The following is a 144,179-nucleotide window of genomic DNA, read 5'->3' on the forward strand; positions in this document are numbered from 1 at the left end:
GAAGACTCACCTGTTCTCAGCTGCTTTTGAATAAAGCACCAAATCCACACTTGTAAGCTTAAATTTCAAAACTTACATTTTAACTACTGATTTTATCTACTGTCCTGATTTTATCTACTGTTTTGATTTTTTGATTTTATATACTGTTTTGTTTGTTTGTTTGTTTGTTTGTTTGTTTGTTTGTTTGTTTGTTTGTTTGTTTGCTTGTTTGCTTGTCTTAATCAATTTCAAATCATGCTTTTTATTTGTTTTTGTTTTTAATGTCTCTGTAAAGCACTTTGAATCACCTTGTTGTTGAATTGTGCTATATAAATAAACTTGCCTTGCCTTGCCTTGCCTTACTATCAATACGACATTTAAAATATAACAATATATATAATTGGAGTAGTCATACCCTTTCCCATTTACACTGCCTTTTGAAACAGTATTTTACCCTCTTCCTGAATTCTTAGTTTCTAACACTTTTCACATTTCCATGTTTCTGATCATCAAAAAGATTTTAATACTAGACAAAGAAAACTGAGGTAAATACCAAATGCAGTTTTTAAATTATGAATTCATTTATTAAGAGAAACAAGCTATAGAATCCTAGTTTAAGGAGCCTGGAAATTTAAAAAGCTACTTCAGTTCTAAAACCAAAAGGTGGAGAGTCCCATTTATTTAAATATTAGTGGGAGTTCTCCCTTAAGTGTGTAATTAACCATAATTGATTATGTTCCATCTTGCCTCACCCTATCATGTGACCCATTAAAAGAACCTGATGCAAGATATGAGTCGGGGTTGATATGATGTTGTAAACCTCTAAAGCCTCACCTGTCGCTGGCGTCATACAGGTGTTTGCAAAGTTTTTTTAACATTGGTAACTCCTGCAACTTCTGAACCATTTGCTCAGTTGAAAGAATTCCAATGGTTCCTGAAAGCAGCAACTCATTTAAGTGATATTATGTAATTACGGTATCCAGGCATGGCGTCATTAGAGAGGGTAATACACACACATGCTTCCTCCTCCGCACACACTCACTCCTCTTCAGCCACACTCGCCCCAAAAATTCACTCACGCCGCCACAGACAGGAAGGTCGAGGAGGAGGTTATCTACACACAGAATACAATTGTTAGTAACACAGACGAATATACAGAGGGCGCTCTCTGATAAAGCTGAGAGCACAAACTCAGGAGATTCAGCGTTCCAGTGGTGAACTGCTCTGTGCCACTGCCTTAAATTGCAGCTGGGAGAATCAGCCAGTTCAGCAGCAGGTGTTGACAATCACACAGGTGCGTGGGCCAAGAGCGAGCACCTGTAACTAGCTCTGCCCAGGCAGAGAGGAGCGAGGGAGAGGCAGAGAGGAAGAGAAAAACAAAAACAAAACCTGTAGCCAGCATGAGCCAGCCAGAGAGACACGGTGACCATGACAGACAGCCTGTGCTGCCACATCAGATTAATCTCTCTGGGCTCCTTTGATCGCCCCCATCACCTAATGTGGTTAAGGGCTCATGTTTTGTCCTGTTGGCCATATTGTTAGTGTTGTGGGTCGCATGGGATTGGGGTGTCTGGAGGCATTCAAGAATATAAAAATCTTATCGACTTTTTTTTGTGTAAAATTTGTGTACTTCTATCTTTGTTTCCTTGTTCCAGACGTCAGTTGCTGAAAGATATGTGGACAGCATGTACTTTTGTCTTTATTACCATAAAGAAACAAAGTTTAAAAAGGGTAAATATTAAAAGACCTTAAACCAGATTAACATTGTTTTTTGCTTCCTATCTTTTCTTCATTCAAAATATTTCACCCGTTTTTCCTTTTCAATTGTGTAACAAATTTTAATCCAGCATACCTGCAGAAATGTTATCTATATTTTTTAAGTTCACTGATATGTTCTTTGACTTTAATGTAATACAGAAAACATTATAAACATCAACATCAATAGGTTATCCTGACCTCTGATTTGAGGATGTGTGGGAACTTGTATCATATTTTTTTGTACTTTAATTTCCTGTACTATCAGTGCTGTACTATTACATATCATGAAATTACATCATTTGCAAGTAAATGTGTGTGAATCTAAAGCAGAATAGTTCTATGAGCAACATCATAAGAGCTGTATTTATGTATTTTGTCTTTATGGTTGCTCTTTAAGCTCTCTCCATTGTAGTTAATAATATATGATTTAGTTGTCGCTACTGTCATGTTTTGGGTAAATGAGTCCATATAGCTTTTAGAAAAGCTGTAGATTCTGGGTCTTACACCAGTTGTTGTGGAGATTGCAGGTATGTTGGAAGATGTAGGAATCTTTTTAGTGTGTCGCCAGAATAAGAGCTCATGAATACATCTGAGAACATCTAAAATCATCCATTTTCACCAACAAGTTTCACCTGTTATGGTAGGAAAAGCACAGGACTGCAGTTTATAATAAATTAATATTGATCATAATTACTCACTGTGTTGTTGTCAATTACTTAGACATGGTTAGAACTCCTATCAAAACCAAATTATTATTATTACAATTATTTTGTCTATAAATTTTGTGTTTAGGGTTACTTCCTTGTGAACATGGTACGCGATACTAAAAGAATAATAAATGACAGTGTGAAATTTTATACTCAAGATGTGAAAGATTTCTGTGAAAAAAGTAGCTGAATGCTATGAAGCCTTTAACATGTGAGACAAAGCATTGCTAATTACAGATCTGTGACAAGCTGGAAGTGACATCAGGCTTTCTGTAAATTACATTTTCACAGTCGAGACAGGAAGAGGAAGTAACATAACATAAACTGGTTTAAAGTATTCTCAGTTATCCCCAACATAACACAACTATGTCTTTGTATTTAAAAATACCAGCACACTCCCCCCCCCCCCCCCCCCCCCCCCCCCCCAAAGTGCAGAATAATAAAACTATTTAAAATGCCTCAAAGTGTAAAGGATTCAATTTCTATTCTGACATAAATAATTTATTCAGAAATAAATTATAATTTAGTCAGTGATGTGGACAGCATGTGCAGTTATGTTTTAATCATAAAAGATATGAAATGGGCAAATAGTAAAAGAACTAAAAACAAATCAAACTGTTTCTTCCTTCCTTCATTTGCTTGTTGTCCTAGTATGTCATGTTTCCATTGTGATTTAATCACCTTTTTGTTGCTTTTCCTTCCCAGTTGTCATATTTTTTCTGTTCTAGAACAGGGTGAAAGAAAGGTCACAGAAACACACTTTAGCTAATCACCACACAAATCTTTCAATACTAAACCTATATTTGCCTTTTTATCCCTATTATGTTATTGGACTGTCACTCACTGCTGCAGCATATTGTGTGCTCAAATCACCTTGTAGCCTATTTTAATCTCCTGTATAACAACAACTTTATAAAACCCTTATGCTTTATTCTTAAAAGCATACAGCTTTATTGCACAGTTCTTTGTTACATTTGGCTGTCTTTAAGATCATTGACACGATGCCTGGTTTAAATTAAATAAAGAAGCATCAAAAGCATCAACATCAATGGATAATCCTGACCTCTAGTTTCAGGATTTATGAGAACTCACAGCACATATTAAATATTTTCATTTTTATGCTTTCACTTTATGTACTGTCAGTGTTATTCAATATTATGGGAGTGCACATTAATGTTTAATTGTAGCAATAAGTAAATGAGTTCATAAAGTTGTCAAGCAGTGGTCGGGTGACCGCGGAAATGGGCTTTAACCTCTTAAGCCCCAAGCCTACCTGATCTCCTGCCTTTTGTCCCCGTATCAGGGGGCGTTGGGGCTTAAGAGGTTAAAAGTAAGATCCACCCACCTGTTCTTCGCTCAGACGTCGTTACTTTCGTGTCAGGAGCTCCGATACCTTCTGATCGTCAGCCTTCCTTCACCGTAGGTTCCGTAAGTACTGTGTCTCTTTGCACTCTGCCATCCCGGTCGTGTTCCCGCTCCGTTCATAACATCGATTTCTGTCCGAATCCGCGGTTTGCGCTCTTGGTGTTACTAAATTAAACTGCGTGCATCTTCCAACCCATCGCCAGGTCTTTGCCGCGTTTGGGTGTAGTCAGCACGGAACACGGGCGGATCTATTTAGCAATCCGTGCGTCCCCGCACTGACAAAAGCTTTTAAATGTTGTCGATGGTAATTTCTATACCTACTCTACAGCAAAAGATAAAACAAAAGTAGAAAATAACACCTGATAGTAGAGGAATTGGGAGGAAGGAAAGATTGTTGTATTTGCATGTTGCATAAATTCAAAAATAGAACCAGACTTGACCGTGTCTAATTCCACTGACTCACAGCCATGGCTGCCCATCTCATCGTTCTTTTCCTCTTCAGTGTGCTAAAAGGTTGGTGACATGAATCATTTAAATACCTCATGTTTCAAAGGTTAATGTCAGCAGATGAAAAAGTAAATGACTGTTAATTTTTTCTGATTAATTTAATTTTATGCTTGACATTACTATAATTTATCAACATGTGCAAGATAAGTGAACGAAGAATGTATTAAGTAAGCATAACTATCAAAACACTTTGTTCCTGTTGCAGGAGTTCACAGCACAGCTACAGTCAGTAAAGTTTCAGTAAAAGCTGGAAAATCTATCTCCATCCCATGTTTCTATCACTACCAATACAGAGACCATGTGAAGTACTTGTGTGAAGGATATTATTGGAAAGTCTGCAGCTATGCAGTAAAAACAAACAAACCAGACCCTTCAGGAAAATATTTAATCTCTGATGACAAAAAACAGCAAATTTTCACTGTGACTATAAACCATCTGACAAATCAAAACACTGATTACTGGTGTGGACTGGAGAATAAACCACTAGATAATGGAGTGTATTTTCAGCTGTTAGTTACAAATGGTAAGTGCCTATTTTTATACTCCAAATTTCTTTTCTAAAAAAAGAGGGTTTTCCTTGGAATATTTATTAACAGCAACTGAATGTGCTTTTATTTGTCATTTAAACCTAATGAGAATTGATATGAAGTCAGAATTACCAATTATTTTCCCCCAATAATCTATTTCCATTTTTGTATTCATTTTACCTGAAGGTACTCCCAGTCTCTATGTGGATCATCAGAGGATTACAGGATATATTGGAGAAAACATAACCATCAGATGTCACCACAGTAACTCTGGAGAAATGAAGTGGTGCAGGCTGGACAGGAACTATGTGACAGGATCATCTGGAGCTATAGATGGAACAACAGTCACCACTCATATGAGAGACCCAAATGTTTTCACAGTGACCATGAGTGGAGTAAGGACGAAGGACAGCGGCTGGTATTGGTGTGCTGAAGGTGACATTCAGATACCAGTATATTTAACTGTTACTGAGAAATTTGACACTAGTAAGTATTGCAAGTGATTATAAATTCTACATGTATGTGAATCCCATCCATTGTAAATGTTAGTACTGTAAGAGATATTAAGATAGTCATTGTTACAGTACTCTACTGATGATGTTCTTTTTTTAATTATAGCCACCACCCCTACTACTATCAGTATTACTTCTCACGCTGTTGCTGGAAATGGAAAATTTACTACAATGAAGCAATGGAATAATTTTACAATAGTGGAAAATAAACAACACAGGTCAGATTATTGTTATTTTTTATATGCAGCATTTAGTAATACTGTACTTCTTAAGGGAGTCTGTATAATGATTTTGTTTTTGTTTTTTACTGACTAAATAAAGCTAATTATCTGTTTTCAAACTGCATGTTGCAGAGCTTCATTTCCCCCAAAGATCCTCATCATCCCTCTGAGCGTTTTGTTCGTGATCGTAATTGTGGTGCTGTTCATCTGGTTTATACTCAGACACAGTAAGTCTCACTGAACTTTGATTTAAATCTGTGGAAAATTTATTAGGAAATCTTTAAAATGAAATTAATATTTAGGTTATTCTGCATCGTACACAGAGTTAATAACAGCAGCTTTATTTTACTAGAACAGAGCAAAGCAGAATCATCAGCCACAGCAATGGTAAGTTATACTGACTGTTTGTCCCCCCTGTGGGTATTGGTACATGATACTAAAAAAATAGGAAAAGTACATCACAGGGCAAACTTTCATAATGACAGTTTACAGATGTTTTACTTGTGTTATGTTCTTCAATCCAGGTTGGAGAAGAAGTAACATACTCTGAAGTTAGAATCAAGAAAAAATGTTCACCCAAGGTAACCAACTGCAGTACTATGAAGACATTAAGTGTACAGTTTTCAGTGAACATACTGGTTAATTTTTAATATGTTTGATAAAATGAAACCTCATACGGTAAACTATTTTTGTGTTTTTTATGACTTGAACTATGTTTTGTACTTCAATGCAGGCTGGAGACAAAGTAACATACTCTGAAGTCAAACCCAAGAAAAAACGTTTACCCAAGGTAACCACCTACAGCAGTATCAAGCAATTAAATTTAAGAATTTTCAGTAAACATATCGGTCATCTGACAGTACATTAGATGTGTAATCTATTACAGATTCATTTCTAATATGTCTGAGAAAAATCAATCTTCATAGGTTAAACTGTTCTTGTGTGTTTTTATAACTTGAAAAATACAACGGCAGCTATCAGAAGTAATTAGATCATGAGTCACAAAGCTGTATTTTGCTTCTGATAAGTTAAACCTTTATCCCTTTAAATTTTTTTAAATACTGATATTTTGTCAACAACACTGACACCCTGCACTTACAAAAGTGAGAGTGCTACAGTAGCAGAAAAGTCTGCTCCAGTCATGGAAATGTGGGGAAAAATCACCTGAGGTAACCCTAACATAGTACAAATACACGTTTATATTTAGGAATACAAGTAGGCTTATTTTTTTTTCTTAAAGCACAGCAGAAGTGTAAAGTGCTCAGTTTCTACTTTTCATTTTTCAGAGTCCATTTGCTGAAAGTGACATGGAACTCGTGCACAGTTCTGATGTTGAGAAACAGCGTAATAAAAGGGTAAATATTAAAAGACCTGAAACCAACCACACACCGTTTCTCACTTCCTTTGTTTCCTTTTAATTTGGTCACATTTTTCTTTGCTTTTTCTTCCTAATTGTCACATTTGTTTCTGTTCCCCAACAGGCTGAAGGAAAAGAAACAGAAGTTACATACAGCACATTAGCTAATCTCTACTGAAATCTGTACTGAAACTTTTTTGCAATCTTAACTTTCTCTGCACCTATGTTACTGGAGTCCTTGTGAGATAAATGATGTAATGTGTTATCTGATGTCATCAACATGTTATGTAGTAAATATTTTCTTCGTCTTTTCAAATATTTTGTAAAAAAAAACTATTCCTGCAAAGTTGTTGTCACGGGCTGGGTCTGTGACCAACATTCCTTTATGTTAAGTTCATCTAGTTATCTTAAAGCTCCTCAGTTGCTCAGTGTTTAGTCCTTAGTTTATCAGGTCCTTTCGTGTCATCGCCCCTTGTGTTTTAGTCTCCCTTGTTGGTTCATGCTGTCAAGTGTGCTCAGTTTACACTTCCCCTATGGTGTTATTATGGTCTGTTGTGTCTGCTGTTTCCTCATGTGTTTCCACTTTCCCTAAACTCCCCTATGTGTATTTTAGTCAGTGTGTGTTCTTTCAGTCTTCATCAGATCGTCTGTGTTACCACCCATCTCATCTTGTTAAGGTTTTTTCATGATTTTTTGTTCTGGGCATGTTCACGTTTCTAGTTCATGTTTTTTGATGTCATAGTTCCTCTCATGCTCCAGTGCAAAATTATGTTCATAGTTGTTCATAGTCTGTCCTAGTGTTCCCAGTTTAGGATTTAGTTTAGTTTTCGCTACAGCCCATGTTGCCTTGTTTTGTTTCTTGTAATCAGCCGTAATAAAGGCTCGTTTTCTCTTTAATACTCAAGTCAAGTTCTACGTCCCTTTGTGTCTGCTCTTGGGTCCGTTAAACTAACACAAAAAGCTTCTAAATGATGTAGATGCTTGGTTCTAACCTACAACAAATTATAAAATTGAAGTAACTAAAAATAAGACCACAAGTAGTGTTTGAGGAACTAGTAGCAAGGCACGTTTGAAGTGTTGGATATTGCATGCATTTAAAAATAGAGCCAGACTTGACAGTGGTTCATGTGGTTGGAGTCCACTCACAGGCATGGCTACTTATTGTTTTTCTTTTTCTCTTCAATGTACTTGAAGGTCTGTCACATGAGTTGTTTAAATACCTCCTGTTTCAAAGGCTAACATCAGCAGATTATAATAAAGCTGTCAATAAAATCCAGTAATGGAGAATTTTTGAATTAAACATATTAAAATAGATCACAAACATTATAAAATTATTTGTTCTTGTTGCAGGGGGTTACAGCATAACTACAGTCAGCAAAGTTTCAGTAACAGCATAAAAATCTATGTCTATGTCTCCATGAGTCCCATCATATAAACTTGTACTTGTGCGACAGATGTCACTGGTACATGTGCTATAATGCTGTAAAACAAACAAGCCATAAATTTCAGGAAAGTATTTGATTTTTAATTTAAAAAAAATTACAGCACATTATACTATGCAGTTGAGATTTATGAAGGAGTTATGTTTAAAATAAACAAATGACCGTTTTTGAAGTGTCTTTATGACTCTGCCTATTTGTACCCACATTGTCACCAATCCAGTCCATTTTAGTCACTTCAAGTAAGTTTACAGAACTGTGATGTTAAATTTCTTACAATTTCTGCTGTCCTCTTGGCTAGATCTCTCTTGAAAAACACATTTTAAATGTCAATGACACTTTTTACCCAGATACAAAAGCCGCTTTGACAAAAACTGATTGCAGCAGCTGATAGGAGCTTCTAAGCTGCCTGTGAAAGCAGCACCGTGCAGAGAAAAAGGAGGGGCGGTGTTTGTGGTGAAAGACTCCTGGGCGTGGGAGGAAGATCATGAAGGATTGGCTAAAAGCTCACGGGCCAGGGGAGGTGTCCACTTCCCAGAAGTCCTTACTTTATTTAATTTATTATACTAAATGTTTTCACTAGACTTGCTGTATCAGCTCCCTGGTATCTCTGTAGTTTAAACAGCAGCAAATTATATGATAAAATTAATGCAATTTAAGCAATTTGTGATCATTAAAATAACAAGAAGGCTAATTTATAGATAGAAGTACACAGCTAAAGCCAGACTCTCATTTTTGTGTGGTGTGACAGTATATTTTTCAGTGATTTTATGCACAGCTGAAGGGTCTACAATGTACACCATCCTCATAATTCTCCGAAAGGTGGCAGCATTTCTACCCCCTGAAAGCTGAGAACTCAGGTTATCAGGTTTCAAGGGGAGTCAAAGTTGGTCATTTTTAACAAGTTTTCTTACCTTTTCATTAGTCTGTTTATCCACTGGTTTTTGGTTTATAGGGAAACAGGTTGTATAATTGTGCTTTCTCATAAAAACAAATGCTTATTTAGTTCTGGTTATGTTCAACTTTATTTATTTTTTATTATGATACAGAGGAAACAGATCTTCACGTAGAAAAACCTGTCGATGGAGATGGAAAATGGAGGCTGCAGGGGTAGGAGGAGAAGGAGGGAAGAAGGGGCTAGACCAGGGGTGGGCAATCTCAGTCCACCAGGGCCGGTGTCCCTGCAGGTTTTAGATCTCACCTTGGGTCAACACACCTGAATCACATGATTAGTTCATTACCAGGCCTCTGGAGAACTTCAGGACATGTTGAGGAGCTAATTTAGCCATTTAAATCAGCTGTGTTGGTTCGAGGACACATCTAAAACCTGCAGGGACACCGGCCCTCGTGGACTGAGATTGCCCACCCCTGGGCTAGACGAAGGGTAGAGGGAGGTGCAGGGAGGATACAGGTGGAGATGTGAATAGTAATGAAATTGAGAACCTCCTACAGTTGTCCAGACTCAGCATCCTCTTCCACTCTCATCTCACCAGAACGTTCCCTATTCCTGGAAAACCAGCTCCAGCAGCCTATTTTCTCCTTCTTCTTTCCTTTCACTTTCTCTTTTTTTTCCACTGTGTCATTTATCTTTTCTACTTTTTCTTCTTTCTCCACACTTTCCTGGTCTTGTTTTGGTTTTGACATAATAAGACTGACATAATAAGAGAAGGACTAATGGTGGACTGTGGGGCTACTTCGCACATCATTACATAGAAGAACAAATTCATAAAGTTTGATGAGACTTTTGATCCCGAGAAACACTACATGTTTCTACACGCTGATGGATCCAGGACAAACAACGTCGCACTGAAGAGGGGAGATGCCAGCGTCTCTCTACAGGACATACAAGGACACTGTACCACCATCACACTGAGAGATGCTCTGTTCATCCCATTCCTACCATCAGAGCATATTCTCAGTGAAGGCAGCTACAACCTATGGAGCACAGGTGGTCTTCAAGAAGGGACAGAATGTACTAGTGAACAAAGATGGGACAGTCTTCTCCATCGAAGAATACAACAGACTCTACTATTTGAAAACACTAAACAATGAAACATCATTCAGTGACATGATGTCCTGTGACACTGTTAATCTGACTTGTGATGTGAAAACATGGCACGAAATTTCAGGACATTGTAATGTTAGTGGTGTGTTAAAGCTACCTGATGTTGTAGATGGCATGAAAATCACAGGCAGTGGTATGTTAGATTGTAATGTGTGCACAGAAGGGAAATTCACTAACAGCACATTAAATGCTGGCATTCAGTTAAAACACGGACATGAATGAAAAAGATGCACAAAGATTAAATGCAGGAAATAATATATTTATGACGAATATACAATATAATTGGACTTGGAGATCAGAAACAGCTTGCAGCTCTGATTTCAAAGTTTTAAAATGATTTTTACATTTTTCAGTTTTTGAAGCAGAATATCATAAACAGCATCCACAGAAACGTATTTTTGATTTTGATATGAAACCTGGGAACATATCAAACGTTACTAAGTCTTCTGTATCATTTCTGGCATTTCCAATGAACCAAACTGTATCCAAATAGATTGGAAAGTCAACAACTTATGATGACATTTAATTGAATATAGATATCGCCCTCCATATGGTGCCTCGCTGACGAGTTGTTACAGCATATCTGTGTTGTGTAGACATAATAATGTCAGATTAATAATGAAAAACAAGAAATAAAATATCACTGCAAACCCTTCAAATGAAGTTTGTGTGCTTTATTCATTCAGTATTTCGCTGTATTTATTTATATTTTAGAGCATTTGTCTCTTTTTATATACAGCCTGTTGTGTTTGGTTTGACTGTATTTATAATATATTTAAACCGACTTTGTTAAAAGTGTGGAAAATTCTTGAGAAATGGCATGATGTAAAACATAAATGACAACTCTGTTTTCTGGAAGCCATGTTAACCACACTTAAAACAGTCTCCTACAAAGCTGCTTTTCACGATCACTGCTCCTGGCATTGATCTGGAGACCCACATGGACGTGACTAAACTAGCCACCTGGTGGGGTTGTTTACCCATCTCAACGGTGTGCCAGGAAGATCAGCTGCTCCGTTTTCCCCCGCCTTCATCTCTCTCCAGCTTTACCAAAAACTACTAAGTCCAGTAGCACAGTAATAACAAAGTTTACTCGAGGACACGCTGGAGCAGTCTTGAGTGAGTGTTACTTTACTGTTTGAGTAATCAGTGTACTTTCTCATCTCCAGCCCCAGCGCTTGTGGCTGCACAGCTGCGGGTGGGGGCTAATGTAAAAGGCTTACAACTCTTGATTGTCAAATGAGGTGGCATTAACGCTCCGGAGGTGTCCGTTAATGCGTCAGTGAGGCGGACCAGCTCAGCGCGAGCGCATCCAGCGCAACATGGACACGGCAACAGGCTGCAGTTTCAATATCAATAATGAAATAAAATTTAAATACACATATTTATTTATTCATTTATTTATTTATGTATTTATTTAAGCAATAATGGTTTTCCACCTGGACCAATAATGCCTTTTTTTTTTTCCTCCGAGTCCAACCCTCGAAACAACCATACCTCACTTGCGGTAGAAATTCATAGATTTTTTATTTTGAGCTTGAACTAAACTATGAAGGCATTAAATCGGTGCTTTGCAGTGGACACAGTTTTTATATAAGTGAGAGACATCTGAAGAGAGTTCTTGGTGTAAGTGGATCGCAAGCCATACTTTATGTGATTGACTACCAGCCACAGTACTCTGGACAGCTTCACGGGTACCAATGGAGGTACGATAAATGCAGGGGGAAAAGACTTTCTCAGGATCTCATAAAACCTTTTGCGAGATTTCGCAAAAGTACCTTTTTTCCCCAATGTCCACTGAGAGACTCCGTAGGAAACCAAAGAAAAGATGTCAGTAGAAGAAGAAATATGCTCTCACTTTTTGTCAGTAGCATTCCTGATCAACTGAAGGCGTTTCAAGCAGTTGTGTCGTCCGGAGATCAAGTAAATTAAAGTCCATATGTTGTCATATATATATATATATATATCTATATCTATATCTATATATATATATATATATATATATAAATAAATGTTATATATTTAAAGAAAACTGATTTGGAAAAATGTTCTTAGATTTATTATTTTGTTATCATGTTATTAATATGTAGTGGGGTTTTTTTATATTTCAGTCTTTCAGTACCAAAATTTGCACTAAACTACATTTTTGTCAGTCTGATTATCTCATTTTTAAACGTTAAATCTGACGTTATGATCAGTACTCAAGTAGCCTTTTTTACTAAATACTTTTTCACTCTTAAGTAGATTCTTGGATGGCTACTTTTTACTTGAGTAAAACTATGCTGAGGTAGTGCTACTATTACTTGAGTACAGTTTTTGGCTATTCTAGCCACCTCTGGCTAAATATTAAAAGACCTGAAATGGACCACATTTCTTTTCACTTTCTGTTATTTCTTTTTATTTCAAATCATTTTCTCCTTATTCTAGTATGTCATGTTTCCCTTTTAATTTGATTACCTTTTTCCTTGCCTTTCTACCTAAGTACTTTTCATCTTTTTATCTGTACCTCTTTTTCATTTAATGTTTCAATGTGTTGTCTGCTGTCCTTGTTGTCTAGTACCTCCTTTCTTCTCTTTTCTTCTTATTTTTTCTCTTTTAAAGCTGTTGTGCAAAAATATTATTACTGTGAAGTGTAAGGTTTGTTGCAATATTAGCTCATTACACAGTTTGGTGTAATAAAAATAGTTGACATGGACAAAAGTACTGGGCCAACAACACATTACACCTACAGGAGCAGCACAGCCATGGAAAACCATGTCATGAAGCTCCAGAAGGCACAGTTTTTATGCTCAGGTTAATACCAGCGGTTCAGAGCTCTGCAGTGACTGGGTCAGAAGAGCAATGACAACATTTATGCAGTATATGCTTCAGAACTCAGTGAACCTCTTCTATAGATTTACATGGTTTACTACTTCATGGCTGAGATGCTTTAGTTCCTAAAATGCTTCCACATTACAATAATACTACTTACTGATTACTTACTTACGTACTGAGCTGATGGTGGAATATCTATGACTATCTAACAGTACACAGTCTAACAGTCTGCAAAGCTTCTTTATTACAAGAGCGAAAAAATATGTCATTGATCTTGAAAAAGAAGAAACTAAAACAGCTCAATGCTTCTCTGAATAAATTTGCAGCTATGCAGGAATTATCTTGTTTACAAAACAGTTAAAAGGGTTAAAGTTAAAAGTTACTACATAACAAGTAAATGAAGGAAGATAACAGAGCAGCAAATACAAATACTCCAGTAATAAAATGTACAGAAAAAAGAGATACAACTCCAAGAAAAGTTTTAACATTAAAAAATTTCAGCTAATGTGCTGTATGTAACTTCCGTGGTTTTTTCTGTCACCCTGTTGGAGAACAGAAGCAAATGATAATTAGAAAGAAAAAGCAAAATATGACCAAATTCAAAGTGAAACATGTCATATCAGGACAACAAGTAAAATGATTTGAAATAAAGGAAACGCAGGGAGTGAGATACAGTGTGTGTTTGGTTTCAGGTCATTTAATTATTTACCCTTTCCATACACTGTTTCTTAACAACTGAACTGTAAATGATTTCCACATCACTTTCAGCAAATGAACTCTGGAAGAGAAGAAATATAGAAATTGGACTATTTACAGTTCTGCTGTGCTTTAAGAAAAATAGATTAAACTCTACTTATATTCTCAAGTGTAAATGTGTAGTTGTAGTATGTTAGGGTTACCTCAGGTGATATTTCTCCTACATTTACAAATCTGGTGTGCAGTGATGGGAATAACGGTGTTACAAGTAACAGCGCTACTAACGGCATTACTTTTTTCAGTAACGAGTAATCTAACTAATTAGGCCTACTATTCCTATCGTTACAACGCTGTTACTGTTACAAGAAAATGTGGCGGGTCGTGTTACTATTTTTCAACAAACAGACGGTTAAAGCTGTGTTCAGCTTACCGCATCTTATATCAGTTGCACGGAAGTAGCTGACTACGTAAGTAATCTGGGCGCTACAGCTTTAAGCAGCTGCGCGCGCTCCCGCGGACGGTAATCACTTTCTGCCCGACAATCACTTTTTTGCACAACACCTGGAGCTAAGGGGGCAAAACAATCGCATGAGTGCTGCTGTTTGACTGAGGAAGAATAAAGTAGTCGTGGTAAGCCAATCACATGACCACTTAAAGACAAAGCAACAAGGTGATACATACCAGTTTTTAAATTGTGTTGATAGGCCACGTAAAACCAGAGTCATGATAAACAATATATACACGGCGTTTTTTCCTCAATAGTTTCATCACATTTAATGTCTAAGGACAGCACTAGCAAGCACTCTCTGCTTATGAGCAAAAAATAAAAACACAAAACAAAAAACAGCCTGTTCGTGTTGGTGGAAAAATGTACCATGTCAACCAATCAAAAATGATATGGCAACATGACATTTGGTTGTTTAGGAAGAGGCGGAAGTTTTATGAGTGACGGCAAGAGAGAGAGAGAGAGAGAAAGAAAGACAGCAGAAAAAGAGAGAGAGTGAGTTTATAGATGTGAGACATTTGTGACGTTTAGCGTGTTTGGAGTGTGTAATGTGTTGTCTTGTGTAGTTAGTGTGTAGTGTTGTAGATAGTTTGGTGTTGTGTGTCAGAACAATGAGGCGACTGCTGTCTCCAGGTAAAAAACAGGAGGAGTGATACACCTGCTGCTGTCAGACCTGCAGGTATCAGGCTGTGATGTTCTCCTTTATAGTGGACAGAAATTATTTCTTTGAAATCTTATTTAATCCAGAACAGCTGATTGTTATGTAAATTGTTTGAAATGGTTATAAAAAATGTAAAAGGTAAATAGCTGCATATAACTTTGTTGTTTGCAAAACTTGTGCATATGATTTTAAAATTGACAATTTATATTTGCATTTAAAGTTATGAAATATGATTCAATGAACATGTTTGTGGTTGTTACAGTAAAAAATATAACTTTTCCTACTCAGATATTATGTTTTTTGTCTGATTTTAGATCAATTGTGTTAATACAGTATGTCAAAATGAAAACATAACTGTAAATTCAGACTCGGAGGTTGTGCTGAAAAGAATGACACCAAACAAGGCAAAGTAAATAGTTTTTAAAGGTGAAATGTAGAGGTAAAATCAAAAGTAGTCAAAAATGGCCAATTATACCCTGGACCCCAGAGGGTTAAACATTTTTTTTAAAGTAACGCAATAGTTACTTTTCAAGTAATTAATTACTTTTAGAATCTTGTAACTCAGTTACTAACTCAGTTACTTTTTTGAGGAAGTAACTAGTAACTATAACTAATTACTTTTTCAAAGTAACTTGCCCAACATTGCTGGTGTGTACTTCTCACTATTCCAGTACTCTCACTAGTCCAAGTGCCAGGTATCAGTGTTATTGATAAAATACCAGAATTTAAATGAAAGAGAAGGTGTAGAGGTTTGAATTTTCAGAAGCAAAATACAGCTTTGTGACGCATGATCTAATTTCTTCTGATAGCTGTTGTTGTATTTTGCAAGTTATAAAAAAGAAATACAAGAACAGTTTACCATATGAGGATTCATTTTTCTCAGACATATTAGAAATGAATCTGTAATAGATTAAACATCCAATGTACTCTCAGATGACCAGTATGTTCATTGAAAATTCTTAGATTTGAATTGCTTGATACTGCTGTGGTTGGTTACCTTGGGTGAACGTTTTTTCTTGGGTCTGACTTCAGAGTATGTTACTTCGTCTCCAGCCTACATTGAAGAACAAAACACAGTTCAAACATCTACCAAACTGTAATTATGAAATTGTTTTACTTTCTCTATTCTTTTAGTATCATGTACAATGCCCACATAGAAATAAATCAGTACAGCTTACCATTGCTGTGACTGATGATTCTGCTTTGTTCTGCTCTAATAAAACAAAATGACTGTTACTGACTTGTTGTAACAATGCACAATAACTTAAATATTGAATTATTTTTAAAGATTTGCAAATAAATTTGAAATGGATTTTAATCAAATTTCTAATAGACTTACTGTGTCTCATTATAAGCCAGATGAACAACATCACAATTACAATCAAGGTCAACACATTCAGAGGGATGATGAGGATCTTTGGGTCAAATGAAGCTCTGCAACATGCAGTTTATAAACATAATTTAGTTTAATAAGTAATAATAGCATCTGTAAAAAATGTTTATAGAATCTTTCTTACATTAAACATTTTACCACTAAATACTGCATAAAGAAATTAAGAAAAAATTATCTGACCTGTTTTCTTTATTTTCTTCTACTGTAGTAATTGTTCCACTTGCAGCAACAGTAGCAGTAGTACTACTGCCCGTAGCAGTAGTAGGGGTTGTGGCTATATTTCAACAAAGAACACTGAGTATTGTAACGATTATTACCCTAATACCTCTTAGAGTCCTAACATTTACAATATGTGCAATTCATGTAAAAATTTTTAATTTATTATTACCTGCAGTAGTAGTACTATTAATTGGCTTCTCTGTAAAATTTAAATATACTGGTATCTGAATGTCCCCTTCAGCACACAAATACCAGCCACTGTCCTCTGACCTTAGTCCACTCATGGTCGCTGTGAAAACATTTTGGTCTCTCATATGAGTGGTCACTGTTGTTCCATCTATGGATCCAGATGATCCTGTCACACAGTTTCTGCCCAGCCTGCACCACTTCATTGCTCCAGAGTTACTGTGGTGACATCTGATGGTTATGTTTTCTCCAATATATCCTGTAATCCTTGGATGATCCACACAGAGACTGGGGGTACCTTCAAGGAAAATAAATAAATAATTACAAAATTCCCTAATCTGTTTTGTTGTTTTTTGGCACAAAAAAAATATTATTTAATAATAATTTAATAATTATTATTATTTAATAATTTAATAATAATAATAATTATAAATAATTATTATTTGAAATTTCAAGCCTTTGAGTCACTTTCAAAAATGAGCACTCACCGGTGGCAACTGACAGTTGAAAATACTGTTTATTATCCACCTCTCCATTAATCTCCACAGCACACCAGTAATCATTGTTTTCATATGCCAGATTGTTTATAGTCACAGTAAAGAAATTTTGTTTTTTGTCATCATAGATTGAATATTTTCCTGAAGGGTCTGGTTTGTTTGTTTTTACTGCATATCTGCAGGAGCTCCATATATGTCCTTCACACAAGTACTTCACATAGTTTATATATTGTGACTCACAGAGACATGGAATGGAGATAGATTTTCCAGCTTGCACTGATACTTTATGGACTGTAGTTATGCTTTGAACTCCTGCAACAAGAACAAAGTATTTTAATTTTTACGTTTAATTAAAACATTCTTTCACTTGTCTCTTGTACATGTAGACATATTAGAGTACTGTCAAGTACAAAAGTGAACAATACAAAAAGGTATTAACAGCCATTAATTTGATCATTAGCTGACATTAGCCTTTGAAACATGAGGTATTTAAATGATTGCTGTGACCAACCTTTGAGCACACTGAAGAGGAGAAGAACAATGAGATGAGCAGCCATGCCTGTGAGTGAGTAGAATTAAAACACATGAACCACAGTCAAGTCTGGTTCTATTTTTGAATTCATGCAACGTGCAAATCCAACACTTCAAACCTGCCTTCCTCCTAGTTCCTCTACTATAAGCTGTATTTTATTTTATTTATGTTTTTGTTTTGTTTTTTTGCTGTAGATGAGATATAAAAAATTATCATCTACAACATTCAAATGCTTTTTGGAACTCATTCACTTACAATAATAAGCATTCTCATAACACTGAATAACACTGACAGTACAGGAAGTGGGAGCATAAAAACAAAAATGTTTACTATGTGGTATAATTCATGCAAGTTATGATAATCCATTGATGCTTACAATATGCTGGACATAACTGAGATTATTTTAAACCCATTGGAGTTATGTTATCACCTCTTCTTGACTGAGAAAATATAATTTACAGAAAGATTAAACAGTGTCAACCTGATCTCACTTGCAACTTGTCACAGACCTTTAATCAGCAATGCTTTGTCTCGCATGTTAACTCTCTGAATGCCCTTAAGTGTCAGTTTCAGAGGACTTCACAGCACTCAGCAGTTTACAGAGACATAATTACTTATTAACCCTAGAACACTATCGCTATAAATAGTAACACAATCACTAATGCCGGGTGATTTTTACCCGATATAATATGACCAACTAAAAGTACTTGTCATCAAAATATATCAAACACATGACAAATCAGAGTGGTCAGCTTTTACTTTCAACTGTGCCATGTCTAAGAAAATGAAAAAAATTGTCATGGGGGGATGCTAAAATAATGCTCCAAAATTACAGAAAAATCTGGAATTCAAGAACAAAAAATTGCTAAAAAAAAAAAAAAAATGACACTGGAAAGCTGGTCTTTGATACACCCATTCCTGGGACATTTGAGACTTCCCTGGTGAAGGCACAATCTCCTCGACACACCAACAGCTGCAGGAGAGAGAAATCATGTAAATGTATTTGCTCGGGTGAAAATCACCCAGCGATAGTGTTCTAGGGTTAAGTATAATATTTCACACTGTAATTTATTAATCTTTTAGTACCATGCTCACAATGAAATCATTCAGTGCAATAAACAGAGTGCACTGGGAGAAAGCATGCCCCTTCAGTCCATGTATTTGTATTAACATTTCAATTAAAAGCTACTTATTTTGATGAACTGGTATTAATTATATTTTTGTAGACACTGAAGATCGCATTGAATGAGTGGCCCAAAAAAATGTCAACACCGACTTGTCTAATGAGAACTTTTATGTTTAATTTGAAGATATGCTAATATTTACAGATTTACAGACCCAGAATTCAGTAGCTTCATTTATGCAGAGTGGGCATTCTTTTTAGAGATAAATGATTCTCCACAAATCCTACCATCAGTTATTTAAAGAAGACACATTTTTAATCAGAGGAAAAATTATAACTTGTAAAAAAGACAAGAAAACCCCATAAAGAACTACATAAAAGTGAAAGCAAAAATCTGAAAGTTAGCAGACTTTCATTGCAAAAACTCCAATGAACAAACAAAACTGACCTAGACTGGAAGCATCAGTTTAAAAAATAAAAAATCTTTTAAAAATCCTATTTCTAATCCACCAGCTAAAAGGTAAAACTTTGAAAACAATGATAAAATAAGTAATATACTTGGCAGATCTAATACAGCATGAAACATTCAAACCTCCAAATAACTTAAAATAAATCACAGTATAAACAATATGAACACAGAATAAAAACTTTGCAGATCTGGCTCTAAATAACTTCCTGGATTACCGTGTGGGCTCCTAATGACTTCATCCTGACTCATTTGAGTGTCTCTATCTCTCATGAGAGATACACATACTTGCCCAGTGCTCCCACCCCTTCTGGTCCACATACATCTTTCTTTATTCTTCATTAGTATTTGCACATGATGTTTACTTTGTATTTTTCTTTTCTAGGCTGAAACAGACAGAATACCAGGACTGACAGACAATTGGATGCTGTTTTTTTTTTTACATTGATTTTTCACACACTTGTCCTCTTACACTGATTCAAGATTTGCGCTACTACTTTTTATAATATTTCAGTATAAAGTAGTGATTCAGCCAGCAGAAAAACCAACATTGCCATGCAGCAGAAAATGAGTACAAAGAACAAACAAGTCAGTGTGTGAGAAACCGTGTTGATGAAGCGTGTACCTTCTGTGTGGTTTGCTGACCTACAATAACCACAGAGCTGCATACCACATCCTCATCAGCACATTTAGAAACTTACCTCTGAGCAGAGGTGGAAAAAGTACAGACATTCTGTACTTAAGTAGAAGCACCAATGTTAGTGTTAAAAAATACTCCAGTAAAAGCTGAAGTACTGATTCAACTTCTTTACTCAAGTAAACGTTAAAAAGTACCAGCTCTGAGATGTATTCAAAGTAAGAAAGTGAAAGTAGCTCCTTCAAGGACATTTCTAGCACCTTTTATGCAAAGCTAATTGAACCTTGTGCTACATTAAAGGAATAATACGATAATATTAGTACATAGGAATAAAATATAGTTATTTCAATCTATATTTTAACTGTAATAAACGAATCATAACTCAAAATAATTTCTGTTGAGCTGTGCTGGCTGATTTCCATACTGTTACACTAAGAGTACACTGTTTGTGTGTCTTTATTTATTTATTTTACACTAAACCATTATCAGCTTAACTTTAAATTCATCTCTACTACCCTTTAGGTAACCTAACTCTGACCATGAGCACCACAGTCACTGGGCTCCAGTAACACGCAATCCATCACAGTACAGCAAACTAACCAGTTCATCCTGCACTAAACTGAAGACTATTTTCATGCAACCTTTAAATAACACAGTGTGCCTTAGTTTGTTTTGCAGCATGCTTCACAATATTAAAAAACAAAATGCCATACATATAGACCCAATATCTAATTTAAAAACATGAGGACTTACATGTAAGCTTTTAATTTCCCCTTTATCAAATACCACTGAGCATCCTTAACTTTAAATCTAACCTCTCTTCTTCCTCTCCTCTCCTGTGTTTCTTATCTTTCTCTGAGTGAAGTTAGCTCTTTCTTTTCTCTCCCTGTGAAAAACAGCAGCTGGCTCTTTAGCTAACAGCACACAGTGTGACAAATTGCACACAAACACTTTGTATGTTTGTTGATGTTTGTTAAGCTGATAGAAACATTGCATTTGAAATTTCCTGCTACTTAAAAAAATATTACTCACTTTATTCGCTCTTCTTCTGTTGGGCTAGCTATAGATGCTGAAGTACTGCATCTGCAGTTATGGACACCTGCAGTCGTTCGGATGTTGTCTCCAAAAAATAAATAAATAAATAAATCATCAGCCCACTTTAACCTCTGACTATAGCCCACAGGTTTGCCTCGTTTTACCCAACATCCCCTGGTTTTTAATACGCAGGATTGCCTTTCATGTGTTACTGTTTGACCTCAGATTGGTTTGATGTTTGAAGGCCCGCTGTGATGTGAAATAGTAACACCCCTCAAATGCGTCAAAGTAAAACAGGAAATACAAGACGGGCACAGAGACGCAGACTTAACAAGGAGACACGGCTGACAGGGAAGACAGCGAACATGGAGCACAGATACAAGAGTAACAGAGACAGGGACACATGACTAACTTGGGGATACACGAACATAGACAAGAAAACATAACTGATTCAACGTGACACATAGAACAAACGGGAGGCACAATACAAAACCTAAGATCTAAAAATCATTAAACCACAAACAAACAATATTAATAATCAAAAAACAAACACTGAGTCACCAGACTCAGGACAATGACAATTATACAGTCCTGTGCTTCTCTTACAGTGACAGGTGAAACTCTTTACACTATTTTAAATGCACTTAATGAGCTCTTCCCTTTGGTGACACACAGATGAAAATAGATTCCCACATACCTGGAATCTCCGTAACACACCACTAACGACTTTTTTGATCTGTCAGATTTTTTTTTTTTTTTTTATAAACCTGTCCCGTTTGGTTCTTTTGCCATCAGAATTATTGTCTAAAGGCGAAGAAAGATGCCCAACGGATTTACTTTACCAAATGGACCATCCCAGCCTTGCCGTAATGGTCCATTTGATTTACCTTTTATTGTTTATTTTATTTTATTTTATTTTTTTTACTTGCTAGATACGGGACAGGGGAAAAGAAAAGGGAGAAAGAAAGAGGGGGGAAAAAACAAAACAAAAAAAAAAAACAGCGGAGAAGAGGGACGGGGATAAAGGGCAAAAAACAAAAACCAACAAAATAAGCAGACAAAAAATACATATATCGATCACCTGGATCACCTGTTGAGAAAGAAAAAAAGAAAACAAGCAGAAGAAAACGAGAGTAATAGAATAAACAACATCACAATGATATATGGGAATATAACACTACATACTTAATATTAAACATTATTGTGCAGCACGTAAGATCGACAGCGCACAGTGTGCTTTGAGGTAGGAGCCAAAAAGGGTGTAGTTTGTGTGTGTGATCACCTGTGTGTACACCTGTGAGCATGAGCGCGCTTGTATTTAAAAGGTTCCTTAATGTAATGATCTGCTAGAGGGTGTGGGGGGCCACAGTCCCATCCTCCAGGGCATGAAGCAGGTATGGAGGAGATCAAAACTCCAGACATCCAGAGGCCCCCAGAACACAAGAGACCAAGGAAGACCAACAGAGGGGCAGCCGCGCCACTGTCCCAGAAAGAGCTGAGGAGAGTCCCAGATGAGGGATCACTCAGCAGCCGCGGAGCAGAAGCCAGGGGGGGTTGCAGTGACGTGCCCGTGAGCTCCGCCGGCAGCCAGCTGTGCCTGAGTGACCGAGCCCCAGGCCGAGAGGCCGAGGGCACCCCACCCCCGAAGTGGCCCGAGCGAGCCCCAGGTTCCAGGCCCCGATAAGCAGCCACCAAGGAGTGAGCCGGTGTGTACCCGGACGCCCACCCCCGGACACAAAGAACCACCAACGCATCGATGTCTGAGGGCGTCTGCTACCGGCAGGGGAAGTGGTGGGGGGAGATAGGCCTCCAAACCTTGGAGGGCCTGAGATGTCCCCAGAGAGGTGGCGTCTGATATCCAACCTGACATATAGACACAGACATACAGGCACACTCAAATACAAACATCCATTCCCACCCTCATGCTCTCATAGGCAATTACTCCACACTCAACCAACGTGGAGACAGACATAAAGAGACGCTGTACACACAATCACACTCCCCAAGCGTACTCTAAGAACCGGGTCTAGGTACCCTTGCCCCTGGAGGGGGAAACTGCACCCAGACCCAGGTGGTGTTACCCTTTTCCCTGCAGTGGGGAGAAGCAGACTGCCCCGACTCCGCAGCAGCAGGGAGGCCCCACACACCAGACCCCAGTCGGACGGCCAACTCCTCCTCCTAGCCCCCCCGCTCCAGCAGGCCGCAGAGACTGGGGGTGTGAGAAGACTCCAAACCTCCCTCTACCCGCTCATATGTAGTGTTGATGTATATGTGTTCTAAGGTGCAATTAAAACCCAGGAGGGCATGGAGCTACCTGCCAGAGAGCAGCAGGTAAGCGCATAGCCCCTCCTGATAGCCCTCAATGTCTACGTGTATTTAAAATTGAGAGGTGGGCAACGACGCCAGGGGTGAGGTGTACACCCTGATGGTAATTTGGAGTCCGTGTTGTGAGCCCACCCCCAAGATCCTATATGTATGTGTTATGAGAGTGTGAGTAATGTGAATGTCTAAGTTGTGAGATAAAATTGAGGCAGAGGCAGCCAGAAGGGGACAGAGGGGGGGGATGCCTCCTCTGCACCCTGGTGACACACCCCTACCCCAAGGCCCTGCATGTGTGGGTGATTGTGGTGGAGCGGGAAGAGGGAGGCAGCTGGAGATGGGGAGGGAAGAAAGGGAGGGGCAAGTGACCCCTCCCTGGGGCCAGCTCCCCCGCTGACCCCAGTAGGCACCCCCATGCTCCGCAACCCGCCAGGGAAAGGGGGCCCAGGCCCATCCGGACCAGGGCCCAGTGCAGCAGCGCCGCCCGGCCCCACAGAGCCCGGGACAGCCCACCCGACCCCACTACAGAGAAAACTGCACCCACCCCATCATCCACTCATCTTCCAGACTACACAAGACAATAGACGCCCAGGCTGAGATCTTCCTCCACCTCTCCTATATCTCCCCCTCCTGCAGAGAGAATTCCTGAGGAGAGGAAAGCTCCTGCAAGATGTGACAACCTCCCCCACCAGTTGAAGAGTCCCCCAGGTGGCTCGATGCACTGGCGGCGCCCTGCGCCAGGACTGGGCCCCCATACACCCACCCGCCCACAACCCCAGCAACACACCAACCAGGACCCGAGCCCCCGAGGCCCGGCCAGGGCCCCAGCCCAGAGACGGAGCGCCCCCAGAACCTCACGCCCGTCCCGGACCCACCCAGGGGCAGCCAGGCTACCAGGTCAGTAACCCACGTCCGTCAGCACAGACCCTCCCCTAGCCCCGCTGCACGCAGCCACGAGGAAACCGTCACCTAAGAGCCAACAGAGCCCCTAATTGGCCATGACCGCTACCCCGGGTTGAGCCCCCCAAGGAAGATGCTCCTGGGGAACCCCCCGACGCCCTAAGCCTGTCCCTACCCCCACACCAATCACAACAGTAAAGGTGGGACCAAACTATGACCCCCCACCCCCACTAGGTGATGGAGCTGATCAAAGGAGCCCAGAGCAATTGATCTGATGTGGTGGCAGAGGCTGTATCAAGACTAATGTAATCTAATAGATAATTTCTATACTGGTTAGAATTAAGATTATTTTTATTTTTCCAGTTCATGAGGACTGTTTTCTTGGCTATGCATAGGGCAGTGAAAACCATATGGGCTATATTCTTTTCTGTAGTGACATTATCTAAGCTGCCCAACAAACACACTAAAGGGGAAGTTGGAATGTTACATTTCAGACACTTCGATAAGTCTTCAAATATCTCACGCCAAAACTTCTGAACTGGTGGACAGAACCAAAGAGCGTGGATATAATTGTCCAGTGAATTGGTTTGGCAGTGTGAGCAGTTGTTGGTAGACGTAAAGCCCATCTTGAACATCCGATGACCTGTATAGTGCACTCTATGTAGTATTTTGTATTGAATTAATTGAAGACTGGGATTTCTAATTAGATGAAAGGTTTTTAAGCAAATCTGAGACCAGAAGTTTTGGTCTAAGTTAACTGATAAATCCGCTTCCCATTTTGCAATAGGAAGTGATATTGATTCATCTATTTTAGAAAGCATTCTGTATATTTTGGATAGTAATTTGGGGGTTTTAAGAGTAAGAAATTGAACCACACTTGGTGGTGTTTGTAGTTCAACTTGACCCGGTTTAAATTTCTTTTTTACTATGGATTTAATTTGTTGATATTCTAAAAATCTTTTCTTGTTGATCCCATATTGTGTAACTAGTCTGTCAAATGAAATAAATTCTGTTCCTTCTAGTATATGTTCTAAATATTTGATTCCTTTACCACTCCAATCTGAAAAGTTTATCATATTATTGTTTTGTAATATGTCAGGGTTGTTCCAGATAGGTGTACGTTTGCATGGGATTAATGAAGACTCTGTCAACTTCAGAAACTCCCACCATGCTGTCAGAGAGGAGCTAATGTTGACGCTTTTGAAGCATTCATGTCGTTGAATGTTTGAGCTGATAAATGGTAGATCTGAAATCTCTAGATTATTGCAAAGTGCTTGTTCTACATCTAGCCAAGGTTCATCTAAGAGGGTATGTTTTAGCCATCCTGAGATAAATTGGAGCCTGTTGGCTAAGAAGTAGTGCTGAAAGTTAGGTAGTTCTAATCCTCCTTTATCCTTGGTCTTTTGTAGTGTTTTTAAGCTTATACGTGGGGGCTTATTTTTCCAAAGGAATTTGGACATATATGAATCTAGAGATCTGAACCAATCTTGTGGCGGTTTAGTTGGGATCATTGAGAATAAATAATTTATTTTTGGTAAGACCATCATTTTTATAGCGGCAACCCTTCCCATGAGTGATATGGGTAGACATTTCCACCTAGCCAGATCGCCTTCTACTTTCTTTAGAAGTGGGATATAGTTTAATTTAGTTAGATCTGCAAGCTTGGGAGAAACATTAATACCTAAATATTTTATATTTCCCGATTGCAGTGGAGTAGAAGAGGAATTATGGAAGGAGCAATTAATCGGAAGGACTGTAGATTTTGACCAGTTAATTGAGTAATCTGATATTCTTGCAAAAGAGTTTATCAATTCAATCACCCCAGAGATATTGGTTTGTGAATTTTGGAGAAAGAGTAGCACATCATCCGCATAAAGGCTGATTTTATGTTCCACGTTCTTGCATTTTATGCCCTTAATTACTGAATTCTGTCTAATTGCTGCTGCTAGTGGTTCAATAAAAATTGCAAACAGTGAAGGGGAGAGTGGGCATCCCTGCCTAGTGCCCCTCAGGAGACAGAAGCTGGAGGATGTCTGGTCATTTGTTCTGACACAAGCTGTTGGGGAATTATATAATATTTTTAACCAGCTGATGAAAGAAGATCCAAAACCAAATTTGTGTAAAGTTGCAAATAGAAATTTCCAGTTAACTCTGTCAAACGCTTTTTCTGCATCTAAAGAAAATATTGTAGTTTCAAGGTTTTTACTGTATGAGTAGTCTATCAAATTAAGTAATCTACGTGTATTTGTTGATGAGTGCCTACCTTTTATGAAACCAGTTTGGTCAGGATGAATTAAGAGGGGGGTTATTTTCTCTAGTCTCTTCGAGAGAGCTTTGCAGATTATTTTAAGGTCTACATTTATAAGGGATATTGGACGATAGCTTGAGGGATATACAGGGTCTTTGCCTGGTTTTAGCAGGAGATTAATGTTTGCAGAATTCATATTTGATGGGAGTCTGCCATTTTCTTTGATTTCCAACAGCGTTCTGTAAAAAAATTGGGGCTAAAATCGTCCAGAATTCTTTGTAGAATTCTGCAGGAAAGCCGTCTGGACCTGGAGCCTTATTATTGGGCATACTTATCAGGGCTTCCTGGAGTTCACCTGGTGTCAGTGGCGAATCCAATGCCATTGCTTGAGAGTCTAATAATTTTGGGAGAGTTATGTTGTCTAAAAACTGATCAATTTCCTTTTTAGATGGGTTTATTTGTGGTGAATACAACGTTTTATAGAAATCCCTGAAGATGTTGTTTATTTGTTTCGGGTCATATACTGTATTCCCAGATGAGTCTTGAACAGCACATAGAGTTGTTTTTTCTTTATTTATTTTTAGCTGGTTTGCTAGAAATTGACCGGATTTATTACCATATTCATAATTTTGTAAGCGTAGTCTTTGTACTAAGAATTTTGTTTTTTTATCAATTATCTCATTTAATTCTAGTTTTGTTTTGCGTATTTTGTTCAATGTTTCCTGATCTTGGTCGGACGCATAGGCTTCTTCTAGTGATTTGATGGTTTTTTCTAATTCCTGGATATTTTTGTTTTCTTTTTTCTTTTTATGTGATGAGAAAGAAATTATTTTACCTCTCATCACAGCTTTCCCTGCTTCCCATAGAACAGAAGCTGATGTTCCGAGAGTGTCATTAAAGTCTAAATATGAAGTCCACTCTTTTTTAAAATATTTAATAAAGTCTTCATCTTTAAGCAGTGATGTATTAAATCTCCAGTTTTTACTAGGCGTAGTATTATTCTTGTGCATTAGTGTTAAAGATACAGGAGCATGATCGCTGACAGCTATAGGGTGAATCTCAGTGTCTGAAATGTCCCTCAGCAGTGAGCTGCTGACCAAAAAATAATCCAGACGAGAGTAGGAGTGATGGACATGTGAGAAAAAAGTATATTCCTTACTGGTGGGGTGAAGGGAGCGCCATGCATCGCAAAGACCAAAGTCGCTCATATACTGTTTGATTATATTTATGGACTGCCAATTACGCTGAGTTCCTGCTGTATTGAGCCTATCCATTTCTTCATTTAGTCCAAGGTTGAGGTCGCCTCCAAGAACAAGTGTGCCATCTAAGTGTTCGGAGAGTGCACTGAAAAAACCGTGAAAGAATGAGGGATCATCAACATTTGGACCATATACACTTACAATACATAGCTTTTTATCAAGTATAGATAGTTTAATGATTAAGAATCTGCCCTCTGGATCTATAACTGTATCGAGTACTGTGAAATTAATTTTTTTATGGATTAAAATTGCTACTCCCCTTTGTCTAGAATTATAACAAGCTGAGAACACATTAGGAAACTCAGGTGTTTTAAGTTCATTCGAACCTCTAAGAGGTCTGTGGGTCTCTTGTAAAAGGACAACATCTGCCTGTAGTTTTTTGAGTTGGTTAAATATTTTTAACCTCTTTTCTCTGGAGCCAGCTCCATTTACATTCCATGTAACGAATCTTAGTGCACCCATAGATGTCTGTGTATAACTAGGGGTGTGCGCTGTGTGTGTCGCTTAGACAGGTGGAGAGAATACATCACTTGTTCGTAAATAAAAAGAGGGGGAGAGAGAAAAAATGTGTGGTGAGATGCTCCCTGAGTCTGACTATGTGTGTGCATATTTACTAATATGAGTACGCTTGGTTTAAGTGTGTGTATCCTATACGACTGTGTGCGCTGTCTGATGTAAATGTGCTGCCGTTGAGCGCATGGCTGTGCGTGATCGTGCTGTGCGTATGTGTCCAAATAAAGGATGTTGTTTGTGGATGAGTGTGGAAGCAGGTGATCGAAGCAGTGAAAGAAAGAAAAAAGAAAGAAAGAAACCAAGGACAAGGGTGAGCAGCATAAAAACAAGAGGGGGAAAAAAGAGAACAAAAAACGAGAAGAAAAAAAAAAAAATCCGGAAACATTCCGATCAAACCATTGACGGAGAGTGACGGTGTTAATTCTGCTATGAAATCACACCTAAGATGTGATTTGATACTAGTAAGTTAAACAGATGTTAATGCAAGTTAGTGTGAGTGGGTGGGGAAAGGGTGTAGCGGATTCTTATCTGGTGTGAAGTTAATACAGCCACGGAGTGATGTCGGGGTCGCGGTGGAGCTGTCCGTCCACGTACAGCCGGTCCACAGCGATGACAGCGCGGGAGCCCTTCTGGATAAAGCTGCGTCGGATTGGGAAGAGGACCCTGCGTCGTTCCAGGATCTCTTTGGGGAACTGGTCGTTCACGCTGAAGTCCGTTCCTTTTAATTCCCTGCCGCGGCTTTTCACCTGTTCCTTTTGTTTGTAGTGGCCGAATTTGGCCACGATAGGACGTGGTCTCCCGGCCGCAGCCCGAATGGGGCCGAGGCGATGCACCCTATCAAAGACGATGTTCTTCACCGTGTCCTCGGGCAGCTTCAGGTGGGTTTTGATGAAGCTTTTTACCGTGGTCTCCGCGTCCTCTCCAGCGGCTTCTGGAATACCAGAAAATACCAGATTATCACGCATGCTACGAGCTTGTAGATCAATAACTGTTTCTTTTATTTTTTTATTTTCTCTATTTAGCTGAGTAACATTGTCTGTGAGACATTTCACCGACTCCCTTAGCGTGGCATTTTCAGCAGCGAGCGTTTCCACCTGCTGCTGGCTGAACTCCAGGGACTCTCGCAAGGATTTAAATTCCCGGTGAAGAATCTCCACCAAGGACAGCCTTGCATCGAAACTGGACAGTCGTTGGTCGATTGACTCCAGTATGTCGACAATATCTTTGCCGGCTGGCGATGTTGTGCCGGGGGAATCTGCCGGGCGAAGTTTTTTCGACGACGGCGTCTCAGGTTTGGCCGGGGAAGCTGCACTCTGAGCCTTCTTCATCACGAGATCCTGGAAGTACTGATCAATGTAATCTTGGAGAGCCTCTAAACTCTCCCCGTTGTTCTCCAGGGTGTTGGAGATGATTTAGACAAATGTTGTTAGTTATAAGACAATTGATAAGTGTATTTGGTTATGCTGAAGCTTAAAGGAATTTATTCAAATCTAAACTACCATTCGCTTTAATTTTCCGCCAAAATCTCCGGCGTCTGACGTCAGTTACAACATGAGTCGCTTACCTTGTCCGTCACTTCCGTCACTTACCTCTTACAAACAATATTAATAATCAAAAAACAAACACTGAGTCACCAGACTCAGGACAATGACAATTATACAGTCCTGTGCTTCTCTTACAGTGACAGGTGAAACTCTTTACACTATTTTAAATGCACTTAATGAGCTCTTCCCTTTGGTGACACACAGATGAAAATAGATTCCCACATACCTGGAATCTCCGTAACACACCACTAACGACTTTTTTGATCTGTCAGATTTTTAATGCTAGCAAAAAATCCTGGCACAACTTCACCTGCTTCCAAGGTGCATGGAGAAGATGAAAAAATTAAAAAAGCAGGAACTCCAGCAACACTTGAGGAAAGAAGAACAACTTTAATAATTGACCAACGCGTTTCGGCTTGTGGCCTTCATCAGGGTCATGACCCTGATGAATCATGATCTAAATAGTTGCTTATTTATTTATAATCCGACATCTCTTGCAGTAGCTGTACATAACACAGAAACATTTTAGCACGTGAAGATTTATTTTTGCAAAAACTGAATTTGATCAATTCTTCCAAAATCAATGGGCCAAAATTCCACCAGTGTGATGGAAAAGAGTACTTGCCCTTTATCATAATTGCTTGATTGCAAATCTTGAAGGCAAGGGTGGCACAACCAGTTAAGTTTTTCTGGCAATTACTTTTCACAAAGGGCCAAGCAGGTTTGGATAGCTCTCTGTACATTCTCAGTCATCCAGCTCATGGTAGTCTAAGAAGCTTGTAAAGAAAGAGACTCGACTGTAATGTCTTTAAAACATTTATAGAGGCACTTCCTTACAAGACCAGTTAAACCTGTCCACAGAAGGCCACAGTTCACTAAATAATGCAGACAAAGACAAAAAATATCTGAGCTGTGTTTTCCCTTTTTAAGTATACTTTCTCTAGTAAAAGTGTGGCTAGTATTTACAATAAAAAAGAAATATTGTCATGGTGAATTGGGTTAAAGGACTCAGGTGCGAGACTCCTTGCAGAGTGACAGTGAATTTATTCACAGTGAAAAAATAAGGCAACAGTTCGAGTCTGTAATCCAAAAGGGCAGTGCAGTGATACGGTGACTTCTCCCCATGGTGACAGTGCAGTGATAATCCAAAACTACTCCTTCTTGTGCCCGCTCCTCCTCTGATCCCTGGATCCTGGAGGCAGATGAGAAAAACACACACACGGTAACGAAAACGTTCTCTCTCCTTCACAAACTAGGTATGCTAATCGCGACTACGCTACCCGGTTTAGCTCAACGTTCCAGCGTTGGTTGTGACCCGACCGCACCGTTAAATAGGTCTGCTTCGGATTAGTAGCAGCCGGCGAAATGATTAAGCACAGGTGCGATGATTCCAGCTCAGGATACTCCCCCCGGGTCAGCTGCCGTTCCGTGCCACGGCTTCCGGAAGTACATGTTCCAGCATACAAACACACATGCACAGGATGGAGAGGAGAACACCACAAAGTACACACAAACACAACAAAAATTGGCAAGGCGACCGGTGAGGACCGTCTAGCCGTGACAAATATGGCAATAATTAGTATTGTGAAAGAATGTATCCTAATCTCTCTCTCTCAGGGTGGCTCCATATTGTGGTATATTTATGCGGCAAGTAAAAGGCTGATGGTTCAATTACATCTGGAAACACAAATCTTCTTTGAGGTTGTATCAAAGAGCAGATTCAGCATGAAACTCTGTTGAATCAAACATGTGGCGCCACCTGCTGTGGTGACCCGTAGTGACAAATATAAAGCTGAAAGTATCTCCTTTCTCTCTTCTGGGGCTTAAATGTACTAATGTTTGGAATTTCAAAATAAATCTGGCATAGAATTCAGTTTAAATGTTCAATAATGCTATTACTGTGTTTTAATATAGATGAACACCACAATTAAAAAAAAAATCAACACTCTCAGAGAGATGATGAGGATCTTTAGGTCTGCATCATTCACTTTGATAACACTTAGTTTAGTTACAAAATACTGTTTGTATTGTACAGTAAATGTGACATAAATAACAGCAACTCAGTTATATTCCAGTTTTGTGAATGAAATCAACCTAAGTGTACATAAACACAAAAGGCGTCTAAAAACCATTTATCTTACATCTCATTCATACTGTGTATGTAAGTCAGCGAGTGTCAGTAAGGACTTAAAAAGGTTAATGTGGTTTAAAACGAGTGCTGATATAACAGCTTTGAGACGCATTTGTAGATATTATTACGTATTTTACTGTCTTTATGGTGCTAGCTTAAAGTTACTGTGCAAAACTTAGCATATATTGTACTAAAGTGGTTACTATTTAAACAATGATATGGCACAGATATTAGCTTATCTCATGGCTAAGTGTAATTAAGTTACTAGTTCACTGAAATTATTATTTTCAGCTACATATTCCCAGTAAATATCCTTATGTCCTATGCTTCATTTAAACTGTACTCTCATTGAACCAGGGTCAATGTAAAATAAATTCTACCCATCTGAACAAAGTCTGGCTCCTTTAATCCTGCATGAGAAACCTCAGGATGCAGGTCTTTTGACACCTCTTTTCTACTGGCACACCTGTTACACGTGAGAGTAAGCTGGACACTTACAGTAACATTTACATAATGCAAAGACTGCCAGACTGGGGAATCGTATAAAATAAAAATAGTATGAACTTTCTTTCTGTGTGTCTGTGCTGAGTTATATATTATCAGGTTTAGAGGCTGTTAGTCAGTTGTAAATACCAGAATTTTTTATTCAAGTGTGGGGAAAAATACTTATAAATACACACCCTAGAACCACTAAAATGAAGGTGGTAAGGAGATGTACTGAATTAATCCCCAGACAAAGCTATCATATTTACAACCAGCCACATCAGCCTTTTGTGAGGTCTGTTTTAATAGGACTCACTAAAATTTACCCTATGTACTGTAAGCACAGAAACCCATAGTCATGCATAGAGTTGTAGCAACTCTCTTAGCCCTGAGACAGACAGGTGACCCGTCCAGAGTGTACTAGACTTGTAGTCAAGACCGCCTAAACCGAGACCAAGACCAGAGGGTATCGAGACCAAGACAAGACCAAGACCAAGTTGAGACGAGACCAAGACTGAGACCAAGTCGAGACGAGACCAAGACCGAGACAAAAAAGTCTTTAAACTGCAGCCAGATGCTGCTTAGTTTACAGGTGTCAAGCATATTTATGTGTTTTTGCTTTCGCACACACTCCTCACCGCTGTCTACTGTCTCACTCACTCACTGAGAGGACAGGCGCACGCTCCACTTGACTGTCGCGTCTCTCACCCTCTCTGTTTTTCACACAATGATATTATCCTATATCCTCGCATGTGATTGGCCACAATATGGAGGGATTGGAGCATAGCTGAGCCACTGTGTGAGAGCTGAGCAGCGAAAGGAAATTAAGTGAGGGTAGAAATGACTGAAAGATTAATAGGCTCTGTTTTGAGTTTTGTTCAAAAACAATGACTTCATATAGGAAAAAAATATATATCACATATGCAGGACATCTTAAACTAGTTTTTTAATTAAGCAGCAAGGCAGAACAAAGTCGGGGCTGTATCAAGACACAGGGACTAAACCCCAATTCAACCAGACCCAGAACTGATCCGGAATTAAAACAGGACTACAACAGTTCAAAATCAGGACTACTTGAAACTTAACCAAAACAGAACCAGAATCAAAACTAGATGATAGTAGCACTAAAAATCATCATAGACCTGCACTCCACTTATTTTTTAATTCTACCAAAGTACACTATTTAGATTCAGAAAAGTTTATATAATTATTTAGCCTTGTTGTGCAAACAAGCCTGCATAACTTAATAAATGTAGAATTTGAAAAGTAACAAACGGTATCTAAAAAGATACACTAGGTACTAGATACATGTTCTCATGAGTGTTGGCAAACAACCATTTGACTAACATGTCTGTCTCACCTGGTTCTTGTTCCATCTCTGTTCTGTCCTCATTCTCCTCTCCATCTCCCTCTCTGTTCCTCTCTCTCCCTCTTTGTGCTGACAATCAAGCCAAACACCAACATCATCAAATATACAGTTGAAACCAGATATTTACATACTCTTAAGATAAAAACACAATTTTTTTTCCTGGTGTTTTTTGGTTGATATCTCTTGATTTTCCCATGTCAAAGAAACAGGCTCGGCGTTTTGGGGGTGCCTTATATGCATCCACAGGTGTGCCACCAATTTACTCACATGGACTCTACTAACTTATCAGAAGCTTCTTAAGCTCAGAATGGAATCGTCTGGAGTTTTCTTATTAATTAACAATAAACTTAGTGTATATGTACTCCTAAATTTGATGAAAGTGATAAAAATAGACAGCTCTCTCTCTTTATTCTGACATTTAACTAATTCAAAAGATATTTCAATATTTATTTATCTAAAACAAAAAAGTCTACTCTAAATTGATGTTTAACAGTAAAAAAAATGTTTTTATGTTTTTTCCCTAAAGTTTATGTAAATATCTGGTTTCAACTGTGAATATACTGCTGTGTATTGGAATTCCTCTTGTTTTGCATAGAAATATACTGAACAACATACAAAGCATTATATATAAAATAGCATCTACCTGAGTTTTTTCTTTGAAAGAAGCCACTTATGTCCATTGTTGTGTACAACAGTACATAACTGTTAGAGTGCTTTGTTTAGCCGTGGAGGGTAACAACTGAAAATATGAAATAAACACACATGTAAGCTAAGACTTTCTAAAAATAAACAGCATTGTTGTTCGGCTTTTCATTTCGCCATTTGTTGATTCCCTCGAAGAGCAAGTAACGTAATATGGGTCAAGTGATAAGTTTGATATCAGTCTTTTGTGATACACCGTCATATTTACATTAGTTGTACAGTACGAATGATTTGCTTTGGTACCTGGTCAAATTTAAGCTCTCCTCTGTCTGCAGCAAATTCGCAGACAGCAGCTTCTCCCCCCTCGCTCACATGCGTAAGCGCTGTGCTCAGTCGGACTCGGCTAGTGTCCGAGCTCGGATCATACCAAAATTAGGGGGAATTTACGACTGTGTGCTATGTATTCGAAAATTGTGTGTAGTTTTTGTTTTATACAGGGTTCAGTCAGGCATCTAACTATGAAACAAATTACACGCCAAAAGACCCCGGGCTTCTGAAAAAATGACCCGGGCTTAAGCCCAGTAAGCCCCCCCCCGCCCGCTCCGCCGATGGTTGACTCCAAATCTCCCGAACACTGTGTCGATCTGAGAAAGCAAGACCGAGACAGCGGGACCAAGACAAGACCGAGGGATCCGAGACCAAGACAAGACCAAGACCAAAGTCCGTTGAGACCAAGGCGAGACAAAGACCACGTAAAAGTGGTCTCGAGACATCCAACTCTAGAGTGTACTCTGCCTATGTCTGCTGGAACAGGCTCTAGCCCCTCCCCCTGAAAATTGAAAAAAAAAGAACATTGCTTTTTTCTTTTTTAATTGTTCAAGAAATCTGAGCTGTTGGTGTGTACTTGGATTTTGTGGCATTACAGTGTGTTCACACCGAACGCGATAGACGCGACCAGAGCGTCAGGTTTACATGTAAAGTCAATGGAGAAGCGCGATGATGAGCGACTGGGGGTCCCGCGAAAACGCGTCAGTTGCGCGTCCAAGTAGCGCGTTCACGCGTATCACGTCTACCGCTTGAGTTGGAAAAATCTGAACTCCAGCGTCAGTTCGCGCCGCGACAACCAATCAGGAGCCTGGTGACGTGGCTCTGACCTAGTTCAAAGGGGCAGGTCCAGCCAAAGCTAGTGATGTGCGATACCACTGATTTTCTTTCCGATCCGATACCAAGTAATATTCAGGGTGGTATCGACGATACTGATCCGATACCGATACTTTGTACAAAAACTTATTTTATTTATTGTATCTCAAATTATAGCATCATAATGATTACAGGACATCAGATTACTTGTTCTTATCATTTAATAATGCAGGGTTCATCATATAGAAATAAAAAAACTGAAGTTGTGCGCTATTTGAACACCTTGCCTGCCTGCAGCACTAAAGGACTCCGTGAGAGACGTCTGTCTCGCCCTAGCAGCACCTGTCCCTCTCCTCCTCTTCAGTTCGTCTCAACATCCGCGTGTCATATTCTGTGATATGATTTACTCTGAGGTGTTTGACAAGGTTAGTGATGCTGCCACAACCATACATGCCAACCCTCCCGATTTTTCCGGGAAAATACCGAATTTCAGTGCCCCTCCCGAAAATCTCCCGGAGCCACCATTCTCCCGAATTTCTCCCGATTTTCCACCCGGACAACAAAATTGAAAAACCATATCGCAGAATTCATAGCGTGGCCCAGCCAATTCCAGTTTCCAACAATGGCGTCAGCTACTTAGTTTTAATATTACTCTTATTTCTCTTTCTGGGTCGCAAAATTTTTTTTCTAACATATTTTCAGGTGAGAATGTAGCTGTGTAAACTTCAAATATCTGAGCCGACCGACACATCGTTTTCAAACCCCCGCGGTTTCACTACTCGGGTTAAACATGATTTATAAGTCACTTTGATAACTTAAAAATGTTATTGTTTGGCTTTTTCAGTGTTTTACTTGTTCGTGAGTAAATCGGTTTGGCTGAGATCAAAGTTATTAGATTAGATTAAATTAAATTTAACTTTATTAATCCCTCGGGAGGGTTCCTCCGGTGTTTTCACACAGCTGAATAAACGTCAAACAGAAAATGATTAAACAGAAGTGTGAGACGGTCGAGAGTTTAGGCCATCGCCCAGTTATATTTTAGATAGCAAGGAGCAGACAGCAGAGTTTCACTCCACCGAGGGAGCTCGTGAGGTACTACCCGGCTTTCTTTAGACCGCGAAGGCCGGGTCCTCAGGTGGAAGCAGCCTCTGAATTTGGACACCCCCGCTGTTTCCGGGCTGGCCAATAATAACAGTGACATTTAACGTATTTTATCCGATAAATAAACACTGTAAAATGTATTTAACCCCCCAACAGCCCTTTTGAATGTCTCCCTAGTATGACCACAACACCTCACTCTTGGAGCACTTTTTTGCCACATGTATCGCAAACCATGTCTCAGCTGTTTGTGGAGGTAAAATACGTCCGCACAATTACGCTCAGCCATTGTTGTGAGTGCGCACGCCAAGGGGCTGCGAGACATTTATACAGCCGTATTTCGCACATGACTATGAAAGGCGGAAGAGGAAGTAGTTCCTTTGAATGTAGACAATCCGAATGTTATAGTTTCTTTCCACTGTGTTCCTCTTAATGATAAACTACAAATTTACTCTAAATTACTAAAATATCGATATTTTAATGTGAGAATCGATTCTAGAACATAAATGACTGGTATCGGAGGAATCGATATTTCAGGATCGATCCGCACATCACTACTAACATCAGCAGATTATAATAAAGTTGTCAGTAAAATCCAGTAATGTAATGGAGAATTTTAGAAGTAAACATAATCATTAAAATAAATTACATACATTAAAAAGTTATTTGTTCTTGTTGCAGGGGTTTACAGCATAACTACAGTCAGCAAAGTTTTAGTAACAGCATAAAAATCTGTCTCCATGATTCCCAAAATAAAAACCTGTACTTCTGTGACACATGTCACTGGTACATGTGCTATAATTCAGTAAAACAAACAAGCCATACATTTCAGGAAAGTATTTGATTTCTTAAAAAAAAAAAATACAGCACATTATGCTATGCAGTTGAGATTTATGATGGGGTTATGTTTAAATTAAACAAATGTATCTTTATGACTCTGCCTAACCGTATTGTCATCAATCCAGTCCTTTTTAGTCACTTCATGCGAGTTTACAGAACTGTGATGTTAAATTTCTTATAATTTCTGCTGTCCTCTTGGCTAGATCTCTTGAAAGACACATTTTTGATGTCAATGACACTTTTTACCCAGATATAAAAGCCCTTTGACATAAACTGATTGCAGGGGCTGATAGGAGCTTCTAAGCTACCCGTGAAAAAGGAGGGGCGGTGTTTGTGGTGAAAGACTCCTGGGTGTCGGAGGAAGACCACGCAGGATTGGCTAAAAGCTGACGGGCCAGGGGAGGTGTCCACTTCCGAGAAGTCCTTACTTAATTTACTTTATTATACTAAAAGTTTTCACTAGTCTTGCTGTATCAGCTCCCTGGTATCTGTGTAGTTTAAACAGCAGCCCAAATTCTATGATAAAATTAATGCAATTTAAACAATTTGTGATCATTAAAATAACAAGAAGGCTAATTTATAGATAGAAGCACACAGCTAAAGCCAGACTCTCATTTTTGTGTGGTGTGACAGTATATTTTTCAGCGATTTCATGCACAGTTGAGAGGTCTACAATGCACACCATCCTCATAATTCTCCAAACGGTGGCAGTATTTCTACCCCCTTAAAGCTGAGAACTCAGGTTATCAGGTTTCAAGGGGAGTCAAAGTCGGTCATATTTAACAAGTTTTCTTACCTTTTCATCAGTCTGTTTATCCACTGGTTTTTAGTTTATAGGGAAACAGGTTGTATAATTGTGCTTTCTCGTAAAAACAAATGCTTATTTAGTTCTGGTTATGTTCAACTTTATTTATTTTTTATTATGACACAGAGAAAACCTATGGTGGCCCCTAGGAGCACGTACAAACTCCAAAACACGTACAAACTGCAAAGCACGTAAAAACTCCAAAACACTTACAAACTGCAAAGCATGTACAAACTGCAAACCACGTGCAAACTGCAAAGCACGTGCAAACTCCAAAACACGTACAAACTCCAAAACACTTACAAACTCCAAAGCACGTGCAAACTCCAAAACACGTACAAACTCCAAAACACTTACAAACTCCAAAGCACGAACAAACTCCAAAGTACGTACAAAATGCAAAGCACGCCATGTACAAATTCCAAAGCACGTACAAGCTCCGAAGCACGTGCAAACTCCAAAACACATGCAAACTCCAAAACACAACGGAAGTGCTCCAGGACGCTAGGGGCAGTGTTGAGCTCGATTTGCAAAATAAACAGGCCTAGTTTGTTGGAAACACATGGAGTTGGATACCGGCGGAAAACACCTGCAAGGATAGAACAGCCACACTCATATATATTCAAATAATTTAAAAAAAATGTTCATTTACCTGTTACTACCACAAACCAAATCCGGTCGTTGGGACTTCCTGGCTTGTGTAGTCACTAGGTAACAAAAGCTCAACACTGCCCCTATTGTCCTGGAGCACTTCCGTTGTGTTTTGGAGTTTGCATGTGTTTTGGAGTTTGCACATGTTTTGGAGTTTGTACGTGCTTTGGAGTTTGTACGTGTTTTGGATTTTGTACGTGTTTTAGAGTTTGCATGTGTTTTGGATTTTGTACCTGTTTTGGAGTTTGCAAATGTTTTGGAGTTTTGTATGTGTGTTGGAGTTTGTACGTGCTTTGGAATTTGTAAGTGTTTTGGAGTTTGTACGTGCTTTGTCTCTAGGGGCCACCGTAGAAAACAGATCTTCACGTAGAAAGACCTGTCGATGGAGATGGCAAATAGAGGTTGCAGGGGTAGGGGGAGAAGGAGGGAAGAAGGGGGTAGTCGAAGGGTAGAGGGAGGTGCAGGGAGGATACGGGTGGGGTGGACATGTGAAGGGGGAGAAGGGGGTAGACGAAGGGCAGAGTGAGGTGCAAGGAGGATACGGGTGGAGATGTGAAGGGGAGAAGGAGGAAAGAAGGGGGTAGATTAAGGTCAAGGTCAAATTTATTTATATAGCACATTTCCAGACAGACGATGCTGCACAAAGTGCTTAAGAATATAAAAATGCCATTAAAAAGAGACAATATAAAACAATGATAGGACAATAAAATAATTAAAACAATAACTAGGACTATTAAAATAGGACCAAAATGCTTAGGTCACAGTGTGTTAAAAGCCAGGGCATAAAAATGTGTCTTTAGTAGTGATTTAAATTGATCAAGTGTTTATGCAGATCTAATATTTAGGGGGAGACTATTCCAAAGTCTGGGACCTGCCACAGAGAAGGCTTTATTGCCACAAGATTTGAGACTAGTCCATGGGATGGAAAGCATTCATTTTGAGCTAGACCTCATGGTTTTTCCTGGAGCATAAACAGAAAGGAGCTCAGACAGGTAAGAAGGGGCTCGGGCGTTAAGCGACATAAAACAAAAAGTAAAAGTTTAAATTGGATCCTGCAGGAGACAGGAAGCCAGTGTAGAGAAGCTAAAACTGGGGTTATATGCTCTCTCTCCGTTTGGTACCAGTTAGCAGCTGCATTTTGGACCATCTGAAGACGATGAATGGAGGCCTGGTCGAGACCAAAATACAATGAATTGCAGTAGTCCAACCTGCAAGTAAGGAAGAGGTGAATAATACGTTCAAAGACATTAGCCGGGAGGTATAGCTTTACCTTGGCTAGCTGTCTTAACTGAAAGAAGCAGGACTGGACTATTGCACTTACCTGCACCGAGACGCCGAGGTTTTTTACATGTGTTTTACAGTAGGAGAAAAAGAGGCCCAGAGTGCTATTGATGTGATTATTGACAAAGTTGCCGAAAATGACAACTTCAGTTTTATTTTCGTTTAGCTTTAGAAAATTTAACAACATCCACTGTTTGATGTCGTCAAGGCAGCGTAATAAGAGCTGGGGACAGTCTGACCCTGCTTTTAAAGGCAGATAAATCTGCAAATCATCAGCGAAACAGTGGAATGAAATGTTGTACCACGAGAAGATGTAACCCAATGGCAATAAATAGAGGGCGAACAGGGCAGGGCCCAAAATAGAGCCTTGAGGTACATCGTATTTAAGAGGGGCTATTTTGGAGTTATGAGGGCCCATATTGACATAAAAAGACCTTCCTGACAAGTAGGACCGAAGTAGGGCAGATCCCTTTAGGCCAGCATGAAATTCTAGCCATGATAACAGGATGTCATGGTTGACTGTTTCAAAAGCTGCTGACAGGTCCAACAATAAAAGGGCAGCAGGAAAGTGAGAAAGATTCACTCTGCTGGTCCAGTAGTTCCACGGGAAGCACGGAGAAGAGCTCTGACTTTGATGAGTGTACCAGCCCACTTTCCTCGTTTCTTCAGGTGCTTCTTCCAGGAAGTGGTGTAGGAGTGTCGGCACAGATAGGCTGGAATATGGGGCTCAAAAAGTGATGGAGGAGGCCCATAATCATCCCCTGTCGCCGTTTGTTTAAGAGCCAGATCATACGATGCTTTGATTTCTAGCACCTGCAACTCAACATTTTTCATCTCCAGTGTGTTTTTTTCTTTGAGGTCTTTATTGTCTGCTTGGATCTTCTCAAAATCTTCCTGCAGTTTGTTAAACTTTTCATCCTGTTCTTTGCTCTTTTGTTCAAGTTCCTCATGTTTCTGCTTTTTCTGATCCTCCTCGACTTCACTGTTTCTGCTCTGCAGTTCTTTGTGAATCCTCTCAAGTTATTCATATTTTGTCCTGGACTTCTTTATGCTTCTGCTCAAGCTCTGTATATTTGCCTTATACTTTTTCCTTCTCTTCCTTCCTCAAATTCTTTATTCTTGTCCTCTATTTTGTCTTGTCTTCCTCCAATTCTTTATTTTTGTCCTCTAGTTTTGTCTTGTCTTCCTCCAGTTCTTTATTTTTGTCCTCCAGGTTTTTCTTCTCTTCATCAATTTCTCTATTTTTGTCCTCTAATTTTGTCTTCTCTTGCTTAATTTCTCTATTTTTGTCCTCCAACAGTGCCTGCTTCTGTTCCAGGTCTTGACATTTCTCCTTCAAATTCTGGACTTCTTCCAAATGTTTCTCCCTTAAAAAAATCCTGGTATTCATTTTCTGCTTCAATTCCTGTGTATGCCTCTAGCTTTTCCTTCAAGTCATACATGTCTAGCTGATTCCCTTCTTCTAGTATTTTGTTTTCTTATTCCAGCTTTTCATATCTTTTCTCTAGTTGTTGTATTTGGACTCCATTTATTCTCTAAGAGCTACAAGCTCATCCTTATGGCATAAATTCCTCCTCTCTGCCAGAAGACCGTTTAGGCGACTTTTCAGTTGGTACGTGCTCTCTCGTAGATGAAGGTTTTCCCTCCTGCAGTTCTCAAAAGCTCTTCTGAGACCATTGTATTCACCGGGGGGACAGTACTGCCCACCGCAGTGAGGAGGAGGTCCTCTGAATCACGGTTTATAGTTGTTTTGAGACATGGCAAGACAAACCAACACAGTAGACTGATGTTCTTTTTTTGTTAGAGACGAATCAAAAATCTCTGTTGAGACAAATTCAAAACTTGTTTGAATGCTGTCAGAATTGTGACGATGTGAACGTCTAACCGGCGAAAACACACTAAAAACGATACCAAACACTGTGGTTACTTCACAGACTGCACTTCATCGTAACAAACATTAAAACGTTCTATATGCAAATTAGGCTGAGACAGCTCTTGTCTATCACGTGACATCAAATCTGACTTGAAACAAAATATTTTTTTATGAATTTTATTTATCTTGCCATTTTCAATAAGGTTTTAATGTCTCATTCTTCAACATATTTAGGATCCTTCTTACTGAGTGTTTACATAAGGTGTCCAAGGCCAATATTTGAGAGAAAACGTGAATACTGTTTATATTATAATAGTGGTAGTAATAGCAAAGGTTTCATCAATATGCTAATTTTGTTTCAACCTTGATTTTGCATTGACATTTCAATCCTGACCATAATGATGGATCAGATGAAAAATCAACATCAGTTCAATGTCTCCTTGCTATTTGGGCTTTGTGTGTTTGCTTTTTCTTCTGTTGTGGGAAAAATAGCAGTGCAGGGACAGTAAACATATTACATTAAATTCTGGCATTCAGTTAAAACCCAGACATGAATGAAAAAGATACACACAGATTAAATGCAGAAAATAATATATTTATGATGGATATACAATATAATTGGACTCCGAAAGCAGAAACAGTTTGCAGCTCTGATTTCAAAGTTTTAAAGTGATTTTTACCTTTTTTCAGTTTTTGAAGCAGAACATCATAAACAGCACCCACAGAACGCATTTTTGATTTTGACGTGAAACCTGGAAACATATTAAACGTTTCTAAGTCTGGCATTTCTAATGAACCAAACTGTATCCAAATAGGTTGGAAAGTCAACGGCTTATGATGACATTTAATTGAATATAGATATTTGCCTCCATATGGCGCCTCGCTGACGCGTTGCTACAGCTCACAGCGGCAACCAGTGGGGCATCAACGTTTTTTATGTAGGCCTGTCTATGCTGTGTAGACATAATAATGTCAGATTAATAATGATAAACAAGAAATAAAATATCACTGCAAACCTTTCAACTGAAGTTTTTGTGCTTTATTCATTCAGTATTTCGTTGTATTTATTTATATTTTAGAGTATTTCTCTCTATTTTATGCATAGCCTGTTGTGTTTGGTTTGAATTTGTAATATCTTAAAACCAACTTTGTTAAAAGTCTTGAGAAATGGCATGATGTAAAAGATAAATGACAACTTCTGTTTTCTGGAAGCCATGTTACCAATACTTAAAGCTGCTTTTCACGATCACTGCTCCTGCGTGTTAAGCTGGAGACCCACATAGATGTGACTGAACTAGCCACCTGGTGGGGTTGTTTACCCATCTTGACGCCGTGGCAGGAAGATCAGCTGCTCCGTTTTTCCCGCCTTCATCTCTCTCCAGCTCTACCAAAAACTACGAAGTCCAGTAGCAGATTTATAAAGAAGGTTACTCAAGGACACGCTGGAGTGAGTGTTACTTTACTTTTTGAGTAATCAGTGTACTTACTCATCTCCAGCGCTAGGGGCTGCACAACTGCGGATGGGGGCTAATGTAAAAGGCTTACACCTCTTAATGGTCACCCGCAGAACAAATGAGGTGGCATTAACGCTGCGGAGGTGTCCGTTAATGCGTCACTGAGGCGGACCAGCTCAGTGCGAGCGCATCCAGCACAACATGGACCCGGCAACAGGCTGCAGTTTAATAATAATAATAATGATGGATTGCATTTATATAGCGCTTTTCAAGACCCTCAAAGCGCTTTACAATTCCACTATTCATTCACTCTCACATACTGGTGCAGGCAAACCACAGTTGTAGCCACAGCTGCCCTGGGGCAGACTGACAGAAGCAAGGCTGCCATATCGCGCCATCGGTCCCTCTGGCCAACACCAGTAGGGAGTAGGTGAAGTGTCTTGCCCAAGGACACAACGACCGAGACTGTCTGAGCCGGGGCTTGAACCGGCAACCTTCCGATTACAAGACAAACTGCCAACTCTTGAGCCACGATCGCCCCAAGTTTCAATATCAATAATGAAATAAAATTTAAATTCACATATTTATTTATTTATTCATTTATTTATTTATTTATTTGAGCAATAATGGTTGGCCACCTGGACTAATAATGTCTGGGTCATTGTTTCCTCCCAGTCCAGCCCTCGAAACAACCATATCTCACCTGCAGTAGAGATTCATAGATTTTTATTTTGAGCTTGAACTAAACTATAAATATATTAAATCACTGCACAGTTTTTAAATAAGTGAGAGACATCTGAAGAGAGTTCTTGGTGTAAGTGGATTGCAAGCCATACTTTATTTGATTGGCTACCAGTCACAGTACTCTGGACAGCTTCACAGGTACCAATGGAGGTACGATAAATGCAGGGGGAAAAGACTTTCTCAGGATCTCATAAAACTTTTGCGATACTTTTTTTCTCCAATGTCTATTGAGAGACTCCGTAGGAAACCAACGAAGAGATGCCAGTAGAAGGAGAAATATGCTCTCACTTTCTGTCAGTACACATGCTGTAGCATTCTGGATCAACTGAAGGCGTTTCAAGCAGCTCATCAGCTACAGAGATGGTAAGTCTTTTGGGTTATTTCCCTGTGAGCATGGTACACGATACCAAAATAATATTAATAAAAAGTGGATAATGTTAAACTCAACAAGTGAATACTGCTATGACAAATTGTCAGGTGGAGGAAAGCACTTTCAAAATGATGTTGTTATGAAGTTAATACGCGACACAAAGCAGTCCTGATTAAATGTCTGTAACTGAATTTGAATGCGAGATTAGGCTGACACTGTTTAGGCATCCCAAATATTATGTTTTGGTCATTAAACACAAGAAGAGGAAGTAACATGCTTTGGTGCATGAGTTAAAAATAATCTATGGTAACTTATGTTGGTAGCATATGTTTGTATTTAACAATACAAGTAGTCTTAAACTGATTTTTTTCCCCCCCCAATGTGTAGCATAATAAAACTATTTAAAATGCTTAAGTGGGCGGCAAGATGGTTAGCACTGTTGCCGCACAGCAAGAAGGTCCTGAGTTCAATTCCACCATCAGGCCAGGGTCTTTCTGTGTGGAGTTTGCATGTTCTCCCCGTGTTTGCGTGGGTTCCCGCTGGGTACTCCGGCTTCCTCCCACCGTCCAAAGACATGCAGTTTGTGGGGATAGGTTAATTGATTAATCCAAATTGCCCATAGGTGTGAATGTGAGTGCGAATGGTTGTCTGTCTCTGTGTGTTAATCCTGGGACAGATTGGTGACCTGTCCAGGGTGTACCCCGCCTCTCGCCCTATGACAGCTGGGATAGGCTCCCGCGACCCTGAAAAGGATAAGCGGAAGTGGATGGATGGATGCTTAAGTGTAAAGTGCGTGATTTCAAAGGTCATTTAGTGAACGTAATACAGGCACCATTTAAGGCTAAATACAGAGGTTTAACATTTACTTGAGTAGCTTTTTACACACAAAGACTATTTATTTTCAGCCTTCATGTTTCAAGACTGTGGGCTCACAAGAAACTATTATTCCACCTGAAACCACCTCTGACCCCACTCCTTCACCCATCCCTACTCCCACGCTGAGACCCTGCAAACACTTGCACCCATACATGTTCCTTGGGTGGGGACGGCAGGTGTCCGTCCTGTCCCTGCACCCATGCCTGTCTCCAGAGGGAGGGTAGGGGTACTGTAATCGTTCCGAGCTCGAGTATTTTATGAAGTGATTTCCATTACAGTTCTATATTGTTTTTTTTCCCCTTTGAGTATAGTATTATGTCCCAGCCCTTCTGAATTTTGTTTTTAGTTCTCTTCCTTGGTTTCTGTTAATTCCCTTTTGTGTCCAGTCTGTCCTTGTCTCATCTCTGTGTTCGGTCCTTAGGATCTTTGTAAGTCAGTCTGGTCTCTGTGCGTTTCCCTTTCTGTCTTTATCAAGTCTGCATTTCTGTTCCTACATTCTGCTATATTCTGCTGTATTTTAATCGTCTTTTATTCTGTGTGCATTATGTTCAGTTTTGCTTACCTTGGTTCTCCAGGTGTCACTTCTTTTCCCTTACCTTATGTGCATGTTTAAGCCCTCAGTTTGCTTCTTTTCTTTGTTGCATCATCAGTCATATTAGTGTGCTGAGTGTATTTCCTGGTTTTTGTTTGCTTAAGACTAAACTGCAGCACTTTAAATGTAGTTCCTCTTACTGTATGGTCTGTAACGTAGGCACTAAAGCTGATCTGCCAGACTGTCTTACTAAAGAGGATGGTTCTTTGGATAAAAGGGGGAGCAAGCAAGTCAGTAACCAGGACACAGGGATGATGTAGGTCTGATCAGAAACTGTTTATACCCAGGCCAGGGAGCACAAATAAAATAAAACTCTCAAAAAACATACTCAATAAAATGTTTTCAATATACTAAAATCCCCCAGGAATAAACCCAATTCTAAAACTGCTAGAAATACAATTTTCTACGTGCACTAAAATCCTCTGATGTAATTGCCCCAAAAACCCAGATAAATGTTCATTTTTGGTCCACCAGCAGGCCAGAAATTCCTTCTCCAGAGCGGGGTCAACGCCAGCCTCGTCCCAAACAGACGAGGAGGAGCCTCCTGTCCCCCTCTCGTCCCTTCACTGGGCCCATCACATCCCAGCCCAGCTCGCATTCTACACCGGAGTCCGTCGTGGGATGCCACCACGGTACCCCTCGCGTCAGCACAGATAAGAGCCAGAAAAATCGTCGGGACTGGGTCGCTACGTCACGCTGACCAGTCCGTCTCCAGATGAAGCGCCGCAACCCCACGATCAGGCAGCAGGTCCCTCTTTTTCACCTGGCCTTCTTGTGTTCATTTCATGTCTGAGGCCTCTCTCCGCCAGTGTTCAGCTAGCTTCCTTTTAATAGGTCTTTAGACAGCTGATAGGCCACCTCTGGACACACCCATGCCTCAGCAGGTGATCCCTATCAGCTAACGCCCAGCCAGTCCACAGTGTATTAAAACAATGTTAAATAACACACTAAAAACATTCAATACAAACAGAATAAAATCATGCAAATTAAACTACAAACAAATAAACACTAAAATCCGAATAAAAACAATATAAAAGATAAATACAAATTTACATTTTTTGACATATGGTCTTCATTTTAGTTACTTGTAGACCAAGTGTAAAGTCAGGCATCTAAAACATATACAAGTGTTTATTTTTTTGTTTTTGTTTTTTCACCTATGTTGTACGCATAAATTCAGATCATGAAAATAGATGACATGGACAAAAGTACTGGGCCACTGCAGTACTGAGCTGCAGTGACTGGGTCAAAGAGCATTGGTAACGTTTATGCAGTATATGATTCATTACTCAGTGAACCTCTTCTATAGATTTACATGGTTTACCACTTCATAGCTGAGATGCTTTAGTTCCTAAAATGCTTCCACATTACAATAATACTACTTACAGCTGATTGTGGAATATCTACAACTATCTAAGAGCGCACAGTCTAACAGTCTGCAAAGCTTCTTTATTACAAGAATGAAAAAATATGTCAATGATCTTGAAAAAGAAGAAACAAAAACATTTGCAGCTATGCAGGAATGAACTTGTTTATAAAACAGTTAAAAGGGTTAAAGTTAAAAGTTACTACATAACAAGTAAATGAAGGAAGATAACACAGCAGCAAATACAAATACTCCAGTAATAAAAGGTACAGAAAAAAGAGATACAACTCCAAGAAAAGTTTTAACATTAAAACATTTCAGCTAGTGTGCTGTATGTAACTTCCGTGGCTTTTCTGTCACCCTGTTGGAGAACAGAAGCAAATGATTATTAGAGAGAAAAAGCAAAATATGACCAAATTCAAAGTGAAACATGTCATATCAGGACAACAAGTAAAATGATTTGATATCAAGAAAAACGCAGGGAGTGAGATACAGTGTGTGTTTGGTTTCAGGTCATTTAATATTTACCCTTTTCATACACTGTTTCTTAACAACTGAACTGTAAATGATTTCCACATCACTTTCAGCAAATGAACTCTGGAAGAGAAGAAATATAGAAATTGGACTATTTACAATTCTGCTGTGGTTTAACAAAAAATAGATTAAATTCTACTTACATTCTCAAGTGTAAATGTATAGTTGTAGTATGTTAGGGTTACCTCAGGTGATATTTCTCCTACATTTACAAATCTGGTGTGTACTTAAGATAAGATAAGATGACCTTTATTAGTCCCACACGTGGGAAATTTGTTTTGTCACAGCAGGAAGTGGACAGTGCAAAAGTTATGAAGGACACTTAGAATAAAATAAAATAAGAATAAATACAGTACACAACTGTACAGAATAGAATAAAAATAGAATACTATATACAGTAGAATAAAATAGAATAAAATATACAATAGGATAAAAATAGAATACAAATGCTATATACAACAGAGTGAAAAATAACTTCTCTTCTATTCTAGTACTCTCACTAGTCTAAGTTCCAGGTATCAGTGTTATTGATAAAATACCAGAATTTAAATGAAAGAGAAGGGGTAGAGGTTTGAATCTTCAGAAGCAAAATACAGCTTTGTGACTCATGATCTAATTTCTTCTGATAGTTGTTGTATTTTGCAAGTTATAAAAAATACAAGAACAGTTTACCATATGAGGATTCATTTTTCTCAGACATATTAGAAATGAATCTGTAATAGATTACACCTCCAATGTACTCTCAGATGACCAGTATGTTCACTGAAAATTCTTAGATTTGAATTGCTTGATACTGCTGTGGTTGGTTACCTTGGGTGAACGTTTTTTCTTGGGTCTGACTTCAGAGTATGTTACTTCGTCTCCAGCCTGCATTGAAGTACAAAACACTGTTCAAACATCTGCCAAACTGTAATTATGAAACTGTTTCACTTTCTCTATTCTTTTAGCATCATGTACGATGCCCACATAGAAATAAATTAGTACAACTTACCATTGCTGTGGCTGATGATTCTGCTTTTTTCTGCTCTAATAAAACAAAATGACTGTTACTGACTCGTTGTAACAATGCACAATAACTTAAATATTGAATTATTTTTAAAGATTTGCAAATAAATTTGAAATGGATTTTAATCAAATTTCTAATAGACTTACTGTGTCTCATTATAAGCCAGATGAACAACATCACAATTACAATCAAGGTCAACACATTCAGAGGGATGATGAGGATCTTTGGGTCAAATGAAGCTCTGCAACATGCAGTTTATAAACAGAATTTAGTTGAATAAGTAATAATAGCATCTGTAAAAAAAATTTATACAATCTTTCTTACACAAAACATTTTACTGCATAAAAATATAAAGAAATGAATTATCTGACCTGTGTTCTTTATTTTCTTCTACTCTAGAAATGTTCCATTGTTCCATTGTAGTAATTGTTCCACTTCCAGTAACAGTACGAGTGATACTACTGTCATTAGCAGTTGTAGGGGTAGTGCCTATATTTCCAGAAAGAACATCATCAGTACGGTACTGTAATGATTATTATGCTAATACCCCTTAGAATATGTAGAATTCATGAATTTTTTTTTACATGTATTATTACCTGCAGTAGTAGTACTAGTAATTGGCTTCTCTGTAACATTTAAATATACTGGTATCTGAATGTCCCCTTCAGCACACCAATACCAGCCACTGTCCTTTAATCTTAGTCCACTCATGGTCACTGTGAAAACATTTTGTTCTCTCATATAAACCGTCGCTGTTGTTCCATCTATGGATCCAGATGATCCTGTCACACAGTTCCTGCCCAGCCTGCACCACTTCATTTCTCCAGAGTTACTGTGGTTACATCTGATAGTTATGCTTTCTCCAATATATCCTGTAATCCTCTGATGATCGACGTAGACACTGGGGGTACCTTGCCGGTAAAACAAATAAAAAATGAACAGATTTTTAAAAGTGCTCAATAAAAAATTCATTGGTAATTCAGACTTCACATCTAATGAATGAATTAAAAATAAGAGCACATTCAGTCTTTCTGAAAAACTTACGTTGTTTATTTTTCTGAAGGAAATGATAAACTATTTGAAATGTGCATGAAAATAGGCACTTACCATTGATAACTAACAGCTGAAAATACTGTCCATAATCCTGTCTGTTATTAATCTCCACCACACACCAGTAATCAGTGTTTTTATCTGTCAGCTCGTTTATAGTAACGGTGAAAATGTTCTGTTTTTTGTCATCAGAGATTAAATATTTTCCTGAAGGGTCTGCTTCGTTTGTTTTTACTGCATAGCTGCAGGACTCCCATAAATATCCTTCACACAAGTACTTCACATGGTTTATGTATTGGGACTCATAGAGACATGGGATGGAGATCGATTTTCCAGCTTCAACTGATACTTTACTGACTGGAGTTATGCTTTGAACTCCTGCAACAAGAACAAATAAATAAATATAAACAAATTAATAATCTTCATGTTTATGTTTAATTAAAACATTCTTCTTTCACTTGTCTCTTGTACATGTGGACACTTTAAAGTATTGTTAAGTACAAAAGTGAATAATACAAAATGTATTAATAGTCGTTAATTTAATAATCTGCTGAGATTAGACATTGAAACATGAGGTATTTAAATGAATGCTGTGACCAACCTTTGAGCACACTGAAGAGGAGAAGAACGATGAGATGAGCAGCCATGCCTGTGAGTGAGAAGAATTAAAACCCATGAACCACAGTCAAGTCTGGTTCTATTTTTGAATTCATGCAACGTGCAAATGCAACACTTCAAACTGCCTTCCTCCTACTTCCTCTACTATAAGCTGTATTTTTTTTCTGCTGTAGACAAGATATAAAAATTATCATCGACAATATTCTAAATCTTTATGGACTCATTTACTAATAATAATATGCATTCTCATAATATAATAACACTGAATAACATTGACAGTGCAGGAATTGGGAGTAGTATAAAAAAAAAATTGTTAATATGTGCTATGAGTTGTCACAAAATCTGAAAATCGAGGTGATGCTGATGCTTACAGTTTATTGGGGATAATCGAGATTATCACCTCTTACTGACTGAGAAAATATAATTTACAGAAAGATTAAACAGTGTCAGCCTAATCTCACTTGCAACTTGTCACAGACCTTTAATCAGCAATGCTTTGTCTCGCATGTTAACTTACTGAATTACCCCTAAGTGTCAGTTTCAGAGGGCTTCGCAGCACTCAGCAGTTTACTCCCAGACATATTTACTTATTGAGTATAATATTTCACATTGTAATTCATTATTCTTTTAGTACCATGCTCACAAGGAAATAATTCAGTGCAATAAACACAGTGCAGCCCTGTGGGTTTTTTTTTACTGTGACAGATCAAAATGTCCATGAAAATGGCCTTGAAATTATTGTAATAAAACTTCTTATTTATCTTAAACAGGTAAGACTGTGTTAAGATGTCAAAAAATACCAAACACCAAAATACTTTAATACACAAAATCTTTATTTGAAATCGATGTCATAAAAGTTATGCTCTCTCTCTTACTTGGTTATGTTATATTCCTGAACATTTTTAACACACTGAGAGGCCATTAATAACTGTTTTTGCGGTGTTTTTGGCTTAAAAAAATAACCAAAAAAAATAGTTACTTCTGTTAAAGCTGTAAAGGATTTTCCCTCATTTGCATCTTTTAAGGCTGCCTTGCACCTGGAGAAAGCATGCCCTTTCAGTATTTAATTAAATTTGTATTAACATTTCAATTAAAAGCTACTTATTTTGATGAACTGGTGTTAATTATATTTTTGTAGACTTTGAAGATTGCATGGAATGATTGGCCCAACAAAATGTCAACACCACCTTGTCCAATAAGAACTTTTATGTTTAATCTAAACATATGCTAATATTTAAAGATTTACAGACCCAGAATTCATTTTTCATAATTTCATAATTTGTAAAAACAGACAAAAACAAAAAAACAAGAGCTTCCTTCAAATAACTAAAAAGAAATCACAGTATAAACAATACGAACACAGAATAAAAACTCTGCAGATCTGGCTCCAAATAACTTCCTGGATTGCCATGTGGGCTCCTAATGACTTCATCCTGACTCATTTGAGTGTCTCTATCTCTCATGAGACGTATACTTTCCCAGTGCTCCCACCCCTTCTGGCCCACACACATCTTTCTTTAATACTTTTTATACATGATGTTTACTTTGTATTTTTCTTTTCTAGGCTGAAACAGACAGAATACCAGGATTCACAGATAATTGGTTACTATTATTTTTATATTGAATTTTCACAAGGGGTCCACCTGACACTGATTCAAGATTTGGAGTTAAATGTGCTGCTACTCTTTAGAATAATTCAATATAAAGTAGTGATTTGACCAGTGGAAAAACCAACATTGCCATGCAGCACATGCGGTGAAAATGTGTACAAAGAACAAACACTTCAGTGTGTGAGAAACCGTGTTGATGAAGCATGTACCCTCTGTGTGGTTTGCTGAACTCCAATAACCACAGAGCTGCATACCACATCCTCATCAGCACATTTAGCAACTTACCTCTGAGCAGAGGTGGAAAAAGTACAGACATTCTGTACTTAAGTAGAAGCACCAATGTTAGTGTTAAAAAATACTCCAGTAAAAGCTGAAGTACTGATTCAAATTCTTTACTCAAGTAAAAGTAGAAAGGTACAGACTCTGAGATGTACTCAAAGTTAGAAAGTAGCTCCTCCAAGAACATTTCTAGCACCCTGTATGCAAAGCTAATATACCTTGTGCTATATTAATGTAATAATATTAGTACATAGGAATACAAACTTTATTTCAGTCAGACTGTTAAAAACAAAATGCCATACATATAGACCCAATATCTAATTTAAAAACAAGAGGACTTACATGTAAGCTTTAAATTTCCACTTTATCAAACACCCCTGAGCATCCTTAACTTTAAATCTAACCTCTCTTCTTCCTCTCCTGTCTTGTCTTTCTTATCTTTCTCTGAGTGAAGTTAGGTCTTTCTTTTCTCTCCCTGTGAAAAACAGCAGTTGCACCTTTAGCTAGCAACACACAGTGTGACAAACTGCACACAAACACTTTGTATGTTTGTTGATGTTTGTTAAGATGATAGAAATGTTGTATTTTAAATGTTCTGGTACTTAAAAATATTACTCACTTTATTCGCTCTTCTTCTGTAGGGCTAGCTATAGTTGCTGAAGTACTGCATCTGCAGTTATGGACACCTGCAGTCATTCAGTGTCGTGTCAAAAAAATAAATCACCAGCCCAGTTTAACCTCTGACAGTTTGCTTCTTTCATCTCTTTTTACCGAACATCCCTTAGTGATTAACACACAGGATTGCCTTTCATGTATTACTGTTTGACCTCAGATTGGTTTGATGTTTGAAGGCCCGCAGTGATGTGAAATAGTAACTCCCCACAAATGCGTCAAACCAGAAGTAAGGAGTCTGTTTTGACAATGTAAGCAGTATAAAAAAAAGTATATATATATATATATACATATATATATTTAAAAATGTAAGAGGTAAAAGCAAAAAGTTTTCAGAAAAATAAATACTCAAGTAAAGTACAAATACCTGAAAATTCCACTTAAATAAGTAATGAAATATTTGTACTTTGTTACTTCTCGGCTCTGCCACTGAGAAACAGAAACACAAGAAAGGTGAAGTAGCTAAAGATAAAAATATTTTTTTCTCCATTTTTAAATGTATTTGTGGTAAAATATGCAATTACTTGCCTAATTATGTCTGAGATATTTTTTTTAGTGATTAAAGAACTTTTGTCAAAATTATGGCATCTTACTTCCTCTTTCTGCTGATGATCACATTTAAATGATTTTTGACACAGTTAAGACTTTGTTACACTTGACTGAATTATATCAGGATATGCTAATTTACCAACCAATACTTCTCTTTTAAAGGGTAGGTGTGATTTGAGACAATATTGTAACTTTCTATATAAAATTAGCATTTCAAATCATTGCACAAGAGAAAATATTTTTGGTCATTTCCTTCACATATTGATCCAGGCAACTACATTGAACATTTGTATGCCTACTTGCACCACTTTTTGTCAGAGTTTGTACTGTGAAAAATGATGATAATGTTTCATCCATTAATAATAATTTATCATTTCTTCATAGTCCTGACGAAACTTAAATTTTTTTGTAACCTTGTACTTTACACTGATATTAATATTTTTGAATAATCATTAATCATCTCAAATAATGTGTCGTGACACCAGGGGAAAGAAAGCGATTGAGGTCCCTCCCTGGCTGCGTCTACATCACAGCTAAGAAAGGTTAAAAGGTCTTATGTGTGTGCACATGAGCCAGCTTCAACCTTGGATGTTATGTGTATGTTTGGAGAAATGCAGCAAGATAAGAACGGTTGGTTACTTTGTAACCTTGGTTCTCTGTGGGAGAGACTATCTCTCCATATTCCATATGTAGTAACTCTTTAAGACACCCCACGAAGAGATGTGCAACCAAAACCCCAAAGTGTTGCAAACAAACTATTTACAAATATAGATATGTACACGCTGGCCTGGTCAAAGCCCTGCCACAAGCAAAGGCCGAGCCAGGGGGGGTGGAAGGCATCAGCCTGCCAGACTCAAGACTGGCCTGAGGATGTCATGTGTCCTTGCGAGTGAGAATGAAGGAACATGTTTGGATTGATTCCAAACGGTTCTCATGTTTCCTCATTCTTCCAGTCTCCTCATTTAGGAACGTGTTGGGTGCCTGGAAGCGTAACATGTTGACGATTTGTCACCTAGCATAAAATATTACGCCTTGGGAGTGAGAACGTGTCGTAATATGTAATAGCATCTGTAAAAGATCTTTTTTTTAGACAGATACCCTTTAGAAGAACAGTTCTAGCACCGAATACTGCATGTAAATACAAAGAATATCTGACCTCTGTTCATTTTCATTTTTAAGCTTGTTATTATTTTATTTTATTTTATTTTCAGTTGTTACAGACGGCACAGACATGGCTGGGGGATAGGAAAGGGAGAGAGAAAGATGAAGGAACAGAAAAATAGAGGGGAAGGGGGACAGTGAGAAAGGACACTTAAAAAAAAGAAAAAAATCTCCTGGATCACCTGTTGGGAGAAGAGAAAAAAAGAGAGAACAAGCAAAAAAAGTCAGCAACATAATAAACACAGCACCATTGCATTAATCTAGCTAATAGTAAATAACAGTAAATACTAAGCATTGAATGTTGTTGTGCAGCACGCAGGACCGACAGCGCACAATGTGCTTTGAGTTAGCAGCCAAGAAAGGTGTTGTTTGTGTCTGTGAACACCTGTGTGTACACCTGTGTGGTTCAGTGCGCTTGTACTCAAAAGGTTTCTCCACATAACGATCTGCTAGAGGTTGTGGGGAGCCATAGACCTGTCCACCAGGGCATGAAGCAGGTATGGAGAAGATCCAGGCCCCGGACATCCAGAGGCCCCAGAGTGCGACAGCCCAAGGAGGACCACCGGAGGGGCATCTGTGCCACCCTCCTGGGAAGAGATGAGGAGAGCCCCAGATGAGGGGTCACCCAGCAGCCACAGAGCAGAAGTCAGAGGGGGCTGAAGTTGCGTGCCCATGTGCTCTGCCGGCAGCCAGCTGTGCCATAGTGAACTGAGCAACAGGCCCAGAAGCCTTAGGGCCCCCCACATCCCGGAAGAGGACTGACTGAGCCACGGGCGGCAGGCCCTGCCATACCACCACCGGGAGTGAGCAAGGTGTTGCAACTGTTCCAACAACAGAATTTTATTTTTTTGATGCAACTGTTCAAAGTTTTTATTGTTATTGTAATATTGTGTGCATTGTACAGTAAATGTGACATAAATAACAGAAAATCACTTATATTCCAGTTTTGTGAATTAAATCAGTCTAAATGTACATAAGCACAAAAGGCTTCTAAAAAGCATTTATCTTACATTTCATCCATATTGTGTATGTAAGTCAATGAGGGTCAGTAAGCAAAAAGGTTAATGTGGTTTAAAATAAGGGCTGATATAACAGAGATGCATTTGTAGATATTATTATGTGCTTTACTGTCTTTATGGTGCTAGCTTAAAGTTACTGCGCAAAACTTAGCATACAGTGGGATACAAAAGTTTCTGCAACCTTGTTAATAGTCATTGTTTTCCTGTATAAATCGTTGGTTGTTACAATAAAAAATGTCAGTTAAATATATCATATAGGAGACACACACAGTGATATTTGAGAAGTGAAATGAAGTTTATTGGATTTACAGAAAGTGTGCAATAATTGTTTAAACAAAATCAGGCAGGTGCATAAATTTGGGCACCACAAAAAAAGAAATGAAATCAATATTTAGTAGATCCGCCTTTTGCAGAAATTACAGCCTCTAAACACTTCCTGTAGGTTCCAATGAGAGTCTGGATTGTGGTTGAAGGTGTTTTGGCCCATTCCTCTTTACAAAACATCTCTAGTTCATTCAGGTTTGATGGCTTCCGAGCATGGACAGCTCTCTTTAACTCACACCATAGATTTTCAGTAATATTCAGGTCTGAGGACTGAGATGGCCATTCCAGAACGTTGTACTTGTTCCTCTGCATGAATGCCCTTAGTGGATTTTGAGCAGTGTTTCGGGTCGTTGTCTTGTTGAGAGATCCAGCCCCGGCGCAGCTTCAGCTTTGTCACTGACTCCTGGACATTGGTCTCCAGAATCTGCTGATACTGAGTGGAATCCATGCGTCCCTCAACTTTGACAAGATTCCCAGTCCCTGCACTGGCCACACAGCCCCACAGCATGATGGAACCACCACCATATTTTACTGTAGGTAGCAGGTGTTTTTCTTGGAATGCTGTGTTCTTTTTCCTCCATGCATAACGACTCTTGCTATGCCCAAATAACTCAATTTTAGTTTCATCAGAACACAGCACCTTATTCCAGAATGAAGCTGGCTTGTCCAAATGTGCTTTAGCATACCTCAAGCGGCTCTGTTTGTGCTGTGGGCGGAGAAAAGGCTTATTGGATTCACCTAGGGTTGCCAACTCCCTGAAAAATAAATAAGGGACACCTCGTGGCCAGGGCGGGGCAACCCAATTGTCTTCACCCTTCCCAGTGTGGTGAATTTTGTAGCTCTTTTTTTTTGTGTGTGTGAAATTATTTTTTTAACCATTTGACTTGAATTTGATTTAAGTAGATGCATATTCTTTGTGATATGACCATATGGGAAACAAATGATCATTTAGCCATTTATTTTTAGCTCAAAATGACAACATTAACACAATAAAACAGGTCTCTTTCTTAAACAGAAGCCTGTCATGGTTAACTTTTGAGAATATAAGTAAATCTTTCTTTAAAAGAACTCTGTCCTGCTTAAATTAAAATTATATAAATTAATAGAAAACAATAGAACGAAAAACATTCTTGTAACAGTGCACATATAGTGCTTTTAGTACAATTGGCTTCAGTTGAGGTATTATTTCAGCTTTTCTAATGCTAATCAGCTGCTGCCGTTTGTAAACCCGCTTATTCCCATGATTACGCATCATAACTCATCATTATTATTCATCTATGTATTACTTTTATGTATTAGTCATCTATTTGTTGTAATCATCTATCCTTGCAGTTGTTTATTACACAAAATAAATTATATTATCACACTTCTGGCCACATAGCGCTGATATTCACTGCACATGCCCATATTAACCTTAACCAGAGGGTTTAAAAAAACAAACCAGTGTTTACATACCATATCTGCTTTTGCCGTGGCCTGGTGGACAAAAAATTGGTTAAGGGTTCCCCAAGCTTTCACGCCCCTCATGTTCTTCATGTGCCCACCATTAGAAGCATGCCTATGGAAAAAGTGCACCGGCACATAGTGCAGTGCGCTTTATAGGTGTTATCGCGCACTTTTCCAGCCAGGTGTTTTCCTTTTCCCATTCCTCCCTGTACTTATGCAGCCTTTTTTTCTTTCTCTGAGGGGAACAAACATTGCTGGTCTAATGCTGGGCTTACACTGTGCGATTTTTGGCCCATTTTGAGCCGATTTTTGAGTCGTGCGACCGATTTGGTGATCGGCCCGATTTTGGCCTTCATCGTGCATCGTGTAGTATACGTGGGGTAACGAGAAGCGATTAACACCTCACGACCAGCTCCCGATCATCAATCGCTCGTGAGGGTGTCACCACAGCCACTCACACTGCTCACGCGCAAACACGTATACGTCGGTGAAAAAGACGGAGCAGCACGGCTGTGCAGCGTGTGATCTGGACACAAGTGATGGAGGCACAACTTGTAGAACTTTGGAAAGCTCATCCGAGCCTTTTTGATGTGGCCTCACAAAATTATCACGACCACAACAACCGTGAAAATAGTGCATGTCTGTGTGAGTGAAAGACACAGAGGGCGAGCGAGCGACAGATTTTCTGTTATAACCTTCTTTTCATGGAGGCACAGTGTGAGCACTCAGGTCGCATAAGAGCATAGGGCGGTATAGTGTTATGCCGGGCTCACACTGTGCGATTTTTGGCCCATTTTGAGCCGATTTTTGAGTCGTGCGACCGTTTTGTCGATCGGCCCGAGTTTGTCCTTCATCGTGCGTCGTGCATCGTGTAGTCTACGTGGGGTAACGAGAAGCGATTAACACCTCACGAGCAGCTCCCGATCGTCGTGAGGGTGTCACCGCAGCCGCTCACACTGCGCACGCGCAAACACAAATGTCAGCGAAAAAGACGGCGCAGCACGGCAGTGCAGCGTGTGATCTGGACACAAGCGATGGAGGCACAACTTGTAGAACTTTGGAAAGCTCATCCGAGCCTTTTCGATGTGGCCTCACAAAATTATCACGACCACAACAACCGTGAAAATAGTTGGATTTACTCTGCTGCTCAATCACAGCTGCTTGATCAATGTTTTTCATTAGCAATTTAGCAAAGTTGATGGTGGTGGTGCGTGTCTGTGTGAGTGAAAGACAGAGAGGGAGAGCGAGCGACAGATTTTCTGTTATAACCTTCATTTTTATGGACGCACAGTGTGAGCACTCAGGTCGCATCAGAGCATCGGGCCGTATAGTGTGAGACCCTGCATCGTGACCTATGAACTTCTAACCCCTGCGAGTCAATCGTACAGTTTGAGCAGGAGCTGAATCGCGCGACTGAAAAAATCGCACAGTGTGAGCCCGGCATTAGACCCTGCATCGTGACCTACGAACTTATAACCCCTGCGAGTCAATCGTGCAGTTTGAGCAGGAGCTGAATAACGTGACTGAAAAAATCGCACAGTGTATGCCCAGCTTTAGGTGTACTGTCGTCCGAGACTTGCACCGCAGTGTCGGCGTTTGTTTCCCTGTTGGCCATGCTTCTAGTGTGGGTCGTTCGTGAACGAAATGGCTCTTAGAGCCAGATCTTTGACGTGAACGACGCAAGCCGGCTCCTTATCGCGAGCCGTGGGTTTTGTTTTTTCCTTGTTTCTCTCACCCTCTCTCTCGCACTTTTTTTCCGCTTCACTCCGCACGCGAGCCTTGTGCTTGCGCTGGGAAGAGGGGGGAGGGGCGGTAGTTACACTCTCAGTAGCACAGGAACAGAGCGGGAGGGAGAGACAGAGAAAGAGTATGGGCTCAAAATGTGGTCATAAATATTTTGTACTTGTAAATCAGTTTTGTACTTGTAAATCAGGATTTGTATGTGTAAAAAGAATTTGTGTGTGTGTAAAAAAGATTTGTATGTATAAAAAAGATTTGTGTTTGTGTAAAAAAGATTTGTGTGTGCGTAAAAAAGATTTGTATGTGTAAAAAAGATTTGTGTGTGCGTAAAAAAAATTTGTGTGTGGACTTAGCCAAAAAAAACCCTGCAAGTTACGCTTACGAATTTTGACCCTATTTTTATTCCTTTCATCTCATTGGTCAATGTCATGTCAATCACAAATGTAATAATCCAATCAGAGAACAGATAGGTTTGGCTGTCGGAGGGGCTCTTTTTTGAACTGCAGGTCCTTGAAGGGTAATACAGTTTGAAGCTGGAGGATCTCTATATAAATATCCGATAGCAGCTAGGTCCGCTAACTTTCAGCAGCTGTTGAAACGATAAAGTTGTGGTATGTCAGTGGTTAGAAATACCATCATTACTTTAGGATTAGTTTAACACAAAGTCAGGGCTGACCCGGGACCATTGCTGTGAGTCACAGTGCGCAGCATAAAAGTCCTTTCACATCGGACGCAGGATGTGCTGCTAATGCTAACTGCTAACTAAAAGCAAAGGATCCAGAATTTGTTGCGCTGGCTGCTGGGCTCTGTGGGTTTTTGCAGCAGCTCTACCTGTACTGGATGCACCTGCTCCTTGTCGTTTCTATCTCTGACTTTATGTCCTCTACAAGAGTTTAGTTTTTTTTGCTAGTTCTTCAAATGTTCAATAAAAACATGTATGCTAATTCATAACGAAGAAAGCTTTGTAATGAAGACTGTCATTTCCAAAACACTGCCCTGCGGTCCGCAGCGCTGTTGAAAAGGCTGTGGAAGTCCCTGTATTAAGCACGTAGACCTGTGACACAAAAATCACCAAACTCAGACGACCACAGACTGTTTTCCTTCGTGGTGATGAAGGAAAATGCTGGGTTGGCATGTAAAAGGGCATTTATTCCCTTCAAAGACCTGCAGTTCAAAAAAAGCGCCCCTCCGACAGCCAAACCCATCTGTTCTCTGATTGGATTGTTACATTTGTGATTGACATGACATTGACCAATCAGATGAAAGGAAGAAAAATAGGGTCAAAATTCGTACGTGTAACTTGCAGGGGTTTTTTTTGGCTAAGTCCACACACAAATCTTTTTTACGCACACACAAATCTTTTTTACACATACAAATCTTTTTTACGCACACACAAATCTTTTTTACACATACAAATCTTTTTTACACACACACAAATCTTTTTTACACATACAAATCTTTTTTACACACACACAAATTCTTTTTACACATACAAATCCTGATTTACAAGTACAAAACTGACTTACAAGTACAAAATATTTATGACCACATTTTGAGCCCATAAAAGAGAGCCAGGGACAACAACGTCACATTAGAAAGGTATAGCAATCATCCACAATTATTTTCAGTTGCGGATGATAAAGGATACAGAAAGTTTATTCATGCAGGCCCATATGACAGAGAATATGCATCTTCTTTTTGTTTTCATATTTTAATTTATATTTAATTGTGTTGTGGTTTGCAGTGTTTTGTGTTGTTTCACTTTAAATTTGTTTAAAAGGAAAAAGCTGAAAATTTAAATAGTTAAAAGTTGAACTGTGAATAGTTGGTTTTTGTATTATATGATTTATTTATTACATTTTATGTGGAGTGAATAAATCAAAGTATATTTACGGTGGCCCCTAGAGACAAAACACGTAAAAACTCCAAAACACGTAAAAACTCCAAAGCACGTACAAACCCCGAAGCACGTACAAACTCCAAAACACGTAAAAACTCAGAAGCACGTAAAAAGTCCAAAACACGTACAAAAGACAACTGAAGTGCTCCAGGATGCTAGGCGCAGTGTTGAGCTTTTGTTACCTAGTGGCTACACAAGCCAGCAAGTACCAACGACCGGATTTGCTGTGTGGTAGTAACAGGCAAATGAACTTTTTTTTTGAATTATTTGAATATATATGAGTGCTTGTGTATAAATACACAAACAATACACATATGCTTTCAACTGTGTAATTTAAGTGATCTAGGTAGCTCTGTTTTGGAAGTTCAGTTAACGCTAGAAATGTGTTTTGGAGTTTGTACGTGCTTTTTGGAGTTTGTACGTGCTTTGTCTCTAGGGGCCACCGCATATATTTATATATAAACATATATAAATAAAACCACTTTTTTTTACATTAGTAATTCCTTTTGTGCATAATTTTATATTGTTGTTAATAATAAATTAATTAAAGCAACAAAACAACCTAAAGAGCCGGTTCGGAGCCGAAAGAGCCGGCTCTTTTTAGTGAGCCGAGCCGAAAGAGCCGGTTCTCTAAAAAGAGCCGGAAATCCCATCACTACATGCTTCTTGTTGTGGTCATCTGTTGTCTTCCAGTATTTTCTCCGTAAGCGACCTTTCCTCGACCAATGAGATAAGCGGCAATCTGAATTGTCATACTCGAATTGTCATAAGTGTGCTGTCAGCTCATTGGTCAAAAAGCAGGAGAGGAGCTGGGAATTATGTTTTCAAACAAAGCGTTAATTCCATTAACATTTATAGACTACTTTTGTTTCTCACTGTATTACAGGACAAAGTGCGTCCCTTATTAGCTCAATACGGGACGTGCACTTTTGTTTCTAAATACGGGACGATTCCGTTTTTTAAGGGACGGTTGGCAACCCTAGATTCACCTGTGTATGTAGGTCAGGGGTCACTGAGCTTACCAAGCCAATTTGAGTTCCAATAATTAGTTCTAAAGGTTTTGGAATCAATAAAATGACAACAGTGCCCAAATTTATGCACCTGCCTGATTTTGTTTAAACAATTATTGCACACTTTCTGTAAATCCAATAAACTTCATTCACTTCTCAAATATCACTGTGTGTGTCTCCTATATGATATATTTAACTGACATTTTTTATTGTAACAACCAACGATTTATACAGGAAAATAATGACTATTAACAAGGTTGCCCAAACTTTTGCATCCCGCTGTATATTGTACTAAAGTGGATATGTTATGACACAGATATTAGCCTATCTCATGGCTAATTGTAATTAACTTCTAATGCATTTATTATTTTTAGCTACATATTCCCCATAAATATCCTTATGCCCTATGCTTCATTTAAACTGTACTCTTATTGAACCAGTCGTAAATAGCAGTATTTTTTATTCAGGTGTGGGGAAAATTCTCAAGAATATACACTCCAGAACAATTAAAATGAAGGTGGTGAGGAGATGTACTGGATTAATCCCCAGACAAAGCTATCACACTTACGGAAGGGCACATCAGTCTTTAGTGAGGTCTGTTTTAAGATGACTCACTAAAATTAACTGTATGTACTGTATGTACAGAAACCCAGTCACGCATACAGTTGTAGCAATAGATTTGTTACCCTAACTCTCTTGGCTCTGAGACAGACAGGTGACCCATCCAGAGTGTACTCTGCCAATGTTTACTTATTTTTTCTCCTTGTTATTATATGGTGTGGTTTATTGCTGATTGTAATTTGGTTGTTTGGTCTGCGCTAGGATCTGTAGATAAATGCTAGTGTGTTCCTTGGTTTATAGGCCCACTTGTAATATTAGTTGGATTGCAGATAGGGGGCAGGGTTTAATAAGAATATTTTTCTTCTTCCTGTGCCTTTTCACGCATGGTTGCAGTGTTATATCAAGGGAAAGCATAGTTTTTGTGTATGAAAAGATAAAACTGTTGAAACTGTTGAACCAAGTGTGAAATAAATAAATGAAATGAAAGGCCCTGACAAATGTGCTGGGTACATGAAGGACATATATCACTGTCAGCACAGTTTTGCTCTTTCACCCTAAAATATTTATTGAGAAGTTGCAGAGTGCATTTTCTTAACTGTTTACAGTTAAGGACCCTATTCATATTTAACTGGAAAATAAAGACATGATTTTCTATAAAGTTATTATCTTTTTTTAATTACTAATCAAAAATTTGAAAAATTTTAATTCCCTTTTTCAGTTTGCCAGGATAGCCCTGGAGAGTCACTGTCCACATGGGTCAGTGGGAACAAGAAGCACTCTGCTAATGTGTGCACTCTGACCAGCAACCTCCAACCTGACATAATGCTCCATCTCCCTGCTGGAGTTTTCTGTGTATCTGTTTATTTGTTTATTTATAAGGAACCCCATTAGCTTCCACAACAGTGGTTGCTAATCTTCCTGGGGCCCAAACCGTCAAATACAAAAATAAAATGTTGCACAATGAGTTGGATGCAAAATGTCCACATAATTTGGCACTTACATCCACAATAAGGTTTTACAATTCTGAAAATGTAAACATGTGAATATTAAAAATTATAAAAATAAAATAAAAAATAAAAAACAAAACAAAAAAAAAACCACTCAAACAAAATACACAATTTCCATTACATTTTACAAATAAATTAAAAACTGCCTAAATAGGCTTTTAGGTGATTTTTAAAAGTATGAATGGAAGCCAATTCTCTAATTGCATTAGGCAACTTATTCCACTGAAAAGATGCTCTAAATATAACAGAGTTTTTCAAAAAGTTACTTTTAACTCGAGGAGTTACTAAACTGTGGTTAATTGAGAATCGTGTAGCATAATTATGTATTTCACCTGGATACTGCAACTGAGCATAAAAAAAGTGTGGTGTGTTTACCAGTATTGCTTTCTTTAAAAATACAAGTAAGCCATAGTATAATTTAGCTGTTTTATCTGTGACTGGTGTGTCTCACACACACAATCACACACACTAGCTTACATGTAAATATTAGCATATCCTCGGAGGAAACACAAATGTGCTCATTAGACAAGGAGGTTTTTGCTCCTTGCCAACATAACTAGCATTTAATTCAAATGTTAGTACACACACAAGGGGGCAGGCTTTCTCCCAGTGCCAGCCTGTCTGTGCAAATGACAGAAAATCTTTCACAGCTTTAATAAAAGTAACCACTGCTTTTCTCATTTCAGCCAAAACCACAGAAAAACCCACCAAGTAACGCTATCTATCTGCTAAAAATGTTAATAACTGTAACATAACCAATAAAGACACAGAGCATCACCAATTGCAGCACCAAGGCTACATAATGGTTTACTTGTCATCTCCCTTTTTACTTAACTGTCCTATATACTGACACTTTCCATTCTGTTTGTCTCTGTTGCAAAATATACAGATAACAGATTGCAATATTATATCACTGGTATGCTTGTTCTAGTTGGAGGAATCCACAGCAAGACTACAGTTTGTAGAGGTAATAGTGAAGGCAGCACAGAAACCATGAAACAGTCTAATTGTTGTTGGTACATATTTATTTATGCAGTTAACACAAACAAGCCATACATTTCAGGAAAATTATGTAGTTTCAAGCACTACTTTGTCAAAGGCAGAAACTAGTGTTGGCATTTAAGAACACATATTCATGGAATTATTCTCAAAGCAAAACCATTACAGTCTCATTAGCATGTGTACAGGCCAGTAATATAACTGTTTCATAATATTTTGATTTATTCTTTATATGCCATAATTCTGGAAGCGGCATAATATTGGCCATTGTCTTGTGTAGGATACTAATGTATTTTTAGTTATTTCTGGGGGCTTTACTTACCTCGATTTCAAATACAGCTTTTGTGTGTTGAAGTATTTGGTTGTTTGGTATTCCTTGGCCTCTCAACACCAGACCAGACAAAGGTGGTGGCAGTGTCACCTGTTTAATATAAATAAGAAACCCGAGTTCTATCACAGCACCTTTGAGGCCATTTTCATAGACGTTTTGATCTGCCACAGTAGAAAAACTACATAGCTACACTACACTATAAAAAGTTATTTCCTTGTGAGCATGTTACACAATACTAAATGAATAATAAATTATAGTGTGAAATTTTATACTTAAGAAGAAACTGATGTCTTTGAATAAACTGCTGAATGCTGTGAAGCCATTTAAAATGAGCACTTATTAACTGGCATCCAGAAAGTTAACGTATGACACAACGCATTGCTGATTAAACATCTGTGACAAGTCTAGGCAGGAAGAGGAAGTAACTTAAAACAAATGGGTTTAAAATTATCTCAGTTATTACCAATATACTACCACCATAGTTTTGTATTTAACCATAGTGTAGACTTAAAATGACTTTCCACCAAAGTGCAGCATAATAAAACTTTTAAAATGCTTCAAAGTGTAAAGCTTTCGATTTCTGTTCCAAAGATGAAGGTGATTTAATCAAAATGATGTGGACAGCATGTACAGTTATGCTTCTATCATAAAAGATATGAAAAGGGCAAATATTCAGCTTTCCATTCTAATTTATCACTTTTTTTGTTGCTTTTCCTTCCTAATTGTCATATTTGTTTCTGTTCTCCATCAGGGTGAAAAAAAAAGTCACCTGAGTGCATGTAATCATCAATGAAATATTTCAATATTAAGCTTTTTTGCCTTTTTATCTGTCCCTAAGTTATTGGACTTACTGCTGCAATATTTTGTTTCCTGTCCTAGTGACTCTTTTCATCTCTTTTACAACAACAAAGCTTTATTCTTGCAAAGCAGGAAAGTTTGTTGCACAATTTCTTTGTTACCATTTCCTTTCGTTAAGATCACGTGATTTCTGGTTTAAAAGAAATAAAGAATTATCAAAACCATCGACACCAAAGGATAATCCTGAACCCTATTTTCAGGATTTGTGAGAACTCATCATGTATAATAGAGATTTATTTTACTGTTTTCGCTTCCTGCACTGTCAGTGCTATTATATATTATGAGAATACATATTATTGTTTACTTGTAGCAATGTTGTGGATGGTAATTTTCATACTTAGTTTACAGCAACAGACAGCAGAAAAAAACACCTTATTGTATGACGAACTATCAGGAAGGCAGGTTTTAAGTGTTGCATTTGCATGTTGCTTAAATTCAAAAATAGAACCAGACTTGACTGTGGTTCATGTGTTTTAATTCTACTCACTGACAGGCATGGCTGCTCATCTCATCGTTCTTTTTCTTTTCAGTGTGCTCAAAGGTTGGTCACAGGAAACATTAAAATACTTCATGTTTTTCAAAGGTTAGTGTCAGCAGATGATAAAAATAATGGCTGATAATAATTTTTAGTTTAGTCTGTTTTGTACTTAACAACACTCTAAGTGTCTACATGTACAAGAGACAAATGAAGGAAGAATGTTTTAATTAAACATAACCAATAAAATACTTTGTTCTTGTTGCAGGAGTTCACAGCATAACTACAGTCAGTAAAGTATCAGTGGAAGCTGGAAAATCGATCTCCATCCCATGTCTCTACGAGTCAAAATATATAGACCATGTGAAGTACTTGTGTGAAGGACATATATGGAGCTCCTGCAGCTATGCAGTAAAAACAAACAAACCAGACCCTTCAGGAAAATATTCAATCTCTGATGACAAAAAAGAACAAATTTTTACTGTGACTATAAAAAATCTGACATATCAAAATACTGATTACTGGTGTGTGGTGGAGATTAATAATGGACCGGATTGCGGACAGTATTTTCAACTATCAGTTACCAGTGGTAAGTGCACATCTCTATTAACATTTCAAATTCTTTACAATATTGTTTTTTGGGAAAAAAAAAAAGAAAAAATAACATTTTTTAAGACTGAGTATGCACTTGTCATTCAAAGCTAATGAGAATCATCAAGAAATCTTAATCACATATATATATATTTTATTCAGCACTGAAAAAAGTATTGGCATTTTGGGTTTTTTGCTTTCTTTAAACTGAATTTTACTTGAAGGTACCCCCAGTCTCTATGTGGCTCATCAGAGGATTACAGGATATATTGGAGAAAGCATAACTATTAGATGTCACCACAGTAACTCTGGAGAAATAAAGTGGTGCAGGTTGGGCAGAAACTGTGTGACAGGATCATCTGGATCCATAGATGGTGCAGCAGTGACCACTCATATGAGAGACCCAAATGTTTTCACAGTGACCATGAGTGGACTAAAGTCAGAGAACAGTGGCTGGTATTGGTGTGCTGAAGGGGACATTCAGATACCAGTATATTTAAATGTTACAGAGAAACCAATTAATAGTGAGTACTGCAAGTTATCAAAGATTTTACATGTAAACGAATTCCATCCATTTATAAATATTTGTACTTTTAGGTTTATAAATGTTACTGTACTCTTGTTATAATGTTCTACTATGTTCTACTTCTATATCTACTACTCATACTGTTGCCATAAGTGAAACAATTATCAAAATGGAACAATTCTACAGTACAAGTAAATAAAGAACACAGGTCAGATATTTTTTATATTTATTTGCAGTATTTAGAGGTAAAATATTTTAAGGGACTATGCATACAAATTTTTACAGACACTATTATTACTTGTTAAAGTAAACTAAATTATGTTCTCTGTATGTTGCAGAGCTTCATATGACACAAAGATCCTCATCATCCCTCTGAGTGTGTTGATCTTGATTTTAATTGTGGTGTTCATCTGGTTTATACTGAGTCACAGTAAGTCTTAATGAAGCTTGATTTCAATCCACACTAAATTTATTAATAAATATTAAGAACTGAATTAATAGTTAGGTTATTGAGCATTGTTACAGTGAGTCAGTAACGGCAATTTTGTTTTGCTAGAGAAGCGCAAAGTAGAATTATCAGCGACAGCAATGGTAAGTTATGCTGATTTATTTCTCTGTGTGTACGGTACATGATACTAAAAACAGATTTATGGCAGATGTTTTAATTGTGTTATGTTCTTCAATGAAGACTGGAGAGGATGTAAGATACTCTGAAATTGGACTCAAAGAAAATAGTTCACCCAGGGTAAGTGCTATCAAGAAATCAAGTTTCCAATTTTCAGCAAAGATTTCATCTGAGAGTTTACTACAGATCTAAACTATTTGACAATGAAAATCCTCATATGGTAAACTGTTCTAGTGTGTGTGTGTGTGTGTGTGTTTTTTTTTTTTACAACTCACAAAATAAAACAACACCTATCAGAAGAAATGAGAGCATGAGTCACAAAGACGTATTTTGCTTCTGGGGATTCAAACCTCTGCCCCTTCTTTTTCACTTAAATATTGGTATTTTATCAATTTTGGCAAGCTGCGCTTGCTACAGGGCACTCAGTGAGTCTAAATGCATTGTATTATGCTCATTTCACACAGGTGGACAAAGAAGTGATATACTCAGAAATTAAACCTAAGAAAAAAAGTTCAACCAAGGTAACCAACTGCAGTACTATCAAGAAATGTTTACAATTTTCAGTGAACATATTGGCCATCTGAGAGTATGCAGTAGGTGTAGACTTCTTGATGCATGCTCAATCATCCAGGTAAGTCAATCTCCAAAAGTTGATTCTGTTCATGTGGATGTAGCGTTTTCAGTGGGAGAAACGTTTCGTCACTCATCCAAGTGACTTCTTCAGTCTCAGCTGACTGCAGGTTTCCCCATTCTTATAAACAGTACATTTGCATAATGACTGAAACCAGCCCACTGAAGGAACAATGGGCTGGGAGTTCAGTTCCTTGACCACTAATATACAAATACTCATGACCATTGATCAACAACCACTGATCAATGGCCATGAGCACCATTCACATAGAGTTGGGGAATGGCTGCAATCACAGCATTGTAAGATGGCGAAAGATGTACTCTTAGGCCCCCTCCTGGATTCAGAGATGGTCTTTCCCTTTTCACGTAAATGGCCTTGACTCTGCGCTTAAACCAGCATTCCTCCTTGTTCATCCTCATCCTTGAAAGAGTTTCCACTGGCTTGCAGGTGTAAATAGACTGCAGAGTCCTGGCCTGATGAGGTATCTCTTCTGTGTTGTGCCATCCGCTTTGCCAGAGGTTGTTTGGTTTCCCCGATGTATAAATCCTGTGTCGGCGGGCCCGATCCTAGTGGTGGACCAATTTTTGGCACAGCGTATTTTGGGGTTTAAAAGCCACAGAGACACAGTGTTTAGAAAAAAAAGCACCTCAACTGTTCCGATACTCCTGACACATACAGGCTCACTACAGGTTTTCACTTAGGCAGCGGTTGTCCCTCTCTCCTGGATCGACTGGAGCTTTCTTTTGGCGCCTTCCCAGCTTTAACAAAAGTCCAGCTGGGATAACCACATTTACTCAGGGCCTTCTTCGTGTGATGTTCTTCTGCTACCGCTGTGTCTGTGGGGATGGTGTTCACTCTATGTTGTAGCGTCTTGATGACACCCAGTTTTTGCTCCAGTGAATGATGAGAGTCAAACCTTAAATACTGATCCGTATGTGTAGGTTTACGGTACACATTGGCTTTTAGATGTCGCCCATTACTGACGGAAATCTCACAGTCTAAGAAGGCTAACCTGCCACTTTTCATATCCTCTCTGGTGAATTTGATGTGTCGGTCCACCGAGTTAATGTGATCCGTAAAATTTGGTACGTCCTGAGATTTAATTTTCACCCAGGTGTCATCCACACACCTGAACCAATGACTTTGTGGTGTAGAATAACAAAGCCCTCTTTTCCACTTCTTCCATGTAAAAATTGGCCACGATGGGTGAAACTGGGGAAACCATGGCACACTCATGTTTCGGAGTGCAGAACTGACCCTTGTATGTGAAGTAGGTGGAATGAAGACACAGTTCCAAAAGCAAACACACTCGGTCGATGCTGAGAGTGGTCCGGTTGCTGAGGTTGGGGTCATCTTGTAATCTCTTATGAACTACCTCCAACGCTGACTGGGATGCAAGTGAAAAGAGATGTAACATCGTACGAGACCATGGTTTCATCTGCCTTCATAGTGACATCTCTCACCTTCTCAACAAAATCGAAGGTGTTCTGGATGTGGTGTTCAGAGCTGCCTACCAGCGGGGTGAGGTTCGAAGCCAGAAACTTAGAGATGTTATAGGTGACCGAGTTGATCATACAGACAATTGGTCTTAAAGGTGCACCCTGTTTATGTATCTTCGGTAAACCATACAGACTTGGTGTAGATTCCCCTGGGTATAGCCTGTGGTATGAGGTCCGGTCAATAGCATTGTCATGTTCTAACTGCTTCAGACAGTCTATCACCCTCTTCCTGTAACCACTTCCTGGGTCTCGTTTCAGGGGCTCATAAGTATTTTCATCACTGAGCAGTGACAAAATTTTCTCATGATAGTCTTTCTGGTTTAGCAAAACTGTGCACCTACCCTTGTCTGCCGGAAGGATGATAATGTTGTTGCCATCACTAAGTAATGTGAGTGCCTTCCTCTCCTCCATGGTGATGTTGGCTGCTGCGGGCTTTGCATTCCTGAGAGAGGCCGAAACTTTCATCTGTAGTTGCTCTGCTTCCACTTCTGCAATATTGTTGTTTCAACATTGCAGTCAGCTGAGACTGAAGAAGTCATTTGGATGAGTGATGAAATGCTTCTCCCACTGAAAACGCTAGGTCCAGATGAATAGAATCAACTTTTGGAGATAGGTTTAGACTATTAGAGATTGATTACTAATATGTTACCTCATATAGTAAACTGTTCTTGTGTGTATTTTATAACTTGTAAAACACAGCAGCAGCTACCAGAAGAAGACATAATTCATGAAGCTATATTTTCCTTCTGATAATTCAAACCTTTAACTCTTATAATGAATTTAAATATTGATATTTTTCAACAACACTGACACCTTGCAGTAGTACTAGAGTGCTTCAGTATTGGAAATGTAAATCACCTGAAGTAACCCTAACACACTACGATTGCAGATTTATATTTAGGAATACTTTTTTTTCTTAAAGCTCAACAGAAGTGTAAAGTGCTCAGTTTCTATTTCTGTTTCCCCCTAGAGTTTATTTGCTGAATGTGACGTGGAACTCACGTACAGTTCTCTTGTTAAGAAACAGAGTATTAAATAGGTAAATATTAAAAGACCTGAAACCAACCACACACTAGATGTCACTTCCCTTGGTCTCTTAATTTCTTCAATTATTTTGCTTGTTGTCCTAGTGTTTCATGCTTTCTTTTTTAATTTCGTCACGTTTTTGTTAGCTGTTTTTCCTAATTCTCCCATTTGTTTCTGTTCTCAAACAGGATGAAGGAAAAGATACAGAAGTTTCAGAGCATTAGAGCATATTAGCTAACAAGCATTGAAATGTTCAAATATTAAAATCTTTTTGCAGTTTTTACTTTTTTATCTGTACCTATATTACTGAAGTATTGTCAGATAAATGCTGCAATGTGTCAGGTTGTGATGTAGTAGATTTTTTCTTCTCCTTTTAACTGCTTTGTAACAAATTTTATTCCTGCATAGCTGCAAATTTATTCAAAGAAGCATTGGCCAGTTTGCTTGTTCTTTTTCAAGATCATTGATGTGATTCTTAGTTTTGTAATAAAAAAGGATTGTAATCATCAGCATCAACATTTCTATTTGTCTGTTAGATATATTATGTATCATTATGTTTATGAATATATTGTTTGTGGTTTCTATCTATCTATCTATCTATCTATCTATCTATCTATCTATCTATCGAGTCATAGGCCTTCTTGTAGTCAATCCAGGCAGTGCACAGGTATCTATCTATCAAGATAGATACCTGTGCACTGCCTGGATTGACTACAAGAAGGCCTATGACTCGATGCCCCACATCTGGATCCTGGAATCCCTAGAACTATACAAGAACAACAGGACTTTAAGGGCCTTCATCGGGAGCTCAATTCACCATCAAGTGTGGGATCTACCAAGGAGATGCTCTGTCCCCACTTCTGTTCTGCATAGGCCTGAACCCCCTCAGTGAGATCATCACTGGCTATGGATACCGACTACGGAGTGGAGCAGTTGTCAGTCACCTCCTCTACATGGATGACATCAAGCTGTATGCCAAGAGTGAACAAGACATCAATTCACTGATCCCCACAACCCGGATGTATAGCAATGACATCAAAATGTCATTCGGACTGGAGAAGTGTAGCTGGATGATAACAAAGAGAGGGCAAAGTATTCAGAACTAAGGGGATCAAACTACCAGAAGGCAACATTGCAGACATAGAGGACAATTACAAGTAGTTGAGCATCCCACAGGCAAATGGGAACCATGAAGAGGCAGCTAGGAAAGCTGCAACCACCAAGTAACTGCAGAGGGTCGGGCAAGTCCCGAAGAGTCAGCCAAACAGGCTATTAACACCTACGCTCTGCCCCTGATCAGGTACCCTGCTGGGATAATAAGCTGGCCAACAGAGGAGATGGAAGCCACTGACATTAAGACCAGGAAGCTCCTGACCATGCATAGAGGGTTTCACCCCAATTCCAGCACCCTGAGGCTGTATGCTAAGTGGAAGGAAGGAGGCCAGGGAATGGTGAGTGTCAGTACCGCAGTCCAGGATGAGACAACAAACATCCATGAATACATAAGGAAAATGGCTCCAACTGACTGCATGCTCAGTGAATACCTCAGGCAGCAGAAACCCAAGAAAGAGGAGGAAGAGGAGTGTCATGTAATTAATATATCCTTAGTGCGTATTTTCTTATTATATTGTTTTATGTACTTTAATAATGAAGGTTTGTAAAGCAAGGCCACTTTTGACTCACAAACTAAGTGCTCAGCCAGACTGAAAAACAGGAAGTTAGTGTAGAGCTATACAAGTATATTAATAAATACAGGAAGCCAGACAGAAAAGAGGAACTTGTGCCATATAAGGAATGTTTGTATCGAAACTGTGTGACGTGTAAGCTTCATGGAAGGACAGGCCCTGCACGGTACGTACCACTGGCAGATCAAGAAAGTGGGTGACATCCAGAAGTCCTACCAGTGGCTAGACAAAGCTGGATTGAAAGACAGCACAGAGGCACTAATCATGGCAGCATAGGAGCAAGCTCTGAGCAAGAGATTCATAAAGGGTGAGGTCTTTCACACCAGGCAAGACCTCAGGTGCGAGCTGTGTAAAGATGCCCCTGAGACAATTCAGCACATAACAGCAGGGTGCAAGATGCTAGCAGACAGGGCATACATGGAACGCCATAACTAAGTGGCCGAGATAGCATACAGGAACATCTCAGTCTCGACAGTCTCGGTCGTTGTGTCCTTGGGCAAGACACTTCACCCGTTGCCTACTGGTGGTGGTCAGAGGGCCTGGTGGCGCCAGTGTCCGGCAGCCTCGCCTCTGTTAGTGCGCCCCAGGGTGGCTGGCCACAATGTAGCTTGCCATCACCAGTGTGTGAATGTGTGTGTGAATGGGTGGATGACTAAACGTGTAAAGCGCTTTGGGGTCCTTAGGGACTAAGCAAAGGGCTATACAAATATAGGCCATTTACCATTTACCATCTGTGCCGAGTATAACATGGAAGTCCCGAGGTCAAAATGGGTCATTCAGTAGCAATACTGAATGACAGCAACACCAGGAAGAATGAACACAAGAAGCATGAGAAGTACCAAGGGCTCAGAGAAGAGCTCAAGAAGATGTGGAGGGTGAAGGTAACAGTGGTCCCAGTGGTAATCGGATCACCAGGTGCAGTGACTCCCAGGCAAGTGGCTCCAGCAGATCCCAGGAACAACATCAGAGATCTCTGTCTGGAAGAGCGCAGTCCTAGGAACAGCTCAGATATTGTGCAGGACCCTAAGCTCCCATTCCTCTGGTAGAGGACCCGAGCTTGAAGGATAGACCGCCCACAGGGGCGAGAGGGTAATTTTTCTTCATATATATATCTGAGCAGTTCCTATAGGCTTAATATTTATCTGGCCTTGTACTTTTGTCCATATTGTATATTTTCATAATTTGAAATTAAATGTACAACAAGAGTTGTACATTTAATTCAATCCAAATAGTAACTTTTTGCTGTCATGTTTTAAGTAATTCAGTCCACATTGACTTTGCACCCAGTAAATTACAGCTAATTATGTCATTGAAGTAACTAATAATAAGACCATACCTATGAAGAACTAGTAGCAAGGCACATATGAAGTGTTGCATTTTCTATTGCATAAATTAAAAATAGATCCAGACTTGATGTTGGTTTATGTGGTGTAAGTCTATTTACTCACAGGTATAGCTGCTCATCTTATTGCTTTTTTCTCTTCAGTGTATTCAAGGTCAGTCAAATGAGCTGTTTAAATACCTAATGTTCCACAAGCTAACACCAACAGATGATAATGAAGATAACAATAAAATCCAGTAATGTGAAGGAAGAATTTTTAAGTAAACATAACCATGAAAATACTTGTATTATTATATTTGTTCTTGTTCCAAGAGTTCACAGCATAACTACATTCAGTAAAGTTTCAGATGGAAAATGTGTCTTCATCCAATGTTTCTATGACTGCAAATATATATACTTGTACTTGTATAAAGTTCTTGTATGGTGGATATTGTTGGTAATTTGCTGCTATGAAAAAAACAAAAGAATATTCAATGTCTAATCAGAAATGTAGTGCATTTATTACATGTATGTAGTTGAGATCAATGGAAGGTCAGATGACATGAAGTATTGTTATATATGTGGCACCAGGTGTATCATAAGTACATTTCAGTATATTTTACATAGACTATTATTGTTGATGATTTTTTTATTTTACTTTATTTTATTTTTTTTTACATTTGTTCAAAATAAGAATGTTGTAGAGCTGAGACATTTACACAAACTAGATTTTTATTTGATCTTATTTTATTTTTGCTTTAAGTTATTTTCTTAAATTAATGTTTTTGTTGTTTTCTCTTTTTTGTTTTTTTCTATGATTATATTATGATTATGGATTTACCTGTTTTGGTGCAAGACTAACGGTAGGATTTATAGAGAGTTGTCCATCTCTAGAAAGAATGCCCCCTCTCCCTTTAATGAAACTATTGGCTGTTACTGGTGTGAAAGAAGGATGAAATGAGGCTCCATCTTGTGGTGGGTTTGATATGTAGTTAGACATTTAATTTGAGAGGACTGAGTGACATTACTAATTATGATTGAGTGGATCTGTTGTATGATTGAGTTACTGAGGGGGGGGGAGCTGAAGTGGAAGAATGGCTGCTCACAAGAGGAGACCCAAATATTATATCTAGATGAAGGAATGTTCATTTATTTAACATTTCTCCATGAGCATGGTACATGTTACTAACTAATGTCACATATGTTACTAAACCTATCACTAACTACTGCAAGTGATTATAAATTCTACATTAATTCCAAATATCAGTAAATTTTTGTACCAGAAGACAGAGAAGATACTTTATTGTCACAAGAGGTGACCACTGCAGGTGGCGCCACATGTTTGATTTAACAGAAATTCGTGCTGGATTTCTTTTCTGACATAATCTCAATGAAGATTTGTGTTTTTAGATGGAACTGAAACAGCAACCTTTCACATGCCACATGAACATACTGTAATATGGAGCCACTCTACGAGAGAGAGAGATTAGAATCAGAATCAGAATACTTTATTGATCCCTAGGGGAAATTATTTTTCGTTACAGTGCTCCATTATAAACAAACATTAACAAAGACAGACAATACACTAACTAAGAATAGCACGATATATACAGGCATATATATACATAAAAGTCACTATATATACATAAAAGTCTATACATAAAAGTCACTATTAATAAATAGCTGAAAGAGAACATGTGCAAGAAGGGTGTAGCTGTTGCAGTAAACAGTGTGTTAAGTGGATGAGTTATACAGGGAGATGGCCACAGGCAGGAATGATTTCCTGTGTCGTTCAGTGGTGCTTTTCGGTACTCTCAGTCTTTCACTGAACGTGCTACTGTGACTGACCAGCATGTCGTGGAGTGGGTGGGAGGTGTTATCCAACATTGTCTTTATCTTGGACAACATCCGCCTCTCCGACACCACCTTGAGGGAGTCCAGCTCCATCCCCACAACATTTCTGGCCTTACTGGCCTTATTAGAATACATTCGATTACTATACTAATTACTGCCTTATTTAAATTGTAGATACTACTCATACTATACGGGAGACAGCATATTTAAAAAGGGACAACAAAGCTCGGATATCTATTGTATTTTTCTGCATTATTTCTTTGCATTATTCCAGTTACCTGTCCATTACTCTGTGGATAGGTAACTGGTCTTCTAATGAAGTGTCTCATAAATGTTTTAAAGAGACTACATTAGAAAAAAGAGGTTTTGTCTGAATACAGATACAGAGGTGGAGAGGTTAGAATAATAAACAAAAACACAAGGAACCCAATACATATAACAAACTGTATAAACAGTAACAAGATTTCTAAAGTAACCAGTACAAAATACAAAGTACCAGAATGACAATGGAACCTACAGGAAATCAAAAAATTTATATAATATAAATAAAATATAAAATATAATATAAAGAATCATGGTTTAACAAAACCAAAAATAAACTAGAATAAAGCCTCATAATGTAGATTTCTAGGACAAATGTCAGGGTCTATGACAACTACACTGACAAAAACAAAAGTAATTTGTTATATGACACAAGATTTAAAAACCAAAAAAACTTCACTGTGACTGCTAAAAACATGACACATGAGGTCAGTCATTACTGGTGTTTTGTGGAGTTTCAGGTACATGAACACCAGACATGGAAGACAGGCTTCATCTGTCTGTCACCAGAGGTAAGACTGCACAAGTACATTTCAAATAATCAACTTTCATAGACAACATTTATACATGTTATAGTAAAAATATTTAACAAGTGTTGAGGGAGCTAAAAATGAATGATATATAAATAATAACACAACAAATTTCTACTTTTTTTTTCCATCAAGGTTCATCCAGTTTCTATGTGGATCATAAGAATATTACAGGGTTTAATGGAGAAAAATCACCATCAAGTTTTACAGTACACAAACTGGAAAAATAAAGTGGTGCAAGTTGGGCAGCAAATGTGTAGCACAGTCGTCTGGATCAATAGACGAAACAAGTGTGAGCATTAATGAAAGTGACCTCCAGCTGCCAGTGCATTTAACTTTTAATGGTACGCTTACAACCAATTAAGAACAACTGTAATTTAAAATATGTGTTCATGAATATTTCTCATGCACAATGGTTTGTAATGTTTTGTTATAAAATTAGAAATTGTTATTGTTGCCATTCTCTGCAAATCCTTTGTAGAAAACTCACTCATTCCTGAGTCACTGAATCGCACTGTTTGTTTATTATTTCTTTCTTTATACAGATGAAACACTTACCGGAAATCAGGATGAACAACCAAGGTCAGAAGGATTGTACTAGATATACAACTATGTTTATTTTATGTCTTATAAAGAATCTTTATGCATGTATTTTTTGTCATCATGTGAAAACCTGCGTCGTGGTTTTGAGTTTTGGGGGACTTGTGTGGGTTTTTTTCTCTTTTAATAGGTTTGATTGTCCTTGTAATTTTGGTTTCATATTCTAGAGTGTCTATATTTGGTCTTTTGTTCCTGGTTTCAGTTTGGTTTACAATATTCCTTTAATCCCTGTGTTTCCATGTTTAGCTTAATCTTGTTTCTATTTTTGCTTAGCTTTCTGTCTCTGTGTCAAGTTTGAATTTCTGTTCCCATTTTGCGTCACTATTTATACTTTGTGTCTAGTTTAGCTTTGCATGTCTTTGGTGATTAGTCTCAGCTGTGTTCCCACCTGTTTCCCATCCCCTCTTTATCCTGTGTTTGTATTTACGGTCTCATTTTCCCTCTGATCTTCATTGTGTCATCTTTCATGGCTGTGGCCTTCCTGTTCAGAATCAGAATCAGAAAGGGTTTTATTGCCAAATGTTGAGCAAGTTTCCAACATTAGGAAATTGCTGCGGTACTTAGTGCAAAACATACTGTAAGACAACACTTAAATAAACATAAAAATAAGAATTAAAAGTGCTAAGCAGATTAATATATACATGTGTGCAGGTGATGATCAGTGCAAAAATGGAACAGATGCAGAGAACACAGTATAGGGTCATGTGTTTGTGGTGGGAACAGTCATGTGGTTATTGTTCATGAGTCCAACAGCAGAGGGGAAGAAACTGTTCTTATGGCGAGAGGTTCTGGTCCGAATGGAACCTTTCTGCCTGAGGGGAGAAGGTCAAACAGACTGTGTCCACGGTGAGAAGGGTCACCTGTGATCCGAGTCATCTGCAAACTTAATTAGCTTGAGAGTAGGGCTGCCACGATTGGTCGACTAGTCACGATTACGTCGACTATCAAAATCGTCGACGACTGATTTAATAGTCGACCCGTCGTTTGAAGCTTTGTAAGATCACAAAAGACGCAGAAATAAGTAGTAGGATTTAAGAGTGTAATAACGGACTGAAACAGAAGATGGCAGCACTGCATGTACAAGGATGCCAGCTGCCGTTAAACCCCGAAGAAGAAGTAGCTCTGTCCCAGAATTCATAGCGCAGCCCAGCTCAGTTTCCAACAATGGCGGCAGCTAGTTAGCTTTAATATTACTCTTATTATTCTTTCTGGGTCACAAAATAAACGTTTAACATATTTTCAGGCGAGAATGTAACTGTGCAAACCTCAAATATCTGCTCAGTTTATCAAGACACCACATATTTTCAAAAGCGCTCCGACGTTTTCGGAGACGTCTGTTACCCACTAGCTCGATAGCTAGCCGGGGGCAAGGCTCACTAGAGCCCGTGAGAACACCGGACTCCTGGCAAATCGTTTTCAAACCCACCGCTACTCAGGTTAAACATATATAAATCACTTAGATAACTTAAAATGTTACTGTTTGGCTTTTTTTTTTAGTATTTTATTTGTTCCTGAGTAAATCGGTTTGGCTGAGATTAAAGTTATAGTTTTTACACAGCTGAATAAACATCAAGCAGACAACTGGTTATCAGAAGTGTGAGATGCTCGAGAATATACTCTGGTGTCCCGTTACATTTTAGATAGCAAGGAGTTTATTAAACTTCACCGAAACAATCTGCAAATTTCATTAAAATTTAATAAACTATCATCTTGTCTTTATTTTTAGTTAGCACATACCTTAAACACTTGTAAGCTAATGATAGTTATATAAGAGCAGATGCTGCTGGTGTAATAAGCTGTACGTTTTACGTCCAATGGATGCATGATCTGATTAGTCGACTAATCGCAAAAATAATCGGTGACTAGTCGACTATCAAAATAATCGTTTGTGGCAGCCCTACTTGAGAGACTGGTGGGTGGAGGTGCAGCAGTTAGTGTACAGACCTGTTCGCTCTGTACGCAAACTGCAGGGGGGCCAGGAGGGGGGCCGTGAGGGTCTTGAGGTAGGAGAGGACCAGGCACCCAAATGACTTCATGACCACAGATGTCAGAGCCACGGGTCTGTAGTCATTTAGTCCAGTGATCCTTGGCTTCTTGGGGACAGGGACTACGGTGGATGACTTGAAGCAGGCAGGCACATGACATGCCTGCAGTGAGGAGTTGGAAGTGCCAGAAAACACTGGGGCCAGCTCATTTGCACAGTGCCTGAGAGTGGCAGGAGACACACAGTCTGGGCCAGGAGCATTCTGAGCATTCAGGCTTTTAAACTGCTTCCTCACATCTGCTTCATGAATATGAAGGGTTGTAGTGGGAGAAGGTGGTGTGAAATCCTCCTTGGTGTGGGGTGAGGAGGGGGGTGTTGTGGGTGAAGTCTTTGATGGTGGTGATGGCTCTGTTGTGGGGGGAGAGGGGGAGGTGGGGGAATGAGTGTTCACAGTGAGTGTTGGGGCTGATGGAGGTGTGAAGGCTGCTTGATGGCTCATCAAAACAGCTGTAAAAATCGTTGAGGGTGTTGGCGAAGAGCAAGTTATCAGCGGAGTGGGAGGTTTTAGGCTTGTAGTTAGTGATATTCCTAAAACTTTTCCATACAGAGGCCGAGTCATTGTCTGAGATCTGCTCCTGCATCTTCTCAGAGTGCTGATGTTTAGCACTGTCCACTTCTTTACTGAGCCTGTACTATAGCAGTCCCCGGCTCCACTTCTGAACGCTTTGTGTTTCCCTAGAAGAGTTATACATTCAAATTATTTTGTACCTGATCTGTTTTCTTTGTAATTTGTTTAGAGTTCAGCAATAAAGCTGTTTTTGAGTTTTATAGCCCTTGTTGCTGAGTCGTGCATTTGGGTCCCAAATCCAGCCTGTTACAGTTCACCCTGATAGCTGGGTCTACTCTGTTGTGTATTTTAAGAAATTATTGGTTTCTAAAATTTAACTTACAACAATGTATGTCCTGTGACCCTGAATTAGATAGACAGACGGACAATAAAAACAAAGAGGAAACAAAACTGTAATGAATTTCATTTAGTTTGTTGTATTGTTTTTATTCCACGGTGTTTTCCTAGAGGCTATCATCATCCCTGTTATGACATGCTAATTCATTTTGCATTAAGCTTATTATTTTTATCTATTTATTAGTGCTGTCAGCGTTAATCTCGTTAAAATGACGTTAACGCTATAACCGCATTAACGTGGCAAATCTCCGTTAGCGAGTTAGCGTGGATCGCCCTGTGCATGGGGCTGCACGGCGTTAATGCCGTTATGGCGTTAACGTCATTTTAACGAGATTAATGCTGACAGCACTACTATTTATAGGAACAAGAATGCCATGTGATTTATCTTACTACACATGCTTAGAATTCAATACAAAAGAAGTTTAAACTCTGTTTTGATTTCCGTTTCACCTCTCTCATGTTTCTTCTTTGTTTCCCAGAGGTCATTTGCAAACTGTGATGAGAATGTGACATACAGCTCTGTGGTTTTGTAATTCAAACACACACACACACACACACACACACACACACACACACACACACACACACACACACACACAAGCTATGTTTAAAGAACTCCACATGGTTTCTCACACAGCGAAGTGTTGCTCCTTTTACACATTTTCACCACATGAACAGTACGACTCAATGGACAGCAATGTTGGTGTGTTTGCTGTTGGGAAAACTGGTGGGGGCACTGGGAAGCTACGGGCACTGATTTCTGGTGAGTCATTTATCCCCAGTAAGATTTCCGAGTCTACATGAATCAAACTATTGAAATACAGTGTGTAGAGAAAGGATGGATTAAGGCTCCATTTTGTGTGGGGTTCTGTAATTGCATGTTTAATGTAAGAGAAATAAGAACGATAATCACTAATTATGACTGATTGGATTGTTGTATCTGTTTCATGTTGTTTGAGGGAGTTACAGTGGAGAAAAAAGCTGATGGGGAAGAATGAGCGATGAAAGTGGAAAAATGTGTATATTCTCTATATGAATGGATGTTATTTCTCCAACTGTTGCTAACTCAGTATTTTAAATATTGCTTTATTATTTGAGTGCAAGATTCAACTTCCAGAAGACTTTGAACCCTTAACTATATGGGACTGATGCAGTTCTGAAGCCAGTACTAAAGGCAATAATATTATTTGTTGAGTTACATAATAATGAAGAGAAATCATGGAGAAAAGAAAATCACTGCTGAAGCTGCAGATGTTGACCAGCATGAATGTTATATAGTTTTAGAATAATTGAATAATTCAAAATCAACAATTAAAAAATACAATATATGAAATATATATTGCACATGACAGAAAGTTCACACTACGAGGTCAAAACTGTTCAAGGGCTGTCTTGGCTCTTCTGATGCATCTGGAAGTGGCAATCTCCTCCAGAGAGTGCAGAGAGCATCTGATGATCTTCTGTGATGTGTTTATGACCCTCTCCAGTAAGTAATGACACTCTCAATTGTGGCATGGTAGTAGGACACAAGCAGCAGTTCAGTCTGTTTTTACTGAGGATTCGCAGGAAGTGCAGACACTGTATCATCTTCACTGCCATCACCTGTGTATTCTCCGACTATGACGGATCATTTGAGATCATAATCAGAAGGAGGCCATTGTCTCTACCCAGTCTCCATTTATGTAGAGAGGGGTATAATCATCTGCAGTCTTACAGAAGTCAAAGATGACCTCCTTGGTTTTTGTGGTGTTTAGAAGCAGATTGTTGGCAGCACACCACTCTGTCAGCAGCCACAGCCCCTCTCTGTAACCAGCCTCTTCCCCCTTTGTGATGATGTGTAAATTCAATAAGGAAGATCTTCAGTCACACATCTGTGTGCTTCCCAAGTGCTGGCAGCTAATCTAAGCTTTAGATCATTTCCACTTTCCCATGCCATCGAGCTGGTCGTGACATCACTGGTCTAGTCCAATCATCTTTCTGCTGGCTTTCTTCAGGCCAGTCAGCCTTCACATATACTTCAAATGTCACTGCATATCTGTCATTCTTCCTTGCAGACATCTTCATGCAACTAGTACTAGTACAAATACAGTATGAGGAACTAGCAGTAAACCACATAACTAGACTGGTTTGTGTGTTTTAAGTCTATTCACTCACAGGCAGCCTCTTCCAGGCAGCTCATCTCATCATGTTTCTCCTCTTCATTGTACTTAAAGGTCAGTTATAGAAGTAATTTAATTACCTCGTGTTTCAACAGCTAATGTCAGCAGATGATAAAATTAATGAATAGTTTTTGTATTGGGACTTTCATACTTGCCACATTCAAACATTCAAATGTGTGTAGATGTATAATAGACAAATCATATGAAGGAATAATATTTTAATTATAGATAACCAGTTTAAGTAAATGTAATCATTAAAGTACTTTATTTGTTCTTGTTGCAGGAGTTCACAGCTTAACTACAGTCAGTCAAGTATCAGTGAAAGCTGGAGAATCTATCTCCATCCCATGTCTTTATGACTCCCAGTACGAAAATTATCTCAAATATCTGTGTAAAGGATACTATTATCGAGAATGCACATATGCAGTAAACACAAACCAGCCAGGCGAGTCAGGAAAATATTCAATCTCTGATGACAAAAAACAAAGAATCTTCACTGTGACTATTAAAAAATTAAACGCAGATCAGGACAGTCATTGCTGGTGTGTTGTGGAGATTCCTGGGATATGGAAAGATGTGAGAGTCTATTTTCATCTGTCTGTCATCAGGGGTAAGAATCCATAAGTACATTCAAGTACATTTCAAATAAGCCAAAATATTAGGAAAGACTTGGTTGTAATATTAGAATCATTATGTCAGTCAAGATATAAGAAGAATAAACATGTTTTTAAAAAATGCTCAAGAAGCTATAAATGTAAAGTATAAAACTAGTAACAACTTACTACTTGTTCTCCATCAAGGTTCACCCAGTTTCTATGTGGATCATCAGGATATTACAGGGTTTAATGGAGGAAACATCACCATCAAGTTTTACAGTACACAAACTGGTAAAATAAAGTGGTGCAAGTTGGGCAGCGAGTGTGTAACACAGCCAACTGGATCAATAGATGGAACAAGAGTGAGCATTAATGAAAGTGCCCACAAAGTTTTCACTGTCACCATGAGTCGAGTGACCACAAAGAGCAGCGGCTGGTACTTATGTTATAAAGGAGACCTCCAGGTGCCAGTGCATTTAACTGTGAATGAAACTTTCACACCCAGTAAGTACAACAACTCTGAACCTGAAATATGCTTGTATGAATATTCCCCATGCATCATGATTAGCAATGCTTTGATATGATATTAGAAAATGTTATTCAATTCGTTCTTGCTCGTAGCCTCAGTCATTCCTCATTGAATCTCACAGTTTTTCTTTGTATATTGATTCATTGTCTTTCCCAGATAAAACAAGTACTAAAGATCAGGATGAACAACCAAGGTCAAAAGGACTGCACTGACATGCACTAGCTATACAACTGTGGTTACACGCTATGTATTTATTGCCATTATGTGAAAACTTTGACCTATGGAAATGATAATTGTTTGTTTTTATTCCACAGTGGTTCCCTAACAGTTCTCATCATCTCTTTGACTTTGTTGATCTTCTTTGTAACAGTGAGCTTGGTCATTTGGTTTTTGCTCAAAAGATCCAGTAAGTTTGCGCTCACCGTTGATGAAGCCAGTTCGTTCTTCTTACATAATTTAACGTTAAATGTTGACGACACTGCAGTCGCGCTTTGAGAGTAAGTTCTTGTTTCTCTTTCAGAATGGACCAAAAGAGAATCATCAGGCACGGCACTGGTATGACATGCTAATTCATTATGAATTAATTTTTTTCTAATTAATTTTTCATTATTTAAGAACAAGAATAATCTGGTAAGAAAAACCAAGTACTCTTTGTAGATGCAGTAGTGCAATACAGCTGCAGCACATGAATAAATGGTAATCATATCACGTGAACAACTTCCTTAATAATGGATATCTGTTGCATTACGGTTTCTCTTTTGGACACAGGCTCATGAGGAAGTGTATACGTCTGTTAAACATAGAAAAAAAATGGTTCCCCAGTTACAAAAATTGAATACTTACAGAGTGAGGGGAATCCCATTTACAGCAGCAAATGCAGAAGTGAAACATAAATGTGACAAACATAGAAGAATGGACTATATCCAATCCTGCTGCAATAAAGAGCTGTGGTTGTTACTGGCACTGTAAAGCAAAGTGGGAAATCACATTTTTCATGTGTTTCACACCAGCTAGAGTATGGAGTGTAAATTTAAAAATAACATTACACTTTACTGTTGCTCTGCTTCCATGTGTGATATACTTACTAATAACGTTAAAGAAACTTGTATGTTCTGTTTGTAGATTTTGTCCAATAATTATTATAGATCATAGGACTGATAAATATTCACAGATGTTGCCCCCTAAAAAAGGATATACTAAGAAAACACATCTAATAGCTGTATTGGGTAAAACACATTTTATATTCCATTTTTAAAAAGAATACATATCTTCCATCAAATTTATGTATATTTAATATTTGAATGTGATAGGAAGTCTTAAAGTGCTAGTAAACTTTAAGGAGAAAACATCTCATCTCATACTCTAACTTCTCAGTCCACATATTCCCCTTGAAAGGGAACTATTCATGTGAAGTGTCTCGACCTTAGTAAATTGCCACATTTGGTCTAGTGTACACTGTTAAAAAAAAGTTCCTCTTTCAAATTTTCTATTGATATCAGTTATCAGAGGGACTAAGATACAGTAAACAGTGTATGTAAGAAAAGTTCAGAAGTGACAGCCATAAGCGTTCACAAACATAATGTTACACACAAGTAATTTATTTTACTACACGTGCTTGTAATTGGATAAAAAAAAGGTTTAAAGTCTGTTTTGATCTCTGTTTCATATCTGTCTCTTCTTTCTTTCTCAGAGTGCCACTGCTAAATGCGATGTGGATGTGACATACAGCTCTGTGTTTACTATGACTCAACAAACCACACAAAGGGTGCGTTATAAGAGCTCCGTGTCACAATGTTTCTCAGACATTAAAACTTATGTTCTTTTTTTACATTGTCACCACACAAACAGCATGGCTCGATCTTAGTGTGTCTGGTGGCTAGACCACTGCTTTAATTCAGACCAAATACTGTAAATATTAGCAACACGTTCAACTCTAAATCTTCAATGCTATATCAGTAGCACTACTGTGAAAAGGATCAAAGCTTAAAGAATGCAGACACTCGCTTGTTTATCAGTTGCACTAAAAGTCATTCATAAGCGAGTGCTATTGTTCTGTTTGTTTAGACTGAAATATTAAATAGCTAGATGACTGAATACTTTTCTCTGTAGCCTAAAAGGTAATAATTCCTCTTTTCATCTAGATCAGATTAAACCTTTTTAGTAATTTGTGATCAGGGCTGGCAAAAGCATGTGCATTGCCATCAGCTGTTTAGTGTTAACAAATGCTGGCATGTATGAATGCTGAATTTAGATGGTAAATAAAGTGACCATAACATATAAACACTGTATAGTTCTCTCTTTAGTTTAAGCATCACATGCTTACTTAAGCATGCATACCAAGAGCTGATGTTGCGGTATCCTCTGGTCTAGCTCAACTTTACTCATTCTGCCTAACTCTCATCTTTGCTTCTGTTCTCCCACAGACTGAAAGAGGAGCAGAAGATGTTACATACAGCACTTTGGTTGACTACCAAGCTCAGAGCACCTAATTAGTGGATGGTTTAAAATGAGTTATAATAGTTTGTCAGTTCATGCTTTGTTTGCTAACTACAGCCCAGTTGACGTGTTTCAGGCATCAGATTTTTTTTTACCATATTTCTCAGTTCAGGTCACATTCCCTGATCAGAGACTAATAACTAGGTAACTACAGAACAAACGTCTGTGCAAACGTGCAGGAAACCAGTTGTTATTTATTCTACTCGGGATGATCTGTGCTTCCCTCACACTGAGGCAATGCAGCCACGCTTGTATGAAAATAATAATAATAATAATAACAAATTTGCCCAGAGGCAAGTCAAATATCTGGGTTATTATCTCAAAATTTCAAGTCACTGGCTCAAACTTCTGAGCAAGCCAAATTTTTGAGATAGCCTGGAAATTTAACTTATGGATATCATTTTTTTTTACTGGTGGAAACAAGCTTCTATAGGGAAAGGACACAAAAACTGAGATTTTAAAAGCTCAATAGTAACTCAGTGGTTAGTAGCCATACTCAGGAAATTATTTTTAAAAAAATCAATGTATTTCTCTTTTGTGACTGACACAGCACTTACCAACCATTTACTAGTGCTATTGTAATCATAGATAGGCTGAATTAGTGATATATATCTCATATATATTTTTATATATTATATACAAGTGCTTTTCAGAACCTTATTTTATTTTTTGTACAGTATAGGTAAATTGATTTTTTTTCTTCACTTTTAAGTGAAACTGTTACAATCTAAAAGTAAAATATATTTTATTTCCCATAATTTGAAACATATCAATAAAACCAGATGTTTTAGATTTAGTCCATACTATGATTAGGAGGATACAATTGCATGTTAATTGATGTTAGTAAGTATGTCATCAGCGTTCATTAACTTCTATGTTCATTTTAGCTTCATCTTTATTGTATTACAAAATGTGCCAATTTTTAAGTAAAACAAACTTCACACCACATAGTGATTCTGCCTTTTGTTTGATTTCCATCCACCCTTCTTCTACTGCCCCTATGGGTTTTTTCCAGTAAAAAGACCAGAACAGCTCTCCTGGGACACATCCAGGAAGCATCTTTTCACACAGAGGTGCTGAGCCCTTTACAAATTGCACAACTCCTCACCCCATCTCAAAGTGTGAGCCCCACTACATGCAACAAGACAAGAGAAAACTACAGGACTCAGAAACTATTTACAGCTTTGGAAGGTGGAACAAGGAGGATAAACACAACATTAGGCAACTGGTTTATTTTGGTGGCTAAACAGTCGATACTATTTACAAAAATCTGCATACGCCCTTTCAATGTGGCAGAAGAGAAAAATTACACTATTATGGTGGGCAGACATGAACTGCATCACCCATGAGTATCCAATTCAGTTCCTGAGTTATGGAGTTGAAAAGTAGCAAGAAAAAGGGCATGATGTCAGAACTTCATCAGAAAACCATCCTGTGTGAAAACAGTCACTGAAAACGTGATATACAGTAATGTTTCTGAGCGTCAGCAAGCATTAAAACTAACACATTTTAACTAATGCTTCAAAGCACAATCTCCATTCCTTCAAAATTCTCACTATGAAAATCTGTTTTTTTACTTTGGACATCTACAGGATAAAATAATACGGGGGGATACCTGAAACCAAGTTACACAATGTTTATCGCGTCTCAGCACAGGACACATTTCAATCATAAATCAGTGTAGACTGCAAAGTGTTTAAAAAAAAAAAAGGATAGAAAATGAGTGACTATAATGATTATTGGGTAATTTGTTTATGTTGGACAAACATTTGGAAACGCATTAATCCACCAACTACATATATATATATTTCTTCAAGTCTGTACATTAAAAGTAAATACAAAAAAAAAAGGAGAAATAAAACCTGTTTCAAGCTGGAACAGCTTAAAATGAGTGTGCTCGAGTCACTCATTTGTACCATCGCACTCATTTGTTACTGGCTGCTGGTTCTCCACAAAAAAACAAAAACAAAAAAAAACAATGGCATCTCGTCCGATTGTAAAATAGTTTCAATTTTTGCAGCTACTGCATCAGGGGGACGTTCAGTCAGAGTTGCACTCAAGCTGTTCTCTGTGTTTCATCTCCAAAAACTTTGCCATGTGCTCCAGTCGTGACGAACCTCGGTATATCCACTCCTTATGTTCACTCTCCTATGAGAAAAAGAATTAATAAAGCAACTAAGTAAGTAATTAAAGGAAAAGAACCGGCAGCTGCTCATGCTACACATCAGATCCTAGTAGATGCAACTATGCTATCAATTTCAAAATCCTACTTCGCCTTATTTTCAAATCATCTAATTCATGTGATTTTCTGAAAACTTCACCTCCGCCCTTTAGCTAGTGGTCACTAAGATTCCTATTTGTCACTGATTTTTAGCAGACGCACCTATGGCATCAATTTTAAGTTTCTATGTATATAAGAAATTGAAATAGCAATACAAGTATAGCCTACAGCAGTGATAAATTCTTTTATTTCTGCCTTTAAAAAAAAGCATATTGATGCAGATGTTTGTAAGAGTGTGCCAACCATCTACAAGCAGATGCCACAAATATCAAATATTTTTCCACTAAGACACTGACTAAATATTTTCAACAAATTCTCAAGCCTGAACTTTTGCTTTGAAATAGAACACAGACCCAGTTTCTCCCATGTTTGAATAGTTGGACAATGTTTGCATCTTCCATGCAAACTACTGGCGACTACAGCATCTTTGCAAATCTAAGGATACGGTGACCAATTTCATCTAGCAACCTCCAGAAACCACTCACCAACCAGCTGCAGAATACACATCCCTCCTTAGAGAACCAAAGAACAGTTTCTAATCAGAGTTTAAGCAATCGATTTCACAGCCTGCCAGCAACCATCTGCCAGCTGGTTGGGGAATACATGCTTTTTCCTAGCGATCAGCGGTTGCTAGATCATCAACTGATCTCTAGGCCTGTGTGACTGGAGCCACTCCGTCTCCATAAAGCAGTGTCAGTGTCTGAACTTTATCTATTATATCTTGTATAAAACTTAAAAATTACCTTAAAAAATTACCTGTAAATGCTTTGTGTTAGTATTGTTCTAGATTCATAAATGTTATAAAATTCAGCTGAAAATCAATTATAAAAATTCTTAAACTAAAAGATGAATGAAATACTGACCTGAAAGATAACCTGCATTAAGCTGCAGTCAATAATCTGCACTTCACACTTTTGCAGGACTCCGTTCAATTCAGCATTAAGGGTCTGTCCAAGCCTGTACTGGGTTAACTGAGGGTACGGCCACTTCTTCAGGTAATGTTCTATGAAGTCTTTGTGAGGGCCCTCTGGAATGTCATCTGCAACGTTTTCCACTTTCAAACAAAATTAAAAAGAAGAAAGAAAAAGTTGGTTACTCGTCTTATGTGTCTAAGAGCTGTACAGTCAGTAAATAAAAACACTTGACAGGATTTCTGAGTATATGAATATGAACCCCACCCCCCCCCCCCCCCCCCAAAGTATGAAAACAATTGAACTTACAAGGTTTCCAAACCAAATGGATTAAAGGTAGCCCAACATAGACCGGCGTGTGATCATCCAAAAAGATCAAGAACCTGGAATTGTAAAATGTGTTAGCATCAAGTCAAACTTTCAGTGTTAGCAGTTCCTAATAGAAAATCTTGGCTAAACAGTCAAATCTGATTGCATAGCACGCTATAAATTAATTGGGTTAACCATGGCAGGCGTCATACAAAGAAACCATCAGTGATGCAATTAAGTTTATCTAAAGTTACAAAGTGACGTGTATTTTCTTAACCAAATACATGAAAATGATAATAAAAATGCAATATAAATGTTTTTAGTAATATTACAATATTACTCCAACGTGCCAAAAGGGTACACAAAAGTTTTCTAGCGATTTTAATCATAAAATTGAAATAAACACCTTAAGCGGTTCTTTCTGCTGGGGAGCTCGCCTACGACACCAGGCTGGAACCGGTACTTGTTATCTTGACACTGAATCACCACACGGGCACCAACATACAGCTGCTCCACCTTTGCTGTGGTGTCAAAAGCAACGTGGTGTCCAGATACTAGACTCTTCCCTTTTTCTTCAAAACTGACTTTGTATTTTAACCGTCCATCTTCTGCAAAAAGAGAAAAAAAGAAACCAATTTTCACTTCAGTTTTATCAATTTATTTTAGTTCATCATCTCTTAACATTTTGCCTAAAATTTGGTTTAAAAAAATATTTTCAGAAAAGCAAAACTTTGAAACTTCTTTCTGTACTCAGCTCACTGTGCCTACCTTGCTTCAACTGGCATCTAATCTCATCATGTCACATGTTTTTAAAATCAGTCAAATGACAGCAAATGCACTTTACTTTTGCTATTTAAGAACAGGCAAGCAAATTTCAGGTGCACTGCTTCCACCTTCTGGTGGTAGTGGTGCCTTACATATACCCAGCCACCAGAAAAACAAAATATACAAAAGTTGTCTTTTCCAAACTCATTCACTGCCATTAATGTGCAGTGTTGTTCTTATGTCTAAGGAAAATGATGCTGTGACAAGGAAAAAAAAAAAAAAAAAAAAAAAAAAGCTTTCCATTTCTACTGAACATAAGATGAATCGCATTTTTGCTGGGCCTATAGAGTAAAAACCTCAAAAACATTCACAAAAACAGAGGAGAGAGAAAAGAACAAAACACATCAGAAGATATTTCAAATCTCTAGATCATCTGAAACTAGGGCTGCCACGATTAGTCGACTAGTCACGATTACGTCGACTATCAAAATCGTCGACGACTGATTTAATAGTCGACGCGTCGTTTGAAGCTTTGTAAGATCACAAAAGACGCAGGAATAAGTAGCAGGATTTAAGAGTGTAATAACGGACTGAAACAGAAGATGGCAGCACTGCACGTACAAGGATGCCAGCTGCCGTTAAACCCCGAAGAAGAAGAAGTAGCTCTGTCCCAGAATTCATAGCGCGGCCCTGCTCAGTTTCCAACAATGGCGGCAGCTACTTAGTTTTAATATTACTCTTATTATTCTTTCTGAGTCACAAAATAAACGTTTAACATATTTTCAGGCGAGAATGTAACTGTGTAAACCTCAAATATCTGCTCAGTTTATCAAGACACCACATATTTTCAAAAGCGCTCCGACGTTTTCGGAGACGTCTGTTACCCACTAGCTCGATAGCTAGCCGGGGGCAAGGCTCACTAGAGCCCGTGAGAACACCGGACTCCCAGCAAATCGTTTTCAAAGCCACCGCCGTCTTTCGCTACTAAGGTTAAACATACATAAATCACTTAGATAACTTAAAAATGTTATTGTTTGGCTTTTTTTTCAGTATTTTATTTGTTCCTGAGTAAATCGGTTTGGCTGAGGTTAAAGTTATAGTTTTTACACAGCTGAATAAACGTCAAGCAGACAACTGATTATCAGAAGTGTGAGATGCTCGAGAATATACTCCGGTGTCCCGTTACATTTTAGATAGCGAGGAGTTTATTAAACTTCACCGAAACAATCTGCAAATTTCATTAAAATTTAATAAACTATCATCTTGTCTTTATTTTTAGTTAGCACATACCTTAAACACTTAAAGCTGTAAGCTAATGATAGTTATATAAGAGCAGATGCATGCTGGTGCAATAAGCTGTACGTTTTACGTCCAATGGATGCATGATCTGATTAGTCGACTAATCGCAAAAATAATCGGTGACTAGTCGACTATCAAAATAATCGTTTGTGGCAGCCCTATCTGAAACTAAATACAATTAACAATTAGCAATTACTTTCAGCCTTTTCTAATGCAGGATTTTGAATAAACTTTTTTCAATGCATGAATTGTTTCAAACATTACTATAATATCTGGCAGAATTTTCTCTTACCCCTTGTAACTATCTCGACTATTTTCCCCCGTTGCCACCTCATAGGTCTTCTCCTAGCCAGAACTACCATGTTCAATTTGAGTTCTGCCTTTGGTGCCTCAGGTCGGGCAGTTATTATTTCCTTGGAGGAATGGCCAAACACTGATGATATTATAACAGGAGCCACATCTGCCGCTGTGGGGGGGAGAACACAAAGGTTTTAAATTCTTTAAACCACTGCTGTTCATCTGTAAAGAGAACTTACACTAATTTTATGGCGTCTGTGACCTTACCATTGGTGCTGGTGCTCGGAGGTGAAGCAGGTGGTGGTGTTCTGTCACTCTCACTGTATTTGTTCATTCTTGCAGGTTTCTGTGTACTGTTAGAGGGTGAAAAATCTGAATCACTGGAATCAACTTCTGGCTCCCACTGCATATCAGAATCAGAGCTGCTGAGAGACTCATCTTCACTGTAGAACTGCTGAGGCGTTGGTGGTCGCAGAGACCTGACTTTATATTCAGGAAGTCTAGTCAGCACTACCACTGGCTTTTTAAATGGTCTGGGACAGTCCAAGCCGTTTTGGCATAGTTTCCTCTTTCTGGCAGTTTCATTTACACAGCAAACGGAGTCATTTGGAGACTCAAACGTATGTTCTGCAAAGAAAAACACATAAGTGTAAAATGTGATGTGCAATTAAGACAAAAAATAAAATAAAATACAAAATCAAAACTAAACTAAAACAAGCATTATGTTTATGTTGCAGTCTAATTAGATATTAAATTAATAAGAAACTTTCGATAACTTATTTTTTAAATACTCATTTTATTGTTCAATAAAATGCTTAAGATACCATGTGGACATGGATGAGGTTTTTGGTCACTAGTACAATACATGGGCCATTTCATCTCCAATCCAGTGACTAAGAATTTCATGTCACAATACATTTTGTGTGTTTTATTTTGCATTACCATTAAATACAACTATATACAATATACACTTTTGATGCCTCTGTCCCAATTTACAGATCCTGATTCGTTTTATGATAAGAGACATTAAAGACAATTTCAAGTGTTTATCTTTAATAGTTTTTTTAGATATTCATGTTTAAACATTGTCTCAGACTTTGAAGGGCAAGCGAACATGCTGGATGGAAGTCAAAAGAACATTTTTCAGATCTATAGCTTGAAAATTACTTGATATATGACACTAAAATTTTAAAGCAATGATTTTGCACAGTGATGTGAAAAAGTGTTTGCCTCTTTCCTGATTTCCCTTTTTTTTTTTTTTTTGGCATGTTCATTATACTACATGCACTACACCTTGCCTCGCCCAGGAGGCAAGGTGTAGTTCTTTCCATATATATTTTAGTATTTTAGCTTGTGACTACTCATGGGACTGGTGAGGGACCAGACAAAGAGAGAGTCAAAAGACCCTTATGAGTGAATAACCTAGGGAATAGTTCTGGGGAGGTGGGCGCCTGGTGGTCGGGCCTTGGCCCATTAGTCCTGGCCGGGAGCAGTCTGAAGCAGGGATATGTCCAAACTTTGGACTATGACATTTTTTTGGCAAATGGTCAAGTGGAAGGCTCAAAGTGATATAACAACAATATACTTACTTTCATCCTCACATTCATAATCAAACAGGTTTTCTTCCGTCTTCAAGGACTCCTGAAGTAACAACGTTTTCGTCTCCAACTGATCCACAGTCATAATCATAGCCATGGCCACTATAACAAAAATCAAACATTGGAGCTTTCAGTCATTTATTAAAGCTTCTGTACAAAGATAAGTGTGAAGAGAAATAAAATGTCCCACAGCAACTTCCTGTTTATCTGGCATGGATAGTGTAAGAGTGCTCACACAACAATACAGCATTTTAGAAACACTTACGAAGGCTTCTATATTTCTTTTAGAAACACTGTGGTCAATAAATTATATATCTTACACTATCTGACTATCCTTATGGACAGAATTTATAGGTGGAGCAACGAGGCGGAAGGCTGTCCCTTTGGTCTCATCTCTGCTTTTTTGGGTTTGATTTGGTTATGTTGACCATCGGGTGGCCTCCAGCTCACAGTTTAGTGTGATGTTGCAGAAATGAGACTTTTTCTTAGCCAGAAAGCAGATGAGTTGCTGCCCCAAGGGGAGGAGTTTAAATATTTTGGGGTCTTATTAACAATTAGGGTAACTTCTGCAGTGTTGCGGATTCTGTATTGGTCCTTTGTGGTGAAGAGAGAGCACAGCATAGACGCAAAGTAGAGCTGGGCGATATAAGATTTTTTCATATCACGATATGTTTTTTTCATTTCAGGCGATAACGATATATATCACGATATAAGCCAAATAACTATATTTGTAAGATTCAAATGTGCCGTTGCTCACAAGTAAAATGTGAAATAATCAGCAGCTTGTCTTGATTTTACTATTTATTTCCCATAAGTTCAACAGGGTAGATGTACTTAAGGAACATGAGACTTTTTCAGATAAATAAAGGCAAATATTGCAAACTACACAAAAGGCAGCCGCTAAAGCGTTTAAGTTTCAAAATAGAACAAACAAAACAGACTACTAAATTGTCAATTCCACTTAGAAACAAAATATTAATTCTAAAAATAAATCTTAGTTTGTTTTACAGAAGAACAGACAAAATTGACTAACTTTTGTCAATATCAAATAAACTGAGAACTAAAAGGAAATTTTCAATCTCTCCTTGTTGTATAGCTTTCTGAACTTTCTGAATCCTTTATCATCCGCAACTGAAAATAGTTGTGGATGATTACTATACCTTTCTAATGTGACGTTGTTGTCCCTGGCTCTCTTTCTCTCCCTCCCGCTCTGTTCCTGTGCTACTGCGAGTGTAACTACCGCCCCTCCCCCCTCTTCCCAGCGCAAAGCGCAAGGCTCGTGTGCAGAGTGAAGCGGAAATAAAGTGCGAGAGAGAGGGTGAGAGAAAGAAAGAAAAAAAAACCCCACGGGTCGCGATAAGGAGCCGGCTCGCAAGATCCGGCTCTAAGAGCCATTTCGTTCGCGACCGACACATCACTACGAAATACTACTACTACTACTACTACTACTACCAATAATAATAATAATGTGCGGCTTGGCACTTGTGCTGTACGTAACAAGTCACGTGACGTGACGCTGCGGCTGTGTTTGGTTCGGCTCTGCGCTACTTAATTTGGATTGGCTGTTCTTCTTTTCTTTTTTTTTAAGAGCAAGAGAGAGATGAGGTCTATCGCAATAGTTAAATTTTTCTATCGAGAAAAAGTTATTTCGCAATACATATCGTTATCGTTTTATCGCCCAGCTCTAACGCAAAGCTGTCAATTCACTATCTATGTCCATACCTTCACCTTTGGTCACGAGGTGTGAGTAGGTCAAAGGTCAGCTGGACTTTCCCTTTGCAAATGACTGAACTCCTCACCCTTTCAACAGGGACAGTCGGGTCACTACTCCTTTGCACCAAAAGGCACCAGTTAAAATGGTTCAGGCATCTAACCAGTTTCCCTCCTGGGTGAGGTGAGGTGATCTGGGCATATCCTACCAGGAAGTGCCCCCAAAGGTAGACCCACAACCCCCTAGATTACATCTCTAGCCTGATCCGGTAATGCCCCAGGTGACCTGGAGGAGGTGGTGTAGTACATGTGGTCGGTCCGGCCCCACGACCCAGGACTGAATAAACGACATCGAATGAATAGACCATCTGACACAAGAGTTTATTATGAGCACCTTGGGGTTCTCTTGTACCTGCTGCTGACCATGGTTTTCTAGTAACACGAAAAAAGAAGTAAACTATAACTACGCCACTTTATAAAAACAAACAAACACACACACACACACACACAGCTTAACCGGGGAAAATACTAAACGTATTGTAGAAAATAAAAGACACGCATGCAGAAAAAATGAGTCAGTTAACACAGCCGTTTAATAAACGCGTTCACGTGTGTTTTGACTTCTTTCCGTTAGCCTATCTTGAGTACAACAAATACCGTTAGCTTATCTGTTCCTTGTTACGGCTGAAAGTTAACATAACGATCACGGTTGTTCTTATAACCAAGGACACAAACTTACCTGTTGTTGTCTCCTGATTATCCACCTCAAAAATCACAAAGGTCTGGTCCCTTTTGTGAACAGGAGCAATTAAGAGCTAAAAATCGGTCGCTCGAGCTAGCTAACTTCCTTTAGCACCGACAGCCTACATACAAAAGGAAACAAAGAAACATGCCGTTAAACATCCTTTCAGATTTTGCATCGCAAACGTATTAAAATTACACAAAACAACTCGCACTACGATTATTTCTTGCTACTGAGACGTGTACGAAAATAGGAACCATTCCAAAATTTGCTTTCATACTTTGTGGCAACTAGGCCCCAAAACAAGTAGGTTGCCCGCGAGAATGACGCAAGTTTGATTTTACACAGGCATCCTTGTGGCTGCCTGGGGTCCTGAGCTACGACGTGATAGGTCAGGATTTGGTTGCAGTAAGTCTCCTTCAGCTCGCCCTCCAACCGGTGACGCCTTCCTCGGTTTTGCGTTGTGAGGAATATTTGTAATAAAAACCACTTTCCTACGCCGCTAGCATCATCTTCCACTGGTAAGAGACTCCTTAATTTAGGCTTACGCTGTTATTCTTCTTCACAGTACGGATTAATCAGTTGTGAAGCGTTTGACACACACCGGCACTCTGCAGGCTAGCAAAGTTAGCTGCTAGCTTTAGCTGCGTCTGACACATGTCGCGTGGAATACTGGCCAGCTTTGCTGTTATGCGCTTAATGCTGCTAAAATGTACGATGTGTGGCTTAAAAGCACTTTAGGAAAACATTCACAACTTTAACATTAGTTATGCTTTGGTTATCCACTACGTAGAATGGTTGGTTATCCAACCTACTAGAGGACTCCTTGTGCGAACGATCATTTTAATTAACACATCGCCCTAATAGGAACAGGCATGTACCTCGCCACGCCTAGCTGTGACTGTCAGTTAATGCGGAGGAGTAGTTTAATTAGAGCCAGGCCCGAGCGAAGTTCCCAAGTGCCTCAAAATGGCTCCTAACTTCATAACCTTGCCTGTCGCCTGTCACACAGTTAAGTCTACCTGACGTTAACCGATGTTAACCGGAAAGTGAAACTAACGTAGTGATTGTGACAGAGATTTGACATGGCTGAATACTGACACCTACCTCTTATCAGCCAGACAGGCTGCTTTCACCACAGAGTTGTACACTGTATTCTGACCAGTACAGTAGTACAAGCTTGACTTTGCTGCAGTGTCCATTGCTCATCAGGTCATCAGCGGGATGGTGAAATGGTAATAACTCCTCAGTAATGCAAGGCTTAGTTTTCATTACAGATGTCAAAACTTTAGAAAGAGTAGATGATTATGCCGAAGATGTCCTCCAGACTCTGACAGTATTTCACACTTCGATGGGATAAAATGTGACAGCAACGTCTACCTTTTATATTCACGTACAGTTTCCATTCACATCATAAACAGACACAAGTACAGCTACCCACTGTGACCACTTGTGAAAAAGCAAACAGCTGAAAGGAGCTTCTTTTATTAAAAATTAAGATAATTTTACCATAGTCTGTTAATTCTGTCCACAGATACAATGGCTGTGCCTCCTTCATATGCTGACCTGGGCAAGTCTGCCAAGGACATCTTCAACAAAGGCTATGGTATAATTTGAATTGATTTTTTAAGGTTTGGCCAATGTGTTAAAATTGTAGGAAAGCTTTGATTTTTTTTTTCAAATTATTTTAATGTGTCTTTCCTTAAGGATTTGGCCAGGTGAAGCTTGATGTCAAGACAAAGTCAGCCAGCGGAGTGGTAAGATTTCTTTTGTCATTTTATTTGTGAGGCAAAAACTGCAATAAGAGCGCAGCCTTATGGTAATTTGATGACAAAGCAATTTGTCCTTATGCTTGTTGTTGGCATTTTTTCTAAAATTGCCTCTTACAGGAATTCAAAACATCTGGTTCCTCCAACACTGATACCAGCAAAGTCGTGGGAAGTCTGGAAACTAAATACAAGCGGTCAGAATACGGCCTGACCTTCACTGAGAAGTGGAATACCGACAACACCTTGGGAACAGAAATCACTGTTGAAGATCAGGTTAGGAATGTATTCATTTGCTGTTATTTAACAACATGTCACAGAAAAGCAAATGTGTATATACATATATACTAGGGGTGCAACGATACACAAAATTCACAGTTCGGTTCGGTTCGATACTTTGGTGTCACGGTTCGATATTTTTTCGATACAAAAAAATGTTCATGCTTTTTTAATTTGTCATTTATTAAAATTATAAATATATATTTTAACTCAAAAGTACAGTTTTTAAATTTAATGTTGCTGAAACGACAAAGTAATAAAAAAATAAATATCTGATCGAGAAATCACTCATCTTTGGAAAAGAGAGTTTATTACAGAGAAATGGCTCTTTCCAAAATAAAAGCTATACTATACGCTTCTTCTGGACTATATTCTCAGCAGCATATTAAACATATCAGGTCCCCATAAGGAGAATCATGTGCTAACGGCTGTCTAAATGACTCGGGTAAAGTTTGTAGCATGCGTGCTTGTTGTTTTTGTCTTGCTTCCACTTGTCTTTGCACTATGATGATGTCGGAGTAAATGTGTAGTCATATTCATTGTGTTCCCACTAGTGCTGTCAGCGTTAATCTGAAATGACGTTAACGCCACAACACGGCAAATCTCCGTTAACGAGCTACCGCGGATCGCCCCGTGCGTGGGGCTGGACGGCGTCAACACGTTAACGAGCAAACTGCGCTAACGCAGTAGTTCCCACCCATGTAATTGAGCATTGCGTGGCACATCCGACATACTGTTTTACTTTTGTCCATGACGCGCTTACCTTCAGGGTCATACTTCACATGAAGACCAAAATAGTTCCAAAGGCCAGATCTGAATGAGGGAGGGGGAGGTTCAATTTGCTTTGTTGCAACAAGTTTAGCTTCTGTCTTGCTAGCTTGCGCTGCGCTCAGTGGATCTGCGCTCGACAGTGCAGCCTAGGCGGAGTAGTCGAACCCAGATCCACTGAGCGCTCAACACAGACAGCATCGTCAGAAGAAAAGTTGATAAAATAAATTAAAAATTTTGTATTGTTCGATACACATGCTTACCGAACCGAAAGCACTGTATCGAACGGTTCAATATCGATACGAGTATCGTTGCACCCCTAATATATACTAAAGATGACCACACAGCATTCATTAGTGATTTGTTATTGTTTCTTACAGATTGCCAAAGGACTGAAGTTGACTTTTGACACAACCTTCTCACCAAACACCGGGTGAGATCAATAAAATGACGTTTTCTGTGAATTTTTATTGAAATCTTAATGAATGAATCTTCTTATGACCATTGTTTCTTTAGACTTGTAATTAAAGGAACCAGATCTTTGCTCTTTCTGAGAATTGTTTTTGCAGGCCATGTGACCTTAATCAGAGTATGGAGGTAGTCTTTTTAAAAAGCCATTACAGAGACTGGCTCTCAGTCATTCCTATTTAGTTATTTTTACTTTACTTTTTACTTATATGTGCTTTAGCAGTTAGTTGAACTTCATTAGAAGAAATACGTTGGACTTGACTATGCTGCTCATATGGTGAGGCAACTCCAAGTAAGCTTTCTTTCTGGAGTATAAATCACATGAGGAAAGGGCACATGGCCCAGAGGAAGCGTGTCATCTTTCATAGTGAGGGTGGAGTTACGTGGCTACATGGAGACAGCATGTTTACAGCTACGGTGTCATGCTAAAACTGAAAACTAAACACCACTGCTGAGACCAATGGGTTTTTATTATTATACTATGAGAAATGTAACCTCTCAACTGGACTTGATTTAAAAGTTTTTATTTGAGTTTTACAAAACTGACTTTTTTCTCATCAACAGCAAGAAGAGTGGCAAAGTTAAGGCTGCCTACAAGCGTGAGTACGTCAACTTGGGCTGTGATGTTGACTTTGACTTTGCTGGCCCCACCATCCACGGAGCTGCTGTCATTGGATACGAGGGATGGCTCGCTGGTTACCAGATGAGCTTTGACACCGCCAAATCAAAAATGGCCCGCAACAACTTTGCCATTGGCTACAAGACGGGAGACTTCCAACTGCATACCAATGTGTAAGGAGAGATCATGTTTTACACATTTGGATTTTAATTTTAAAATGTTTTCCCCAAATTTATAATAAATAATTTCAAAATTGTTCCAAAACTGCTGCCTAACTCTGAGAAATTGGGAGCATATGAGTTATAGTCAATTGATACTTTCTTAAGAAATCCCATATTTTGATTCCTGTTGCCTAAAATCTGTGTTATGATTTTTGAAGCAATGATGGTGCTGAGTTTGGTGGCTCCATCTACCAGAAGGTGAGCGACAATCTGGAGACTGCAGTCAACCTGGCATGGACTGCTGGCAGCAACAGCACACGCTTTGGTATTGCAGCCAAATACCAGCTGGACAAAGATGCCTCCATCAGTGTAAGTAGTTGAGCACAGGGTTTCAGAATAACGTGGAAAAGGAAAAGCAATTGTCTTACACTGACTCTTAAATACTTTTTTTTTTTTTTTTTTTTTTTTTCCCCACCCTTTAGGCTAAAGTGAACAACAATAGTCTTGTTGGTGTTGGGTACACCCAAACCCTTAGACCAGGTGAGTTGCTTTTCTACAGGTTCATCAACTGCTGAACAGTTAATTAACATCTATTCTTACGACACGTATCACTCTTGTATCCTTTAACCTCCTAGGACCTGGCGTCCACATATGTGGACATCACATTTTGGGTTATTTAGACCAAAATACTTAATTTTGCTCTACAAGGGCCTGATATCCACTTACGAGGACTTTATACTGCTACTGTTCTACGGAAATTTTAAACGAATATCCTCATATGTGGCTCTCATTTTTCTTAGAAACAAAAATCGGGTAAAAAAATAAATAAATCTTGTAATTCTTTGTTTTTACATTCATCGGGTCCCAATCAGCCCAAATATCAAAGAGAAATTAAAAATGCATGCTGTGGAAGAGTTCGGATCTTAGGAGGTTAATCTAACGCTGTACCACACAGAAGTTTAGACTTGGTGATCTATATATAAATAAATGAACTGACCTATAACGGAGACATTTATAGAAACACTTATCCGCCTACGTTTTTCTCACAAGTATCAGAGTGTGATTTAAGCAAGGAATGTTGTAACGGTTAATGTGAGTTCATCTTGTGTGCAGGTGTGAAACTCACCCTTTCTGGTCTGGTCGACGGAAAGAACATCAACGCAGGAGGCCACAAGCTGGGTCTTGGCTTGGAACTGGAAGCCTAAGCTTTCCTCATACTGGAAGGACTAGGGAATATCAGAAGAACCTGGCCTTAAATGTCATGTCCAACTCAAGCCAGCAAGGGGATATCTTGGAGAGAATGGTTCAAAGGCTACTGCAACAAACTCTTGAGTACCACTTCAAGTTGGTGCTTCTGTCAGTGGTACATTTTATCTTTTGTTGCTTTTTACTTTGTAGTTGCATCTGTTCAAGAGACAGTTCTTGGCATAATATTTATAAATCATGTCATTGTTCCTGTCCAGCACTGCCATAATAATCCGATAAATACAATCCCTTTGTCATCAATTCTGTGTGGCTTTATTGTGATAATCCAAGACACTCCTCTTTATTTTTTTTTTAATGTGTAAACATCAATACATTGATCTGTGGTGAGCATTGTCATACTTGCTCTGAATTCACACTCATGACCATCTGATATTCCTTTGTCATCCAGTTATTTGCAACCTTGTTAAGTACACTAGTACACTACTTTTTTTTTTCTGCTAATATTTAAATGTGGCCGAAACCTACCTGTCGATGCACACAAGGACAAAATAAATCCCTGTGATGTTTTGTTTTGCTTTGTCCATCGCAGTTTTTCATGTCCTGTTAAAGCTGCACATGTTACCTTCCCTAAAACTTGATAGTTTGGGGGGTTGCTTAAAGTTGGAACTGCAAGTTTGAAAGACACCTGTGTACAAGGCCAACCAAACGGGAACAAGCTTTTGTTTCTGTACTAACAAATCTGGGAGACGCATCATTGATGTTCTCAGTAATGCCAAACTGTCGATCTCTAGAACAAAAGTTCTCACTTGAAGTTGCACGTGTACACCCTCAAAAGTGCTTCCCTACTCAGAGCAAAGAGCCCACTGGAAGGTCCTTCTGTGTATGTATTAATTTTCAATAAAGTCTTTGAACTCCACAAATGTACTCTAGTATTCGATAGTAGATTACCACTAACCATACCATATTTATTAACTGGTTAATATTAAACTTTGAAAGAGGATCAGGGTCTCTTAACTCAGTTAAATTTGCTTGCTTATCTGATGTGTGAATACCTCTTAAATGAGGCAAAATATTTTAAGAAACTTAAACTGTTAAGCCTCTGTCGAATTAAAGTTGTTCTGACAGAGCAGGAAAAAATAGTTCAAATATATTGCAAGAAAGGTAATTTAGTAATTCTGTAATCAGACTGTCAGTGTTTTTGCAGCACAGACAGCAGTCTCAACTTCCTTGAGTCTTCTGTGTGCTTTGAACACCAAAATTAAAGCACTTTATGCCATTCACCCTTCAGCCATCTAAGGTTGTCAGATTTAATGAGGACCATCAACTGCTTCAAGTCTTGCGAAGGTGATTGAAGTTGGAGCTAGCATGCCACTTGAGGTTTTTTTTGTGTGTGTGTGTATGTGTGTTGCTTAGTTATTCAGGGTCTTTTAAGTGATATTTTGGGAAGGATGATAGATGATTTTACTGTCAAACCCACATTCATCTGATATATTTAGTAGATGGAAACGGGGGGAAAGCTCTGGAAATATCAAGTCCAGTAGAGAATGATATGATATAAAATATCAAAAACAGATGTTGAACACAGAGCGGTAAGACACCGTTGAACCTAAAAGCCACACTAAGCAATAAATTAACGAACAAGCAACAGCACGGCATGAGAGAATCAATCCTCATGGAAGCCTACAACTCCTTTCCTTTCCAAAAACGTTGGGATTTTGTGTAAAATGCAAAAAATAAATATAACTTATTTTTAATAATTTAATAAAATAGGTTTTAAAATGAAAATACAGCTAATTTCATGTGATATGTCTCCTAATTGTACTAGCAGGTTTAATTCTTTAGGTATAGGCTTAAAAGGAATGTCACATTTATGCATTCAAAATCAAAGTAAGTGCAGTAGCTTTATTAGAAGCGTTTAATATGTTTAGAGCATAACAGTAGCAATCAGTGTAAACAGTATGTATGTTACGAGCTAGCTGTTTCATAAATATAACAGCTCCATTCACAGTAAGAATCAGAGGATCTTTTAATCTCACATTTATTTGTCAGCACATACCAAAGCAGATAATGATGGACAACAAAAAATTTAAAGGCAGCTTTCATTTTACATTCATACATGTTTTGTTGTGATTCAAAGGGATTTTTTGATACATCACAAGCTGATTTAAGGTTCAGAGGCAAGACTCCAGCAAACGTTAGAGAAATTGTGTTCTCTGTGTTGGAAAAGAAGTTGCAGCCTTGAGATTTGTTCTCTTTGCTTGACTCTGCTTCATGCTTGCATTAGATAAGCCATTCTCTTTTTGTTTGCCTGATATTTGCCTGTTTAAACTGCTGTCTCATTAAATTGAAGCATTCTTCACATCTTCCATAACCCTGTTTTGGTTTTATTGCCCTTGTGTTTCTCTGACTTTACACTGTCCACCTTCCAAGTATTACCTTAAGGATCATTTACGATCGGAGTCATCAGACCCCTTTGGTTGCTGTGCTTGGTTTCTGTCTGCTGCCCCCTGATGAAACTCATTGATTTCTGCAGTTAAGGTTGTTTTTTCCTTCGGCACTGCAGATTGAACTGTTTGAATTCTATCCCCAGCATTTGCGTGTAGACTTTCCACTTTAGGAAGACTTTTTACATTAGATGTAAGAGATGATTCTTTCTCTTGGTCTTTATTGCTATCATTACTTGTATCTTGAATGCTTTTTGCTACTTTGTGCTCAGCTGCAGCATCAGATTTGCTGCTTTCCTTTGGCTCTGTATCAGCATGTTCCTTTCTCTCATTCACAAGTGCTGTATGTGAATTTGATTGAGCAGTCAAACCTGTGGCCTTCTCATCTGTTTCAGAATTAAGATTAACCTTATCCTGAATAGCGTTGCCTAACTCTTGAGTTTTTTCTGATTGTTCAGACTCATGAACAGAGATTTCGCCAACAGACTTATATGCAAGAGCTGAGGTCAAACTTATTTCCTCACCATGTCCTTGATCACATGCCTGAGATTTGTTCTCAGTATTAACTTGGAGTTTATCATACAGTTTAACAGAAAGCTCTGTCTGAGCCTTTTCCACTGTAATTGTTGTCATCTCCCCCTTTTCTGTGCTTTCAGCTTTTTCTTGATGCTCAAGCTCTTCAACAACAAAGCTTTCACCCAATAAATCTTCCCTTTGTGCAACTTTATCTATGCTGTTCTCTTCTTCATTCTCAGCCACTTCAGTCTCCTCTGACCCTTCTTTACCCCCACCATCACTTCCATTCTCTTCATTTACCACTGATACTTGATTCTGCTGACTGTCAGATATCTGGTCACCTTCTCTCTCTCGAGTATCTTTACTATCATTCTCTTTCTTGCCACTCCCTCTCTCACTTTTGGAACATCCCTGCTCATTATTTCCCTCTTCTGAGCCTGTATCCTCAAATTCTGACATCTCAATTTCCCTGGTGGTCTCTGTTATGATTTCCTCTACAAACTTGTAGTGGGGCTCTACTCGCCTGCGTGGGCCTCCCGGTCGGTTATGGCAAGGGAGCGTGTAAATAGGGGACTGATGGTAGATATAGGGCAAAGAGATGTGTGTGTCTGACTCTGTGGACAGCCGAGCCTCCTCGCCACAGAGAAGTTTCCTGCAGGACAAGAAAGACAAATCTTATGTGTTGGTTGTCTTTTAAATGTCATCAAACACCTGACATTTCACCTAATGTTTACCTAAGGCTGAGCTCATACATGACATAGTCACTGTCATGTAATGTTCTCCATCTAGACCCTTTAAAGAGCTGCTCATTACATTTGAACCAACTGACTGTTGCAGTAACATCATTTCCACAGCACTGCACAGTCATTGATTTCCCGGGACAATGAAGTTAGCTTCAGTCTAGATAAATGCAGGGCTCTTAGTGCATGATTAAAGCACTATGAGCTGCTTTAATCTGTGGAAGTCTATGGAATACATAGATAATCTCTTTCCCATAGAAGACAAAAGTTAGCCACTGTGATAATAATACCTGTAAGACAGTATCTCCACATCCAAAGCCATCTTCACATTCAACAGATCCTGATACTCCCGCAGATAACCAGACATGTCGAATTTGCAACTAATGAGCTCATTTTCAAGTTCTTTGATTGTGTTCTAGGGCAGAAAAGATAACATTTGTTAAGTGAGCATATAAACAATGCGCACGACTTAATTATAACATGAAAACCACTTTACCTGATAGTGAATAATTTCCTCCTTGTGGCGATCCTCGACGTCATGAAGTTGCTTCTCCAACGCTTCTCTGGTACCTTTAGCGCAATCCAACTCGATGTTTCTGGCCTGCAAGCTCTTCCTGTACTGCTGAATCTCTTGCTGGCTCGCTTTTAAAGCCTTTCTCTTGGTGTCAACTGCCTCCGTTAATCTTGCAATCTGAGATCGGAAAGTTTCTCCTATCTGCTGGATGTCGGACGCGTTGTGACCTTCCAGCTGTGCCCTGATGTCTCGGAGTGCCGCAGTGACGCCAGGGTGTCCAAATTCGTGGTCTTTCACAGTTACTTGCGCTCCCTGGATTTGGTCCAATATCTCTGCCACCTGGGCCTCATGGTTGTTCTTCAGGAAGTGGATTTCATCTACGAGGGACTGCGCTTTCTTGTCCAAGTGTAGTTTAGCCTGATACGCGTCGCTGACGTCCTTCTTCAGGACCATGATTTTGCTCTCAGTATCGGATCTGCTACAAACCTCCTGTTCACATTGCCGTCTCAAGGTGGAAAGCTCTTCCTCTAAATTCTGATGCTCAATATCAATCTGATGCTTCTGATGTGCAATTTCCTGAACCAGCTGTCTCATCTTCTTGAGTTCTTCTCCATACGCCTCCTCTAAACAAGATGCGGGCTTTGCTTTCCCTCGTATCTCTTCGATTTCTCTCTCCAGCTCGTGGTTCTGGTGTTCCAGCTGGTGCACCTTCTCTATGAATCCCGCCAGCCGATCATTCAAGCCCTGCATCACTTCTTTGTCATTAAACTTTGCATTTGCATTTACCGGGTTGGTCCAGTTCGTCCCCCTGATGGCGACACCGCTATCCGGTCGCAAATGTCTAGCTTTCTGTTGTGAATCGAGCTCTTTTGCGATTCTGTGTGCGTTGCGGAGTCTGTTATCCATGCTGTGAATCGTGTCGGCGCTGTAAAGGTGCAGTAAAGAGAGGCTCCACGCGGGTTTTTATAACCGTCGCCATATGCTAGGTATGCAGAATGGAGCTGTCCACGGTGCTGAGAGGGCGTAGCATCAGCTAATAGCTGATCAGCGCTTACACCACATTTTAAGCATGTGACGCCGGTAACATGACCATTCAACATCATCAACATCATCATCATCAACATTATAACAATCTGTACAGCGTCGTTGTATGTACCTATTCTCCTATTTTCATAAAGTAATTGGACAGATTGGCGTAATTAATTAGTATGAATTTTAGGAATATTTTTAATATTTCCAGCAATTAACTATATGTACCTTTCCCCCTACCCTCCACCCTCAAATTCTGTTTCCTCTTTTGAGATGCTTTACAAGCAGCTGCCTTCTGCTGCCTTCAGCTGCTGATTGTTTGTCTTCAAAGAGTGATAGACATGCTCGTTTGCACTGAGGTCAGGTAACTAATTCAGCCATTCGACAACATTTAATCTCTTCGCCAGGTAACACCCTTGGATTGCTTTCTCAGTATGTTTTGGGTCATTAGCCATCTGTACTGTGAAGCACTATCCCATTTGGTTTTCATCATTTGACTGAATCTCAGCAGAAAGTGAAGTCTTGCATGCTTCAGAATTCATCCTGTGACTTCTGTCAGCAGTTACATCATGAATAAAGGCCAGTGATGCAGGTCAAGGTTCAAAGTTCTTTATTGTCATCCATCATGGAGAAATAAGACAGGATGAGATGAAGTTACTGAGGTCTCAGTGCTCATAATAATTAGAATAAGTAACGACCTAATTAAAATATAATAAAAGTAATGTCAAGCTAAAAATATATATATAAATGTAATTAAAGAATAATACTAACATAAATAAAACACTTTTAAATGAATAAATGACCTATTAATTCCATTAAAAGTTTATTAAGTCCATTAAAAATGCAGAATGCAAATTGTGTGTATTCAGAGGTGCGGCGGTTGGGTACAGTTCAGCAGTCTGACAGCATCTGGGAACAAAAGCTATTCTTCACCCTGGTGGACCTCGCCTTGATGCTGCGCAGCCTCCGGCCTGAGAGGATTGGGAAACAGTGCAAGGTGGGTGGAGTCTCTCATGATGCAGGTTGCTCTGTCCTTGCACCTGCTGGGTAAATGTGTGAGAGGGGAAGTAAGCTACATCTGATGGTCCTCTGTGCAGATTTAGCCACCCTCTGCAGTGCCTGCTTCTCTGCCACAGTGCAGCTGCAGTTCCACACAGAGATGCAGGCAGTCAGTGTGTTCTCCACAACACACCTGTAGCAGGAACTGAGGATGTTGGAGTTCAGCCCCACTGCCTAGGGTGTCCTCAAGAAATACAGCAATCGATGATGTTGTGTTCACGCCAGGTAAGGGTGTTGTTGAGGTGTATTCCCAGGTGTTTGAAGCTGGAAACTCTATAACCGCCCCACTGATGTAGAGATAGTTTAATATCTGTTGAATTTAGCAATCATCCCTTAGTTTAGTTGATGTTTAGAATTAGGTTGTCTGTCTGTCTACCTTCTGCTGGTGATGACGAGCACCAACACTGCTGTGTCACCTGCGAACTTCACTATGAGGTTATTGCCATAGTAAGCTCTGCGGTCATGTTCAGTTGTTGGTAGTGATACCCGACTAAGCCCCAGATGATGAGGTTTTATTTATGAGCCATTTTTTTCCTTCTCCCTCTTCTGCATTGCTTCAGTAAATATTGATCTCAGTTTCATATTTCAACAGAATCTTGTTACCTTTGACCTTTTGCTCACCAGTCCATGCATTCTTTAGAAGAACACACCAAAGTGTTGTTTTGGCCACTTACATGTTCTGATTGCTGATTGAACTCTGAGCTCTGTTCCCTTTTTTCTGCTTCACTTCCACCAGCTGCATATCAGACTGCAATGAGACATCATTCCATGAAAACGGAATCAATTCCAGACCTTTTCTCACCTATTTTCCTATTTCTGCACTTCAATCACATGATAATTGCTGCTTTTGAAATCCAATGTGGTGCTATACAGAGGCAAAATTGCGATACTTGATACCAGTGCACTCTACTCTGTATAGTGAAATGTTGTGGAACAGTCAAATTTAAAAAAACAAAAACAAAAACCGTATGCAACTAAAAGCACAAAACAATTATCAATGACATAGTTTTCCTTCTTCCACTGCAATTTAATGTTGAAATGTCAGCACCATAACTTGGGCATTTTATCTTATAAAACATGACGTTGGTCGCATCTTATGAAATGATTTTATGTTCAAAGATTAACAAACTACTATATTTGTATATAGTAAACATGGAGACAGTAAAGATTGAAAAAAATATAACATTTAATTTGATTCTAAATACACCAACAAAAGACTCAATATAAAGAATTTATGTGCTTTTATTTGATATCAGAACTGATGCACTGAAAAAATATGTCTGACCTATAACTAGAGATGTTAGCGTTTAATAGCAATAGTCAGCCCATCCCCCACAGTGAGCATGCTCAGTTCAATCCTCTGGTCCTTGTGTAGCTTCTTATTGAGCGCATCTAGACCTTGTGAGGTCAAGTCACTGGGAGCAGGATTCACAACCTGTCCACTCCACAGCACCTTCAAATACAACAACAACAGAGTTGTAAAAACATGCTGCACACCTCCCCATTGTCAATACTGCAGCATGAACTCCCTAACAGAGTTTTAATGTGCTTCTGTGAAGTGGACTTACATTGTCAATTGCAATAATGCCCCCTTTTCGTATCAGCTCTAGAGACTTTTCATAGTATCTGTCATAGTTAAATTTATCAGCATCGATGAACACAAAGTCAAATGTCCCAGCTTCTCCAGCTGCTATCAGTTCATCTGGTGAAAGAGAGATATAAATATATGTATTTATGGTTTAATTGCTTGTTTTTAAAGAAAGAAACAGACACAGATTTATGAAAGTGTTTACCCAGTGTCTTCATGGCGATTTGATGCCGAACATCTATCTTATTTTCGACTCCAGCCTATGGAAAACGTTAAATAGCAGTAATTGAGAAAATCTGCAGGGATTTTTAAAGTGAGTGTTTGCAAAAGCTAAAAAAGGAATTGATTTTACTGCTCAGCCGTGCCTTCTAATGTGACACACTTTCCTGAACAGACACCTTTTTACTGTCCAGACCGCGGCGTTTTGTGAAGATGTACTGACAGTCTGAATGTACAGCATGCTGTCTTCTGCACAATTTAGCTCTGACAGAAGCAACAATCAGTCTTACTTAACTTGCAAAATGCCAAATTGTGGTGTTGTGCGAGTGTCTTGCGCTGTTCTTACCTCTTTAAAAAAGGGTTTGGCAATGTCTATGTAGGTGCTTTCTATTTCACAGGCAATCACACGTCCACTTTCTGGCATGGCCAAAGCCATATTCAGTGCATTGTACCCAGTGTACATCCCTGCATAATAATTTGAGACAGAATCACTTTAGACTTGGATCTTCAGCATAACATGGATAACAGATAATACACTATCGAGGACCTGAATCTACAAACAGTTCAATATCTGTCAAATTTAACTTTGCTGCTTTTTAAAGAGACTGAATTTGTAACATTTGATTTCCCCTGGTTAAAATTCCCAATCACTAATTTCAATTTACAAAGTCTGAAAACCCCCAAATAAATCACTATATTCAAGATGATTAAACTAAGTTAATCTTTTTAGTCAAAAGATGTGATTTAGTTGTGCGACTAAGCTGGTTGAAAAAAATCTGATAGCAAAGATCAAGACAAAAAAAATCATTTTCAGACAAAAACAAAAAATCAGCAGTTAACTAAAACCGATTAAATTATAATAAGTTGGAAGAATACTTAGAATGTCTTTATTATTATATTAATAATAATATTATTATTATGGGATCAGCACTTTGATACTAATTAGTAAATTCAGCATTGGTATACTTATGAAGTAGTTTAATTCCACAGTCGTTTTTGTTGCCTTTTAAAATGGCCTTTCTTTTTCTTTTTGGTCTCACTCACCGATTTCAATAGCTTTAGTGGCATTAATCAGCCTAATGAGATTTGCCATCAGTTGGGCTTGATCACTGGCAACCATCATTGTACTCCACTGGTCTTCAAGGGTTCTCTGAATTGAAAATATAAAGCAATTTAATATCCAGGTGAATAACCAGAAGAAGAAAAAAACATAAAGTTTCAATACTTGACATTTATCATCAGTTTTTGGAACTTTATTAGATGGATGAAAGTCAGTTCTTCCTAAAGATATTGCTTCATTTGCTGCTTTTTTAAAAAGATAACAGCAGAGCGTGCTTTGGAGCACGACTGTCCAAAGACACCAGATGTCAATCCAGCCGAACAACTGTGACATAACTGAAAAATATCCGATGGCTATAGCACATGTTTCAGTTCATTCTCAACAAGCCATTCAGTAGATCTTCATACATCAATTTGAGCATTATCATTGTGGAAGAGAGCATACCATAAGGGCTGAAATATTTCATAATTGGATAAAGGTGGTAACTTCAGACAGCTTCATGTTGGCTTTGTCTCTGAGAAAGTATACCCACACTCCATCAGCGCACTACCACACAGATAACGGTTTAGCTTTTCCTTTAATTTGTTACCCGTCTGTATATAATGTCTGACTAACATAATAGACAACACGCTCACTGTGTTGTTAAACTGCATGAAACTAAGGTTGCATGCAGTTTGGTAAGGTTTTGTTGCACTATGCTGCCCTCTAGTGATCAAAGCTGTTACTGCTTCAATCCTGTGTTAATTATCTTCTTTGTCTTCCTCCACTTGTATTGCCCTTGTTTAAATATATGTATCAATAGATCATAAAAAAGTTGACTCAAACAGAAACTACACTAAAGCAGGAAATACATTTTATTCTAAGCAGGTACTTTTAAAAAAAAATATTCTGTGCTAGCTGTTGTTGAATCAGATGGCAGTGAGACCTAAAGTTTGGATGCCCCAACTTCAAAGACACAATCATCTTTAGTTTGTTAGCCTGGAGCATAAAATGACCACCCGCCCTACACCTGACCTAAATAACCTGCTGGTGGCTTCAGCATGTAGATTAATGCTGGCGAAGCACGACTGCGCATGTTAAGTGAAAGGTGTTCAAGAGAATCCTGATCAATCCATTTGCCATATCCATTTATTTATCCTCGAGGGTGACACTGGGTGAGAGGCCGGGCCAAACCAGGACAGGTCGTAAAGAGACAGGCAGCCATAGACATTCACAAACACACATATGGGAAATTTAGAGTCACCACCTGATCTACTATTTATGCTTTTAAACTCTGGAAGAATACAAAATTGCATTAACTGCAATTTAAAAACAACAAGGTGAAGGTAACAAGAGAGGTTTTGGTTGGTTTCATTTTACTGAAAAAAGTCACGTATTTCATGCTAAGATAAGTGACAAATGTAACAGTAGAAACATCATGAAATCAAATGAAATCAGTCTTTATGCTCGTCTGGTTACCTTACCAGTCTGAGTTTGGTGAGGACCGGGTGCTCCCTCAGTGAGTTGTTAGCTACATACTGAAGCACGGGATCAACATTCTCTATACCATGGATTTTCCCAGTAAAGGCAGATTTTCCCACACCTGACCAACAAAATATGAAACAGATGGAGATAACAGAGATATCCAAGAAACTGCAACCACACATCCTTACTTAAGTCATCTCATACCTGTTAGTATGACAGCGAGTCCAACACAGAAAAGCACTTTAATCTCTGCAGCCATTATCTTACTGCTGTGGGCTCTCGTAAAGAAACACAGAGCAGCTTCTTTGTTTGAATCTACCAGTTCTCACTGTGTCAGGCCTTTTTGTGCTACCTGTATTTGTTTTGGTTAACCTTTAAGAGAGTTTCGCTCCACGTATTGATTTGTAATGATATTGCAAAAGATAGCACAAGGTTGATGCATTTAGGAAAACACACGATGGAATGAAACTCAGAAAACAAAGCATAAGATGGACAACTATCTTTTAAATATATTTTTAATAACTTGCATTTATTTATTTATCTATTTATTTAACAAATCTTTCTTAATGACTTTGAGATTTACCCGTGGTTGATAGCGAGTCCTCTAAAAATATTACAGAAAGACTGTTGTATTTATATTTTCCATCTATACTAATCTGCACTTTATTACTGTGTAATAAACAATGCGAACAACTATTAGAAACATGAATCTTTAATTCCCCATTATCCCTCTGTGTTCATTTATGTGCTAAAACAACTGAATAAAAAACAACTAGCGGCCACCGTAACAGGAAGAGTAACATCCTATGTTTTGCCACTTTAACCAAACGGCTTCATTTCCAAGCAAGATGCAGATTTGCAGAGCTGTAATATATGTAAGCGTATCAAAATCACGACTTTCATTTTCATATGGCCATCAAAAATCAGCCATTTCATTTATTTCTGACAGCTATCTCTAAGATTTCATATCCGTTTATTGGGAAGATATGTGATCTGACACTTTATAATCCTTCATTGAGATTCAAGCGCATTTTCTTATTGTTTTCTAGCCTGCAATGCTGCCTCCTAGTGGTAGGCTGGCTAAAGAGGCTTTCTTTTTTGTTTTCCTTTGTAGTGTACTGAATGTACTGACTGGTACTAAGCCCTGCTTAATCCGACAGGCATTTGGGTATGTTGAGCACCACAACAGAGACATTAACAAAAATAATGAGAAAGTTAAGACCAAATGTAAAAGTTATTGTGATGTGGAAAAAAAATGTGGTTCCTCTGAAACTTGATTTATATTCTAACCTTGTTGAAAGGTATGCATGAGCTGAACCTTATCGAACCACAGAAATTCCACTTTTACTGTACTGATGGATGCTGCATGTTCACACACATCTGTCCTGTTAAATTTAAGTCCTGATATTTTGATATCATGGAAGAAGTGCAGTTTAAAGGGTGGCTGAGCAAGTCGGCAATTATGGCTACAGTATTTCAGCTGAGGTCATTCAGACCATCTGCAGTGTTTATTCAAGGGCAGTTGTCCAACAAAACCAAGCCAGTATGTGCAACCCAGGGGCAAGAAGTCAAAAAGTGGTGAAATAAATAAAGAATGAAGATAGGGCGAAAACCTATTTATGTAACTTTGAACAGCAGAATTAACACTTTTATCATTTTAAAAATGACTCATAAGTGAAGTACATTCAGGAGTAGTGCAGCTCACTTGTTCTGATGTTACCAGTGGGTTATTTTTAAATTTGTTAATGTTGGCATATTTTAGATAGATATTATAATTGACATTAATTGACATTAGCTGTCTTTGTATGTCTCCTCAGCATGTACTGTGTACACATCACTACTAATTTAGTTACACAGCTACATAGAGAGTGATCATTATAGGTTAAAAAAAACACCAGTAACAGTGACAAAGCCCAGAGGAGGATACTCTAGTTATAAAAAAAAAAAATCAATGGTGAAATTGGAACCTAACCAAAGTCTAGCAAATCATCAAACCCATGTTCAGTCAAGGCTGAGCTCACATATAGCACTGAGGAAATAACCAACACAGGGCCACACGCTCAGTATGATATTGTCAAACTACAATCAGAAATACCGAAGACTTATTTAGGCAACAGTAACAGTAATGACAGAGTTGCATGTGCATATTTCCTCTGGGACATTTGATAAAAGGTTGGTACTGACAGTAGTCAACAATTTTGTGGCGGATACAAGCAAGTTGTAGAGTCATCTGGGTCACTTTCACACCTCCACTTTCCTGATCTCTCCTGTCCAAATACTCCAATTTTAGGATGATGACAGATACCTGGCATCCCTGGCAGAGATTTCAATGAACCAATTTTGACAAGTGACTCGATACCTTTGCTATGCTGCTATTGATGTAGGCTGCTGGGAAGTTTTACAATCCGGAGCAGTACCTATACACAATGACGACTCTCCAGAAGTCCAAAAAGAGCAAATTTGAACCTTGTCACAAAAAATCCAAACGATACATGGCATGGTCTTGTGCTGCTGTAGGCCATCTGCCTCAAGCTTTAACATGCTGTGCATCAAGAGATGCTCTTCTGTGTACTTTGGGTGTAATGAGTGGTTATTTGAGTTGCTGTTGCCTTCCTATCAATAGAATAGGCCTAAAACTATTCTGATAAAGCTTGTAGTTAAAGCTGAATGCGAACCATCTCTTTCATAAACTTCTACAGGGAGAGGTGCCCGGGAGACCTCCAGTGATGAATTGATGGCCCTTTGATCTACTCTTCTCTCTTTAATTCCCAGTACATTTGCTGTATACGTCAATATTGCATACCATTAACTTTTTCTCTTCTTACTCATGCAGTTTGTGCTTTTTCTTATGTTCTCTTGTTCTGTGTGCTTTTGTGCAGGTACCTCTGGATTTGAAGCTGCATGTTTTCTTCTTTGGCTGCAGGCCTCGCCAACCTGTCCAGTGTTTATTGTTTACATTTCTTGCTGTTTGCTGCTCCACCTTTTGTTCTCCACTCATTCTTTGAATTGAACCGCTGAATGCACAGTAGCTCAGAAAGAACAAGAATGGTGAATTCTCCTTACAGTGTTATCCATGCTGGAGAGAGATGACTTCACAAACAGTATGGGAAGCAGAACTGACTGCAGAGAAATATTATTCATTTTGTCATTTGGGACTATTACATTAAGACGGACTTGAAAAAAGAAAACCTGAACCCACAAGCTTTGTAGGGAGTTTAATCTTTTTAATGTTTTGCATCTTCTTTGAGCTTATCTGTAAAGCAGGTAAAGTTTAACGAGCAGTGTTTCATAGAGCAAGTGCGACGGAGCGTGTTCAGAAAACACGCTTTCAGATCGTCTCGTCTTACAACTTCAAAACAGGAACAGGGAAGACAGTAGCCAGGAATGTTCAAAAAGGAATTTTGGGGATGTGAGTGGGATGCAAGGTCTCTCCAAGGACACAGAGCTTCCTCTGTCTATTCCCTAATTAAGAATGCACAGATACAAACAAAAACATGCCGCAGACAAGAACGCATCACTTAAATGAGCCATGACACAAACTGTCTCTGAAAAATGTTTGAGTTGTGATGGGGAAAGGAAGAGGATGTCTCAGAGTGTGCGCACAGCTCTGCTAAGGTCCTCTTGGTGAAAATGAGATGCCGTGTTTTTCCACCATCCTCTCCCGCTCCCTCTCTCCCGCTGCTTCAGGCCTCTGCTTATGTGACGCTAATTGTTTCTGCTACTTGTGCCAAGTACCTACTCTTCCTCAGCACATTCTACAGACAGGTCCTGGTCCCTCAGCTGCTTTTTGTGTCTGTTTAAGGAATGAAAAAATGTGTGCTGCCATCTGCAGCGTGCACACCACTGTTCCTCCTCCCGGCCGTGACTGTCATGGTGCCACAATGGTACACATTCACATACTCTCTCAGAGGTAGGAAAAAAATATGTGGTAAAGAAGCAAGAAAACAAAACTGACACGTACAACTGCTAATATGAAACAAAATAATTCAAGAGGTTCCTGTTTTGATGCATTTAGCGTTCGGGAAGGAAGACGCCGTGTGCCGCGTGAAAAAGCCTTTTAAATTTTGCAGACCATGCAGAGAAGATATAGTAGATTTACAAACCGTCCCATATATGTGCTACTCACTACTATAGATTTTAACAGAAGCCTGCACAAAAATCTATGCCAATTTTAGGACTATGACCCCATATGAGTTCACTCTAACTAGATAATCCTTTTATTTTCGAGTTCAGTACTTTAAAACAGCCAGCAAGTGGCAGTGTTGTTTAGCTTATCCACATCTTTGTCTGTGCACAAGCTAAAAACAAGCTTACCACACAAAGAGGCAGGCCTTCAGTTCTCTGTATGGGAAGGATATCACTTTCCTCTTGTTGAATTGACCTGTGACACCATCAGAGAGTGCAAGGACGCCACATATTGACACTCTTGTAAAGCCACATGGGTGTTATGTCATTCGTGTGTTTATCTCAGGAAGACTGCTTCACTGATGCACTCAAGCAGCCGGAGTCAGTTTGGCACCATCTCAGCAGTCAGATAAGTGCGCATGAATATTAAGTGATGCTAATCACAATGGAGAGACCAACGTCTAGACGACTGACAGACATTTCTCAGCATTCAACCGGCGTGCTCAGATTTGTCCCGTGTTTGACAGCAGCATCGCCCAACATGACAAGTCTGTTTAAAGCTTCCAGAAGAGGCTCACACACGTGCCCGTGCACCAGCACGCACGATTAGAGATGCATTGACACTGATTTTACTCAAACTGGGCCACTGTGTGTGCAAGACCTTAGGTAGTGTTTCTCGGCACACGTGCACACCAAGAGCGTCAGTTTATATAGGCCACTCAAGGGGATTGCAGAATGTAGATGAGGATGTTGGAAAATATTCTCAAGACCTGCTTTTCCATCATGGAAATCTTTATTTGTCGCTTCTGTATTAAAATACAGTGTATTTTACAGCGAGAATGTTGAGGATAAGCCATCCAGTTCATTATCATCCTCTCTTTGTGCATTCGAGCTATACAGAACAAAACAGTGGATCTGCTTCTGTGGAAAAAAAGGGGGGGGGAACAGAAATGAATGGCAGGTGTGGTTGTTTGACTTTCAAATCATCTAGGCATCTATTCTATTAACCTGCCGTGTAAATAAATGCAGAATTCAATTTCCATGGAGTCACGCAATAAGTTGACAGTCCTCAAGAAGATCAAACAGGCTGCTCGGGGGCACGTGAGCCACAGTGAAGAAAATCTTGGGTATACGAAAGGTGTTGACACCTTGAGCAAGCCACAAAAAGAGACAAATGTCATATCCTTGGTAACAATTACCGGATGAACTTCTGGTTTTAAGCCAGCAGGTATTCTAGCTATCCTGTATACAGTGGAGCTCCATCTGCAACACCTCACTGTGGCTGTCAGTCTGCAGTGTCAGAGGACAGTTGCTCTTTTTAGCTCTTCTGAATAATAATATTATTCAGAAGATATATATTAATATTTTAAAGGCCCATTTTCCCTTTCATAATATACTTCCTCCAACATTATGTGTCTCAACAAAGACAAACTCTGTCCATGCCTTTGCTTCCTGTTCTTCGCCACATCCTCCCTTCCTATTAGTCTCACGCTCATCTGACTGCCCTGTCCCATTGTGACTGCACTTGAGGCACTAATGATAATGTTATAACCCAGACCAATTTTCCATGGCGATCATACTCAGTTAATTGAGCTGATTATAAGCTCTCTGTCTGAGATGACCCCTCCAGACTTGGAAAAACTGAACAGAGAGAGAAGTGCAGATGGAGGGATGAAAGGTTTCTTCAGGCATTCCATCACAGCGCAATAGACACATGGGATATGACTGTTTGGAGGCATGAGCTGAGGCATATGTGAGTGTGTGTGTCTCTGTGTGTGTATCCATTAAAAAATCCTTGTGTGTGGGGTGTTGGGAGATGGCATGCAGGGAGAGCAAGCCTTCAGGGAGGTGTAAAGGAAGAGAGGAGTGGGACAGTGACTGAGGAAGAGGGTTGTGAGGCGGGGGGGGGGGGGGGGGGGGGGGGGGGGGGGACTGGGCTTGAGGTTCGAAATCACAACACAGTCTGTGTAATAGACACGGACACACACCACATCTGAAGTTAATCCAATCAGGGAAAAGCACAGCGCTCCCATACGCCTAAGACACACAAACATAAGGTCAAGAGCAACTTGTATTAACGCAGCGATGTCAGGGAGAAGTGGTGTAGATAATTGACTTTCAGCAATGTTTAAAAGGGTTAGAGAGACACGGAGAAATGAAGTAATGCAGTGTTTTTTTAGGTAGAGCCAAGCAGATGTGAAATGAAGGCCATATTAGTCATTATTTTATCAGCAGGTTGAAGAGAAAAATTCCCAGTTTGACTATTTTTCCATTTAGCTGTTATAGGTTAGCAAAAGTAGTGCTTCATTTTCTCCTCGTTAGTGATTAATACATCCCAATTTCCAGCTGAAATTTATTAGTATTTCATCCTCTGACTCTTTGGAAAAGGCACAAACACCATCTAATGTCAGATTTAATAAACTTTATGTCCAAAAATGTCAGATTATTTTGTTTGAATTCTTGTGGCTTTTGTCCAGTTGAGTTTGTGTTTTAACATTTGAAACTCTTGATTTTTATTTTTTGTATTTTTGGAATTTATAAAAATGGGGAGTTAGTTGTAAATGAAAAAAGATCATCAGAGTTATATGAAAAAAAGTAATTTTTACCTTCTTGCGATATAATATAAGCAGTATAAATGCAGTAAATTTATGGTGTAATTTTTACACAAACACAATAAAAAAAATTAACTTTGTAAAACAAATACTATTTTAAAGACCATGAGCTCGCAGTCATTGTTTTGAAAAATTTACAGCTGAATGTCTGCATCGTTCTTTACGTTAGTAAAAATAGTTAAATTAGCATTATTCAGCATTTGAGTGGGTTCGATTATCCATGCACTGTTTTTGGCTGAAGGTCTTTTGGTTCATCCAGTGCTGCAGTCTATAAGTATAATCTACTTGCCTCTGTATAACTCTGCTGCATTACATACAGTGCTGCTTTGTGTATACAAACCATGTGTGTAAATGCTTGCTTGGAATATAACAATAAGGGACAAGCATGCAGGGCTCTGCTGAGAATCGTACTGTTTTATTTACAGTAAAACAGGACACACTAATAAAAGACACAGAGCACGGTGCCGTAATATCTGGGGATGAAAAGCAAATGTGCTTTTGAGCGCCAAGTATACTGGTCCTTTTCATAGGCGACTTGGTTCCACCCATGATCGAATGCAACATTCTAAAAGGACTATTTACTCTTTTCATTTCCTCTTGTGTATAACAGACGAAGGAGCGTGTGGCTTGCTGTATGAAAACAGGACCTGGCCTAATGTTGCATGAAGACCATGGTGAATTCATATTGATGGGAAAGCAGCCTCTGAAGCCCAGCAGCCATGATTTTTTCATAAGCCACCGGGAACAAGAAGTCAGTCAGCTGACAGGTGCTAACTCCACCAATTGTGCCGTGGATAAGAGATGGGACATGGAGAAAAGGGGGAGAGAAAGAGAGAAAGCAAAGGCAACAACTGGCTCCTCTTTTCTAAAGCACTTTTGTGTGCAGAATGTGTACGTGCTGCGTTGTGTGTGCTCCGTGCACCCTGTTCCCTTCTATAGCTGGAGAGGATTTTACGGAGGAGACTGTGTAAACACCAGAATGCATGTCAAATATGATGAGTCTTGATAGCTGTAAAACATACCCAAGGACTGCTCCTCACTTATTATCTACAACCAGAGCCCTGGAGCTATGTCTGCATCCTTCTGCCTTCCCTCCACGCATGTCGCGCCACAAGTCCCTCTCTGGAAAGCATTGATTATTTTGGCATGAGCCAGGGAGAAAGAGAGGTGTGATTTCTTTTGTGTTTCCTCAAGAAAAAAAATCAGCAAAAATAAATATTTTTGTGAGCATGGTGCAGCCACAAGAAAAATATGAGCACATTGGGGAAGAAATAAAGATGATGGATTTGCTAGCTGACGTGAGCAGCATGCTTGTGTGTGTGTGTGTGTGTGTGTGTGTGTGTGTGTGTGTGTGTGTGTGTGTGTGTGTGTGTGTGTGTGTGTGTGTGTGTGTGTGTGTGTGTGTTTGAGCGCCGCAGAGTTTTTGGCTGCTACAGTCAGTGCATTGTTTTCGTTCGTGTGCATGTCGTTTTTGAACTGTACATCCAGAATAGTATTATCTGTATGTAATTGTGCGCCTCTGTTTGCAATGTCTCTGCTCTATGTGTGTGTGTAAAAAGAGGCAGAAAGACTGCTTGCTGAAGAGAGCGACCAAAGCTGCAGGCACTGTGAGGCTCCAGGGAACCACTTGAGATTGCAGGCAGAGGGACTGATAAGGCAGCTAGCCATTCATCAGGCCAAATGAAGGCAGTAAAGTTGACTGGAGGGACCCAGGCATCGCCCCAGGATGGCTGTCGGGCCTCATAGTAGAGACCTGTGACTAACACATGAAAGCAGGCATGCATGCATGTACATACGCACACAAATAGCCCAAGAATGGTGAAGGAAGGCAGGATGAATGGACTGGGAGGAGGAATAGGATCCTGGACTCAGGAGAGGAAGGGGGTAGAAGTATAATAAACCTCCAGGAGCAGAAGCCCCATCTCCTCAGAGCTACGCCCAGCAACTGCAGCTCCTGTTTGGGGCACACATGGCCCTTTCCACTCAGAAAACATCTATCAGACAGATATTACTGTAATCCAGAGGTGATACATTAGCTCGGGTGCTAGGGGGGCAGTGTGTGCTGGTGATGGATACCTCTGGAGTTCCCTGGTGTTGTCACAGGGGCCTCTAAGACAGAGCTCTGCTGCGGCAGCTCAGCTCACCACAGGTAATGCTTTCCTGCTTTATGTCATAGTTTGAATTTATTCCACTGTAATTGTCTTTGTATTTTATTCTTAATCACACCACCCAGAGGATGGAGACATATTTCCACAATAGGAAGTACTGCAAAGTTGCACACTTATGAAAGCAATACATTACTTAAGCACTTAGGCCAGCCAAAGAAGCTACTTTAGAGTGTTGCTGGTGTGTTTATAAGACTATATTAGTGTCTCACTGGTGCTTTGATAGAGCTTGTACCATCAATTTGCACAAAGACTCTATCTTTGCTTACATAAATCCCACCTCAGGGTTATTATGAATCTGATTTATTTGCTCCTCTTATGTTTATTATTGTGCTTTATAGTTTATATTCTGTGTTAAACACCATCAATAGGACTGCAGAGCATGTGTGTCTCATCCTGCAAGGGATAAAAATGGTTTATGGAGCAGTGAGTGCCAATAAACAGCCAGCCACAGCCTTTTGGATGTACATCTTTAATGTTTTATCCATGATGAATTCAATAGCTTAGCGCAGGTTCAAGGCCAAATGGTAAGCGTTGACAGGACTTCCCAAAGGCAGCTACGCTCTGCAGCAAGAGGAGATTGAGCTGTTTGCATGAGCAGGGATCTGGTTGTATTTTTTGTTTCTCCTGGCTGCGCGTGCACCTGCCAAATGGCCAGAGTAAAGCAACTCAAGAGCCAAGCTGAACATACATGGTTGGAAGGTGAACCGGCCACCTTCCCCTCTGTATTTTGTGTTCTGATCTGGTCGTCTGGACACAGTCATTCTGATGTTATCTTGGACCAATGAAGAGGTGTGGTGTGCAAACTGAAGGCCGCATACAAGATCTGTCTCAGACAAAATGAAAAACAGACAGTTCACCAAGGACAGCAGAACACATTGCTGTTATCACCAGTATAGTTACAGACCTTACAGCATTCTCTGACAGCCAATAATAGGAAAATAGAGGCAACTAGTGAGTTTTCTTTTAATAGATCGCCGCCAATTCTATCACAATATCAAGCACTGGAAATTTATGCCTGGACTGTTTTCCTTAAATATGTGCCTCGCTAAATGCTGTTGAAACCAGTCTAACACATAATTATAGTTCCAGATTACAATAAATAGTGAAATTACAGTGTAGAGAGTGCAAGCTCAATCACGTGAATCATAAAAAACACAAAAAAGCAATCTGAGTCAAAATCTCTTTTCAGCCGTTTACCACACTGCGCTATCGGGCCTGCCTTTTCACTTCAGCGTGTTTATTGCTTCAAGGCCAGGTGAGAACGATCAGCTCCGTTCTAATTCACAGACCCACATTTCACAAAGTTTTTATGCCAGGTGTAAATGAGAGAATGTGTGGATTTCCTCGTGTTTCCACCCTGGCGCCTGTCTCTGCTGTGAGTGAGTCTTTGATAGCTGTTGCACTGTGAGACAGACAGGCCTGTGCCAAGACGATGGCATCAAAAAGCTGACGATTGACAGCTACTGACAGCCATCTTCCTCCTAAACACACTTCAGGTCCCCTGCGCTTCCTCTCTCTCCCCCCCTTTCTCTCCTCTCTCTATCTGTCTTTTTTCTTTCTGTCGGGGGAAATTGAGGAGACGCAGAGATAAAGAGAGCGATGTCGTAAACTGGCACCTGTCATCATGTTTTGTTTTGGTCAGGGCACTGAGAACATTCGTAAAGTTTTAAAAGACATTTTGAAGGATTTAGCACTTCCACAGTTACCATTTGAATCTCCAGGTGATGGTTTATATTTTTTTTTTTTTGCTTTTTAAGATAAGCTCAAGCATAAGTGACGTTAAAACAAAAATATATGTGTGTCTGCAAATTCTAATGAGCTCAAAGGCTGACAATTTTCCACGTGAACAATCAGACAGAAATTAATTTTTGACATTAATTTGGCTAAATATGCTAAGACAAAGTATTTACTGCAGATACTTAACCCTCTTAGTTTTGTTTTCCAAGACGTGCCACATCAATGTGAAATGCTGTCACGGAGACCGAGATGCCTGACATGAAACACAAAGAACGTGAGATATTTGCCAGGCAGATATGAGCACGCGTGCACACACTCGCACACAAAAGCGAGGCGTTCATGCAAGCAGCGCGCATTTAAATGAATGCCTGTATCATGCACGCACCTGAATTTCTCAGGTTGTTGCTGTGTTTCATCAGCTTCAGTTTGAGCCAGTGTTTCTTCGCCATGTTCAACCAGCGGAGGCATTATCTCCTGACACACGTATCCTCCTCTAAATGATTTATCTTCATCTTCTGCAAGTCACCTAATCAAAACTGAAAGAAGAGAGCTTAATGCCATTCAGAGATCCCAATGCTTTCAACTGCATTTACTGTCATTATGAAAATGAATGGCGGCAGCTGAGAACTCAGATGTTCTTTCACGTCATGACGAAGGATCTCTTAATGGGTCTTATGATCTTTGCCTTTGCTGCCTTTGACTGAAGGCCTTGGCTGGGGACTCGACTAATCACGTTACACATCTCGCACATTACATTCGGTATCTGTATCAACACTGCGCCTTCTTTTCTCGCCCGCTGTATGTGTCACCAGCATATGTGTTGCTCATCGAGATCATTAGTGCATACTGAAAAGAGAAAAGACAGAAGGGACATATAAAGTTTCACCTGACTTGAAGTCGGTGGTCTCTTTGTGCAGTGACAGAACATTGGCTCTGAGGAGTCTAACAAGACAGGAACTGTCAAATCTCTCATTGGACAAAGGGTCTTTCTGCTCTGGAAATCTGGCACAGATGCTCACAAATGTTGCTGTGTTGTTATATGTCAGCACTGCACAAACAACAAAGTGGCAAAGAAAAGTGGAGGGACCAACTTTTTTCAAGTTATTTGCGAGAATTATCTTCAAGATGCTGGCTTTGTCTGCAAAATAAGTACAGCAAAGCAAGAAAAATTATTTCTGTATGAGCTCAGTGTGACACATAATTAGCTTTTGAGGTCGTCATGTGTTTGTTGAGGGGAGGTGTTGATGTTCTTTTGCACAACTTGTCTTTGGGTTGTCACTGCTGTAGTAACTCCTGCGCAGTGGAACTTTATTTAGAGACTTTTTTTTTTTTTTGAAAGAACCTATCACCAGCTGTATTTTTCAGAGTTATCTTCCAGATGTGCCATTGTAAGCATGGGATGACATCTCCATCTCACCCCTAATCCACAGCCTTCTGCTAGGCGTGTTTGCTTAGGTTTTATACATGTTTACAGAGAATGTAATTACCTCTCTTAGACATGCAGCTGTTAGAAAAACTGATTTTTATAGATCATGGCCATTGCCAAAAAATGTAAGCTCCCTAGGCTTAATCTGTCAATTATTAAATCATAATTACATTTTCTTTAAAGCCATTAGTTACAGAGGTTTAACAATCCCTTTGTGTCAGGCCAATAACTTTTCTGATGCTCTTTTTTTAACAAAACAAAAAAAAGAAATCATCATTTAAATCTTAATGATGTGTCTGAATTCTTCCCCCAATTTAGCTAACACAGTGCAGAGATGATTCATGGCAGATGAAGGCATGATTTATAATTAGATTATAGCTTGATGGAGTAGAATTTATTAATGATGATGAAGACACATACACAAAGCCTTTAATGCATTTTCCTCCACAGTGTCCCCTTTCCCTCGGACTTCATTGGCACATTGCTCACTCATCTATAGTCAGATGCTCGGTCCTGTTACCAATTTGTGGTAACACATTCTTACAAGAAATTATGCACAAGCACGGAGAGGCCAGCCTTTAAGTGATAGCCACAATACGCATTTGCCTTTAAAACTTAAAGGGGGAGTTTAATTTATTGAGGGTGTCACATGGCAGGAATGAGTAATTATTCCCAACACCCCTGTGGACCCCAGTGGTTAATGTATTCCAGGGCCCTAAGGGGAGCTGTCAGCAAGAGGACGTCATCTCAGCTGCTTTACTCGCTGACCATGTTGGAAGGTTCAGGATTCGAGATTCACTCTGTACAACCACAAATCATTCTCTGAGGGTATGATTTTTTTTCCCCATGATCCTCGGTCTGAGTTTCTGCAGCTCTGCAAATATGCTTGCTAAAGTTTCTTAGATATACTATTCAAACTTTCTTGAGAGGAACAACAATTGCTACATGGTTTCATGCCCCCAGTGTTAAAGAGAGGCAATTGGAGGAGTCATAGCAGTTTTGCTTTTAAGCACCTGCTTTTCCAGAAAAGGAAACTGTTATGGATTTGTTGCTGGTTTTGAAGTCTGAACCATCAAACATTTGTCTTTATCACTTGAGAAGACGATTGTTGTGTTGACTTCCTGTATACTGTTTAGTGTGACGTTCTGGCAAGTAGTCATTTCTTGTCTCAGCAGCTGTTGACAATAACTTATCAAAAAGCAGAATACAAAGTCTCCTTTTGATCTCAGCATTGTTCGGGGACATGGTCAGTAACTGGGTCAAAGTGTGTTCACAAACAGGTCTGCTTTTCTTGTAACCCACTTCGTGTACTTTAAGGGTGCACTTCAGTGCAAATGTTCAGGAGTTATTTGTAGTTGCTATTGTTGGTTGTGGTTTGGCCACAGTACTCCAAAGAAATAATAGTTTAAATAAAAAGTCATTTAGCACATGCTGCCAAAGCAGCTTCAGCACAACCGGGTATAGATCTTCCAAATCTTTGGACTCTTCAGGTGAGATGTAACACCATTCTTCCAAAAGAGAATCCATGAGAACACATGTTGGTATTTATGGTCTATGGGTGACATCAATTTTTATATAGATGAGGCCAATGTTGTGATAGAAGAAGTCATTCCTATAGAAATGTGATAGAAATGTTTAATCGTAGGATAACCTTACAGTCACACTATGGAAAACAGTGATTGGAGGCACAATCAAAGTTAATGCCGCCATGTGAATTGAATTTGTGGTCTCCATACCTTTGAGATGGTTGCTTTGAAGACAGTGACCCAGTCTGTGACCATTTGCACTCTGCTGCCATCTACAAAACTACTTTGCAGCATCAAGACAGACTCTGCTACTATCAGTCTGCTGTCATTTTGCCATTGAATAGGATCAAGTTGGCAATTACGCATAATTTACTTTGTAATATTCCAGCAATTAACTGTGATAAATTTGCCAAAATTGCAAATCTGTTGCAGTCTACACACATAGACTTTCACATTTAAGAAAAGTTCTCATATATACTGCTTATGTCCAGCCAGAACACAGTAGAAACACAAATTCAGAAATTACTCCACAAATAGTGATGTAGTTGCTGCAGGACGGCAATTTAGCTGCAAAATGAAACGGGATGTCAGCAACCTTGTCTCTGTATAGGAATATAACCAGAACCCAACCTGCTTGCAACTAGTTGAGTTGAGTCACTTATTGCAAAGAGATGTGTGGCAGATGAGTTGGCTCATTAGCACAGACTGATTGATGGCAGCGTATGAGAAATATGCCTGCATTTATAAATTAGATGCCAATTATTTGCAAATCTTCGTCAATCTGTCTGACAGTGACTGCAGTCAATCCAAGTCTGGCTGTAATTGTTTCCCACCAAGTGATCTGTGCAATCGTCTAGAGTCTGAGGGTGTTGTACACTCTGGGCGTCCACTGCAACTACATGCAATCAGAAAAAAAAAATGCAATCACCGGGCAACCATCAATTTTTCCTAGTAGCAAGGAGGTTGCTATCCTACTTTTACTCTAGCTACGTTTCTCAGAAATAATGTCCTAAACAGCAAAACACAGCCAACAGATCCTCTTACTGTGAGGGTCCAGGGTTCATGTTTTCCCTTTAATTTCTGAATTATCTATATTTTTGCAAATTATCAGTAGAAATGCCTGACAGACAAAAGTACATATTTTAGGTACAGAGTCAGGTGAACAGACATGTCTTTAAAATGTATTCTTCATCTGCACAAGAAGCAAATCATCTGTTACCCATGGCCACAACCCTAATTTAAGTGAAACTACTTGAAACAGTCGTAAATTGACACAAAAAAAACCATAATGAGTAAAGGTAAGGACTAGTACAATAAATACATTTCCGTAAATCGCCTTCCGTCATGGGCTGCTTTTATTTCTATTCACACAGTTTGGACATGGTTTCTGTTATTATCTCTTGGAACCTCAAGCCATCATGAGTTGACACAATTCGGAAAGTGTCTGGGGCATTTGTTCCTGAACACTATAAAACAGCTTTCATAGGGTTCAAGCAAAGTGTAACTTTTATTTCTAGCTTTCACAGTACCCATGAGTTTAGCTCAAAGACAAATAAGAGGCCTTGCTCTTTTAAATAGCACTGATAACAACTTTGCCTTTTGCATCCATGACAAACGCAAAAGGCTATTGATTCCGTCTCACCCTGCGTTTCGGTGACTTACGCCTCCCTCTAATTCCCATTACCAGAACACTGTACCCTTATCAAGGGAAACAATAAGCCACTTGTCAGCTCTGCAAGAAAATATGAGGAAGCATCTGCCTGGACCAGAGGAACTCATGACTCAGTGGTGAAAAAGTGCTCCACCTCCCTCCTTCTGTCTGCCCTCTTTCCCTATAGTCCTCCCTATGACCTCTAGAAAGGTATTTTGGCAGCGATGTTTTGGAAGGAACTGAAGAGCAGAGAAAATCCGATCATCCAGGGATAAGTCGGAAATTGAATTTCACTCCTTCCACAGGGGGCAGCCTTTTCATGTGCTGCAGTTTGGGAATAAATGTGTTGTGTGTGTTCGGGATGCACAGGTGGGTGTTCAGGGAGGGATAGTGAGTTGGAGGGGGACACCCCCAAATAGAAGCTCTGCTCCTGAGCCGTAAACCTGTCACAGAGATATGTCTCTGTCGATGATGGCATCCGACTTTTTTCCCATCTGCCCCTGCGCAGGGCTGTTATCTCCTTCCTCCCTGCTATGTCTCCCTGCTCTTTAAGACAAAGGGTAATAAAGCTATAAATTGTGTGGTCTGCGGAAAGTATGGACATTCTGTCTGGGAGACGCTGTAAGACCTGCCATAAAGCACCCTCAAAGTCATAGCTAAAGATTTACAGTTATTTAACATCCTCCTCTTCCCCTAAATCACAGTGATAAGAGAATTAAGTGATGGCTATAGGTTCTTTGTCCTTACTCTATTGATTTTCTTCGCCCCTCAGAAGGATCCTGAACATTATAATTATTGAGTCCTGCAGTTTAATGTAGGTTTACAGAGTAGGAGAGGCGCCCTCAGTTCGATTCTAACACAGTTAAAACAAAAGACACCCGTTTTTCAATTCGGTAATGGGCTTCCAATTATGCTTCATTTACCTTGTTTGGCCAGAAAATGTTTTATCTGAGGCCTCTGTGCTATAAACAGCTTCTTTGTGCTGTTACAAAACCTCAGTAACAGCTCGATTTATCTTAAATGCAGGTCTGCTTCTTCAGCAATTATTCAGCCATGTGGATACGAGGATTATCTGTAACCCCGATTGTTCATTAACATTAACTTGGTCGCTTTTTCAGTGCAGTGATATGTGATGTCACAAAAGCATTTCTGTTAAAGATAAAAATCAAGATCAGCTGATGTGTGCCGCTGGCCGCCTCCAGATTATGAAAGCTTTATCCGCCCTATAAACCACTAGTCTGAAAATACAACATGATCCTTCTGCCAGTGTGCGCTCTCTGATGCTTTGTCACCAAATGTGTGGACTTTATTTTCCTGAAAAGTTCTTCTCTGTTTTTTTAAGGTTGCTCATCAAATAAGCATTTGAGATCGTAGGCTATCAGTGTACATCATCAATGGCTTGATTGATGCTGAAGAGAATTTAGTACATTTGGAGCTTTTGTTTATGAGCTGCGTGATCACATGCTGTATCTATAGATAACATTCATGTTATTTTGAGATTCATGTGCTACACCAAGCCTGAATTTATCTGCTTCATCTGAGAGCATAGACTTAACACAGAAGTCAATTCAGTGAATTGTTTTCCCATAGACTACAGTATAGGACCAGAAGTCTTTTTGCAACCACAGACTCAATACAGGTTTCAGGCACTTCCACACTGGCTTCAGTTTTAGAACTGCTAGGTCCATCTTTTGTCTTTGCAACAAATGCCTAATTTTAAGATCTCTGAGTGCCAGTGAACACCTCTGAATATACAGGATGACTTTTAAACAAAGAACAACCTCATGAATGGAAAGTACCAAAAACTACAGTTTCTTGAATAGCCACTTATAGCTTGGGCCGCTATGACTGGCAGGGGGCTGCTAATTCATCCTGTTTAGCTTTTTGTTGTAATAAAAGACACAGTAAGGTATCAGCTGGCCAGTTTCCCCAGTATCTTATGTATTAAGTCTTAAACTAGCAAAAGTTAGCACTGCAAGAGTGAATTACCCATGCATCTTGCTAACGAACAAGCTAACACGTGCTAGCATTAGCTGACTGGGCCTCTATTTTTTCCAGAAATGGTCCCATTGAAGTGGGTGTTGTGAAAATGCAAAACTCAAGGCTTAAAAACAAAACAAGATGCAACAAAAGTTTTTTTTTAAATTGTGTTGTTTGTATACATAAATGGTAGTAATGTTATCCACCATATCATAATACCTACACTGATATATATAACCATTACAAAATGATCCATTCTTAGGTTTCCTGATCTGCCAGCCCTATGAAAACAGCTTAATTTATATTTATGTTTCTATTTTTTTATTTGTCAAAGACCATCTACAAAAAACTTTAATCTCCTTAGAGAAGAGGCCCATTATATTCGATATAGCTGCTAGCTTATTTTCATCCACACTCTCTGGGCATTTCTACATGAAAACAGACCAAATAGCAAGTTTAACACTAAAATGGGTGACTGTAATAATTTAAGAACTGTATTAAACTCAATGCTGGGATTTGGCTGGTTCTGTTCAGTGTTAATGTTCTGAATTATGAGGGTTTTGTTTCATACTCTGATAAACTGACAGCTGGCTTAGAATCAAACCGTAGGCATGTAAAATTAACAGCTACAATTAAAAGCAGATAAAGAGCTGGTGAAGACTCCAAAATGGTTAAAAAGGTGTATCCTGGCCTTAGACAAATATGACTTTAGAAGATGAGATTTGCAAACCCTAGTAAACTCAGATGCTACTCAAAGTGGTAGAGAACATGACACTTATTTTGCCTTAATTTGAGTGTTTTCAGAGGTGATTCAGATTCTTTTTAAATGTGCAAGTACTGTCGGAAGGTATAAACTGATGCACATTCTCCTTCTCTATTCCTTCCCTTTAAACGTAAAAAAGATACTGAAACACAAAATGCACATACACACACACACATACACACACACACCCCTTAGGCGCCACAGAGGGCCACAGCCCCACTTACCACTGCCTGACAGTTGGCTTCTTAACAAAGACGCGGGGAATGTAATTAAATCATTTACCTTTGATACCCAGCCAGCATTGTAATTAATTAATTCACCCTGGGAGTGCAGGAATTACATCCACCGAGAGACATGAGAGGAAGAAAAAAAGTTGTTCTGCATACTTTGGGGATAAAACCTGACACTGTGCCCTGCATTTCTCTCTCCCTCATCTACCATCATCATAGCTACAGCAGTGTCCTCAGAGACGGGGAGTAAAGAAGTTAAGTGCTTCACTAGTTGAAATAATGACCCTGTGCTGATATTTAGGCCTCATCAGCCAGAGTGCCTGAGGCCAGATCAGACTGTTGAAGGAGGACTGGCCTTGCTTACACATCTCTCTCATTTGGTCTGACCTTTGCAGCAGCTGTGATATGGGAAGGTGATTGCTGTCAACATCATCAGTGTCACACAGCTCCAGAAATAGCCTCGGTGGTGATCAGCAGCAGCACCTTTGGGGGAACATGGCATAATGAATTCTTGTAGTGATATAGGTTATGATATAAAATTCAAACATAATGTCAAACAATAGTGATGTTGCCCTTAAAGGCTCCTAAATTGATTTAAACTGTCACTGTTGTTTTCTCTGTAGAAAATGTTTGAAGGGTATGTAAGTAGAATGCACTCGGTATGAATATATCTGGTTTTTGTTTTTGCTTTTTTTTTGTACTTTGCACTGTCTGTTAGTTCTTTGCCTTGGGTGTGTGTTTTTTCCTGAAATGATTATCACATTTTTGCATTGGATCTGAGTCAGACCTCTGTAGCACTTTGCAAGATGCTCAGAAGGCAGCCCTAAGCAAATTCTTCAATGTCATCCTTCTGCCTTTCCAAGAACATCAAGCATTTGAATCAATGGGCTTTCATCAGCTATCTAATTTTTTACCCCTCCATATCACTTAGCTACTGCACTGCCAGTCAAGTAGAAGACATACAGCAGTGTTGTTTTCTTTTTTCCTTCGTTGGTAAATTACTGCCACAGCAAAGTTAAAAGCATCCGAAAACCACTTCTGTAAATTATTGTCAATAAATGGCCATGAATCATACAGATCTGCGAGACGTTTGATTTATAATTTGGGGCTGACTGCGTGGAGATATATTGCACTGAGACCTGCTGGGTGGATTTGGTAGGCTCCGTGGGCACATTCATCATTCTATACTGAAGCCATTTTTAATGTGTACCACTATTAGGGCTTGTACTGTTCTATCTGTAATAGGCTGTCCTGGGGTCCGAGTGTCAGTGTTTTAGTGGGTTTTGTTGTCTATAGTGTCTGTTTTATTTATTTATTTTGCACACATCATATCTCTCAGGGTTGTGTACATTCTTTTCCTGTTGTTTCTTGTGAACTGAAATTATTGCTGTTATTATCGCTATTTGAGACAGGGTATAAATTAACATAACAACATTAATATTACTGCCTGTTTTAATATAATTATAAACACCTCTGAGAATATACACTCACTGAGCATTTTATTAGGTACACCTTGCTAACTCCAGGTTGGGCCTCTTTTGCCTTCAGAACTGTCTTAATTGTTCATGGCATAGATTTAGTAAGGTGCTGGAAACATTCAAAAACATTTTGGTCCATGTTGACATGATAGTGTCACACATCCCTGTGAAGGTTCGCAGTCATCCAGGTCATCATAGTCTAAGGAGCTTGGAAAGAAAAAAGGTATCTGGACCTCTTTAAGTTTCCTTGAAGATGTTTCACCTCTCATCTGAGAAGCTTCTTCAGTTCTATGAGCAACTGGTGAAGAGTCACAGATTTTAAGCCCTATGGGAATGTCCCCAAGAGGGTCACAGACCCTCTATTGATCCTGTACCTAATCATACGAATCAAGGTGTGAAAACGGATGTGGGTCACAATCAGCCAAGGTTTCGGGTGAATCCACTGTAAAGCCTAGCCCCACCCTATCATGTGATTTACTAAGGTCAAATGGCCCAGGATGTAAGTGGGCATTATGGTGTCTGGGAAGGGATCTCAAAAGAGAGAGGACGAAGGGTTCTTAAAAGAGACATCCCTGATCCCTTAAAATCTGGGACTCTCCACCAATTGCTCTTAGAACTGAAGAAGCTTCTTGGATGAGAGGTGAAACATCTTCAAGGAAACTTCTAGCGTCACACAGTTGTTGCAGATTTGTCAGTTGCACATCCATGATGTGAATTTCCAGTTCCACTTCTTAAAGGCGTTCTATTGGATTTTTATCTGGTGACTGTGGAGGACATGTGAGTAAAGTGAATTGATTGTCGTGTTCAAAAACCAGTCTGAGATTATTAGACCTTTGTGATATGATGTGTTATCTTATTGGAAGGTGCCATCACAAGCTGGATACGCTGTGGTCATAAAGGGTCAGCAAAATCGTGAGCAACAATACTCAAGAATACTCAAGGCTGTAGTGTGCTGTATTTGAACTGTAAATCAATTTTTACCATTTTTACTTCATTCAAGTTCAACTTGATCTGATCTGTTCATAGATTAGTTTTTCTCCAAACTGTGCAGGCTCTTGTAGATGTTTTCTGGGAAAGTTTGATCTTGCCTTCCTGTTTTTGAATGTAACCATTGGTTTGCACTTCGTTGTAAAAGTATTTACATTCATGAAAGCATCTCTTGATTGTTGACTTGGACATTGATTGTTGTTTTGGCCACTCCTAAAGCTTTGTCTATCTTTCTGATAGGTTTATTAAGGTTTTTTAGCCTAATGATGACCTGATAAACTTGCATCAGCATCTCTCTGGACCTCATATTAAGAATTGAAATGGTCAATTATCAAAGTTCAATACCTATAATAAATTATTATCTGGAAAAAGCGGGAACAGACTACATGAAGCTGTTTTTCAGCTAATTGTTAAATTGCTTTTGGGCATCTGAAAATCAGGAACTAGGTATGCAAATAGTTGCGATTCCTAAATAGTTATTGAATTAAAGCTAAAAGTCTTCACTTTGATCACATCTGGATAAAATTACAAATATTGTGTCAATGTTCTAATACTTTCATTACTGCAAAGCTCAATTCTGATGCTCCCAAGTCATTATAGGTCAATAAGAGTACTTATTGTGGGCAGTTTACATGCACTAACAGTGTAAGATCCACTCTGTATTGACACTTTCCTCACATCAGCAACTTATTTATTAGTAACTATTTGAATATTTTCAAGCATTTGAGATGACTGACTGATTGAGATGATCAGTGTTATATGTTCCATCTGTTAGTAATTCAATTATTGACTCATCTGTGATTTCCACAGCATATCATTTGTTGATAAAATTAGATATTGAAAAACTAATGTTCTTGTAAATGACCGCAGCGGACAAAAATATAGTATTTTCCTATGACATTTAGTATAAATGTATAGTAGTGTAAAATAGATATATTCAAGGAAAGTTCAAGTACCTGTGGGCAGTGCTTGACCAACCATTAAGTAAAGTAACAATCTTTAATTCTAACCACTCATGAATAATTAGTGCTAATCATGTCACACCCTCCATATCATTAGTCAGCTTCAGCATTTAACTGAACATGCTGTTTTAAGATCTCTGGCTTTATATTTATTAATTTGCTTGCTGCAATAGCTATAAACATTTATCTCTTAGAAAAGCTCAACCTACAGGTCAATATACTAGATATATCAAATGATAAAGACTGAGTGCTTCCATGTCCTGAGGCCGAGGGCAGTCATGTGGTTACAATGTTTACATCCCTCCAAGATGTAAAGAGTATTTACCCAAAACCATATGCTGCCTTCATAATGGTTAGTGATATTTGTATGAATTAACGAGGGAGAAATGGGGCTGGCGTTAACCTCTGGGTATTACTTAGATGTTAACACCCCTCTCCCTAAACCTCAGCTCTCCCTCTTCCTCCCCTTGCTCCCCCTATCTAACTCTCTCCATCTTCTCATCCCCCACATCCATGCCTCTCCTTCCTTGGGGTACAGTGGAAGTGATTTATCTTAGCGTGAAAAGACTTGTGATGACGCTGAGACAGGAGGCCTCAGGCTCTTGGCATTGAATGCGTCGATGGCGTTTGCATGAAGTTCACGGCCCCGGAGCCATGATAAATGTCAAGTGCAACAAACGTCCTGTAAATAAGATAGAGCACTGCCAAAGCCACAGTCTACTTATTGGTTGCCCAAGCAGAAGGCAGTGTCTGTGCACTTGTGTGTGTGTGTGTGTGTGTGTGTGTGTGTGTGTGTGTGTGTGTGTGTGTGTGTGTGTGTGTGTGTGTGTGTGTGTGTGTGTCGATGGCTAAGCTCAACTTTATCCTCTCTCAGAATAAAAAGCAACAAATCTTGGATTTCATAGACACAGTCTATACTCTCACAGCAGTTATGAGCCTTCCTCTGCTCAGGTTTTATTTGACAGCTATGTAAAAATGTTGAAGGTGAAGACCGTTATAAATGTGTCATTAAAAGACTGTGTCCTGCACACTGTTCAACACAAAATCTGCCTTCCTTCAGTGTACATCCACAGGGCAGCGTTATATTGTATAACATACGACAGAGAACTGCTGTTTTCTCCTTTTTTTAGGGCTAGCCAGTGGTTACTTAAAGTCTAAATTTCTTCCCTTTCACACTTTATTTTTGAAAACAATATGATTCTTTCCATAAGACGTTTTTATAGAAGCACCTCTAAATATAGGTCATTCTCAGTGCTGCCATCCAATGGATCCAAATTGGATTAAATGTATCTGAGCACATGAGGAAAAATAGAGGATATAAATAAAGAAGACTATGAGAATTCCAATTCAGAGCATAGTGTAAATACAAGAGGATCTGCTTCAATATAGTAAAGGAAACAGATACTTCTGTAACCTTTCTGCACAAACAGTTGTAGCCTTAGACCTTAGACACATGCTGGCCTTGGCTAACACATACTATGGTTGTTCCTTTATTAGCAACACACTCGGATTACATTAGTTCATGTGTATAAGTGGCACACCTATAAATTATAAAGCTGTGGCATAGAAAATATTTAAAAATTGTTCTTTAAAAGACGACACCAACCACAGATAGAGGCTGCCTCCTGTTTTCTTCCACTGAAATGACAAGGCGCTTTTATTTAATTCAGGAATGTCATTTAAGGACTTGGCGAAGTCATGGCAGGATTCAACCGCACACTTCAAAGTATCATTTTATTTGATCAACCTCTCCTACTTCAGGAATGTCCCTGCTGGTTGAAAACGGGGGGAACAGAGCAGCAACGGGGCTTCATGTTATTAGAGTTATCTGGGGAAGTACAGTCCTGCATATATCACCTCCGCTGGTGTCATCCCCAGTTGATAAACTGCATTTCCTGTCAGTGGAGGACGCTGAAGGTTACAGCTGAGATTAAAAAGAACAAAACAACCTCCCCCCGGTGAAGTGGTGACACATCCTACCTGCAGGAATGTTCCTAATCATTTTGATAATTTGAAATGTATGAAACTTTGATGAATCCTCCAGTGGTCCCTAAATGTGAGTATGATGACATCTTTTAACATGTTATAGACTTTCCACCTGAGAGAGATCATCCAGGCATGGGGATATGCATGCCTTGACTTAAAACATGCAGCATTATGCAAACATTTGCCTACATGCACTCAGCTGATTAAACAAGCACATAAATTACTGCTCCCTGTCATTTTTTTTTTTTTGATATAACGGCACTGGGTTGTCCCTCCCTTTACTGAAATGACTCACAAACAACACCAGCAGCACTCAGAGTTGGTTCTACCCAAGGAGCGTGGCCTGTTGTATATCCAACCCAGCAGTGACCATAAGCTGCGTTTGTTCACCAGCTCCAGACACACTGAGGCAATTTATGAGCCTCTGGCTGCAAGCTGATTAGAGCAGTGCTTGTAAAATGTATTTTGGCATGTATGCAGGGTTTTACTGGAGCTCTCCCTGTCACACATTAGCCATACATCAGCACTAAAAGTGAGGGGTGAAACAAGAGCAGCAGAGGGGGGTGGTGTCAGTGTCGAGAGAGGGCATTGTTTAATCGTCAAGAGCCTCCATTTTGGAAATGTTTTCCATCAAATTGTCAACGCCTCATTTTTTTTTCACCATAAACATTAGATGAAGTTCAGTAAATATTAACTACCTTTACTATTCTTCATGGTTAGTCTTAAATACTGTCGCGTGTAGATGCTCTAAAATGAGTCACTTAAAATGTCCCAGATTCCTTGATAGCCCTGCACAAAATCATATTTTTCAAACAAATTCCATTTTAAAATTGCCTCTTTTGCTCAGGTAACCTGCAGCACTCGATTTTCAGCCACACAGCAGTATATGCAGCCAATCCTTGGCCTGTGTCCAAAACATGTCACAGCTTTTCAGGAAGTATCCATGAGCTCTGCTACCTGTCACCCAACTTTCAGCATGATTTGCGATAGCACCATCTGACTAGCACAATTGCATTTACAAGCACCAGAAGGACCAGCCTGTCAGGTTTTGCTGATACCGTGCGAGATCTTTATTAAACTGCAATTATAAGACGACAAATCCTCTCTTTGTTTCACCTTGTGGACTGTGTTTGGACACGTGCCACCGTTAAACGAACTCAGGGTGAGTCATTTCTCCACAACGGGGCCTCTAACATCTCATCCTCCATATTGACAATAAGCTGTGACAAATAGAAATTAAGTACGCACAATGAGAACAATAAATTTATTCTCGACAAATCCAGCAACAGAGTCATTTTGTGCGCTATACATCTTCATCTGGGAGACTTTTATATCATGCCACATTCACCGACCAGTTGGATAAACTTGATCCCCGCAAGTAAGTTAGTACTGCAGATATTTTAGCTAGGTGTGCTTAATTTAAATGAAATCAACTCTGTTATAAATGCTCTGCTATTATTGGATGCCTTAATGGGAACAGCAATTATTAGCAATATCTGTGCTTCACCTACGAGGGAGTCAATACATTTACTGTGAAAATTCTAAGCTGATCAACGATGAGTAAAAATAAACGGGCATTTGCTACCTAATTTTTCATGATCGTAGCCAGCAGATCAGTCCATTACAGTAAACGCTGCAAACAATATAAATATTCATTGGTTTGACAATTCTGTACAATCTTGAGACTTACCATTTTTCTATGTAAAAATAAATTGAATGAATTAGATTATATTAAATTTGGGATTGACATAGTCACACAAGGCAATGGTGTGTCCTTTTAGACACACATGACTTTGTGTGGGTAATACCAGATCAAGTGCTGCAAATATAAATTGTGCCTCTGCAGATCTTACAAGGACTTAGGTTGCAGGGAAGTAAGCCTGAAGACCAAATCTGTAAATATTTCTTGCAAACTTTACTTTAAAGAAGCTAGTAACCTTGCTGGCTTTCAAATAATTAATATCTTGTTTAAAGTTTCAATATACCCCATGTATTAGTACCGGATCTATCTCCTTGATTCGGTTTTTATGAATTCAAGTCAATACACGTATAAAAACTGATTTGTTTTAAAAACACATCAGCCGAGGTAAATACCTGTGAAACGCTGCATACAAGCATGAGTAGGGCAAACGTGCAAAGTAGAAGTTCTCAGGCATTTTCTGAGAATCCGTTCAACTTCAAGCTAAATATGAAAGTGTTCATTAACAAAATTGTGCAGCAAGTCCACTAGCAAGCAATTAAACAATTACTCTGACCAAACGGCCTTGGTGCATTAGCATTATTTATGACTCTAGTGTAAAAATAAATTGAGGTGAGTAGGAAATGAAGTCCTCTTTAGGGTGTCATTCAAGTCATGCTGACAAGCAGTAATTCTCAAATGCCAAAAAACAATGTGGTCTGCATATGATAATGCTTCCAATGGATAAAATATGCCTGATACTTGGCATGTGTGCGGACTGAGGCAATCACATATGCAGAGAAGCAGCAAGCACTCCGGAAGGATCAATAACGTGCATAGGATTTGGGGATTTACGATGACATCCTATCGATCAATTAGGAGCTGACTGTTTGAGGCACTCAGAGATTCCAATGTGTATTAAAACTAAATCAGAGGTTAGACAGAATTACTGTATAACCAAAGATAAACTACCACATTTCACTTTGACTTATTGTCACACCTTTTCAGAGGCTGGTAGGCAAGTGTAGGCAAATACAAAGTGAGTGTGATTCAGCACCGTCTGCTAATGAAGAAAGTAATCTGAACTCATCTCTTATTTAAACGTCAAACATTGCTGTTAAAGTGCTATAAGAGGCTTATGGTGCATAACATACATGCTTTGATTTTTTTCTTGGCAAGACTTTTGGCCTAATCCTTTCCTCTCATGTGAAAGAGCATACCTGCAAAAATCTGAGAGACGGCCAAAATGAGATAGAAAGAGTAAAAAAAAAAAAAAACTCCTCCTGTGACTTCTCTGGGGGAATGGAGTCATTTAGTTGATTTCTTTCCATGTGCCTATCACTCAAACCAAGCTGCTCTTACCACAGAGCTGATAATCATACATATTCTATGCACCGGAGCAACATAAATCTCCGTCCCTGTTTCATACCTCAGTCATTCATCAATCACACAGAGAGCAGGATGAAACACTGCCTGCTTGAAAATATATCATATTAGTACCTGGGATGTTTACCAAGATAATGTGAGACAACAGCAGAGGGTGAAATATAGCACCACTGCATTGCTTAAATTAAAACCCCTCCTTCTCCCCTTCAGACCACCCTCAGCTTTGGGAGTCTGAGTTTTTATGTCTGCAAGGATTCCTGTAGACTGTGCCCATGTGTCCTTACCCTCCTCTCACCTTGATGCATAACTAGACAAGGAGACAAGACACTAAAACATCTGAAGCATCTAGTGTTGTTTAACCCTTTCATGCATGAATTATGATAACCTCAATCAGGACTTTTTCTTAAGTATTTTTATTCATCTTTAGGCATGAAAAGCTGAATAAAGTACTGAATAAAAATTCTGATTGAGGCTGTCATAATTTATGTATGACAGGGTTAAATAACAATAATTACAATGACACACGTCATACATCTATAGTAACATTAAACCACCAGTGGGTGGCAGGGTATGGAGTGACACATCAGTGTCCAGTGTAGTGGTTTATGTGCAAGTATACCATCAACACTGACACAAATACAAGAAAACAGCCTTTAAATAGCTGTCCACTCTAGTGACTACTATGCGTGATAGCATTAATGTTAAAACAGACATTCGCAATATAGTCAACAAATAGTTTGCAGGGGTTAAAGTGGGCAAAGGGTACAACCCTAATATTAGGTGTACAGTAGCAGTGCAGGAAAAATGACTTAAAAATAAGTCACATAATATTTTGTTTTGTGAAAATTAAGTCGATTTTTGTCTGTGTACTGACCTGTGCTGCCACTCCAGCATTCACTGCTTTTGTGAATGAAAGCCAACTCAATTAGACAAGATTTGGAGATAAATTATCTGAATTTTAGGAGGCGGTGCCAAGCCTCCAAGCACGCCCCTTCTGGGTCTTATCTATATATGACCCCCCTAGTTTTGCAAGCTGTTTGTTCTCGTTTTTCGTGCCCCACCCTCCGTCCCCTTTTTTCAAACCTTTCACTTCTTCACTTCTCATTAGTACATGGGGATCTGCCAGGCGCGGGAGCCGCCACCAGTCCCCATCGAGGCCTTCCCCAAACCACAGCTCAATTCTCGATTAAACCATTTGCCTTTATCTACTAAAAAACACTGCCAAACCTAAAATGAGGACGTGGGTCTAGCTAGTGAAATAGGCAGACATTACTGGAGCTCTAGGGCTGATTTCCAACCCCTAGTCACTATAAATCTAGTATATTATTGTACAGAAATCATTTCTTTATATTTTGCTATTGAGATATGGGCATACACACATGGAAATACAGTAAATAAGAACAAAAACAGAGTTTGTAGAAGTCTAATGAGCATAAAGGTCAATATTTGGTATTACCACCTTTATTGTTTAATACAGCTTGAACCCACTCTTGTCATTTCTTTATGTAGTCTTTAGTCTGTTCCTTTTCCATATGAGCTATATCAGCTATCAGAGTACTGTTTTTTTCTTCACATTTAATACATAATTGTATTTTTTTTAATAATGATTTCAGACCTTCAGCAAAGACTTGTAATAAGTTCTCTCAATATTTCCATCTACATGCACCATTTCAGGAATAGTGTTATACCCCGTTTGCAAATAAGTCAATGAAACTTACATTACGCTGTATCTTCTCACATTAACAACACTTATACTATTGAATTTCCATTTCCTTCCATATACTGATGGTAAGTATCATTCTGAAAATCATTAGCAGCAATTACGTTGGAGTAATATCTCTTATATATTATTCAATAGTGGTGAAAAAAGATGGAGTCCTACTGTATCGGCACTCCGCGTTTCGGTGAAGATTTTAAGCATCCACACTGACAGCAAGTTTCAATTCTGTCAACAATTTTTTTTATTTTTTTTTTTTTTATATAATGATTACCTTTTAATATACGGTGCTGCTCCTTTTCATTCTTCATGGACAGATTTAGATTTTTGCATAGGTTTATCTACCCAGGACAGTAAGCTACAGGCTGTGTTAGTACTCCACTCACAACGGAGGTGCTTTCCCTCTCTACTATATCCCCCTTTAGATTAGAAATGTAATTTGAGGAGATGAATGTATTCTATTCCAGTTTGCTGTGATCAGGAGTACTGCTGTGCGGAAAACAGCATTGCTTCACGATTATTGAATTTTTATGGCCAGGTAATTAATTGCAGATTCCCTGTTTTGTTCTATTTCTTCCTCTCTGACATTTTAATTTCGACAAAAAGCCACGGTCTCCACACGGCCCTTCTCTGGAGATCCTAATAGCCTATAAAACACGATGACTTATAGATATGGCGAGACTTCACTTCGCCAATGATTGTTTGAAACCTTGCTGATCACACAGAATTTAGTCCCCCTCTTGCTTCCTCCCTACCGCCATATCATCCCTGCCTTTCCTTTCCAACCTCCTGAATTCATTTCTTGTCAATTAAACTGCAGCTACAGTGTCCCATCTGAAGAATAGGAATCTATCAACTTGTCATCGACTGGGAATTCATTATTGGATGCGGCCTGGTAACTTTTCAAAAGCGGCATTCGGGCCATTATTCCTTAAAGACGATTGTCATTACTTGACCAGGCAGGAGAGTGTCCTTGGCGTGCATTGCAAGCACTGCATTTAAGGGCAGGGGGGAATCAATCGTAGCGAAGGGTGACAGATGCCATATCTCAAAGCAGACAGGTCTGAATGCTTATATCAAATCAGAATCCTTTGCTAGCACAAGGAACATTAGTTACCCCGGTGTCAGGAGCACATGTAGGCCACAGTAAGCCATCCAGGAGGAGAAAGGGGATGGGGGAAGGCAGTGTGTTATTTTATGCAGCTTGGCTAAAATGTCCTGAGAAATTGATGAGAAGCATAATACTATTTTTGCATAGTAAAAGCATATTTAATGCCTTGGCTTTTGCAATTTGTGTTTTATTCATTTATTTTTACATTTGGTAGCTAGAATAGGCTTGCAAATTGAAAAATCTTTCATAATAAATTGGCAAAATACTGCATGCTATAATGCAAATTCAGCAAGCTTACACTAAGACTATGGCTCATTACATTAGGCTCTGAACAGACTGTATTAGCATATAACAAAAATCTCCCTTTAAAAGTAAGATGCAGAAGAAAGGTTGATGTGAATAAGTCTAGTGCTCGACTGAAACACTAATCTTTTCTGTGTTCCCCTCTACTTTAATATACTGTATGTCCACAGGAGATCTATCCAGCAGTGTTTATTTATCATCCCTCCTTTGCTTCCTTTCTTCTTTCTGCTGTCCCCCTGTCATGGTGCTTCTTTCTGCTGTGTAAGCACAAGTCTGCACAACATATCACTCGTGAAGCATACCCCCTCCTAACCTTCAAGAGTTCTCTCTGTACGGTCTCCACGGCTCTGTAATGGCTGATGCAGTTACCATATTTCAGTCCTAATTGGGTCGAAGCTACAGAGCCAATTTGGGATGGTAGTTTGGAAGAGAGTTCCTCTGCGACATTGTTAGGCATTGGGATGTCTTCTGTGTTGCCAGGTGTAGAGTGTAATTGCCACTGAATGAAAAGAGCACCTCAGAAGTGGAGGGCCGCTGTGGTTTGTTGAAGGTATGACGGTACTTTATCTACAACAGTGTTTTCCTCTGTTTTTGCTCAATAAGTCAATACAGAGAAGATGGGATTGGGTGACTTGTCTTGTTTACATCTTTTAGGTTTGTTTTTGAGGAGATCTGTTGCCCTGAGTGAACATTGTGTGTTGCGTGCACTCATCAACGTGACGTATTGCTTACCAAGCGCCCACTGTATTTCCTGCCTTCATCTTATTTTCTTCCATGAAGCAAATGTGCTATCTCGTCCGTGAAGCATTGCTCTGAGATGAAGACGTGTCTCACTGTCTGACCTTACATGCCGCTGCTCAGAGCCAGGATCTATGGCAGCCATTTTCTCTCTAGTCGGTCATGAAGAAGCAAGAGATGTAAATGTCAGTCTGTGTCTCCTTAACACTCAATAAAGGGCTGGGATTGGCCCCTCCGCTCCGCCAGTCGATTGGCCATCTAATGAGGAGAGGCCTTACCATAACTCTAAAAGATTCACTACTGTTTGTGTTTCACCAGAGGCCCTAGCACAGTAATAATTCCAAGTGGATAAATGTTTTCCCGATAACAAGCTGAAATAACCTGTCGGGCTGAAGTTGATGTAGACAAGAAGAATCACACAATTAGCGATCAGTGGGGATTTATCCTAGAAGCAGGAGACAGAAGGCAGGAGGAGCTTAGTCCTTTTCTCTGTCTGGCAAATATCAAGGCTACCTCGATCAGATGTGCTTCTTCTTCCGTATTTCCGCGGCCCAAGCGTCATCAGTCACCAGCTCTACCTTTGTAACGGCCCTCTGTGTTTTTACCTCTAAATGCCCCCTCACACTAGCATTTAGCTTGTTAATGTAATTGAAGTCACTCTGAGGGAAGGTGTTATGGATGACGCTCTTGCAATGAGACAATGCTCTCTAATCTCCGTTTATCTAGAGGCTACTTCCCACCTTGAAAAACAGAGGGAGCGAGGAAATCCATTTAGATTTGTTGAAAAGATAATAGTAAAGAAGGTTTTTAAATTAAAGACATCCGTTATTTCAAATTATGTTAATGACTCCACAAGCACATTTTGAACTGCAAAACGCTCTGCTGTGTATCCGCGTATTATAAAATTTGATTTTGTTTGTTAATTGGCACTTTCTCTGCTATAATTTCAAATAAAGGGCTTATTTAAGTATCCTCAAAAGACGGGGATTACATTATGTCAGACTATTATGCCTCTCCT

The 144,179-nt window shown here is 39.1% G+C and overlaps 7 protein-coding genes across 10 annotated transcripts; 4 read left to right on the forward strand and 3 right to left on the reverse strand.

The window, feature by feature from the left end:
* Positions 1-3,792: 3,792 nt before the first annotated feature.
* Positions 3,793-8,159, forward strand: LOC134640163 (polymeric immunoglobulin receptor-like). Of its 2 annotated transcripts, XM_063491787.1 has the most exons (10): positions 4,189-4,322; positions 4,522-4,839; positions 5,030-5,329; positions 5,462-5,573; positions 5,709-5,803; positions 5,929-5,963; positions 6,101-6,157; positions 6,310-6,366; positions 6,863-6,931; positions 7,058-8,159. In XM_063491787.1, the coding sequence occupies exons 1-10, from the start codon at positions 4,277-4,279 to the stop codon at positions 7,109-7,111; spliced, it is 1,143 nt and encodes a 380-aa protein (XP_063347857.1). In that variant the 5' UTR covers positions 4,189-4,276; the 3' UTR covers positions 7,112-8,159. The 2 variants fall into 2 exon arrangements, with proteins under 2 accessions (XP_063347858.1, XP_063347857.1); XM_063491788.1 differs by lacking the exons at positions 4,189-4,322; positions 4,522-4,839 and adding an exon at positions 3,793-3,872.
* A 58,709-nt stretch (positions 8,160-66,868) lies between these two features.
* LOC134640406 (polymeric immunoglobulin receptor-like) lies at positions 66,869-73,707 on the forward strand. Its single transcript, XM_065471897.1, has 5 exons — positions 66,869-66,914; positions 67,117-67,437; positions 67,664-67,963; positions 72,620-72,767; positions 73,572-73,707. Exons 1-5 carry the CDS (start codon positions 66,869-66,871, stop codon positions 73,705-73,707), a joined length of 951 nt encoding a protein of 316 aa, XP_065327969.1.
* A 7,985-nt stretch (positions 73,708-81,692) lies between these two features.
* Positions 81,693-84,590, forward strand: LOC134640407 (CMRF35-like molecule 2). The gene is made up of 3 exons (XM_065471898.1): positions 81,693-81,768; positions 83,448-83,609; positions 83,908-84,590. Exons 1-3 carry the CDS (start codon positions 81,693-81,695, stop codon positions 84,342-84,344), a joined length of 675 nt encoding a protein of 224 aa, XP_065327970.1. The 3' UTR covers positions 84,345-84,590.
* A 3,412-nt stretch (positions 84,591-88,002) lies between these two features.
* On the reverse strand, positions 88,003-97,074 carry LOC134639653 (histone-lysine N-methyltransferase SETDB1-B-like). Of its 3 annotated transcripts, none has more exons than XM_063490947.1 (9): positions 96,978-97,074; positions 96,695-96,818; positions 94,237-94,347; positions 92,915-93,274; positions 92,643-92,816; positions 90,693-90,894; positions 90,287-90,360; positions 89,930-90,120; positions 88,003-88,933 (listed from the first exon to the last, which is right to left on the reverse strand). In XM_063490947.1, the coding sequence occupies exons 3-9, from the start codon at positions 94,340-94,342 to the stop codon at positions 88,826-88,828; spliced, it is 1,215 nt and encodes a 404-aa protein (XP_063347017.1). In that variant the 5' UTR covers positions 94,343-94,347; positions 96,695-96,818; positions 96,978-97,074; the 3' UTR covers positions 88,003-88,825. The 3 variants fall into 3 exon arrangements, with proteins under 3 accessions (XP_063347017.1, XP_063347019.1, XP_063347018.1); XM_063490949.1 differs by having other exon boundaries at positions 96,937-97,009; XM_063490948.1 differs by lacking the exon at positions 96,978-97,074 and having other exon boundaries at positions 96,695-96,971.
* A 23-nt stretch (positions 97,075-97,097) lies between these two features.
* On the forward strand, positions 97,098-102,531 carry vdac2 (voltage-dependent anion channel 2). Its single transcript, XM_063490950.1, has 9 exons — positions 97,098-97,218; positions 98,232-98,303; positions 98,405-98,454; positions 98,587-98,739; positions 99,891-99,943; positions 100,543-100,770; positions 100,977-101,127; positions 101,241-101,298; positions 101,872-102,531. Exons 2-9 carry the CDS (start codon positions 98,237-98,239, stop codon positions 101,961-101,963), a joined length of 852 nt encoding a protein of 283 aa, XP_063347020.1. The 5' UTR covers positions 97,098-97,218; positions 98,232-98,236; the 3' UTR covers positions 101,964-102,531.
* A 110-nt stretch (positions 102,532-102,641) lies between these two features.
* LOC134639652 (neurofilament light polypeptide-like) lies at positions 102,642-107,192 on the reverse strand. Its single transcript, XM_063490946.1, has 3 exons — positions 106,161-107,192; positions 105,955-106,079; positions 102,642-105,576 (listed from the first exon to the last, which is right to left on the reverse strand). Exons 1-3 carry the CDS (start codon positions 107,082-107,084, stop codon positions 104,409-104,411), a joined length of 2,217 nt encoding a protein of 738 aa, XP_063347016.1. The 5' UTR covers positions 107,085-107,192; the 3' UTR covers positions 102,642-104,408.
* A 2,374-nt stretch (positions 107,193-109,566) lies between these two features.
* Positions 109,567-112,856, reverse strand: LOC134640340 (catechol O-methyltransferase domain-containing protein 1-like). The gene is made up of 7 exons (XM_063492066.1): positions 112,802-112,856; positions 112,597-112,715; positions 111,118-111,223; positions 110,420-110,538; positions 110,060-110,114; positions 109,835-109,968; positions 109,567-109,719 (listed from the first exon to the last, which is right to left on the reverse strand). Exons 1-7 carry the CDS (start codon positions 112,854-112,856, stop codon positions 109,567-109,569), a joined length of 741 nt encoding a protein of 246 aa, XP_063348136.1.
* Positions 112,857-144,179: the final 31,323 nt, after the last annotated feature.

The sequence above is a fragment of the Pelmatolapia mariae genome, linkage group LG13 (assembly GCF_036321145.2).
Source record: "Pelmatolapia mariae isolate MD_Pm_ZW linkage group LG13, Pm_UMD_F_2, whole genome shotgun sequence".
In the NCBI taxonomy this organism is placed as follows: domain Eukaryota; kingdom Metazoa; phylum Chordata; class Actinopteri; order Cichliformes; family Cichlidae; genus Pelmatolapia; species Pelmatolapia mariae.

Bases quoted from the DNA above. Each gene is read 5' to 3' on its own strand.
- LOC134640163 (XM_063491787.1), top strand. From the start codon at position 4,277: ATGGCTGCCCATCTCATCGTTCTTTTCCTCTTCAGTGTGCTAAAAG. The intron at 4,840-5,029 runs GTAAGTGCCTAT...TTTTACCTGAAG, and splicing joins TCAGCTGTTAGTTACAAATG to GTACTCCCAGTCTCTATGTG. The intron at 6,158-6,309 runs GTAACCAACTGC...ACTTCAATGCAG, and splicing joins AGAAAAAATGTTCACCCAAG to GCTGGAGACAAAGTAACATA.
- LOC134640406 (XM_065471897.1), top strand. From the start codon at position 66,869: ATGGCTGCTCATCTCATCGTTCTTTTTCTTTTCAGTGTGCTCAAAG. The intron at 66,915-67,116 runs GTTGGTCACAGG...TTCTTGTTGCAG, and splicing joins TCTTTTCAGTGTGCTCAAAG to GAGTTCACAGCATAACTACA. The intron at 67,438-67,663 runs GTAAGTGCACAT...TTTTACTTGAAG, and splicing joins TCAACTATCAGTTACCAGTG to GTACCCCCAGTCTCTATGTG.
- LOC134640407 (XM_065471898.1), top strand. From the start codon at position 81,693: ATGGACAGCAATGTTGGTGTGTTTGCTGTTGGGAAAACTGGTGGGGGC. The intron at 81,769-83,447 runs GTGAGTCATTTA...TTCTTGTTGCAG, and splicing joins GCTACGGGCACTGATTTCTG to GAGTTCACAGCTTAACTACA. The intron at 83,610-83,907 runs GCGAGTCAGGAA...AAAATGCTCAAG, and splicing joins AGTAAACACAAACCAGCCAG to AAGCTATAAATGTAAAGTAT.
- LOC134639653 (XM_063490947.1), bottom strand. From the start codon at position 94,342: ATGGCTATGATTATGACTGTGGATCAGTTGGAGACGAAAACGTTGTTA. The intron at 93,275-94,236 runs GTAAGTATATTG...TTTTCTTTGCAG, and splicing joins TTATGAATGTGAGGATGAAA to AACATACGTTTGAGTCTCCA. The intron at 88,934-89,929 runs GTCAGTATTTCA...TTTTTCTCATAG, and splicing joins TAATGCAGGTTATCTTTCAG to GAGAGTGAACATAAGGAGTG.
- vdac2 (XM_063490950.1), top strand. From the start codon at position 98,237: ATGGCTGTGCCTCCTTCATATGCTGACCTGGGCAAGTCTGCCAAGGAC. The intron at 100,771-100,976 runs GTAAGGAGAGAT...TGATTTTTGAAG, and splicing joins TTCCAACTGCATACCAATGT to CAATGATGGTGCTGAGTTTG. The intron at 101,299-101,871 runs GTGAGTTGCTTT...TCTTGTGTGCAG, and splicing joins CACCCAAACCCTTAGACCAG to GTGTGAAACTCACCCTTTCT.
- LOC134639652 (XM_063490946.1), bottom strand. From the start codon at position 107,084: ATGGATAACAGACTCCGCAACGCACACAGAATCGCAAAAGAGCTCGAT. The intron at 106,080-106,160 runs GTAAAGTGGTTT...TTTCTGCCCTAG, and splicing joins AGGAAATTATTCACTATCAG to AACACAATCAAAGAACTTGA. The intron at 105,577-105,954 runs GTATTATTATCA...CTTGTCCTGCAG, and splicing joins GTGGAGATACTGTCTTACAG to GAAACTTCTCTGTGGCGAGG.
- LOC134640340 (XM_063492066.1), bottom strand. From the start codon at position 112,856: ATGGCTGCAGAGATTAAAGTGCTTTTCTGTGTTGGACTCGCTGTCATA. The intron at 111,224-112,596 runs GTAAGGTAACCA...TTTTCAATTCAG, and splicing joins TCCTCACCAAACTCAGACTG to AGAACCCTTGAAGACCAGTG. The intron at 110,115-110,419 runs GTAAGAACAGCG...CGTTTTCCATAG, and splicing joins CCAAACCCTTTTTTAAAGAG to GCTGGAGTCGAAAATAAGAT.